The sequence below is a fragment of the Corvus moneduloides genome, chromosome 3 (assembly GCF_009650955.1).
Source record: "Corvus moneduloides isolate bCorMon1 chromosome 3, bCorMon1.pri, whole genome shotgun sequence".
In the NCBI taxonomy this organism is placed as follows: Eukaryota; Metazoa; Chordata; class Aves; order Passeriformes; family Corvidae; genus Corvus; species Corvus moneduloides.
The window spans coordinates 92,485,961-92,630,139 of NC_045478.1; the positions used below are offsets into that span (position 1 = coordinate 92,485,961).

Consider the following 144,179-nt stretch of genomic DNA (forward strand, 5'->3'; position numbering starts at 1 on the left):
TTTAGGGTTAGCTTCAGGGTTAGGGTTAGGGTTTGGGTTAGGTTTAGGAGTAGGATTCTGTTTAGGGGTTTTTTTAGGTTAGGGTTTGGGTTAGTGCTTGCGTTACGTTTATGTTTAGTGTTGATGTTAGGTTTAATGTTAGATTTAAGTTTCGCATTTGGGTTTGCTTGTGTTTAGGTTTAGGGTTTTTCTCTTCCAGTTTTCCTTTGTCTCCTTCTGAATGCTTTCTTTTCCTACAGATTTTCTTCAAATTTTTTTTTCTTTCTTTAGAGATTCACTTTTTCTCAGAAAAATGAAACTAGTTTTATATATTGCAATCTAATTTTTTCCTACCTGATATTTTCTTCTTTTTCCATGTTTTAATTATTTTTAATTATCTTTTCTTTTAATAATTATTCTTAAATCTTTACATACCATTAAGCCCAAATTAACAGTTACAATTCCTGGGTCACTTTTATCCTCTTTCCTAAATTCATGCACCACGTTTGCTATTCTTCAAGCATGTAGTGCTCTCTGAAGATGGTTAACTACTGTCTTACTTTTAAATCTTTCAGTACTTGGAAGGAAACATCATGTTTTGGGCATGCAGTGTTTCTATATTTCTATTAGAAATCCTTAAGTACCATTTGCAGGAAACCCAAGGCATTGTTTAGCCTGAATCTTAATATCCATCCAGGTCCATTTGATATTGGTCCTGAAGTGATACCTGCTGATGGCTCTATTCTTTAATTTCACAGAAATGTTAGCTGCACATAGATAACTTTAAGCCATTCATGGAGTAGCAGCTTTGGAGTCTGACAAAAAAGATGCCCTAAAGAAGCAATGGTTTTTCTTGGAACGTCATATGTACTATGGCAAAGCCACTTCTGAGGCATTTTATTTGGTTTTGATGGACTCCAACCACTACTTTGTCCCTTTGTGACTTTGTAGGAGTTGATGATTATAAAGGCTAGCTGTTCAAATATTTTGTGATGTACTTTGCAGGGGGGTTGTCAGATGTCCATACATTTCAACGTTCCCACCCATTAGAGAAGTAAATATAGAGATTGCACTTCTAGAAGATTTGATAAAAATCAAGTGAATCTGAATGCCTTTTAGAAGTGATTTGTAATTGGCTTTTTTCCCCTGACTTTTGTCATTTTATGATTTTTCCCTTCCATGCAGGTCCATCAAGGTTTTTTTGGATATTATGGATTGTATTTACCCTGCTGTCCTTGATAAGCTATGCCAGCTCTGAAGTGTGGGCACCTCTGGCCTCCACTACATCCTCCAGTAAGTCTGAATGACCTCTTTTCAGGTCACTGGAACCTAATTCCAGCTGGGTGGAAAAGACTTTTAGCCCAGATTTCCTCTAAAAGATTGAGAAATTCTTCCCTTCTTCTCCCAAGTTTTTCCTTTAACTGCTACACTATTGCTATAATGTTCCCACTGGTGTCTTCATTGCAATAAACAGGCTAAGCAAAGAAAGAAGTAAGATCCATATGGTCTGAAAAGCATCAACAGACCTTTGCTGAACTTTGTGTCTGTGTTATTTATTATTATCATCTGGGAAGCCCTTTACTGCAAGAACTCTGGCTGTCTCAATAATTCTCTTGTATTTGTTCAACTTCAGAGTTCCATAAAAGACAGGAAAAGTAGTATATAAGCATGAAAGGAAAATATTTATTTTCTTTAACTTTCTAGCTAATTATTTTTCCTAAAAACGTGGAAGTTTGAAGTTTCTGTACCTTCAAGGTTTTGTCAGCATAGGAAAGCTGTAACAACACAGCTCTATTCTGATAGCTGTATAACTGTCTTTATAATCACTTGGCCAATATCATAGCCTGTCTCCCTTCCTGTCCTAGGTTACAATGTAAGATGTAACCAAAAGTATGTATTCTATTATCATCTTCACAAGCTGTTGAAGTAGGTGGGGCAGTGTTTGTTATCTCCTACCACAACTCATCCCTGATAACTCCCTCTGGAAACTATCTCTGTTTAATGGGCAATCAAGGACCCACCATATGACTCACAGAATTACATCAGTCCATTGTGAGATGCTCCGCCCAGGGGGAGGTGCCAAGCATTCCCACCTGGATATAATCCAGGGTTTGGAACAGCACAAGCAGTTCTTGCCTACTGGACTCTCAGAGGACAAGAGCTATCACTGGACCATCAGGTGAAGACCAGATGCTTCAGCAGGACCACTTTGTCTGGACTGCTACCACCACCCTCACTAACAGTGTGTGAGGTTGTATCGTGACTCTGTCAGTGTTCTTTTACTGTTGCATTTATTTTAATTTTCTTATTAAATTGTAATTCTGATTTGTAATCTCCCACTGGTTTGTTTCCAAACTAGTACACTTCCCTGCCTGCCTGCCTCCCTCCCTCTCTGGAAGTGTTGTAAACAAAAGCAAGAAAAGGAGATGGGAAAATAAGCTTTAATTCAAAAGTAAAAGAAAAAAAAGTATTACCATTTTATAGACTAAATTTCCCTGGTATCACTCACAGTAGAATGACAATCTAAGCCAAACTGTAAATTCCTTTATTTACTTTCAAGGATTTTTATTGACTGTTGTGGGTATCCTTCTAACTTCATCCCACACCTGCTTGTTCTTTCTGAGCTTGGGATATAGCCCTGCTCAAACAGTAGGAAAAACTAGAGGCACCTGACACAGACCCCCGCCCTTCAGCAGGGCTATTTTGAGGGAAAACAGATTTTATTTATGAGATTTTCTTTATTTACAAAGTAGCTATGTGTAAAACAAAACCAGTTGAAAGAGATAGCTGGAGGAAAATGTGAGTGCCCTCTCTTAACCACTTGCTCAGCATTGCTGTGAGGCCTTTCCCTTGAACCAACAGCTCCTGTATTTCAGCCAAGGTGGTTTGAGAGCTGCCTTGGAAATCGCGTTAAACCCGTGCAGGAGCTTTCTCTTGTCCTTGAGCAATCAAGGTCTCACTTACTGCTCTGCCCAGGAGGTTCTGGCAGCATTTGCATTCTCTTCAACCAAGAAGAAAATGTGACCGTAAGGATGCTATGTTTGCCTCACAGGACTTTCCTCCACCAACAAGAAACCAGATGAGCTGCTCACTTGGCTGAATGAGTAAGTTCCATTTAGATAAAAGTATAGGCAAGGAAATCCTGCAATAATATCAACACCCATGATCAGTAATTAATAAATGCTGCAAACCATAACCAAAGATGTGCTAAGTGCCTGACTTTGGCTGTTTCTTGGAATATATTGGATCTCACATGCATCCATATGACTTTATTGATTCCAATGGTTTCAAAAGGATGCTACCAGAGAAGAGTCTGGTTTTGCGCCCATTATGTAAAAACATACTTATATGTGCCATTTATGTTTAAAGCTCTTCACAAAATGATACTGCAAATCCCTCTTTCAGTTACAGAAATAGAGGCACAAGAGTGATTTGCCCACAGTTGTGTAGGCAGTTAGTAGAAGAGCAGAGGGTTTGATACCCACAGCTCCAAACTTGGAGCACAGCACCTCACTGTATGAATCCTTCAGCCTCTTTTCATGTATGCACCTGCCTGTGGTTAATGAAATTACCTGCTTTTCATTTGCCAGTGTGCTGAGCTCTAGGAAGGGAAGCAGGAGGAATCAGCTCGTGTGTCAACTCTGAAATTTCAACGGTACAATCTATATACTGGGATTTGTGCATATTTTAAATCTGTTATACAAACAGCATTAACTTTCATAATTTTTATTCTAAAAATTATACAACATACTGTCTTTCTGGATATATTTTAATCTGTTTGATCTAAAAATATCCTAAGTCTGCATGGAAGATACAGCCTGTCATAGATATAATGGTAAATAAACCTATAGAAGTTATTTTCCTGATATATTTATCTTTGTTTTCAAAGACATTTGGAGTTTAAGATTTTGAGTTTGGCCCCAGAATGATGTTACATCAGCTTGTGATGTCAGTTTCTGATTGACTGTGACACAATGTTTTGCCACTCGTGGCCCAGAACATCACATGTAATGTTTCACTCTTTTCCCTTCTTTCTGCTCATTGGTTCCAAAATAATTAGAAAAAAATAATTGATCCTGTAAGAATGATGTTTTCATAATGGATGAGTAATCCTGCTAGATTACACTGTATTAGACTAGGTTATGCTGTATTGAAAATCAAATGCATATGATCAGAGTTTTGCCTAAAAATTCTTCTTCAATGAAAATTTTCCTTTTAACCAGATCTTTTAATGAGCTTCATCTGTTCTTGAATTTCTCTTCTGACATATACAAGTGACTCACATTTCATAAAACATTTTAGCTAAAAATTAGATCACCAGTTCTTCTAAATGAAATACAAGGGATTGTATTTTCAGAAAACTTGTTTTTCACAGGATAACTAACCAGCATATATACTAAAAATGTATACAACTTTCAGATATCTTAGAGGGAGGCAACACCAAAAGAAAAGTCTCCATTTCTTCCGTTTGCTTTGAAGGTTGAAATATATGTTTATGAGTCTTATTGTAGCAGACAGTAAAGGAGAGGTTTTTATTCTCAGCATAGAAATCTCTAACTACTGATAGTAACTAAAACATAATCAGCACCCCTCCCTTCACCACGAAAAACTACCACTACCAAAAATCCTAATACCCAAATACAAAAAGAAAACCAAACCAAAACAAAAAAATCACATGGGTTTTTTTTGTTTGAAATGTACAGGCTATAAAATGCTATTAAACATTCAATAACTTCTCTTGGATACCAGTCTTCAACCAGCTTTTATTTACCAGGTCCTCTGCCTCTTTCTACGTGGCTGCAATGACACAGTTACGTCTAATGTCTCTTGTTTTCCATTCCTTGCAAGTTTTGCAAAGCTAATGCCTCCCATTTCTCCTCTCAGGTCTTTGTAGGTACCCACCCCTGTACAGTTTCCATCACTGGAGGTTTTAAAAACAGATCTTCTATAGCTGCAATTTCTAACCAATCATCTACAAGTATGTGCAGTGAGGTACAAATTAGCTTTCTGATAGTCTAATAACTGAATGAACATAAACGCTAATATTAAGCATGGGAGAAGGGCTTCTTCAGAAATGTGAACATATCTCAAGCTCAAACAACTTATTCTGTGATTTAAAAAAGCTTTATTGTCAGGGCTTTATTGCTCGTATTTGACTTGCTTTTCCTTCATCTCTGAGTTGCGATGTGCTGTATCTGAAGCAGCTTAAAGCCACCAAATGAGACTTTCTGGAAGGCACGTTAAATTTTCCTGGGACCAGGATCAGAAATATCCTCCGTAAGATCAGCTCTGCAGTTCCAGAAAGGCTGGGTGAGTGTGTGAGCATTAAAATATGTAACAGAGTAGGGAGGAAAGAATAAGAAACTGAGGAGTTTTCTTGGAAAGAAAGTTCCATGCCCCAGTTACCCCATCGTGCCCAGTACGGGTTGCCAAAGCACGTCAGTGTGCTATATAGAGCCTGTACTGCTTGCACTTCACACATTAGGAGAGAGGCAATGAAACTCATTTCTGCTTAAGTACCTGTGGTGTTTGCAGGGCAGACTATAATCTACTTCTCACTCTGACAGTCTCTGAGACTTCTCTGACAGCTCTGAAAACAGATCTCACTCCTGGCATATTAGCAGAGCTGAAAGCAACAGTTAGATCTTGCCATTACCTACAGCTGATTTCATTGGGAAGCATCTTGTGTCATTCAGTCTTTGAACATGATTCAACTTGGACTTTCAGCCTCCCAGGAAAATGACTAGTTCTTATGTCTAGCACCAGCAAGTGTGTGGTTCATAGGCTCACAAGAAAAATATAAGCGCTAAAATCATTATATCGTGTGCTAACAAGTCCTGCACCTGTCTAGTGTTCAATTACTGATGTGTTCTGTGAGAGCAACCATGTTGTCTCTCAGCATTCATTTTGCCCAGCTAGAAAACGCCCTTCTTTCTAGTGTCCCCTCACAAGTCATGATTGTGATTATTCCAATCCTCCTTTCCCTGCAGCTGCTCTTGCTTCCACGTCTCCTGCCTTTACCCAACTGACTTTGCAGGTACACAGGCATATATATATATATATATATATATATATATATATATATATATATATTCCCCTCTCCCTGTTGAAAACATTTTCTGACATTTGGTGTTTCCATGCTCATATCTTATTGATTCTTGGCTGTAATTCAAAAAATTATTATCTACATACACATACATTACTCATTTTTACTGAGTTTATTGAAGAATTTTCTGTTTGCTCCTTACATTTTACATTATTTGCTCATTTCAATTATTTCAGACCTGTTGATAGCACTTTTTTTCTTTCTGTTAAACTCTAGCCCTTTCCTCTGCTGATGATGCTGTTTAACCTTGTATTATCTGCTCACATCATTAGTATACAAGTTTATTACAAAACTACTAATTGATCAGTGGTCATGAGATCTATTGCAAGGGAGTCTCACCACTCTGCCTCCAGCAGAATGCTTCCTCATCCAGCACAGCCTATTTTCACAGCAGAACATTGACTTAAATATGTGTTCCTAATGGCATGGTATCTTCCTTCACTCAAATCTTCTGTGTGGTCACAGTAATTAAGACCTCCTAGATACCAAGTACCTCTTTGTAGCCTACAGCACACCAGGCACCACTTTCATAACAGGGTGAAAGATGTGGGCTGTGCAGCATCTCTCAGAAATACACCATTATTCAGTCTGTACCTGTAAGCATGGTGATATTCTCATTGGTTTGTATTTGCACACAGAAGGGTTGTGTCTGATGCAGCCTCCCCTCACCAGGCCTGATCCTGACCCCCACCCACAGGCTGACACCTTGGCTGGCTCTCATCTCCAAGCAGGTGCCCAGTACCCAGGACTGTGGCTTCCCATGGCTGCCCAGAATTTCTAACTGGGGAGATGGAATAGGGTCTGGACGGTGAGGTCCTGCCCTACCTCTCCAGGGGACCACCGCACCTCTTGTCCTCAGGGAATTGCTGGTCCTCACAGTGTCCTAGCAAACGCTGGATTTAAGTTGCAGCTCTTTGGTGTCAACTGCTTTGCCCATTTTTGTATCAACATGTGTTGTGTTCATCCATACATGTTTTGCATGGGTCTGATATTGCATAATCATTTTTATTGCCCACATTTCTGCATACCACTTAACCCAGGGTTAGGAACAGAATCATCTGCATTCCCACATACTACATTTCATGCCAGCTGGGATTTGGAGGTGAAAAATTGTGTTTTGTTGGAATGAAGTGTTTTAGTCATTTTATCTGTTCTATATTCATACACATATGAATCTGAATACCCTAACAGATTTTCCACTTAGTTTTTAGAGATACTACAAGCTATTTTGTTTGAAGATTTGCAGTAAAAGAACTGTGAAATCTAAGTAGGGAAGAAATAAGTGATTTAAAAACCAACAAACTGAAGTGTGCATTTAGGTCTGGATGCAAGTCTGGTAAAATATCACCATGGTTCATGTGCTGCTGGTGAAGGAGTTTGAATACTTTCAGTATGAGGCAGACAAGACATCTTGTTTATGGGGACTGGTATGGTGTCAAAGCTCCCATGTTGCTACAGCACCCAGATCGGTCCAGCACATAGCCACTGCACACAAACCTGAACATCATATGCTGACAACTAGACATATTTCCTATTTCTGAGGAAATAAAAATGGGGAAATTGTTTGACCTGGATTAAGTGGTCAACACTGAGGCCAAATTCAAAGGTAAGGGTTTGAGACAGTCTGGATATAGGATATAAATTCATTCACATTGTATGTAGCAGGAATTGAAACCTCTTAAAATTGCATGACTGAACTGTAACATTATGTCCTGTCAGCTTTGCATTGTTCAAGTGGAAAAAAAGAAAGTTATATTATAGCTGGCCTTCACTATCTCAGAGATGGCTGAAAAATAGTCCTGTTCATCTCTGGGGAAGCAACAAAGAGAAAGTTACTTTTGAAACTATGAACCAGTGAGAGAAAGCTTTTGGATGTTTAGTATCCAGAATCTCAACCCAAGCTGAAGACAGGGATGGGATTATAGCCAGGTCATAGATTAGAGAAACACCATTTCATTAGGCTGCTCCAGCCACAAAGGGAGGGATCTGGAGTCCAGTCCCACAGTAGCAAATATCACAAGGTGGGGGGAGAAGCTGCAATGGCAGGAATTGGGGATGCCCAGTCCATCTGTATTTTCATCTACCATGTATGTTGGCAAGGCAAGCAAGGAAAAAGAACTCTGCCTGTGTGTATGTTCTTGCTCTGTTTCAGTTCTGCAGATCTGGCCAGTCAACATCCTTCGCAAGCGAGGATCTGTCTCAGGTTTGGTACTGGATTATTTCCTTTGAAGTGGGAGTTAAAAAAATACATGCATTTGGAAACATAAGCCAATAACCAATTACTAGCATGTTCAACAGCATTTTAGACTGCCACTTGAAATGCCATCCATTCATTACCCAGCAGAAGGAACACTGAAAAAAAAAACGAGAATGTTTTGTGGTTTTCTGACAGACTGAATGTATGACGCAAAGCCCTTTTTGCATGTCATACAGCAAAACTGAGGAAAGTTGGTGGATTTCAAGTCAGAACACACCTGTTGCTCCAAAATTACCTTTTTTTTATATACCATATATTACATATGGTAACCTTGGCAAAAGCTAGTTAGCTGATGTGCAAGTAAATTTTTGTGGGCATGGAGTAGGACTAAGTTAAACCTCATCTCCACCTTGTTAAATAAAATAAAATGGGCAATTTGTCCCAGCAGATTGCTTTGTAGGGAAACAGGGAATCTATCCTGTTCTGTATGGCTGTTGACTTCAGGGACACGCTCCAATCAGAACCCCAGTCTGCATCCCACCCTTTCTCTGCCTGTCAGAGAGCAATGCCCTCCCAAAGAGGGGAAAATAAGCTTTAAGTGCCACTGATGGAGTCCCAAGTGGCACAGAGACACAGATGCATCACAGCTCACATTACTAATTTCTCAGACATCTAAAGATGTGAGAGTCGAATCAAAGCCACTGCAGCGCTGAATGCAGCAGCAGACACTTTTACAAAAATGAAAGTGCTCATGCATTTGCTCACTTTTTTGCTTCTCAGTCACATTAATAACACCCTAGGCTTCTGCAATCCTATTTCTTTCCCCCTTGTTTTTATTTGCTTCTCCCTGCCCCTCCATATAGCCTATACATGTGTTTTGGGTACGGACTGTGGGCTGGTTACCCAATTAGGAACAGCAAAGCTAGCATTATGAAAATACAGTTAAAGTCTATGTCAGTGTCACCATTAAACTACTACAGTAAATAAGATATTATGGCACTTTTTTTATGGACCTCTTTATCTTAAGTGTTTTTTTCCCTCCTCATGTTATCTACATCCCCCTAGGGAGAACAGTTACCTACTATGAAAGAATTTGCAAGGCTGTAGCTTTTATTATCATTTAAATTGTCAGGAACACTAAGACGTCATTAGTGACAATGGCAACAACTAACCAAAGCAGGAGGGAAGTAGTATGTTTCCATTATCTGTTTCTTTTCATTTAAATTTTCTGTGTGCCTTGAAATGAGGAAAAAACCTGTTCTCTTCTGTCTTGAAAACGTTTCACAACATTCATTCTTCAGCCTTACTCAAAGACTTATTTAAGGATGAAATTATGAAAATACTCCTTAATCCTATATTTGCTCATGTAAGTAAACCTCCTGAAATATGTGGAATAATAGAATTGTATAAAATTAATCTACTATCTATCTCTATTCAGAATGGAATATTAAGTGAATAATGTTATTACAGTTGAGTAAGTCAGTAGTAGGAAAAAATGTTTCTGATTTATTTTGCTATTTTTTCCTGCCTGAGCACTGGGCAGCCCATTCCTCAATTTTATTGTTTCTTGATGCAGAATACGACTGGTGAAAAACTCTTGAAAGCCAATTCTGCAGCTGTTTAACTTTACACTTTTTGAGTGGGTTGCTGACAACCTGTTAAGTTCAGCATCAGAATAAAACTTTAGAGTCCTAGTCCGGAGCTGCTGTTAAGTGACTCATTAAGAACATTTAACAGTCAGAATTTAGACTGTTCTTTAACATTGATTGTTATAAAGCATGATTTTTTTTGTTTGTTTCAGCAAACACAAGTGTATTCCAAAGTCTACAACTCATAATAGCAAATACAAAATTGCTATCTGAATACATTTTATCTTGAGAAAACCCAACACTATTCACCTGTAGACCTTCCTCTGTAAATTTCCCCCAGATACAACTTTCTAGATATTGTAGTTCTTGTCCAGGAGAATGTTGTTAGAGAGGAAGAAAAGAGCAAAGAATGACCTTATGCTCAAACTGCAAAGAAACATTTCGGTGATTCAAAGAAGAGACAGGTAAACATCATCTCATCCAAAAGTTAATACCTAATTTTGGACTGAAATATTTTGCATCAGAGAAGTCTCACTCTTTATTTTTTACTTTTAAAGACTATGGTTTTTCTAAGTATGATTTTTCATTAAATTATTTGCCTAGCCAACAGAGTGGCAGAAAATATTGAGATTTTGAAGAAATGCAGAGTAATACACAAAGGAAAATTCCCATGTAAGCAGGCATAAATTATGATGGTTTCTAAATTATCTATCATCATTCAGAAAATATTTGACTGCTTCTCTGAAAACATTAGCACAATGCTCTGCCATTTTCATAAAGGCAAATCTAATGTTTGAAGTTGTAAGGAATTAAATGGGGAACAAAACAAAACGTATTTTTGCACTGCTTTTTAAATCCATGGTATGCTCACATCTTGAACACAATCCAATTCAATCAATTTGGAAAACAGTTTGGTTTAGCTTTGAAGCCATGGTAAGGGTGATTAGAAATCTGAACAGATTTCATGTGCCTATAGCCTGCAGCTCCTCATCTTGGAAAAGGCAAGACTGAAGAAAGTCACCAAATAGGTCTACACAGTCTCAACTAGCAGACAAGAAGTAATTACAAGCTATTTTTAGTGTTAAAACTAGAGGTGCCCCAATGTTTTTATTAGGAAGAGCAACAAATAAAACTGCTTTTACACAACTTACAAATAAATTGCAGAACTCATTATTGCACGATATAGAGGTGAGCAAGAGTTTAAACATATTCAAGGCTGTTTCAGAAGGCTCCTGGGAAAAGATCTGCTGGTGTGGCGGTAAATGTGATGGAAGTGATACAACATCTAGCACTTATCAATTCTAAAGAAGGTGGCTGAGGGCACCAACGAAGAATCACCCTCTTTATTTCCTTCCATTTCTTACATTCATCCTATATATTTGCAGCTGATCCCTGTAGGAAGGAACATTTGGGGCTACATAGACTTTTGATGTGACAAAGAATACCACTTCATAGATCCTTAAGAAATGCAAGTAAATTTCTTGAACTTTTTTTGAGAGCCAAACTTAATGAATTTCATCACTATTAATATACTCGTTATTCTAATTTATTCTTATTCAATTTTGTCATCTCTATTATGATGACAGCAAAATAAGAACTGATCAAAGTACTTCCATTGGCAAGCTTTCCAAATACTGCACTTGTAAAAAAAATAGTCTAAATTTCAGGAACAACCATAATCAACATTATGTTTAAAGCTGCTGATACAAAAGACTTAATAATTGCTACATATGTTTTTCAAGAGCTAGGTCTGGGAGCCATCAGCATAGATCATTACACAGAACATTTTTAATAACGTCAACTGTCTCTTCAGAGTGAGTTTGTATTTTTTTAAGTGTTTGGGCTCTGGAAATGGGTAGATTTCCCTAGTTTGTGTGAGTGTAAATTTAAGCAATGGCTTGTGATATTTGCTTTCTGTTAGTACTTTTTATAAGGCAGATTGCTGAAACCAGTAACTTCTGCATACTCTAGTGTTTTATGAGATGTGCTTTGTCTATCTTTCTTCACTCAGTGCCTGTGAATCAGCTCTTTGGATGGAGCAAACAATACTTCATTGGTATCAGGGATGCTACAACACTTTACACCAGCTGAGAATCTGATCCTTCCAGGTAGGATGGGAGAAAGTGTAGAGAGCAGTTGTCCCTTATGCTTTTTCGATGAATTTCTGAAACACTAACATTGCTATTAACAGAATTTACAATAAGCTTGGTAAAGATGAACTGCAGTCACATCAGTTTCTCCCAGTGCTGACACAGCTCCTCCGTGCAAACTTCATACACAGGGGCCAGGGAAGTGCAGGCATAAAACAATTATGCACTCTTCTGTTTTGAGCCGCTTCTGTTGCTGTCAAACTGTAAAGAAGCAAAGAAGATTGGAGGAATCTCATACAAGAAGATTTTAGCCAGCTTTTACTACAGGCTTTGTTTGTTCAAGTTTCTTTGGATAAAGGGTTTCTTTGAAACAGTTTAGATGAAACAAAAAGTTTCATGAAAGCTGGAATTCAAATCATCCATGTCATGCACTGGTATGAGTATTTCAGCCCATGTACACCCTGCAATCTCTGGTTTCATAACAGATTTAAAGTCTATTGCACTTTTGCTACAGGGGTTTTATGGGCTTTTGTTGCTCTCCTATACATGAATTATTTTAAAGTCACAAAAACCAGTAAGAAAAAGATGCAAACCACTCCCTTCTTTATTCCTTGCTCCACGTAAAAAACTCTCTAAAAAAACCCCGACCCAAATTTCATCCTTCCAGAATATCCAGACCATCAGGATCTGAAGTTTGGAAATCTGTCCATTTAAAATTTCTCCCAGTGGGAATTATTTTTGCCAAATGCAAAGAGCAGAGACAAAGCAAATCCTAACTAACTCCTGCTCTCTTCTAGTCCTGAAAGGAAGGCTAAATAGTTGGAGCCGTCTTCTGGAACAATGGAAAATGTCAGCCTCTCAGAGTTCCCTGAGAATTATTTACTTACATCTCTCATTTGAGGATTTCCAGTGCTTTCACATAGAATTAAACATTGTGGGAGCTAGGAGCAACCAAGAACTTTCTGAAGAAAACCTCAATGGTTAGGATCTATGGGCTGAATTTACAAAGGTCTCTAGTTACCTTGAAATGCTGGTAGGTGTCTGGCCAGAAGCAAGTAGCCACTCAACAAATCAGGATGTACAAGAAACTCCTCACAGTGTGCCTGTATGTAAGTTAAAGACTAAAGTTAAAAATCTCTTTTTTACCATGGTAACATCCTAATCTAATCTTCCCTATAACACAGGAATACTTTTCCCAGATGCTGAAGGAATTCCCCCTTTAAGGTACTAAGTACCCCTGCTTCCCACCACAGTCTCTTGTACAAGGGAGAGGAAAACTCCACAGGCTTCTCATGGGCAAATGCCAAATTGTGAAGGCAACTGGAACCAATGCAAGCTTTCCTGGAAGAAAAGATTAGGCAAAAACTGATTTATAAATTCAAAACACTACTTATTAATAGATCTATTCACAGCTGACAGTGAGAAATCATTAGTGGGTAGAAGAACAGAAGCATCTGGAAGCAGTTTTTATCTTACCTTTTGAGCCAAATACTGCCAAAATACAGTCCTCTTGCCAGACTGTTAATGCTTGCAAAATGACAGTCAGGGGTTTCAGTCAGTCCACAGGATTTCTGCCTTTCCCTTTTCTAATATTCTTGGGTTCTGCATTGTGAGAACTTGATCTAATAACTTCTTCTCAGATTTGTCCCTTTCTTTCTTCTAGACATCAGCATTAGATCCTGCTGTTCTCATCCTTGATTAAAAAGACAAGATTTTCTCTTCTGCAACTTTTTTTCCTACCCTTTGAGCTGGTATAAGCAATGTGAGGAAGAGTAGAGGAAAGGGAAAATTTCAAATGCCTGCTGTAGAAAACACCACTAATCTCTGAAAATCCTTACCAGGCCTTATTCAAGACTAAATGTGTGTGAAGTGTTGAATACTCTAAGACCATAAAGGCTGTCCTTTGAAGAACTGCCTGGGTGCCCTGCAACTCCATGTATCTCAGGAGCTGGAGCACATGTCCAGCATTTCACCATCCTTTCTGGGAGAGGAATCCCAGGCATGATGCAGCAAGGGCACCCCTGTTTGCAGTTGCTGACTGGATGATTACAGTCTCAACAAATCTTTTCTTTTTTCCACTTGTTCCATCTAAATTATGAAAAGAAAGGGTATTTCAGACCCATTCCTTTGAAATGTGAGGCAGTACAAATAAAGTTGTGTCAAACAAGAAAAAGAAAGTAAGAGCCTACTGCACAAACTAGGAAAAAGGTACATGGACTGTTGAAAAATTTCTTAGATGTATTTTGGTTTCATAAAAATAAACTTTTTAAATGCATGCTTTCTAGGTTTTTCACACATAATTATTGCAATTCTATATTCAAAGTCCTCTTTTCACTTTTTATAGGATTGGCACATTATGTATTATACATTACTGATGCAAACACACAAAGATTGTGAAGTCAAAGCAAACAATATTCTACAAAATACTGGTTAGGCTTTCCTACACAATTTTAATATGGAACAATTGGGTATATGAATTAGGGCATATTTCCAATTATATTTCCACTAATTATCCACAACTTTCCTTATCCAGTTTCTATCTTTTCTTCTTTGCTTTCCCTTACTACTTCTGCTTTCAATTTTTCCATTTGTTTTCCTTGCATATATCTGATATTTACATCAGCTGTACCTTGCTTTAGTAGTCCATTTGGAACCATTGTCACCTTCTTCTTATCCTGCCTTTAACTTAGTCTTGCAAAGAATATACATATTTTCTTGTAGTCTGGAGCTAATCTATCCATGTAGTGGAAAATGAAAATAAGCAGAGAAAAAAAACACCAAAGAGATAGATATGGTCTCTTGCATTTTTAGTCAAGCTGAAAATTATTTTACTCAATTAAAAAAAAATTCAAAATCAAAAAGAAAGAGTTATTGGCAGTCTAGAGCAACTTCCAGGAAACTTATGTTTGAATGAAAATAGATTTGAAGATGGAAACTACCCAGAGGTATTAGTTTCAGTATTTTTGACCAGCATTTCATTTTTAAGACGCTCAGCTCACATCTCAGATGGATTTGAATATAATAAGCTGGAGATCATCAATCAGATTAAGATGTTTTGGAAGTGAATTTAAACCAGGATATTTTGTACATATCTATACTCCATTTAGACACATTAATAATACAGTCTCTTTGTCTTGGGAAAATGACTTCTCGTTCTTTATATAAAGACTCCTAAGCTTCATAATACTGTGTTTTACTTCAAAGGTAAATCCTCCCACCCCTTTTGAATGAGGCTGATTTTGAGATCTAGACTGTGTTAATCCCTATCCATGCAATATATACAGATAGTATAAAGGCTGAACAGGTGCCAATATTAAGAAACATGCCCTCAAATGGGACGATCTCAACCTACTGTGAGTAAACGTCTTGCAACTGTTGTGAAAATTCTGTGGGTAAACCAAATAAGTAGACTTTTAAAATTATGACTCAGTCTTTTTAAAGACACTATTTTCCAAGAGTGTGGTTTTTCTCTCTCTTTTAGGATCTAAATATTGCCACCCTCTGTTCACCCCTAAACTTATATAATCACATTGGAAGACTTCCCCATACTGTACATTGCCAGGAATCTCACTTCTTATCAGAGGAGGCCAGCACCACGTGGCTTAGAAGGGAAGATTTTCCACAGACTGTTGTCTGCTTAGTTTCTGTGAGGACTTTCTGCTGAAGAACAGAACAGAATTCTAACAGACTTCATGATAAATTATTATCATCATCATCATTATTTGTTTGGCTAATATTAGTATCCAGAAGCTTGAAATCTGTACTTGAAGTTGCACAAGTTCAAAACAAACTCCTTTAAATGGTTAAGTATGTAGGAAAAAATTATGGAGAAAGAAGAATATTCCTATTTCATGGATGAGGAGTTTTATAAAAATTAATTCAGATTTCTAAGGGTTGTTTGACATCTAAAGACACAAATGAATCATTAAAATTCAAAGGTTCATCAAAGCCACTGAGATCTGCTTCATCTTTAGGTGTCTGCATAGATTATAACTACTAGCTACAAATTTGGGTTTGTCTCCCTTAGTATTACCCACCTAGAAATGAGTGTGCAGAAGAAGCTGTCTGCCTGGCTTCCTGTTATATGCTATAAGGACAAACAAGTACTTCACTGGCTGATTTAGACAGTACTGTACTGTTCAACATAAAATGACTCATGGTTTCCATTACCTACAGAGGTTTGTCAAACAAAAAGTAATAGACCACACCTGTAGCTCACAAATTCCAAACCACTGACTTACCTCATAAAAAACAATCAGTAGCTTTCCTATGGACACAGTTACATTGTGATTCCATTCTGTAAGACAGGCAAAAAAATTGGTTATAGCAACTCAGACTCCAAGCTTTATAAATCAGCAAGATATTTGTAGTGTCTAAGCTCATGTGGAGACAATAGAACAAAAAAAGCAGAGGCTGCACCGAGCTTTTAGCCACATGCAGGAAAAATTCCAGCAAAGCATTTGGCTTTAATCCCAGTACAATGTTGCAATGCATTTAGTTAGTAATTATAAATCTCAACTGTCACATGCTCTAGGCACAAGGGTTGGAGAGGCTACCAAACAATCTCTTCTGAACTTCATCTGTGATCCGTTGGAAAAAACATGTATTTTCCCATGGGTCATAATCAAAACTTAGTCTACATGCAGCGATTCATAACTCCTGCTTGGGTCTGGGTGTAGCTCCCAGCCCAGGCACTTGGGGTCTTGCTGAGGGTTGGCTGCTCAGCATCACAGCTTCCTCCAATAGCAGCCTTACCAGGAGAAACAATGACTGATTTTATTGTCATTGATGATGAATGTTTATTTTCTGTAAAGAAGGAGACATTTCTTTTAACCTAAGTCAGTTGAAAAACAGGAACCACAATTGCAGTTGGAAGTGCAATGAAGCTGGAATTCTTCACCTGCATCATAGAAAAGCACCTGTGCTTATAGAAAATTTCAAGCATATCACTAATAACCATGTTAAGACCATCTTAAAAGGAAGGTCACCACAGTTCTTATTGGACAGAGCAAATTACTCCAGTCCTTTATTCTTTCAGCTGTGATTTTGTGCACTGACCTTTGGAAAGTGTGGTCAAAATAGCCTTTAGCAGCAGTTGTAAAGCATAAGAATCATTGCACGGACACTGATTTCATTAGGCAGCTCTGTATAAATTAGCATTACTTACTGGGGGATATGCAACTAATGGTACTGTAAAGAAGTGAGGTCTGTTCATTCTGTGTGCTATGCCTATAAGTGAAGCCTTCCTGCCCCTCTGCAGAGACACAGCTGCCCTTCTGTGCACTGCTGCAGATGTGAGATGTTACACAGTCCCTGTGTGAAATGGTTTTTTTCCTACAAGAGACCATGCAGACTGTGTGAGGGAGAGATTAGCAGCCGTGGGCTCTTATGAAGCTACTCAGATTGATCCCAAGTAAAGGCCTCATTCACTATCAGATTTTGCACTATCAAGCAAAAGGAACCTCAGGTCAGATTTCACTCTGCCTAGTGTTTGAGCTCCTTCCAAGTAAAGCAGAGCAAGAAACAGTGAAGTCTCTTGAAAACTCCTAGGAGCCTCCAACATTTCTCCCTCATAGGGGAAATCTACCTGATGTTTTGTCCTTTAGCCTGTTTTTTCTTCTTTAAGAATATTAGGTTTTGGGAAGGGTTTTGATTCTGTCAAGTGCCATTCTCAGGATGGCCGCAATTATTGCAGCAGAAGGCTTGTTGGACACATCCTAAATATCTTAAGAGCTTAGATTTATCTGACTTTTTTCTAAGATTATTCCCCAGCTGGATCCCATCCACTAAGACTACCAGTGCTGTGCTGGTAAAAATGTCCTCTGCATAGCTGAGCTCCCACCATGTAAATATCTCTAAACCTTTAAACACCCTGAAACTGCCCGCAGTTTCAAATGGATTAGCATTCAGGGTCACTTTTAGTTTTTATGGACCAGTTTGCTAATCTCCTATGAGAACAGTTAGCTCTGTCTGAAAATCAGGGAAGGAGGAAGAGAATGAAGGATTAACAATAAGAATAAAATTAATCAGATAAGAGCTTAGGTAATGAATTATAAACAATCTGGCAGTTGTGGCAACTGTAGAATTGTTACTTAAATTATGGAAGAGGAAAAAAAACCACACTTCTGAAACAAGCATTAAAAATTCACATTTCAGCTGCAATCCTGATACTCAAACTTGTCTAACTCCTTTAAGTCATCCTCTAAGTCTGTTCCCTTCTATATTTCAACAAAACAGTAGGAACTAGCAGATGGGACAGTTGTATTCTGCTACATAGTTGCTTCCTTTGATTGCTTTTAAGAAGCTGATGGCTGTCAGTCCCTGCAAAGAAAGTTTGAAAGGCTCAGGGGTGTGCTTTATTTTCATCAGCATTGGCTGGAAACATGCCCTTTATACCTTCTCCAGAGTCTTGAGAATCATCACTTGGAGCTTTGCTATCTGTACATACGAAAAGGACATCTCGAAAGGTAGCTTGACATATTTTTTGCTACTAAAGAAGGGACAATTTATATTCTCCGCTTTAATTCCCCAATGTCAAACTTGATCCATAATTTAAAGTAGTGTAATGGCAACAGAATGATCTTCCTTACATAGTTATATTTGTTTTCAGGAGGAACTTAAAAATACAGTGTGCTGTACTTGCTCTTCCTCTTTCAATTCAATTTTGCTGTGATGGTGAGAGATGGAGCAGGGTAGTCTCACAAAAAAACTGGGCAAGTACAAACTTCAGACTGTGAGTTCACTTAAACACCAAAATATGCCCAAGGAGAAATCTCTCTTCTTCACCCTTCTGTGGATGGAGAAGCAGGAGCAGATGGGGTTGAAATTAGGACAAAGGACAAAGTGAACTGAATCCTCATCTGCATTTAGGTGAGAGGGTGACCAAGGAGCCTGGGCTCATCCCATTCTTCAGCTGCAGCATATGCTACTTTCTCCTTACCTCAATATTCTGTAGCTTGGCTTGATCTAGAATGGGCTTTCATCAGTGTCTCCTTTCATTTTCATGGGCTAGCTAAAGAAATGCGGCCCATATTATACTATTGTATGAAGGGAATTAAATCACTGTTCTTTAACTTACGTTTTATTTTGGAACTATTTGCAAATTTCCATTTCATTCCTGTCTGAGATCCACAAAGTTGTCCAGAACTGGTAAGGTTCGCTTCCACTTTGGGGAGAAAAGATCAGTAGCTTGAATTAGTTTAGTCCAAGGCTTATCATTGACTTTTCAACAATGTTCGTTTCAGGTTCATTTTGAGAAGTGAGTAATATTTCAGATTTTCTTTGAGAGGTAGGCTCACCACATACTGTTAAGCAGTGTTCATGCATTATTACAGATATGTCTTAGCGAAATCAATAAGTAGTCCTCTGTCATGCTAGTCTCAAGTATGGTTTCAGAGAGTCTGGTATTATCCTGCTGTCTCTAGCTCCTTTCATAGACCCAGTGATGGAATAGAGTGCACTTGCTAATGTGCAGATGACATAAAGCTGAGGGGGCTGCAGCACTCTAGAAAACACTAACAGAATACAAAGTGGTCTTTGCAAAAACAAAAATCAGTCTGGAATTAAAAAGGTATCATTCAATAAACTCAAGTGCAAGATAGTCCTGCAAGTTAGGCAGGAATACTTCACTTCAGACAGGACAGAGAACAACTGGCCAAGAGATAGTCTTGGGAGCACAGTGGGTCACAAACTGAATTTTAATCAATTGTGGCATATTATAGAAATTAAAAGTTCCCAAACTCTGATGTCACCATTAAGTGTATGAACAAGAAAATGATCTATGATGCTGAAAATAATCCTTCTATACATAAGATCTCATCTGGGATACTGGTTCTTATTTCAGGCTTCGTATTTCAGGAAGAGTAGGGAACGTTTGGTCTGAGAAGAGTAATGAGATTCAGAAGGCCAGAGATCTAAACAATACAACCCAATCAGAAGAAACAAAAACTAAGAGAGAAAAATGAAGGGGAAAAGGAATTAATTATATCATATAAAAAAATTACAAAAACATAATGTGGAATACGAAATCATCCTGCAAGAAATAAAGGAATAATCTGCCTGGGCACCTGGTGGATAGGACAGGAGGTAATTCATTAGTAACTAAGGGAAACTTTCTAACTGTAAGGTTAGTGAAGGACTGGAGAAGTTTCCCATAGGATGCAGTTCTATCTTTTCTTTTAATTTCTTGAAGAACAGATAAGACAAATGCCTGACAGGGTTGCTTTGGGTATAGCTGATTCTGCCTTGGAGTTAAAGGATAAGTTAAGATGACCTCTTGAGATGGATTCCAGCTCCCTCTTAGCTCTAGTCTCTGTTCATTCTACCCTTTCTATGTACCTACAGCAGTACATCAGAAGGCAATTAAAACATTTAAAAAACACATTTTGTATTTTTTCCTCCTAAAACAAGCAAATTAATGATACTTATAAAAATGGTTTGCTCACTGCACTCCCTTAGTGTGCTCTAATTAAAACACTGAAATATTTGTGCTTCATATGGGAGCTCTGCTGTTGAAATCCAGACTTGTGTAATCTGCTTTTTTCACAGCTAAATCTGCAGGCAGCAGTAGGAACAAGACTAGGTCCAATCTTCTTGAGACCAACAGCAAAGGAAATGAGAGCCCAGCCATTAGTTATCTTGGCATAAATAAGTATATATCTTTCCCAGACTAGCAAAAGTAAACATGGATACACAATACACCATCACAGCTATTAGTCTGCCTAGCCTTAGCTTGCCTTGCCCTTTACGAAGTGTACTAAGCACATTAGTAAAAACTCATCTTCCCTGACATTTCCCAGTGCAGCTCTAGCAGGTAATGCCCATGTTAAATCGGATTCTTTCACCGGAAATGTCTGCTGGGTGCCTGAATTACAGCAGTCACGGAGTATCCCCAAGCCTGCTTGCTGGGACTCCAGCCCCCACAGAGACTCAGGCAGCCCAAGCTGTTTGGCAGCTGAAAGCAGGTTTTGTCATCTCAGTTATGCAGCAACTGCTCCCACGTTGGCAGGATACCTCTCTGGCACACATGCATAGGCTTTTCCTGGTCATACTTGTAAAAGGCTCCTGGGAAGGTGCCTAGATAGAGTCAGGTTATCAATGCAGAGCACAGGATTAAAACAGCATGAATGTCAGAGTAGCCCTCCTGATGCTTGTACAGTGAGGGACATCCCTAGGCAGAGGCAAAGCCTTGTTTTCTCTGCCCCAACATGTGCTCTCTTCTAGGGGCAATCCCTGGCTCCTTGCCTGCTCTCACAGCAGCTTCCTGCTGCTGGGTATCCTTGTGCACAAGCCTGCACTAGGTCTCTCTTAGTGAAGAACCTTCCCAGAAGATGTGCAGTTACACTGCCCGCATTGTGTCACCTCAAAGCAGATGTTAGTGGCCTTGTTGTCAAAGCGAGAAGGAGAGGAGGGTCCCACATGTGGCTGAGCAATGAACAGTCCCAGTTCTGTGGTCAGCTCACAGGGTCCTGCTCCTGGCTCACAAAGGCTCACCCTTTCAGTGCAGAGATTGTTTTGGTCTATTTACTGGGAGTAGCAGCAATAATCTTCCAGACAAAATGAAGCCAATAACTACAGTGTACTCACAATAATGGGTACTCCCAGCACCTAGTGCGGGACCTTATCCCAGGAGTCTTCCTGAATGTCTTACAGTTAGATGCTCACATGTTTCCAGTAAACAAAACACCTTCCCAGACTTAGCCTATGGTTTTACTCTGTATCCAGTACACTGCCTGGAAAGAAAAACAAACCAAAAGATAGGATGCACAAATCTTTAAATCTGGACAGAAAAAGAGAAGAAATAAGAAGAGAATAAGGAGCTGTTAATTATTCCAGCCCTTCTGGCAGCCAAAAAACAGAATAAATGTAGGGAGGGCATGCCTCAGAATTCTTCTCTTTTATATGGAAATGTGGAATGTGCTGTTAAAACTAGATTAACTGCTCTGAATTAATAAAATACCAACCCCGAACATTTATTCAAAATTCAGGCCAAACTTCAAGCTGCTTTGAGGTTGACAAACAAAAACAAAGACTTGTATTACCTCCTGCTTACATTATTTTTTGGTTTTGATCAGCACAGAAATACTTCAATGCCTTGTCTCTGTCTAAGCAAAATCCAGTCATGCTGGAATGCCTCCAGAAAATCTTCCCAAATCCATTCAAATGTTGCACTCTTGGGAGATCCAGGTAAATGGGATAAGCTTGCAGATTTTTTCACGTTTCAGAATCTTTCTTGTCTTCAGTACTTTTTCATTTTCTGAATATTTCTCTACTTCAGCACAGAGAGCAAATGCTAGGGATGTGACATACATACTAACCACTGGTGAAAGTAGGTTGAAGGAGAACGGATTTACCAATTAAGTTGCAAAGGGCATTAAGAGAAGAGAATTCCTTTTAATCGGAGGAAGCAAGAAAGATTGTCCTTCCTTTCTGGACTTCAGTGTTCTAATATGATATAAACCACTCTAGACCACAGTGAATTATCAGCCTATAGGTATCTTATTTTCCCCTCTTTATTAGCTAGTGGTGTCTTTCTTGGTCTAAGAAGAGCAAAATACGTTCACAGTATTTCCATTTTCCAAAGAGTATAAATACAATGTCTTATAGGGTAAGCCATTCAGGTTATCTACTACCCACTTACAAAGACTTCTTTTGTAACACCTTTTCCTTTTCTAAATGCACTGTCCCATGGGAAAAGAAAGAAAACCTATCTTTAAAAGTCCCTTCCAGAACCAGCAGCAGGAAAAATGTATGTTTCTGCATATACACTGAGAATGGGGGCATGGGATGTGAGAGAGCATATCCAAAGGAAGAAAATACAGAGATTTTTCTTTTTTATTTAAGTATAATACTTCTACTACACTAACATATATATTCCCCAACATGGGTCATAGTTAAAGCACTGTTTTGGATAAGAAAATGATCATGTTTACTAATTTTAGTCCTTTAAAAATTTTCATTCATGGGAGCTCTGAGATAAACTGAAAACCAAGGAATGAGAACTTAAATTAGTGAATTTTCTTTTTGAAATGAGACTTACAGTAGCTCACAAAAGTGATATTTGTTACAGTAACTGGCTATGGAGGAAGGTTTCTCACTGCAGCACGAGGAAACTGAAGTATTACCCATTGAGCCGCAGCTGACCTTCAATATTTTCATCAAAAGATACCAGGATAGAAACTAAAATATAAAATACCAGCTTACCATATATTTGTCTTGTGTGGCACAGAAGATGAATGTTCTATCTTGTGAGCATTCAGGATTTCCAGCAATGAACAGCTTAGTCCCAGCTACTGTCGCATCCTCCACCCTTTTCTTTGACCCATCCAGACATCCTGGTACTTCTGTTAATGGCCTGGGTCCTCTTGCATGCTGCCACCATAAGCAAGTCCATGAATGTTGTATGAATCAGCATGCATCTTATGCTGGCTACAATTAAAATGCAAGAGTGACAGAAGTCTCAAAGGAATTTCCAATTGTAACTATTCTGAATATCTGTCACACAACCTCCTTAGAGATCTCAGAGTCTTTGGGGACTATATAACTTTAATATTTAATTGTAGAAATGAGGAATAGTGTTTTGCCCATGGTAATGCAGAATAACAGTTGGAGCTGGACTAGACCTCCAGTGTCTCACCATCATTTCTATCTTTAACCCTAAAATCACCTAATTTATATGGGGGGGAAAGAAAAGAAAAGAAAAAAAAAAACAAAAACAAAAACCAAAACAACAAAAAAAAACCCACAAAACCCCCAAAAACAAAAAACAAACAAACAAACAACAACAAAAAAAACCCCAAAACATTTCAGATGGACCACACCAGCAACGGGGCTGAATCACTCCAGAGAGAATGATAGTAAAGGAGGTAGACAATGCTGTAGGTAATAGATTATTAGGTCTACCATAATGCCCAGTTTTGTCATCTTAATTTACAGAAAATGTTGTAATATCCTTAATAAAATGTGATAAGGGAGGCATGCAGATAGCTAATTCTGAAGCATGTGCCCCTAACAAGACAACAAAATGAGGAACTGTGGCATTCCACAGGTAGCAAAAGGAAAGTAATAGATGTGCTGATGGCCCACCCTGACCTGGGAAAGGTCTAAGGGGTAGTGCATGTAAAACTGGAGGACATTATATGCAACAGCTGGGAGGTGCAAGCTTGGCAGAATTGACAACCAAAGAATTACCAGGGCAGCCCTACCATAATTGCTAATTAAATAAAAAATTATATAGTCAGAAAAAAACTGTGCTAGAGGGAGAAAAATAACCAGTGTTTTGCTTCTTTGGGGAGGGGATAATAGGAAGGTCATGCTGGTGAGCAAGTGGAGAAAAAGGGAATGTGAAGTGAAGCCATTCCAAAGATTGGAGCTGGTGCACTTTGTTCAGGGTGGTCACCCCAATGCTGACCAGGGAGTGTCCAGAGGGCAAAGACCCTCTTGTCAGTTCACTCCTTTCCCTATTTCACAGCTGCCTGTGCACTGGAATTTGAAGGTATCCTGAAAGCAAAGGTAGATGCTGTGTATTTGAAAGCCAAGAGCATTGTACCAAAGAGGCTGCACTAAATCGACGAAAGGTTTGCCTGCCCTAAAAACACTGTGTAAAGTCACAGGCCTTTTAGAGCATGAAAGATGCCAGTAAATTGAAAAGGACTCAGAGAAATGCAACAACAAATGATTAGGAGACAGATGGACTCACAAAAAAAAAAATTATAAGAACTGAATAGGAGGATAAAAGGAGGTCATGCCAGGCAAAGACTGTAAATAACAAGGATAAAATAAATTATTTAAGACTGTAAAAGGAAATATAATCCACTGTCACAGTATAGTACTGAGCAGAGGAAAATTCAGTCAGCAAATCCGGAAAAAAAAGTTTCTTTTCTGGTCCAATAGGTTGAAGAATAGGTTCCCAAAGGACATGATGGATATTGTATGGCCTGAAGAAATTTAAACTTAGAATCACAAAAATCAAGAATAGATGTCAGCAGGGGTGGAAAATCAGACTTAAAATAGTAAGCAAATTATATGTGCTAAGACACTTTCCTATTTCTCTTTTTTACATCTTTATTGTGGCAACACATTGGGAAGATTGTGTATGTATGTTTTATTGTTATTATTATTTGATATATGTGTTGAGAAGAACTTCCTTAACCTGCTAGCTAAATATTTATCAAGAAATTGTGTTTGCCTCAGAAACACTTGTATTGTAATGATATTATTTTGAATCTTTTGAAGTCTAAAATTGATTACAAATATTTTGAAGCTCAACCTGAATACCTTAGAAAGGTTAATGATTCATTTTCCTTGATTAGATGATCCCTTGCAATGCAAGTATTACCATGTAAGTATTTAAATTTCTGAATTTTTTAAAAATGTATGCATGTGGCTTTGAAATTTGCCTTTCAAGTTTGTGTCAGTTGCAAAATAATCAGGTGGTAACACCAAGGGAATACACAAGAGACCTCCACTTAATCTTAACAGAAATAAACTGAATAAATGTATTTATTCACAAAAACTTTCTCGAAGTGTTTGCCTTGCTCTGGTTTAATTACACAGCACTCTCATTCCTGTTGAACAATAAAGATTGCTGCAATTTTTCAATAGACATACAGTGAACCAGGATATTCAGCACTGATTTGTGGGGGGATGCTGGAATAGACCCTCAGGACACAGATCAGGAAAACATTTAAATTCTTGCCTTTTCAAGGCAGCAAAAATTAAATATTTTCCAGAAATTAGAGCCACTTTCAATTCTTTTCTGAACAAAGGGCTTAGGACTGTCAATTGTTATGTGTGGCCAAATGGGCCCTGTGAAGGCTTGAATCCACGACCACACCAAATATAATCACAGTATCAGTATCATAGAATGGTTTGGGTTGGAAGGGACGTTAAAAATCATCTAGTTTCCAACCCACCTGCCATGGGAAGGGACATTCTTCACCAGACCAGGTTGTTCAAAGCCCCATCCAAACTGGTCTTGAACACTTCCAGGGACGGGGCATCCACAGCTTCCCTGGGCAACCTGTTCCAGTGCCCCACCATGATCATAGTAAAGAATTTCTTCCTCATAACTAATCTAAACCTACCCTCTTTCAGTTTAAAGCCATTCCTCCTTGTCTTATCAATCCATGCCATCGTAAAAGTCTTTCTCCAGCCCTCTTGCAGCCCTATTTAGGCACTGGAAGGTGCTGTAAGCTCTTTCTGGAGCCTTCTCTTCTCCAGTCTGAACAACATCAACTCCCTTATCCTCTCTTCACAGGACAAATGCTCCAACTCTCTGATTAACTTGGTGGTGTCCTCTGGACTTGGTCCAACAGGTCCATGTCCTTCTTATGTTGGGGATGGAGGATGCAGGACATGAGTGGAGTCTCACAAGAGCAGTGTAGAGGAGGAGAATCCCCTCCCTCACCTGCTGGCCACACTGCTTTTGATGCAACCCAGGACAGTGTTGACTTTCTGGGCTGTGAGTGTACGTGGCTGCGTCATGTTGAGCTTCTCATCCACCAGCATCCCCAGGTCCTTCTCCATCAGGCTGCTCTCAATGTGTTCTCTACTCAGGTTGTATTTGTGCTTGGGATTTCCCCAAGTCACATGCAGGATCTTGGCCTTGTTGAATTTCATGAGGTTCACACAGGCCACCTCTCAAGATTATGAAGACCCCTCTTCACAGCATCCCTTCCCCTCAGCATGTTGACTGAATGACACAGCTTGGTGTCATCATCAAACTTGCTGAGGATGCACTCAATCCCGCTGTCCATGTCACCAACTAAGATGGTAAACAGCAACAGTCCCAATACTGATCCCTGAGGAATGCCACTTATCACTGCTCTCCCACTCATCACTGCTCTCTGCTTGGGCATTGAGCTGTTGACCACAACTGTTTGAGTGTGACCATCCAGCCAGTTCCCTATCCACCAAATGGTCCATCCATCAAACCCATGTCTATCCACTTTAGAGACAAGGATGTTGTGTGACAGTGTCAAATGTTTTGGATTATGTCAGTTGCTCTTCCCTTATCCACCAGCACTGTAAGGCTACCATATTTGTAAGTTATGATTTGCCCTTGGTGAAGTTGTGTTGTCACCAATCACCTTCTTATTTTACATATGTATTAGCTTAGTTTCCAGGAGGATCTGATCTAAGATTTTGCCAGTCTCAGAGGTGAGACTGACTTAATTCCTCAGGTCTTCCTCATTTCCCATTTTTAAAAATGCGCATCATGTTTCCACTTTTCTGGTCAGTGGGAACTTCATTGGACAGATCTCAAGTAAGATGAATAGTGGCTTAGCCACTCCTTCTGCCCATTCTCTCAGAACCCATGGATGAATCTCACCAGGTCCCTTGGACTTGTGCACCTTCAGATTCCTTAGATGGTCTCAAAACTGATCTTTACAGTAGGGAGCTCACTCTCACAGTCCCTGCCTTTAATTTCTGTGATTTGGGCGGAGTGTCTGGGGCACTTGCCAGTGAATACTGAGGTAAAAAAATCATAGAGAACCTCTCCATGTCCTGTATAATCAGGTCTCCTGTTCCTTATGGACAGGGCCCACATTTCCCCTAGTCTTTATTTTATAACAGACATGCCTATAGAAGCTTCTCTTGTTGCCTTTAACATCCTTGGTCAGATGAAATACTCTTAAGCATTTTTATTATTTTCCTGTCTAGAACAGATAGAATTAGATAGAATTTCTATTCTGATTCTTTCTAGATTTTCTACTCCATTACATAATTAGATATAATTACATAATAACCATGATAGCTGTTAAAACCTTCTTCATGGGAAAGCCACTTGAGGAAAGCTTTCCTGAGAAAGCAGAACAAGAGTTGCACTGCAGACTTTATGCAAAACGTTTTGGGGGATAGTGGCAGGGGGTCATATCACACAGAACTGCTTCTCACCCTCATAAACCCAAAGAGCCTACCTGTAATTTCTCATCTGTGTCCCATAATTCAAAATAACCCAACCACTTTCCTAAATCAGGGGTGTTCCTGCACTGGACAGCAACACACTCAACAGTAAAGGAAAAAAAGAAACAGGAACCATTTTGTGTAAGAACTTCAAATGTAAATTCATGCTGTCCCTACTACACCAGATAAAATGAGATGGACTGCCTGATCTTGGTCATTTAAACCAAAGATATTTTAAAAGGTAACTTTAAAGTCTTATTTGAAATAATCATTTTCTCAACTTTGGCCTGGATTCCATTGTTCCATTGTCACTTCTAAAGTTATTATATCCCACATGGACAAGTGGTTCCACTGTTCTGGGGTCATATGTTTCATTTTAAGTGTAAAAGTGTGAAGCATATTACTAGTTGTGATATAAAAATTACTTGTCAGCATTAGCCTACCTGTTCCCTTAAACTGCCCTGTTTAAAGTATATAATTTTCCACTTAGGCAGCAGAAAACCACATTCTGTTCCCATTTGCCTTAAGATAAAGTCAGAAAAACTCTGGCAACTTTAATGTAGTTTCTACTGACTTCCAGCAGGGAAACTGAGGACAAAGTTTGGTCGTTGAGATTCACCTACTGTTTGTGTGCAAAGGATCTACTATCTCCATGATACTAAGGAAGAAAGTAATTTGTAATATAAATAATATCAATAAATCAGTAATGAGGTCTCTATAGCTAGAGTTGAGATACAGATCTTTCAGTACCTCAAACACTCACAGACTTAGATGAAGTGCCTCTTCATCATTGCTGGGGAAGGTAAGCCTAAAAATGTAAAATTGAAACTAAGTGGCCTGGTTTAATTTTCTGGTTTTGCTGAATGTCCACAGTTAAGTCAATGAGACACGGGATTACACATCATCTCTAGAAATCAGTCCAGATATTTAAATCCCTAATTCATATTGTTTCAGAATTTGGAATACATGTCTTCCCTAGAGATGTAGAAAGGATAGAAACCCCGAGCAAGGAAGTTGTATTTTGGGCATACCCTAATTAGCTGTATGTAAACTGTTGTGTTGACAGAGCCTTGAACATCACAGCCCACATTAGTCCAGGCCTGGATGCCCTCCATGCAGACTACATCAGTCCAGCTTTTCTAATAATTTCAAGCATGGCTGACAACACAGGCAGGGCTGCACTGTGCTCAAGAACAACAGCTCATTTAAAGATAAAAAACCCATGCATAGTACCTCAACAGGATTGCAAAGCCTGCAATTATGACAGACACATATCACAAAATATCCACCTTTTGGGAGATTTAAAAATGTTCATGTGTCTGTGGACACCTTTTCAGGTGCAGTCTTTGCTTCCCTGCACATAGGTGAAACAGCAAAACATGCATGTTGGCATTTTTTGCGAGCATTTGCATCATTGGGCATTCCTCAAGAAATTAAAACAGACAATGATCCAGCTTACAGAGGACGAACCCTTGACACATTTCTGAAAAATTGGGGTGTTCATCACATATTTAACATTCCTAATTCTTCTACGGGCCAAGCCATCATTGAAAGAACACACCACACCTTAAAATCCCTTTTGGATAAACAGAAAAGGGGGGAAGCAGAGGCTACGCCTCAGATGCGGTTGAACAAAGCTTTGTATGTTTTAAATTTCTTGAATAGCTCCTTTGCAGAACCTACTCCACCAATTATCAGGCATTTTTCAAATAGTACTCAGGCAAAATTGAGGGAAAATCCTTTAGTCCTGATCAAAGATTTATAGACCGGAAAGATCGAGTGTCCATTTCAACTAATAACTTGGGGCAAAGGGTATGCCTGTGTCTCAACAGGTGCAGGACCAAAGTGGATTCCAGCAAAAAACGTGAAACATTATCAAGTTCAGAAACAAGTAGGAATTGACTCTGGGAACAAGGAGGCGAGCACGCAGACATAAATCAGTGTCAATACTGCTGTTGATGTCACAGACATCAGTTATCTTTCTGTGCAAGAACTGTGGACTAAGTCTTATGCAAAAGTGTGGGAAAGTTAATGGTGTAAATTTTATATGTAAGAGTGTGGTACAAGTTGTGTTGCAGATCAGAGATTTCTGTGTGAGATAAAGCTGTTGAGCATGAAGCTCAATCAGGTATTATACTTGTGCCTTATTATCTCACTGACTGCCTTAAGCAATGCTGCTTTGCCAGGGAAACAACCAAAAGAAAATGTCTGGGAGACTCTGGCCAATGCATCAGGCCTAGACACCATTTGTCTAGACCAAAGAAACCATTCTCAACATGTTTGATTGGCTTACCAGCAGACAAATGGCCACCTTCCAAACATGATAATCTAAAACTTTCACAATTCGGTTCGAATCCAGTGGAAAGTTGGGATGTTTGGACCAAATCCCTTCCTGAGGCTCCTTATGAACCTCAAAAATTGGAAATTCTTGGTTCAGTAAAGATGGAGTTTTGTGCCATATTCAGTTCTCCAGGGTTGAAACAAAATAGAGACAAAATAACAGATGTTACTCCAAATTACAAAATATATAGAAATGCAACATCTTGGTGCAATTCAACAGTAAAAATGAACACACCGTCCAACCAGGTTCCATTGCAATTGCCACGAGGGATGTTTCTCATTTGTGGGGACAGAATTTGGCCTGCAATCCCCTAAAATATCAAAGGTGGTCCATGCAGTTTTGGGAAGCTTTCCTTGATAATACCTAACGCAAAAATGATAAAAGAACATCAGCATAGGGAAAAAAGATTTGTTGAGCAATATACATCTGATTGGAGCTTGGAATTTTGGACAAAGGTTTACTGCAGCTCTCCTTTTACCTGGTGCTGCTGCAGGAGCAGCCTTGAGACAATTGGATCAATTAGGCTGTTGGCTAAGTAAGAACTCTCATGCTGTCTCTCTTGCACTGAGCAATACATTAACTGATGTTCAGAGTGTGAGACAAGCAACTCTGCAAAACCAAGCAGCAATTGATTATCTTCTATTAGTGCATGGACATGGATGTGAAGAATTTGAAGGTATGTGTTGTATGAATTTGTCGGATCATTCGAAATTAATTCATGAAAGTATATGGCAATTAGAGAATGGAATAGCTAAACTTGGAGAAGAAAGTGGATCTTTGTTGAACGATGTGTTCAATTGGTTTGACCTTACACCCTTATGGAGAAAACTTTTGAAGATAGGTTTGTATGTGTTGATTGTTGTTGTAATTCTTTTAGTATTTGTGCCACGTATACTTCACCTTGCTAGATGAGCCACGGACAAAGCTGTCAAGGAAGTGGTTTTGGTTCAAAGAGGAGGGGGAGATGTGGGAACCCAGAATAGAGAGAATACTTCTCTGTCTGTTTTGAAGGGTTCTATCCCCCTGAACAACACTGTTTTTTGTGGAAGGTATCTTTTCAGCTTTATACCGGCTAGGGCTTGTATTTCAATGCCTTAGAAAGCCTCGAGCAGCCTTGAGAGGTAGCAAGGGCGATCTAGCACTTTAGTAGCTCTAAAATTGGTACCTGAATCAGCTGCAGAGCAAATACCATCAGCAGAAGCAAAGAGGGAGAAATATAGCTCCCTGCTCGCTCAATTCCCTGCAGTTAGAAGCTTTCAAATGAGACAGACAACCAGAGATGTTCACAGGAAAGTAGCTGAGCTGAGAGAGAGCGTTTGCCTCCCCTCGACCATCTTTATTAGGAGAAGGGGAAAGGGGAGGACTGCGGGCGGACCCGGGGTGAGCGGCCAATCAGACACTGCTGAAGAGTCTGAGTTACATTTGGCTTTTCCTGCGCTTGGAACAAAGGAGCTCAGAGCACATGTCTTTGGGAGGGGGGAGGGGAAGATCAGAACAGGCAGCAACAGTTTTTGACCTTCATCCATGAAGAAAATTGCCTCCCCTCTGGGAAGAATTAGAATCTACAATGGTGTGAATTAGGTGATAGAATATTATGTAAGATTGACACAGGGTGAAAATTTTAGAGGTTTTGGGTTTATTAATATAGTAAATAGATAAAAGCAAGAAACATCAAAATGGAGGATTGTTGTTGTTCTCCAGACCTTCTTCTTCTTCTTCATATACTCCATATTCTGCGGTAGAAGTAGTCTAGGATGACTGGATAAAGAATTCCGCAGTTCCTGCCTGCGTGACCAGATGAATTAATAGACATTGGTAGAAAAGTGAAAATACCTTGTGTTTGAAGTTTTCATTGGATAATTTACCTTTCAGAAGGCTGTGCAATCTTGATAATTCAGCTTTTGCTGCATTCTCTGCTTCATGCTATGTCTGGGTCACGTCAGTGGCTTGTACTTTTCTGATAAGACTTAATAAACAACTTCAGAAGAGAAGGCCAAAAGTCCTGTTTGTCTCTGACTCCTGGCAAAGACCTTAAAAAGTCTCCCCCATCAGGGGAGACACAATTAAGGCACGGACCACGTCACATAGTGTCAGCTTACTCAGTATAATCCACGAAGAGAGCCTCACCTTGGAAAATGGGAAGCTGGGAGCTGAACTCAGATGCCTTCAGTCATAGACCTATACTTTACAAGTGGACAGCTTAGTTCTTTCCCTCTTTTATTTAGTCAATTATTTTGAACAGCTAGCTACTCTTTGCAAAGCTAGAAGTGGGAGTGGGTGATTTCAGCACTGCAAGGCTGAAAAGCCTGTAGCTTGGTATGCAGTGTGTTCTTTGTATGTGTGACTGTATACAAAGGCAGGGAAAAGAGAAATGTATTCTGCAGGAGCTGTTTAATGGCCAAAGCAACATAATGTTCAAACAGCACAAAACCTCAATTTTTTCTCAGTGTGCCATGATATTAGGGTAGGGAATTAGTGACAAGGAAGAGAGCATCTGACTGAGCAACGAGCAGCAGTCTCTGCATGAGTCTCACTAAAGCTAGGCTTCCAAAGACTGAGCAGTACCCATGTCATTCTCTTCAATCACAACTGTGACAGCTCTTCCCTTCATTGACTACTGTTAATGATGGCTGAGCAAGCTGGAGGGAGACAGTAGCTGAGTCAGAGCAAGCAGAAGACTGACCTTGTTTGAAATGGTAGTAGCAAAACTGGTGGTCACAGATGAAGGCATCTGAAAAAACAGTTATCTCCTTTAATAAGGCAAATATTATATCCAGGAAGAGGTCTCCACAACAGAAAACGGCACATACTTGTCTCAAGCCTCCTTCCATACCACCATAAACCTCAATTGTCCATCCCTTTCTTCTACCTGTGAACTAGCATGCATTCACTTGCATTTGCTGCTAATTTTTTATGGGTGGCAGAAAGAATTCTCCAAATATTCACCTTCTGAGACCCTGTAAGAGGATGAACCGATAGTTAGGGCACAGCCTCACTTATTCCCACACATTTGGGACACTAGCATAGTGCTGTTAAAGCCCTCCATACCGAGAAGTCAGATGGATGAACAGATGAGACCATCGTGAAAAAGTGATCCACTGTCTACAGGTTGCTGGTCCTGAGTAGGATGTGTGAAACAATCAACAGGGTTAACTTTTTTCTCAGGCAGTAATGGATTAAGTTGCCTATCTAAAAGAGTCACATCAGCATGCCAAATAAAGAAAAGTCTTTGGATTATTAACTTGTTTTAATCACTGAAAGAAAGATCCTTTTAATTTAAGAATTTCCATAGTCCATTGTCATCCTTTCTTCTCTGCATATCCAGGCATGTCTAGGGCTGTCTTGATCACTGAGGGAGAAGTTCATTTTCAGGAAGAGATCCTGTGCCCTGTGATTTTAGTTGTGAATTCATAGCCCTGTTAGTTATCTGTAAAAACTTAATTGGTTGTTGTACTGCAGTCAGGAATAGCAAGACGAAACTGTCTCTATGCAGCAACGTTTTGGTGGGATGGCAGGAAAAGCGACACAATTATGAACACCTGCATCTGGACTGCAGTTATAAGTGAAACTCTATTGCCTCCAGCTTTTCTGGGCTTTCATTTTGCTGGTAACAGGGTAATTCCACATTTTACCAGCCCTACGTGTTCAGCACCTCCTTACTGTATTTCCTCATGGTTTGGCACTGAGCCACAAAAGTTGGAATCATCTCTGCTGCACAAAGATGGAGATGGAGGTTTGAGGAAGGCATCATCAAGCTGTAAAGTTCAGCCTCATAAGGAGATCTGGATATCTTGGAAGTTCAGATGAAGTTCATTTATGTTTCTAAAATCTAAGGATAAAACCATTAAAAAATACTATGCTTTAGAGGGGGGAAGGAGAAGCAGAGGGGAAATAATCTAAAAATCCCTTCCCTGTTGATATGATTTTAAAATAAACTTCAAAAATAGCACTTGCTTACAAGGAAGGAGTAAAAGAAGACTCATTTTTCTGTACCTTTCAGAGCTAATGGACTAAGAGAAGTGACAGGCAGACTATAGTTTAGAAAGCTGTATTTTACTTGATATTTTATTTAAAATTTTTTTGAGTGTCAAATATCTATCTATAGAATGCCCTCTCATATAAGGACATGCCTGTCTGCCAGATAAAGCAGCATGAAGTACAGAGAAAAATGCTTTGAAGCCTCTTAGGAGAAAACAGTTCCACCTTAATGAAGTCCATTACGGGCCTCAGCTTTCAGTATGAGAAGGCACTTTCAAAACATGTCTAGCAATGAAAATGAGACTCTCTCATGAAGTGTAAAAGTTGTGACAAGCCAGCCACAGATGGAAATGACAAGGTTTTGCCTGCCACAGACAGTTCAGAAAACATCCCAAAGTGTACTGGAGCCACAAGGAGTTACTGGATTTCAATCAGGGCTCAGTGAAATCAATTGCAATTGGAAATGCATTAGCTGCACTGTGTATTTTCAGCAAGGTAAGAAATACATGAGAATGCTTTTCCCTTGGCATTATCCCTTCAAATGTATGAAGCTACCTGACTGAGGCTGGAAATCTATTTTTATAGTTAGGATGGAGGTATAAGACTTAGAATACAGGTTTGCTTTCCAGCTCTACACTGCCCAATTCCTGCTTGAGTTTTTGTACATTTTTTTATACATGCTTCAGATCCCCCTCTGAAAAGTGAACCAATGTTTTTCTATTTATTTATGTGCTTGTTCCTGTATAGCATGGGTTTTCCTCATAGTATTATGGAAATTTGTCTTTACCTTGAGGTTTCCAGCTTAATAAAAGTAATAACAATAAACAAAGTGCGGTAATATTCTGAGTTAATTCAAGATGGTGCCTCCTGATGATGTTAATAGATCTGCTATTGCTTGAAAAAGAAGGAAATCACTCTCATCTGAGAGTTTTACCTTTGGCATTCTGAATACACAATATTTGAGACTTGTTACGAATAAAGGAAAGCCAAGCTGACAGATTAAACATGACATCTATGAAACTGAATCTTTTGCCATCACTAGATTTCACAAGATTTTCAAACTAGCCATCACATCCATTATGCCCAAAATGTTTCCAGGCCCAGAGGGACCAATAGGCAAAGAACTGAAATCCCCCATTGAAAAACTTTCTGTCAGATGCAAAGAAGCAAAAGGCTGGCACTTTCTTACTTGGAATACCATACTGACAAAATTTTAAACACATAGTATGTTTTACAGATCTCAAGCAGGTTCAGACAACTAAACCCAAACTCTGGCCAGATTTTTCCATCATGATAGAAAAAGCAGTGTGAACCTGCCATGGAAGGGGAGGGTCCTCAGGTTTTTTACACCTGTCCAGCATGATTCTGCACAGATGCGTACTCTTTCCCACTGTAAAAACGTTATATGAGCTTTCTAGTGGGCTCCTTTGCAGCTTCAATGAGTGTTTCGAGTTCTCTTCTACTGTCACAAATTAACAATGCCTTGCTTCCAGAAAAATGAACTGTGCTATGTAAATCTGCTTTAAAGTTCATACAACACTGACCACAAATACCAATTCACAAAGCAACTGTGACTTTTCTGTAGCAAAAATCCTAATTCAGGGGTTCCCTGAGAGCCCCTTCTGTGTCTGAAAACTGAAGGAAAGTAAAAACACATCTTTCTAGCTGCTACAGTCTGGTCTCTTCTGTTTGTTCATAAACTCTAACACTGACAGTGTAAAGACTGACTGATTTGGAATATTAGAATAGCAGACCTACTCTTCTGGAAATCCTTTACATGGTAATTTATCTTTGTTTGTGCAGTCTTTGCAAGCAGAACTTAGCCTCATAATTTCTATGAATTCTCTCCTTCCCTCTCCCGTATATTATCTTCATCTTCCAGACTTCTAAACCCAAGTCATTTTATTATTGATGAGCAGGATTTTTATAATGTTTGTTGAGAGATTTGATCTTAAGGACCATAAACTTAATGTCATAATTTTTTCAGCCAATACTGCTATGCAGGCCTCTCCAGTGTGAAACACGACTGCCTGAAGATGCCTTGCAGATTAGGGGTGAGAGAGAAGTTTGCAAGAGCATGAAAATTAATGTTATGCATAAATTTAATTACTTATTAAGACCCCAAGTTCAGCAGTTTAGTTAAAATAGTCTTAGTTTCTCATAAAGTGCCAACAATATTTATCCAATTCTAAAAATCATAGAATGCTTATTCTGCAGACTACATGGCAGCACATACCTGTAGCACACAGCACAGAGACACCTGTCCAGAGGTGGGAGGAGAATTCTCCTCATCATGGCTCATGAGCAGCCTGCAAGGCTTCCCTCCACAACACCATTCCCACACCTTCAGTGGGAGATTTGAATGAAGACAAATGCCTGAACATATCTAAACTTTCTTTCAACCTCCCCATTTGACACTGAAAAGGTGATGAGGAATTTAATTGGGGCAGGAGAGGGTACATTTCCTGCAGAGTAATTTTTTCAGGCTACAGCACCTTTTTCCTCCACCCAGATCTCCTTGGCTATCCAAACAACCAGCTATTGCACTTATCAGTGAGCTCTGAGGCAGAGCATTCTATTGAGAGAAGTCCTCAGATTTTTTTGGAGTAAGCATGCATACAAGCACTGACAAAATCTCCTCCTACTGAGACTCTAAATCCCCAAAGTTAAGAGGGCTAGCGAAAATATGTAGCCATCCAAATGTCATGAAATCATCCTCTGCAAGTGGTGCCCTGAGATGGGTTTCACTCACTTGAACGCTTCAGAGTGACAGAGGCATGGGACTAGGGGACAAAAACCAAGGAGGGAGCACACAACTCAGGAGACAGAAGGTACCAGGGACTTTCTCCTGTATTTACTCTAAACAGTTTTTGTTCCCATCTCTGTAAAAAATCTTCCAACACTATTCCAGCTAGTTTTGATCCCTCCAGAGCTAAAATGTGACTTCATCCAGAACAAGGTGTTATGAAGCATGGATGCAGGCAGTTTGTGCCATTGCACTTCAGGCCAAAAAATGGCCTCTGGAGATTACATTTAACAATAAAAATGTAGACTCTGAGTTCCAGTAAAATCAGAGTTTTTCTGGGATGGTAATGAGGGGACAAAAAACATTTTTACATCAGATTGTTTGAATTAAGCAAGTAGAGACAGAATTCATTTTTTCTCCATTGCTGTCATGTTTGATGGATGATCTCAGCTGATGGTGGATTTTCAGTTATATTTAGGAGACTTACTTTTGTTGTGATAAAGGGATAATCTCACTTAGAGGCCTTCTCTGCATTCACTGCTCACTGTCTTTACACAGCAGCAGAAGAAAAATAGAGACTAAATATGCAAGAAAATTACAATAGTAGTAATAATGATAATAAAAACAACAATCACTGAACAACCTGGGGCAGGAGAGAGGTAAAGTGCTTTGTATTTAGGTTTGGTCTTCACACTGGTAACAAACAAAACAAACAGGAAATGGAGCAGTTATAGAGTCACACGCCTCCATGTGCAACAGAGAGGAAGCCACTTTGAAATTTGAGTTAACCAGGAATTTATTATGTCAGGAAATATTAGATTTGAGACCTAGTGCTCATGTCAATCAATTTAATTTTTTCACATACATTGGAAAACATGTCTTTCCCAGTGTGTAATATTTAATTAGACCTTCATGAGACTTTAAAGCAGGCTCCAAGGATTTTCATAACTCCATGTTCACATGCCAAATTTACATAAATGGAGACAAAGAGATTAAAAAAGCAGGGAATGTAATGAAAAATTCTGCCATCTAAGACCTTAGGAGGAACAAAAGGGATAAGAGGAAAAGATACTTAAGAAAAAAATATGAAAAAAGAGAACTAATAAAAGAAATGTGCATGAAAATATATTTGAAGAACCCTATCTTATGAATGCCTAACAAAAATAATAGCTCTTTTAATCTGATCTTGTTCTTCAAAGTGTAAAGGAAAGCTCACTATTGTAGTTTTAATAAAAGGAGGAAACTGAGGTATCAAATTTTGATTGACCCAATGAGGACAGAAAACATATTGTACCTCAGTCTCATCCTCCTTCTTCCTGTTGGCAAGTGGTTATCTCATCTATTCAGTTTTTCACAAAAATAAGTCCTAATCACCAACTTCTTTTGACACTGTCTCCAGAGGGGAGATCACTGTTAAAAATTGATCTCCAGCCATTGGTATTCCTCTTTGTCTCCAACAAGGAACTTCCCTCAGGTCTATAGATCAGCTCACTTCTGGTGTACAGTTCATGCTACAATACATTAAACAGTTAGAGTCAAACTACCTCCACATTCCTCTCTCAGTCTCCATAAACAATTTTAGAACATGTTCTCACTCCCCTCTAAACACTAAAATCGCCATGCCTGCATGGTTACTGTAGAGCATGGCATGATATTCCCATGTTTTCCCTGCCATATAGGAATTTTCCCTCCAGTTGAACAAAGAGATTTTCTATAGCTTTCCTAGCTCAGGAACAGCAAAGAAACTTGTTTCATTTGTCTCTCTCCTCCCACTGACTCCTGCTGGGATCAAGTACATCTAAAGCCAAATCCAGATATTAACAGAATGCTTTCACTAGGTTGAGTTCTTGAAAGCCATTTTATGCATCCCTTCAGGGTGCTCTCACCAACTGAGTCATCACTGAGAAAAAAGATGGGGGAAGTAAAGGGGAGAAACAAGCAAAGAGATGACAGAATGTATCATAAAAGTAATTTTTTTTTTTTAATAGATTTGAGAGGTAATCATTTTCATTATGTACACCAGAGAACAGAGGCTGACTTCAGGAAATAAGGTGTAAAGTAATGAGTAAATAGTAGAGCTCAAGCAAGAAAAGAGTGAGAGATGGCATTTGAGCAGGACCATACTCTGGAGAGTCAGAAGGCAGAGTCTGAGTGTTTTGCTACTCTAAATATTCCACCAGATTCCTGTTCCCCTTATCCCTCTGTCTTGGTATCTCAGATATACCACAAAATTATGCCACCGAACAACAGGAAGAAATTCATAAAGAAGTGTTAAGGAACAATTAAGACGATTCTCACAGCAGCATGTTGCATTCCTGATATGGACCAAGACAAAAGCACCAGCAAAAATGACACCAGTCAAGGTGAGAGGCAATAAGAGCTGTGATGTTAATAGGTTTAAAAGATTTGCAGTGATGCATCAAGAAAAAGCAATGTGATTTTAGGAATAATGACTGAAAAATAAAATGAAATTCTGTTGATGAGAAGGAAAAGGTGCCTAGAGACCTGCTCACTTAATTAAGATATATACAGTATGGAAGCACAGATTTTCTTTATATTGGTCAGGCCTTGATTAACAGCAGACAGTAGAGTGGGAAGTAGATGAAGATTTTATAACTTATGATTATAAAATCTCCTGTTGCATGTCTTCACTTGCCTTACTGGTGGAGAACTATCAGGTCACCTTCCTCCCATGGGGGAAATGGACAACTAGCCCCTGCATTTACCCTATTTTTGTGAAGATACCAAAGAGCCACAGTGTTTATCAGTCTATCTGGCACTTGTCCCGCCAACAGGTGAATGGAAAAAAATAATAGGTAGGACAGAAGGAAGATCCATCTGAACATAAGGAAAACCTTTTGTACTGTAGGGGTAACTGAGCATTGCCATGGGTTTCTCAGAGAGATTGTAGTGTCCATCCCTGGAGATACTGAAAAGCCATCTGGACAAGGTCCTAAGGAGCCTGCTGTGGGTGGCCCTGCTTGAGCAGGAGGGGCTCACACAGATGACCTCCAAAGGTCTCTTCCAAGTTCAACCACCCTGCGATTCTGTGACTGTAGAAAAAAAGCATAGGGGGATTTTTGGTGTATCTACCAGCTTTTCTTACGTATCAGTTTGAGTTTGGACAAGCCATTTCATCCCTTAATTCTTCTCTTCCCTCATCTGCAAGTGGCATTTAATTACATCTGTTTCCCATGGAGCACACTTCATTAGGAATCCACTCATATGCTGAAAACCTATGCACTGTTTATACCCTTAAGTGGAACACCAGTGATGCCCAGACTTTGTGGTTAGTTCAAAGAGCTGCGGTAAAGGGATACCTGGAAATCATAAGCATTAACACTGTAAAACACTCACCTTGTTCTTTTTGTAGGCTGGGGAACGCCACTATTACCAACACTTTATGATTTCAGGACATTAAAATTTGTCTCATGTCATAATCCATACGCTTGGTTTGTTATTTTGTGTAGTTAAAATTTGAACATGCTTCCCTGCTGCAGATAATTAGTGATATGCACATGGGAGATGTTACAGCTCGTAGGACATTCTTTGCTGTGACAGTTGACAGTGACGGCAATGCAGTCTGTTCCAAACAGTGTCACCGGGAATTGATTTTTGCCTTCATTAAAGCCTCCTCTTATCCACTGTTTTCCCCTAAACCTACCTATTGCTCAGATTTGTTAGAAAGTATAAAATTAACTTTTTACTGGTTCAGTTTTATTGGGCAGGGGTTTAGGTATTTTAATATGCTCATCACTCAAGTTGAAGCCTTTGTGAAACCTAACTCTACATCCATCTTTTGATGTTGTCAGGGTAAACAGTATACAAGGAGTTTACTTCTGGATGCTGAAGGGTTACATATTCTAAAAGATGTGGGATACCAGTATTCATAATATTTGGTTTACACCAGACTATGAGGACAGTTAAATTAGAAGTTGAAGAACTAGTAGTCAATACATAGTGAGCGGTTTCAGTAATTCAGTGGAAAGGTAGAGTGAAGAGGTGATAAAGGTTTTTTGTGAAGATGATGATGGTGATGATGATGATTGATGATGCCATTGAGCTACTGATAATCTGCTACAGCCTTCCCATCTCCTTCCCAGACAAGGCCAATCTCCTTTTTTTTTTTCTTTCATTCTAAACTATCAAAACAACCTTCCCATTTAGATCTTTCTTGAAGAATCAGGTAGTCAAATTTCAACCTTCAAAATCTATTCATGAGACTCTGGTAGAACTGAAGGAGAGACAGAAGGTTTCATAGAGAACACTTTTTTTTATTTCAGCTACTGGGCATGCCTTCATTTTCCAGCTTCTGGGAAGACAAACCACAAATCAAAATCCTTATGGACATTTATGAAAAGTTCCACGTGCCAAGCAGTGAGTTGGATGTTGTTTTACTTTTGTAGGGCATGGAAGCTGACATTTGCATTTTATGTAGAGTGTTTATCTGGTATAAAAATGTTGCACACATTTAGCCAGAGGAAAATATTTTAATGGTCTATTTGCATGTATTTTATGCCCAGCCAATCAAGTCCACTTTATCACTATGTTCTACTTTGTCCATTGGTGATCACATTTGGGAACAAGTTAATAAACCTGATATGCCTGTCATGTGATTGATTACATCATGCTCAGTGTTTCCACCTGGAGAGCAAAACTATGAATCCCCAACTTACCCCTTGGAAATCTGCATCCCTGATTTCAAAGGAAGGCTAACAAACACTGCCATGTCCAGTACCATTATCAGCATGATGGTAGGGACACAAAGAAGTCCTCCTCTTCTCTTCCAAGCCTTCTAGATCTGTCACAGTTCTCAGACCTTGTAATATCCCATCTACTGTACTCTGAAAACTACTGGATCCTTCTGTCCTCACTGCTTGTCCCTAGAAGTCACAACAAGTTTGCCCTACTGTCAGTGTAATCCACTTTCCTGTTCATAAAAGGATTAACCCCAGTATTTGCAGGCAACATTATCCCTGAGTTTTAGGTTTGGAATATTTGACCACTGATGTCCAGAGTCTTAACATAACATTATACTGCAGTAATGATGTCTTAGCTGTAGGTGCCACCTATGCTCGATGACTTCACAGGAAGCATTTTCCTCCTCATTCTTTCCTTGGTTTTGTTGTCCAGTTTTATATGCGCACAAGGTTTTCTGGCTAATTTTTATTCCATCTCTAATTAAAGCTACTGAAAAATATTTTCTTGTCACCTGCATACTAAAAACTGACTCAAAATACAGTACCTACTTGCAAAATTTTGTTTCCATGTGCCATGAGGTCTTGGATAAATGATCAAAATCACATCACTCATTCTTATTATTCCAGTATAACTATGCATGGAACATGACTGAGAAAATGAGAAACTGCTGCCCTCTTAAGCTTCTCAAAGTACTAAACTAAAGAAATACCCTATCATACCTGAATATTACCCATGACATCCAGTGACACGATATAACTAAAAAAAAATAAAAGGAAAAAAAAGAAATTCAACTACTAGCAGAAGAGACGATACATTTTATGTGTGTGTATTAATCACAAACATTACCCTCCAAAACTTCAGACTTAATTGCTAGAAGCAGTGAGAAAAACTTGATAAGTTATACTAGCTGTGTAGAATTCTTTTCCTTCTCAACAGGATTAGCTGAGCTGAGCATTGTACATGACACCATGGTACAGGATCAGTGCTAGCACTAGAAAATCAGCTCTCGGGCAGAGGCTTGACAAAGTGTGTGGCATGCACACAGTTTATGCTACAAGTACAGATTCAGGGGGTTCAGAGATTGACAGCAAGCTTTAGATAGGCATGCAGGCATAGACAGCATCACTGATTCAAACTGACATAGAAGTAATGCATTCATTTCCTTTCAAATCCAAGGTTCTCCTCACAGCTTCTACCTCTGGATGTAGAGAGATTACACGTTTCTGCAACCATTTTTTACATGAGATTTGAGAAGAGATTATTTTTTTCAGAGGAGAAAAGCCATATTGCGGAGCCTATTTTGGGGCAGGGCTACCATAAGGAGAGAGCAAGAGAAAAGGAAGAGAGGAAGAAAGGAGGTGTCAGAGACCATGAGGAGAAAAACAGAAAACAAATATCAAGATGTACAAAAATTCATAGGGAGAGACTCATGATCATCCTTTTATTTAAAAAAAAAGTATCCTCAACATGTGGGCTTTTACTTTTGGGTGGACTCTGTCTTTCAAGGGAGTGAAGCCAAGAGGGAATTCAAGTGTTTTCACTGCAGTGGGATTTCTTCTCTCCTGGTCTGGGTAGAAGTATCATGTTCTGCAAAAGAGCATCTCATGAGCAAAAGCACAGATGATCATCTTGTGAACAGACTGTCATCCAGCCCATGTGCACGTGAAACTCCCAAAGTCACCAAGGTTGTGAAATGGAGAAATAACATTTGTTGTTATTGCAGAAGAGGGAGTGAGAAAAGGAGGGGAGAAGTCAAAAGTGAGAACAAACTTTGCCCTATTTCAAAGTCACACAGAAAGTCAACATCCCAATAATTTCAAAGGAAGCAAAACTCCCTGTCCTGAAATATGGGGAAAGAAGATATTTCCGGTTTCCTTTTGCCTTAAAATTTCCCTTTGAAACTGTTTCATACCAGCACCATCAAAACCTTGGCAAACACAGAGGCAGAGGACAGACATGAACCAGATTTATAATGAAGTGAGGTAGAAAACAGGTGAGGACAGCTTTTTCCCTAGCTCTTCCCAGCTTTGCAATGAAAGGTTTTCAGAGCTCTAATTATAAATCAAAGCTTAAGTTCTTCTGTGAATCACTGCTAGACGGAGCTGTAATTTTGCCCTTTAAAGCATTTTCTCAGCCAGGCAGCTGGATGGGGGAAGGGTGATTTTTCCATGTTTTATAAGGTGGGCAGAGAAGGACAGTCAGCTGCAGAGAATAAGGCAGCACAGCTGCCCCACATTAAAGAGCGGCACAAAAAAAGCTGGTGAATAGCTCAGTCAGGTGGATTTATTTTTCTCATCACCCAGCAGCTGTGGTAAAACACCAAAGGCAAAAATGTGTCACTGTGGAAACAAAACCAAAAACAAAACCAAAAACTGTGAGTCCAGTCCATGACACAAATGTTGTGTGGGGAAAGGTCACATACATGCATACCTGTAAGGAATCATTCACCTAACTCAGTCACTGAGTCGTTGGGGAGCATTAAGCACATTGCCTGGGGTTTTCTTAACTGTGCTTTTCAAGGCAGAAAGTATTGGAGATAGTAACAGGTCCTAGTACTGGGCTTCAGTGAAAATAAGATCCATGGAGGGTTATGAAAAATTCAGATATTTAAAGACTGAGAACAAAAATATTTTGCTACGGAGAAAAAGAAGAGGATAATCCACTCTCATTTAAAACAGGATGCAAAGAATTGCTTGAAAAAATCTCTCCGTGATACTATCCAGATGAATCCATCTCCTCTTTGAAGCTCAGTAACACCTGGGCATAACCTGTACAGTTACAGGGGCATTTTGTAAGCTTTTCCACTTATGTAGTTCCTCTGTGTTTATGGAGACCATTCATTGTGTTCCCATAATGCTCTTTTCCTCTGCACTCAGTTTTGCAAGGACCAAAGATCATCAATTATAGAACAATTACATCTTTAATGATATTGTGAACAAAGCTCTCATGACATTCATCTGTTTTTCTCTACCCTGCTTTACCAGAAAATTCTCATCAGCATCTCTCTGTAAAGTGAGCAGACCTCACCCTGAGACCGGATTTCCCCATGCCCTAGACAGGGTGTCAGTCACGAACTTGCAAAAATTAAGAAAGAAGAAAAACAGTCCATATAAGACAATGAGCTAATTAAATTCCGTACTATTACATTTTACAAAGAATAAAATATTATTGATAGTAATTCATGTGTATAGCTCTGTATCAGCAATGATGGTTTGGATTCATTTAAACATCAAGGGATGCTTCTGAGTTACCGCATCTGAGAAGCCTTACGAGAAATAGAACAGTGATTGATGTCTCTGCTTTACCTGGTAATTTCACGCACATTAATGTTTTCTGTGCTTGCTTTCCTGGGCCTCACAAGCTCTCCTCATCACAGGAGCCTTGGAAAGAATTATCCCATAGGGACAGGTTTCTATTCTCAGTATGGTATAAATGCCTGTTCTCACAGCTGTGTCCAGCTGTAGGTAGCCTTTACTTACAGCAAAAAGAGACTAAAAAAAAAAAAAATCTTTGTCTGCATCATTCATAAGGGCCTTTCAGGAAAATACTTAGAGAAAAAAAAATACTTCAGAGGAAAAAAAAAACACTTTGCATTAGTACAACTCAAGGAGCCAAATGCATATATGAAAATCCCACTCAGTCCTGCTATGAGACAAGATTTAGCAGGCTTAACAATCTAGACTTTAATATGTCTCTCATTTGAAAATGATAATTTCATTCAAGGGGATAAGCTAATAAAAAAAAAGTTATAGAATTGATTAGACAGAGGGCAATGCATGTCCCTGATTTTGCAGGGCTTCTTTTTCTCAAAAAAAAAAAAAATTAATTTAATACCACAGCCCTTATTTAGACTAAATTACAAAGAGAGGAAAATTAAAAATGTGATGCAACAGTTCGAGAAGCTAAACAGGAAAATTACTTGATGTGCAATGCATATTGAGTGTTCGTGTTTCCACTGTGAGGAGAGGAATCAGTCCTACAAGCAACAGAAAATCATGCAGCTCAGATGGCTTCAGGTGTTAGTTTCCAGCTGCTGCAGAAGTCTCTGATTTACTTAGTGGCATAAACCACATTTTTTTCCAACATATTAGGCTCTAATCAGTACCACTGGATCACAACAAATGACATCCCTCTGTGCTGGAGAATATAAACAAGTAGATTTCGCAACAATTAGAGATTATAAAATAAATCTTAATGAAAATTTCTTCTGATCCATAGAAATTTAATTTTTTATGGATCATTTTTTAAATACGTTGTTCACCCTAGCTACCTGCAGTTATTTAATACGTGGTTTATGCGCACTCTACCCTATGGAGAGCATGGCTTGTTGATATAGGATCTATTGACTTTGTAGATGTGTGTCTGTGTGTACTCCTATCACATGACACCTTAGAGTTTTAAGAGTGTAACACCTTTTAAAGCAGGGTGGAGTTGGGAGGAGAAATTTCTCCCCTGCTCCCTTCAGTTCTGCAGATTTCAAGGCATATCTCTGAAATGGAAACATCTATTTCACATTGTTTACTTTAAAGAGGAGTAATAAAATCCTAGATTCACATGACAATTTTTTTCTAAAAAAGTATAAAATCTCTTTATAATGATACAGTGTGTGTTATGAGACTGTTGAGAGAGAGGCACGTAGATCTGTATGGATGCATATACACAAGCACACACTTTTACAAATGCATCCACAAACATACATCATGTAATGCAATGCTAATAGACAGTTATGTTTGTAATAGACATCAGGCAGTGTGATACTAATAGACCTCTATATTTAAAGTAAAGTGGGCAAATGCTTTTAAAATAAATTCATTTGAAGAAATAAAATGAACAACTTCTCTTCCTTTTGCAACACACCTAGTCAGTGCACAAGTGTGAATGTCCCCCATATGGTATTACTGAGTCCCCTACAGTTCTGTGGCTCACATGCATGAACACACAGAAGCAGGGATGGCTTCAGTAATATTAAGCTGACGGCAAGGAATTGAGAAGGGTCCTTGCATAGAGTTCCACAGAAAGCAGTTTACTGCTACAACTTGTGAAGGGTTCTAGAGGCAAATGACCCCGAGCATGTGACAGCTCAGGCTTAAGTACAGGGGGTGGCTAACACCAGGAGCCAACCAGGGAAACAGCACTGGGGTACATTGCCATAACTGAACATGGCATTCTGGGGAGAGGCTTCTTTCCCTCACCATAACCGGTAAGTCTTTGGCACCAGAGACTGTCTTACCAAGAGCTCTCTCTGTCTCTTGTACCACAGGTCACTCGGCCACAACAATATGGGTATTAAATTTCAGTGGAATTTAAAAGAATTAATAAAAACCTGCAGGAAAAATGGTGAGAATGAATCTGCAGTATATACCTACACTGTGAGTGCCTTTCTTTTCCTTGCCTTGCATGCTCTCCTCTCAACGTATTCCCTTGCTCTGCTCCCAGAGGTTCCCACAGCACTTTTTCTGTCTTGCAGCACGCAGCCCTCCAGGCAGCACACCCTTGCTGTACAAGATAGTGTAGGGCTACGATCTTCGAGAGAGCACCCAACAAGCTCTCCCCTGGAGCCAGACTCTGTAACTGTGTTAGGACACTCAGACTGCCATCGGAGATGACATTTCTGTACAGCTTTGGCTTTGTTCAGAACGGGCATGCCCACGCTTACAGAGATGGCTCAGGGATTGCTGTAAGGGCACGGAAAGGAGAGGTGCTTTTAAACAGTCCCAGCAGAGGAGAAGAGTTGGTCTCACCCACTCCCTGTCTCCACATGCCCTGAAGGGATCCAGCTCTACCATCTCTTTCAGATTTTGCATGTTCTTCCCCAGCTTTCCAGCATACCAGAAAACTTCTTTTTCGTCTTCCCACATTTCTTACTTCTCAAGGAAACCTTCAATCCCACAAGATTGAAGACCATGCCTGGTAGAATTTCAAAGACTTGCTGAAAATTTGAGATAATGAGCAGAAGCAGGAAGAATGACTGTGGAGATAGAGAGTGGGCCTGGAGGCAAGCTCATTTATGCAAATCCATTGCTAAATGTTCTCGCGCAGCTGAGCTGAACTTGCCTGCATAAAATGTCCCAGCCGTAGATAAAACTGTATTTATGCCCCAGCCTCAGAAAATAAAATAATATTTTTTTAAAGGACAATTAGAAGAGAATAATGATTTGAAGTCCATGCAGATGAATTTATCCTTTTCAATTGCCAGTTTGTTTTTCTGAGAAAAATGGAAGACTCTTACAATACCAGCAATACGTAATACATTTTCAATACATGAAAGCTTTATTTCTGAGACACAGTGAAGTCTCATACGTGTGTTGGGCCCTTGTGTCACATGTCAAAGCAGCTAGGAGCATCAATAGATGTAAAATGTTCTAATAGTAAGCAGCAAATCTACCTAATATGTTTCAAAGTTATGATAGGTCTCCTGTCCTCAAATTCAAATTTTGGGGGTGTTGGCTTGTTTGCTTGTTTTGATTTTTCGCTAAGTGTACACCTGCTTTTTTTTTTTTTTTAATGTATTATTCTCTAGGATTTGTAGAATCCATCGGATAAAACCAAACCAGACCCACAAAGACAAGCTGAACCTAAACTTAACCAAGGGAAAAAAATCACTGGTTTTAGCAACAGATCCACACCTGCTACAAAAACACAAGCAAGTCCTGATGACCTTGCACCGTTAAACGCAAACAAGTATATCACAAAAGCAAATCTCCAAAGTCCAAAGAAGCCACCAACTCTCAATTGAGTCTGTGGTCACAACCCTCCTGTCAGACCAAACTCTTAGGCCATTTTCTGTTCCTCAATGTTAGAAAACAACCATATAAGCAAACCAGGGAAATGTATTCTCAAATAGATGCAAAACTACAGTTAGAATAGTTGACTCCTGGTCAAACTAGAGAGAATTCTTAAGCATTAAACCACAGGTATTTGGCCTGGCTTTGGTTTTATTTGTGATTTTAATTGACCAGAAAAAAGTTGATTTGGTTTGGTTTTTTTTCAAAAGTGTAAAAAGCAAGCTGGACAAGATTGCAAGCTCTTTGGAAGACAGGATTGAAAATAAAGCATATTGAAAAAGTGGAAAGTCACTCTGAAATCCATAAGATGAAGTTCAGTAGGCACAAGCCCAAAGAAAACCAAGTGTACAAATGACTAACCTGGCTGCACGGAGGAGAACCAGTGAGTACAGCACACCACAAACTGCATGTGCTAAAATTAGAAGGATGCTGTCGCAGAAAGGGAAGGTCTCACACCAGACCATATTACACAGGAGCACTGGGCAGAAGAAACCACAGTCATGATTCCAGTTCAGCTCATGCTGATACCAAGGCAGTAAGTGATTACCTCTGGTTTTGGATGGCTTATATTGAGAAAAACAAAAAGAAACTACTATAAAGAATAAAGCATCAAGAAATATAAGAGGATGAACAGATGTAACCTACAGGGAAAGGCCGATGGATATGAAACTATTCAGGCTAAGAAAGAAAAGGCTAATAGGAGACATGGTAACAGCCTTCCATTTCACAACTGGTTTGTATAAAGAGGAAAATCAACAGCTCTTCTAGAGCCAGTAAGGAGAGAAAACGAAAGAGGAATTTGTAGGAATCTTATTTGGTTCAAAAATTCTGATTGTCCCAGTTAAATATTAAGAAAAATCCAAACCAGGCTGAGGCATGGGAATAGACTCTTTAAGGATTGCTGCAAGAGATATTTCCCTGGAGTTTTGTAAGAATAGATTGTACAAATATCCAGTAGGTGTGTTCAAAGTGTATTTACCATGAAATAAAGAGGCATTTTGCTCTCTTGAGGTCTTTTCCCATTCTGTGTTTCAATGTTCACATGTATTTTGAAGATGAGTTCTAATGAAAAAAATCAGCTTATGTATTTGTTACAAATTATTCATTGTTTTAAACAATGTATATTGGTCATCTCCTATACTACACAAATCCTTTGGAATTTTTCTGTTCCCTGATAATTCAGTGTTTTCAGGTATTGTACATTAAACTTCTGCTAGAAATATATTTCTGTTATGTATTTGAAATTGTTTTTTTCTGAGAGCTGATCAAAGTGGAGAACAGTATTTTATGTTAATATTTCTATTAAGATTTTGAATTCTTACAGATTATAAGCATTCACATCAATTATTTGAAAGCTATCACAGATGTTTATCAAATTCTTATGTTTCTCATAAATATCTGATGCATTTTTAATGAAAAAATATCATTGTTACACTTTTCTTTGCAAATGGAAAGAAACATCAATTGTAGTCCATGTAAATATTATATTTCTCATGCAAATGTTCAACAAGAGCAGATACTACTTACTACAGGTATGGAAAAAGCTGAATGCTACTTTCTCCAGATGCTTCTAATCCATTTTTTCCATATTAAACCAGTTCTCTTCATATCAGAAACAAAAGCCAAAAAGAGTAGAAAGAGAAAAAAGCCATAAAAAATAGCACTGCCTGGAGGAATCAAGGTTTCCCTTACTTACAGTTTTGTGATGTCCTTTTAGTAAGCTGTATTGTTATTTTAAAGCCAGCTCCAAGAGTGCACTACTTTTAGCACAAGGAAAAAAGTTCCTTCAAAAGGGCAACACACCTTTTTAACAGCACAGCTGCCTATTGTGCTAGGAGAAAAACCAGGGTTTGCTGAGATAACTAGATCAACAGTAGGATGAATGTTAGTGTAGCTCAATCTGCCTGGGATTTCTCTTCTCTCAAGCCCAGATCTACACAGCTGTGCTAGCATAAGCCTGAGGTGCCGATTTGGCTTCAGACATTCTGCAGCAGGCACGTGACTCATGATCTGGAAGTATCTATTTGTCTCAATATCCTCTAAAGGAAGCTGGGTATGACTGGATTGGAGTTACAGAGCAATCTTTTAGATGTACAAATGAAATTGCAATCTTTTCCCTGGTCTAAAATGGAACAGAAATTGCTGTCACTTTCTAAATATCAAACCTCACAAAATGACTGTAAAATCAGAACAAAGCCTGAAGGACTCTTAGAAATCTTACCAGTGGAGTTGTGTTTCTTGGTGAGAAGTGCAATCGTTCACTTGATATAGTTAGAGTGAAATAAGAAATGACACAGGTCCATAAAGGTATATGAATATTTATTTGCATAATTATAACTGATCCCCTAAAATAATAAAAGAAATAGTTTTCAAGAAAAATTCTGATTTCTCTTCTTAAAAAAAAAAGCAGAAAAAGTTCCAAAGCCAACAAAAGTACCTATAACAGTATGTCTGATGATGATGACGTCTGTGCTAATCAGTCCTCTCTAGCACTGCAAGATAGAGAACAAGATCATCCCATAGACTCTAAGCTCACCAGGGCACATCCATAGAGAGGCATCTCCCCACCACATACCAAACACAGAATACTGCACATGGAAATGGCCCATTCCATTCAATTTTACTGCACAACATCTTAATCCAAACTCAGATGAAACCACCCTAGAACTCCCCAAGAAAACTACATTTCCTGATGAGTGATGTGAGCATTGCACGTGGCAGCAAGGTGCAATGAGTTATTTAACACAGGATGCTTGGGCATGCTGAGAATTGATTTTTGCTAAAAGCAGCACAAAAGACCAGGTCAAATACAGCCCTGAAGAGCAGGAGAAAGCCACCACTCCACACCTTTGTACCCTTCATTCCTCGGGACTGTAAATGTTTTCTCCCTCAAAAGCCTGACCTGTCTGGTGTGCCTAGTGGCTCATGTGCTTTGAGATCTCTGTCAGAAATGTTTGACCCTGGGGATTTAGACCAGAAAGCCTGTCTATTTTGTGTAGCAGGTGAAACTGACTTATTTTGAAGCCTGGTCAATTTATCAAGTTGTTGTAATGGCAAGATTGTCACTTGCTGTTATCGATGACACAGTTCAGAGCAAAGCTGGCCGTCAAGTTAACTGCAGGCAAATTCACTGGAGCACCAGATGCAATATAAACAAATCCCACCACCCTACTAATTGAGGTATTGAAACGTACGTGACTTCTGGATGAAAGATAAAAAAAATCATGAATTTCAGGCAGCTGAGCAAGAGAAAGTGAAGGAAATTGTGGCAAGCTAGTTTTAGGCAAGTTTTGCTAGTTTTTACTGTCTCTATTGCATCTTGCTCAGAAAACATGACTTGTGACAAGAGACAGCAGCTCTACATCAGGTTGTGCCTTCCCCTTGCCTCACAGCACCTGTATGTCTCTGCAATACCACAGATGTCAATGAAGCTGCACCAGTGCAAGGGAGTGAAGGATCAGGCAAAGTAATTTCATCTCAGCTTTGTTTTGATGCATTTAAGACTCAGACTTTTGAAGCTTTCATAATAAAAGTTGCATCATTTTCATCAACTTTCTGCATGTACAAAATAAAAGGTGAACTGTACAACTGTACAACTGTGCACAGTTAAGAGGGATACATTAATTTTGGAACCTGTTTTATATCTGAAGGAAATAGAGTGCTGTGAATACTTTATCTGTAAAGGATGTGATTGAATGGAAAATTAGCTCAAAATATCCCTGGTATTTTAAAATGTAAGTTAACCTGGTATTTCAGTTGTCAAAGAACACAGTTGCCTTACTGTTAGCTAATTCCAGTACTAGGCATTAGTTACTTGTTGGGAAGCATAGGATGCCTATTGCCTCCTGAGGAAGAAGATGTGCTTCCCAAAATGTCATGACTCTACTTCACTTTTCTCTGACCGAGATAATAAACATTATATAAATAATAAAATTATTTATATTATTTTATAAATAAATAAAAAAATATTTTATTAATAAATAAAAAAGGCTAATGACGTTTATCCATGTATGTTTTAAGGTGCTTTCAATTCCTTGAGTAGAAAGGCAAACCTTTGTTATTGCTGCAATGAACGCAGATATTTGAGACCAGACAACTAGTGAGTTAAGCAGAGAATATTTCCCAGGTGAAGATGCAGAAAGAGCAACCCTCCCTCATGAAGGTCTCAAAATACTCCAGTCTACTGAAGCTTTGTTATAGAAAACTTAATAATACAGTATTGTTAGGACTGGATAACATGTGCTTCCTTTTATGCTAGAGATAGCATTGAAAATGGTGAGGATATTCCTGAATTATATATATAATTTTCCAGGAAGATAGGGGAGCAGAGCTACACCTGATGGAAGTGCTAGACATGTTGCTTACTGCAGCTTTACAATGCCAGATCCTAATGAGTAGAGAAATAGATAATGACATGAAAAGGAGATATTTAAATTCTTGTGCATTGGATGCATGCCTCAGAAAATGTAATCATGCCAAAAAAAGATATATAGATGGTCACAGTTTTTCAAATTAAAAAAAAAACCCAAAAAACAGCCCAACATTTCTGTGCTGGATTCAATATTAAGTCAGAATTGTTTCATTATCTTCGCTTTTTCCCATGCTTTCCTTTTTTACAAGTGCAAGCTCTTAGGAAACAAAATAGTAATTTGCTGCTATGTATTTCTGTATTTCTCTGGGAATACATTGTGTGAAATTTTTTGGAGAAAATCAGTAGGATATGCCATCTCTACTTCTTTTTAAGCCATCATTTTAAAGACAAATTTATGCCCAGAGGCCAGTTCATTGAGCATTTTTTACCCATCACTCCTCTTGCTACCTGTCATCCACCCTTCCTCTTGACATTCTCAACTTTTATTTTTGTTTAACATCTGCGTCAGATTGTAAAGGCCATTACCAAGTTGCTAGGCTCTAATCAGAAGAGGCGTTGTCAAAATGAGGAAAACAGTATCAGTTTCATCAAATCTGAGAAATCACAACCTGTTTTGCTGCAAAAACACCAGGGTTTTCTTGTACTAATACTTCTTCTCTTTCCTTGTCCATCTAGCATAAGAGCAAGACTATGGTTTGGCAAAGACAAATCAGTCTGAACGCAAATTCAAAAATAAATAAAAAAAATAAAATTCCTCATCAACTTACCTTTGCTACAGTTGAAATATTTTATTGACATTTTCATTAGTTTTTTATCTTCTTTCACATGTTGCTGCTTTCCATTAATTACAAATGCCACCCAGATTCATTGCAATGTGTGTTGTTCCCAGCCCCAGCTGATTCTGTAGGTGCTCATCTTTAGAAGAAACCATTGTGAAGCATGAAAGGGAAACAAAAGGTTTGGATTCATCCTCGTGTGCCATCACTCGCTATAAAGCCCTGAGACTGGTTCACTCCCCTTAGCTATTTAAGGTGCAAGTGTGTGTGGTCATCCTGTCATGGAAATGTTTTTGATAATCCTTAGTTTACTTGCTAAGAAATCCATCTCCCACTCTCCCTAACAATTTCTGTACTGACTTTTTGTGCTTTTCTTTTTGTGGGCTGAAGTTATACTGTATTTGAAGAGCTAAGACAGCATTGTGGTCCTAGACTGTCAGGGCTCCCACCATTGGGACTAGAGAGCAAAATCCATCCCTTTGCCTGAAAGTGACTTACCCTTAACAGAAGTCAAAGTTAACAACCCTTTCTGGAGGCTTTCTTCCTGTTGCCAGCTTTCAGGTCATATTGAGAATTCATTTGTTTCAGGCTGCTGAAGATGCAACATTGTAGAGTGTGTCCACATACAGGCAAGGCAAGGAATTGTTTTTCCTCCCTACCTGATGGTGCAGAATTATTGTAGACTGCATGTTTTGCTCATATTTTTCAGTGCAGCCATCTCATGCTTTTTAGTAAAAGGAGAAATTTTATGGCTGTTTACAGCACTTGGGCTCTTAATCTCAAAAGAAGGCAAAAATTACTTATTCTATCATACACAAGAGTCCAGAAAGAATCCCTCAGTGAAGTAAATTGTAACATTTCAAAGGAAAATACTTCTGTATTGGATAAGTATGGTAACTAAAACACAGACAGAAAGATATCAACAAAAATGAAAAATGTTACATTCACTGTGACAAAACAGTTATCTCCACAGCTGTTTGAGTGTGGATCATGGGTTGAGAGAAGCTCATTCTCGGAGTTACTTTGTTAGAACCCCTCAAACCCAACAGCAACTGTACTTGTTAACACACTTGCTCTTTCTACAAGCAGAGGAGAACTGCAAAGTTTGGAGGAGTATTTGACACATGGGCAACACTAAGGCAGTTGAGTTTGTAGCATAAGGGAGTACCAATTGCTAAGATTTCTCCCAGAAAATGTAGCTGCCAACTCCTTCTGGCAATAGAGGCCAAAGGAAAGGACAGGGACATATCCTTTCAAGCAGGCTGTTCACCCTCCAGTTGCTATTATCCTGAAGCATGTAAGGTAGTGCTGAGAGCTAATCTAGATTTGGGTCAAGACTGACAACCAGTGAATGGACTGTGTGGTAGGGCCTCAAGATTTCTGTGGGTGTCTACCATTCATTTTTCTAATTTAATGTACTTCCAGATAATGATTTCCAGATAAGGTATTAAACAACGTCCTAGTTGTAAAACGGAAGCTTTTTCCCCCCATCTTCAAATTTTGAATCCTGTTACGTATTTCAGAGGATTTTCTCTTTTTTCCCTCATTCTTAGTTGATTTTTATACATACAATATGGACAGCTTTCCATAAAACCTGAAAACTGTGTAGAGCTGGATTAATTTATCAATCACATGAAGAAACTGACCCATTCCAAGAAGATTTCCTAACCATAATAGTCTCATAATACATTTTCATGTTGCTTTGGCAGAATGCTCAAAGGGTCTTCCTTTGTCATGACACCATTAATAAAAAAATGGCTCCAAGAAAACTAGCCATGCATTGAAACTCATCCGATTCAAATCTATTTTTCTCACCCAAAAAGGTTTAATTTGGACCTTATACAGCAGTGAGGTACCATGCTCATACCTGTAACATGCTCCACTCTCCAAAGAAAAGAGCTGGCAAAGAGTCATTTAGGCAGGGCCAAAGGGCCAGGATCAGACCCAAATGCACAGGGACAGGGAAGAGAATGCAGGAAGAGATGTGAGGAAGACAGGAGTCCAAAAGAATTGAAGAGTCATTTCCTGAGTCAAACTGTTGGTAATATAAAAGGGGCAGCAGGGACTTCTGGAGGCAGCTTGGTACAGCAAATCATGCTAAATTTCCTGATGTCCTTCTAGCAGAGCCTGGACTCCCAAATGCTCAGGCCTCTACACCTTACATGACCAAGCTCATCACTCCTCCTTCAGGCAGGCTTTCCTTTTAACTATCCTCATTGTACAAAGAGAGAATGCAAACCAGAATCTTGAGCTTTTCTTCTTTAAAATACCACAGCATGTTAAAAAGATCTCCTCAGAGAGCAGCATGCACTTACCTCTAGCCCTCAGGGTTTGGTATTATGTCCTTTTCCCTGACACTGTGCTGCTAATCTGAGCAAACATGCCACCTTCCTTTCTATAACAGGACATGTGAACTACTTAGCACCAAGAAAGGCCTAAAACCATCAAAGTGTATGTGGCAGTGCAGGTGGCTGAAACCACCCTGACCCCGGAAGGTACAACTGTAACAACCTATGGTGATCAGGCACCAATGTCTAACAATACACTCGTGGTCAGGGTGAGAACCCATCATCCTCCAGTTTAGTGATTTGTGTATTTCAAAATGATTGGTTAATGTTTTCCCCTCCCTGTTTTACATATTAAGCTGTAAATATTCATTTCCCTTAGTTAATTATGTATTAGTTCTAGAAAGTTCTGTGCTCCTCAACATCCTATTGGTTACTTCCCTTGTTCCCGCCTATGTGCTGTTCCCATTGGTTCCCTCAGCTTCAACCCCGCCTTCTTCCCTTTCTCCCATTGGCTGTATCCCTCATCCCTGCCTTTCCATCCCTCAATATAAAATCCCCAGAGCCTTGGATGTTTTTGGCTGTTCATCCCTAGTCCCTTTGTGTCAGTGAACCTCCTCGTAGAACCTATATGGAGAGTCCCCTCTCTCCTTCTTTGCCTGCGTGCCTGACAACTAGCCCAGGAGTAGCTCCGTTGAGTGAGGCGCTCACTCTCTACCCTTTTTGTGTGTGAAGCTGCCTGAATCAGAGCAGCCAGACCTCCGGGCTTCTTTAGTGTTTTCCTGGCTACTGGGCTCTCTAGTTTATGCTTTTCTGTGTACATGGAGAAAGATTTTCAACTGGCAGTGGAACTGGTTTCTTCCAGTCTCTGCCCTGCTTCTCTCTTAGGATGGTACAGCAGCCAGCAGGGGGAAGCTTGACACAGGTGAAGCTCACTTCCCCTTTGTTTGTCCTTACTGCTCAGATAGTCCCTTTTCTGAGCAAATAATGCTTTGTCATACTAATGCTATGTCTCTTTGGGTACATCTCCTGCATTATTAATATCATCAACTTGCAAAGAAAATTAACTGTAGAATTTGCCTCTGCATTTTGTGTTAATCCCCAATAAGCTCACACCTCCTGACCTTGTTAGCTTCAGCCTTGAGCATCTAAAATAAAATCCTGCCTAGCAGGCTACTTTGGCTGTGTGGTTAATCCAGGAGATCTCTCAGGTCAAAGGCTTAGATTTAGCTAGGGCACTACTGCAGCATGTCTGAAACGCTTTGCCCAGGTAAAGAGCTTTGGAAATCTGCAAAAAAGGGTCAGAGGCTGACTTTATAGCATCATACTTCATCAGATTCTTCTCCAAGTGCCTCTAAGCAAAGATCTATTGCACACAGCAGCACTCCAGCCAGCCAGGCCCAGCAGGACAGTTACTCAAACAAGTGCTGGCGTCAGTAAAACTTGAGCTCACCTCAGGCTGAGTGTACTGATCTTCTATCACCTTCTCATCTCAGCCTCCACACCCTTTCTACTCCTAAAAGGTACTCTTCTAGTGTCTAGGTTTGACATTTGATTTTCTTGTTAGAGTTTTTTTGTTTGTTTGGGAGTTTTGTTTGTTTGGGATTTTTGGTGTTTCATTTTGATTTGGGAGGGTTTTTTGTAGTTTTGAGATTCTTTTTTCTTTCAAAATCCACTGACATTTATATTTAATTACCTTCCCCAGCAGATTGCTGTATCTGCTATATTTTCTACACAGCTACAGCTATACTAAAGACTTTCTCTCTTAAAAGATGAAAGACTCAGAAACACCGCCTTACACACACTGTTCCTCACTGGAAGAGTAGAAACAAGAAGCTTAGCAAACTTGAAATTTTCTTACTTCAAAATTACTATCATTTTTAGGAGCTTACTATGAAAGCAACTAAATTCATTCATTATCCCTTACCTCAAATTTCTCATTTTATTGTTTTAGGTTTTTTTCCACTGCTGTTAGTTGGAATAAGGCAATCATTCTGCTCCACTTCTAAATAACTAACTTTCGGCACTGTTATTCACCTTTTGTAGAAGGAGTAGGGATGCTATTTAATTCTCCACACCTGATAGAAATTAAATTTCTGTCAACAACAGTGGGGTTATGACTGGGCTGTTGTATTCTATTGTCTTTTTTTTTTTTTCAATTGATAAAATTCACTCATTGATGGAATCTCAAATTTAAACATTTGGGTGTTTGTCATCATTAAAGGCATACTCTCTCTTTTTCCCCGTGTGTCTTAAGGAATTGTAAAGCAGAGAGTGCTGCTTCAGAGCAGAAAGAGCAGGTGAAAGAGGGAAGCAGCTATACAGTGTTAGGTAAAGTTTTTCCTGTAGAAGATTTGTCAAGCCACAACAGAGAACTGAGACAGACAGGCAGCAAAACCACTGCAGAAGTTCCCTTTTGCAGCATATTCTGTCTTACAACAATTTAATGATGGTTGTTGGTAGTGAGTGGTCAAAGGTGTCCCAATCGTGAAAAGAAGGTAAGAAGATAACATCCCTGTGTATAAACATGCCCTACATTAGAAAACTTAGCATATTCACAAAATATGTGAGGGGAGTCCTCAATGACATTTAAAGGCAACAGATTTACAGTGGAAAAAATGGCATTATTTTCCAACATAGCAATCAGTAAAATTAATCTGCTTATTATGCAACTTGCAGTTTCACTGTGTTATTTCACTCAATGAGACAAAAAGCTTTGTAAATTTGAAGAAAGGATTTTGCAGGCATAAGCACAAGATTAGCATCTGCTGACTGTTATCCAGGAAAATATCTCAAAAGAAAATATCACCATTCTCAGGTTTCAGGATACAAGACTGTCTGTCTTGGGAGGTCAAGGAGAATTCCCTTTATATTATTACAGAGTTACACCATATTACCACAGTGGTTTATTTATGAACACAGGTTATATATTTCCTAAATGTGCAATGTTGATAAAATATACAAACGAAAAATAACCTCAAAAACCAAGCATTGTTTTAAAGACTGTTTTCTGGGTTTTGTTGAACATTTGCCAATTTGTTGAGAAATGTCTATATTTCACATTTTATAGAGGCTTTTGTAACATTTCAGAGCACTGACACAGAAACTGAAGATGTACTTTCTATATTTTGCTTTGACAAGTGAATGCTCACACACAGCTTTGGAGACAGGGTGACCACACAGTGACTCTCTCAGATAGGCTTCCTTAGTCTGTGTTTTCAGGAGTGTGCCCTTCTGCCTTTAAAACCCCTTTGTTTACCTCAAAATGTACCTGTGTATCTGTAGTAAAGATAACAGTGCAAGAACTAATCAAGGGCTTGGTATTTGTTTGTGATTAAAGGCATTAGGCTTTAGCCATAGTGTTCGGTTATCATTATTATTTAAAGATCATTATTTTATACTAATAAAGTATATCTTATTCAGAACTTCAAAGTAAACTGAGAAAAAGAAAAAAGCCAGTGGAAAAAACTCAAGAGAAACATGACCACTTTCTCCTTTTTCTTCCTGTAGCCTTCAGTCATCGCTCCCCTGTGTTTATTTCTGGTTTTGGCTATATCAGTATTTGTAACAATTTCCGTTCCATATCTTGTTTTCACAGGTGTTTGATACAGCTGGAAGCAGAACATATCAAGCAGTAAAGGTTAGCCAATCCACTAAAGGAAATCCTTTGCTCACTCTTAATTTTTCTTAGTAGGCATTTACCTGAGTAGAGAGGAGCAGAGGTCCTACCCTAATAACTGATGACCAGATGTACAGACAGCAGCATGTATCCAGACATGGCACTGCTGGTTTCTGAACTTAGTATCTTCTGCATCACATATTCCATACTTAATTACCCCAATGGCAGGTGGAAGCGTATCTCTAAGGAAGAATTCTCTTGCACTTGATACGTCTGATTTCTAGTGGCAGGAGGCAGCTTTTAAAAAATTTATTTTCTCTTGGCTTCAAATAAAACTGTATTATAGCCACACTTCTGAAAGCTACACCGGTTTATAAGGCTTTTGGAACTACCAAAATGTTCTGATGCTGTAAAGTTATTTTGATTTGATGATGCTGAAATATTTCATTGAATTATATCAAAATATTTTATTCTGTTAATGTGAAAACACTGTAGCGTAATCTTTAATCTTCAGTGCAGTAGGCTATTTAAAATCTCATATTAATCCAATACAAAAAATTAATATGTGTATAACGAAAACCAGTTAATCAAAATGGTGTAGTCAAAATGATATGTTTTTACTTCAGCAAAACAAAATGTTTTGACATAACAGAAATAAAACAAGACAGCTGAAGTGATTTGTTTCAGCCCCTTTTCAATGAAAATTTCATCAAAATTGACATATTCTCCCAGAACACTTTGACGCTGATGAAACAACATGTCACAATGAAACACGGTCCTATTTACACTGGTTTTGTTTGCCTTAATTTTAGGAAAAGGGAAAAAAACCCATGAAAACGGCTGGTTGCAATGACACTGCAGATTTTTCAGGCATACTTTTACAGGTTCCTGGAGGTGCTAGCAATTAACGTATTTCTGTCCACTTACATCTTTAATTCTGTTTCCAAAAATAACCCAATAAAATTCCTGGTTTGTTCCTTAGGTGAAGATGACTTAAAAGATTTGTCATTCCCCATTCTTTTCTACAGTGAAAGCTCAGGAATAGCTGTAAGCATTTAATGACATCTCTCTCTTCTTGTCTTCTTTATTTTGTGATTGGGGGTGATTTTGCCTCCTGCACACTTAGCCCTCACCCACCTTCTCCTCATTTCCACAGTACAAAAGCTTGGGCAAGCTTCGTTTTACTTTCTCCTTGAGTATTCATAGGTCTAATTAAGTTAAATTCAGCTTGTCTGATTTGAGAAGTCTTATCAGGAATACTTAACCTGTGCAAATAATATGCATAGACTGAAGTATTCCTCCTGAATGCTAATTAACTATCATACAAGACTTCATACATAATCAAATTTCCAAAAGCACCAGAAGCCTTATGGGGAAAGAAAATAAAAATAAAAATAAAACAAAGAATAAAAGAAATGCTTTAGAAAAAACAACAAACGAAAATCCTTTGCTGGCAATTCAGAGCAGCCCAATAACCCCAAGCACATTTCCTGATTCATGCTGTGACACCACCTTCTAATTTTAACTGGGAGAAGATGGATCTTAGCCATTCCTCCACTTGGGCTGCAGACACTGCAAGATGGTAAAGAAGGAATAAAAAAAGCTAGGAGAGTCATTTGGCCTTCTTCATATTCTGCAACAGTATTTTCAAACTGAATTTTGAAGAAAGTAATTAATTTTGTTTAGCTCTTCTTAGTGACGACATTCACATCTATGTCTTCCCTTCAGTGTTTTCTGGTTTTTTCTTCTAGAACTTCTTACCTTAGATTGCAAATGTCTCAGGCCACAGCTCTGCCTTTGTGCAGACTAGTTCTCCTGATGATCAGAGAGTAGTCCAAGCAACCTGACACAGACGCAAGGAGGCTATTATGAACCTGAAGATCACAAAGAAGATCTGCTGGACTTGTCCACCTGGATGGCCTGCAAGGGCTCTCTTATGCTAGCAGTGTGATTGATCTTGCTGAACCTAAATATATATGACGCACATGTCAAATCTGAGCCCCTTGCCTAGGTCCTGCCCTCAGTCAAAAAACCAGAAAGGGTAGGAATCCATCCAGCCTGTTTCTGGCATCTGCATTTGGGGGAGATGACCTGAGCCTTTTTCTCTCCAGTGATTGCACAGGAGCTCAGTGCAATCAATAGACATTCATGGTGTTAATGCGTGAAATCAAGTGAGATGATTTCCTTACCAGGTTTACTAGCTGGTCCTTGCTGTGTCATAGGATAACAACTGCACCCACAGTGGGACCAGGCCTGAGTCTGCCAGGGTGCTCTGTATCCCTATGCCTGAGGTGTCCTTTGAAACCAGGGTAAGAGATGTGCACGTAAAACAGTTTCTGCCCACTGGACTAAAGCCAGACATGCAATCAGGAAGTTGGTGGTACAGTGTAACTGTCCTTTTAGGTCCCAACAGACTTCCATGTCCCAATGCATGAAAACCTGGAGCACTAAGAGCTACAAATAACTTCATTCAATGTGCCTAGAATACTCAGAGTCCTATTCCTACACGTGTTTCTCATTATTGTCCAATTTCTTTCACTAAGTAGGTCAGTTCTTCCTCTCCCTTAACACTCCATCTAATTCTAGTGACTCTACCATAAGAATTTAATTTGAGAATCTTTTGCTGGTATCAAACTTAATTTTTCCCTCCCACAGTTTTCAACTATTTCTTCTTATCCCTTCATCTTCTGTTACAGTGAATTAGTTCTTCCTTTCCATCTTTTATTGCTTTATTTCCATCTCCATTGCTACTCTGAATGGATCAGGCTATGATCAAATGCTTTTCACCTTCCAATCTTGTCATAATTTCTTTTCTCTAAATTGGTATTTTCTTCAGTTTTTTACAAACTATTTCTTTTGTCTCAAGCTCAGCATGGAAAAAAATGGACAGTTTTGCAAGGCTACACAGAAGGTCACTGGTATCTCCACAGCTTTGTGTGAGATCCTGTAAAATCTATAATACAAACTACATAGCCCAGCTTGACACTCCTGTGTTTGCTTGTGTCCTCCCCTATTCTCAGGCACACAGCAACCAGTTCTCTTTTTTTATCTTCTCAAATCAACAAAAATTTCATTTACTGTAGACTGTGGGAGCTCAGGACTTCTGAACAATGAATCAATATGATTTTGCAGATGACATTTATTGTTTACACTACACTCATGCATTTTGCAACTACTGAACACATGATCACGCATTACTTGATTGGTCCCTCTATTTTGTCCATGCGTTCTGCATGCACTTTTCAAAAAACATGATTGGTTCTAATCCAGGGCGGCACAGTTCTTCTTTATCTATTTCTCGCTGTTTGGTATTCTGCTTCTCAGCTTTTTTTCCCCCAATTTAGCGCAGTTTACATTTCCATAACCTTGATGAATTCCTGAGGGCTCTGATTAAGAACAGCTAAAGATGGTTTGGCTGGGGCACACTGTCAGGGTTCACATACTTTACAGTAGTAGACCTACATTGTTATAGTCACAGGTGTCCATTGCAGGATAGGAGAAAAGGACATGCTAAGTTCTATATTTGTGTAACTTCTGCTTTTATTTTGTTCTGCTGAAAAATGGTATGTTCAGTATGTTTAGTCAAAGTCCTAAAAATTATGGTAGGAAAATGGGGAGAGAAGACTCACATTGCATCATGAGGAGGGAGCAGATGCATTTTTGTTTAGTTCTCATTGCCATAAGCATTTCTATTTTCAGACATTAAAAAAAAATCCTTCCTTTTGTCTTCTTTTCTGACTTTAACTCAGTGAATATTTTAATATCTACTGCTGTTAATCATGGAAAAAAAGTACAGTTATGTGTAATGTGTAAAGATAAAATAGTTTACTATGCATGAACACCAGTATATTAACTGGATAAAACATACAGAAAAAGCTGACTGATAGAAACACTGATAGGGAGGATTTGACTGATGACCCTATGTGTGTGACTAATACATGAATGTATTACATGGATACCAGGGAAGGACAGATGGATGAGATAAATCAACAGGCAGATGGATTGATGAATGTAGTATAGCTGTATTGAGGGGAAAGTCAGGTTAAAGGAATATCAGAGAGAAAGAATGAGTATACTTGTGGAATTTCTTCTTTCAGAATGTACCCTGATGGATCTCTTTGGGAATCAGCTGGTTAAATGCAACTCCTTCTTTGCAGTGAAATTGTGTTCACTACACAGAGGTGCAAGGAAGATGAGAATAACCTTTGAACAGAGTGAATCCTAATTTAGAGCTGAAAGCACAGAGAGGTATTAATGAGAGGAACAGTAGGACAAGATTAAATCTTAGCAGAAGATGTAGTCTGGCTTTAAACAAAGAAAAATATAGAATAAATTTGCAGGTAAAAATAGAATCCTTTGGGTTTTTTGAGTTGGGTTTTTTTTTTCTTCTAATGAAACCTAAGATTTTGATGTAGCTTTCATTTAGCCTGTGTTTTCCTTAAGCCCACTCACACTTTTTAAATGTCTGAATTTTACATTTTGGACCTCAGTGACATGGAAGCTTAGCAAGAATTGGGCCTTCCATGTACAAAAGTGATGCAGTGATCTGCAGTACACTGACAGCAAGGGGGCAATATGATGGTGTGTGGTTACTTCCCGTGACATTACCATTTGCAGCTGACAATTTCCATTTACAGTACTAGATAGCTCAGGAAGCTCAAATTTAAACAACTTCTCCTTCAAGCTTCTGCTTTAAATCTCCCCAGGGAGGTAGTACTTGTAACAGTACTTATTAATTCATCCCATTTTGGTTTTCAATAGGCATTTGTACAATGTTTTGTGCATGCACACTGTACAAATATTTGTGGGACTTTAGCCTCCTAGGTAACACATCCTAAGCATGTCATACTCGAGTAAGCCATGTGAAATAACCACTCCTCAGGACTAGCAGCCTTCCCTACATAGGGCCCTTCTAGCAGCTGTAATGCAATCCACCATCTCATTTATGCAACAGATAAGGCACAGCCTCAGTGTTTAGTAGGCAGCTACTCAGTATGAGCACAGCTTCTTAGAAAAGATCAAAGTAACTGATACAAGCACTCAACAGATTTTCACATACTTTAATTCAAAAATTATTCTACTGAAGCGCATGTCTTCTGACCAGTATTCACCAGAAAAATTATGTGTTTTGAGTTGCCAAGGCAATTCACAACAACAAAAGTTAGAGTATAATATTGTTTCTACTTTTATAAGGAAGACCTTTGAGAGAAAAAATAAGCGATGGTAGAAATAGCATTTTGCGGCTGACTTTGCTGAGTTTATACTCACAGTCACATTGTTACTGAGGCTATTAATTTCTGCATCATTTTAAAATCTGATTGGTTGTGAGAAGCAACACTGCAGAAATGAATACTTTCCATTATGTGTTCTCAGTATGTCTCCTGAGTCATTTCTGATTAGCTTGCTGGAAACATTACATTGTCAACAGTTCAGAGAAAGCCAGCTGCATTATCTTTTTGTCTTCTGAGCAATGCAACATCAGCAGTGACCAGCTGATTTCAGATTCTTCTCTACTTTTTACTGCAATAGTGAGGTGGTACACTTTCCAAAAATTTGGCAAGGTGGCAAGGTTACATTTCTGCCAGGCTGAAGAAATCAATTTTGAGGTGTAAACCAAAATATAGAGTTCACTGAGAAAGGATCCAGAAAAAAGGCCAATTTTCTTTTTTCTTTTTGCATTCCATAGTCTCAGGTTTTGGCTTTAACCACATAGAACTTGGGGGGGGGGGGGGGGGGGGGGGAGGGGGTTGCAGGGAAGAGAGAGAGAAAAGAAAGATAATTGTTTTCTAAATTTTCTAAAGTTATATATTAAATGTAATTTTTCTGATGACAAGGGATGTTTCAGAGATATTTCTGACAACAGATATAATTTTATTCTTCTTCTTCTTTGTTGAACAGCTACAACAAAGCTCTCAGCCTTGGCATCAACTCCTTTATTGAAAATGTCCTGTTCTTCTCAAAAAGAAGCCTTCCTCTTACAAATCCCCAGCACCATTTCTCTTGCTTGCTTCTGTCCTGCCATGAAAGGACTTTCCATCCTGGAGGAATATCTGGGTTCTCCTATTTCCATATATTTCTCTCAGATAGCCATTTACTTCCAGTCATACTTGGCAATTCATATGAGTATATCTGTTAACCAGAACGTAGCCCACATATACCAAGCTCATTTCTCAGTTACCAATGAAGAGTTACTGGATATTAGCAATTCCCCCTACATGGCTTATCTTGAACAATGTGACTAAAATATTAATGAAAATGCTCAAAATGCTTCTTTTATCTTGAGTCTCTCATGCCACACAGTTGAACTCATTTTCCCTGCTGTTATGGTCTTCCTTTTCGGTAGAGGAAGCTTTCCACCATTTATTACATAATTTATTATGTGTTGATCTTAAACCTAAAGAAATATTTATGGTATGTTTTGTCTTCCCTCTCAATCTTTACTTTTTTGAGTTCAATAAAGAATCAGTATTCTCTTCAGGGATCAAAAAACGCATACACAGACACTCAAACATATATAAACAGTAGTAGAAAAATTACCAAATCAAAGATCCAATTCCTCTTATTTCAAAGACTACTACTTATGAATAAATATGCAGATAATTTCTAATTTTTCAGTCTCCTTGAAAATGCTGCTGCCTGCCTAGCCTGGATTAATTGGCATATGGCTGTGATTCTGGTGCCATCCAATTGATTGTTGAGGTTGGCAGAAGCAACAGTGGCACCTGGTCAGCCTATGGTTTTAAAAATGAATGAGTGCCAGAATAATTATGCTTTGTTGTACCTGCTAATTTCTCCTAGAAAATATCTTAATAAATTGATTGCATATTTCAAGCAAACCTCTAATGAGAGGATTATTTACAAAGGCCACACAGAAGTTGTTATTAAAAAGCAGTCAGAAAGAGAAAGGAACAATGGCAGGAGGGCTCCGTGGGGAAACTTTAATGGTGGGGAGTTTAGGATTTGGTTTGTGTTATCTTGCTGACATTCTAATTAGAAACTCTTTCTCCCATTTCATTACTGTCACACACTTTATCTGAATTAGCTTTCACACTTGATTAAGGAGAAAGTAATTTTTTTTAACGTGCCAGGATGAGTCAGTGCCAATCTCTTTGCTTTTGTCTCTCAAGCCTGAACCTGCAAAATCCTGGTGTTCAGATCAGGGTTCTGCTGATGTTGGATTTAAAAGTGCCATGTGAGAGATTTTCCTGGGACACCTGCAAGCAGCAGGGTCCAACAGAGTAGCTGGTCCTATGGCTTGTCAAAAGGACCCTGCAATCCTGCAGGGAATGGAGGTGTTAACCAGACCTCTGCAGACATGGAGCTGACCCTGTTAGCTGATATAAGATGTTGACAGTAGGGAGAAGCCAAGTAATTTATTCAGCCCAATCCTGTTTTAAATGTTGAAAATTTTAAAATGTAACTGAAATAAACTTTCTGTTACACAAAAATGGTGTATTGTACCATAGTACCCCCTCTCCCCAGTCCTTCCCCTCCCTAATTAGTAAATAGGTTTTAAAAACAAACAAGACATTAGGAATCTGGAGAATCTGAGGTGTGAAAAAAAGGATTAAAAACCCTGAGTATGTGCAATTAGTTATAATTAATTAGCATATGTTTGCACAGAAGCTAGTAAACCCAAGTACTATGCAATTGCTGCAGTTCTGGGGAAGGATGTCTAAATGATTGGGAAGGCTGGGTTTAGGATAGATGTACCGGCATCTAAAGAACGTAAAATCCAAGGTGAAGAAGAAGCATGCAGGATATGAGTAATGTTCCTGGTAGAAAACAGCAGAAGGTCTGGAGCCTGAAACCCTCATGGATGCCAAGCAGGCTCAAAGCTGCTCCCCTGGGCAGTGCTCTCACTTCTTTCCCCTTCAATATTGCAGCCAGATGGACAATGGCTGGTAGTTTACCTTGGGTCTGAATGCAAAATAGATAGAAAGGATTTTCAGAATTGTTCTCTGTTAGTTTTTGTAGGACTCAATACAGAAAATCTTCCAGAATGGTTTTGCTTTTGCTTCAGAACTCATTAAAAATAAACACATGACCAAACCCAGAAGGTTTTAACTGAAAATGGTGTGTCAAAATCACATGGGAACTGCAGATTAGTTGTGGGTTGTTTGTACCTGTGCACAAGGTTTATAGGTTGGTACATCTGCTCTGGCAAGATACCAGGGTGAGCAACCAACACCTCTTTTCTCTAAGGAAGGAGACTGCTGAGCACCACAGGAAAGATGCACTACCACCAGTCCCCATTCAAAAGGCTGGAAGTGACGCTGAGGTACACAGATAAACTCTGGGCCATGACAACTGTCCGGTACAGATTTAGTCAGTTTGTGTTAGGATATCTCCCTAGGGAAATGGTAAGAAGACATTATCTGAATCACTTCAAAATAATCTGGGGTTAAGCGCTCTCTCTGTCACCACAAAAATCACTCTCAATCCAGTTCCTTTATTGTTATCCACTTCAAAGGTGGTGTCATGTTGTTTGAGATGTGGAAAAAAAAAATAAAAGTATTAAACCCATAAAGCAAAGGGGAAGAAGTCGCTCTTGCTGTGTGCAGTAAGACTACACAGCAAAACTCATCCTGTGTAACACCTTTCAAAATGACTTTTATAAAAATATTTGGAATTAAAGATTGAGAGACAGCAGTGAATGTAACATATAGGTTACTTTAAACCAGGCTGTAAAGTGAAAGATTAACACAGTTTTCACTTAATGAGTCTCACAAGAGACTTGAGAAATGAAAAAGAAGAAACAAGCATGATGAGACACATTCCTAGCAGAGATGCAAAACATGATGAAGAGACAGGTATGTGAAGCAAGACAGAACCTTCTATGAGGTAGTAAGAATTACAGAGGAGCTCACATTGAGAGCAGCCAGCCGGAAATAGACAGTGACAGAAGCCACAGTGAAAACAGAGAGAAGACCAGGAGGGTGGCTGCAGCAGATCTCTGGAGGACGCTTTTGTATTGGGATTATCAACAGATAATGGTGCTTCTTCCTGAGCCCAGGTTCCTTCTGGGCTATGTAGACAAACTTTTCAGTTACTCAGATCAAAAGTGGGATCAAAATCATCCATAGTCTTGTAGCAGCTGCTTGAAAAAAATTCTGGTGGACAATATCTGGAGGTATCAGAGTCTTGGCAAAAAATCAAACCAGAAGTTGAACTAAATGGAGGAACCTGGCTCCTTTGATTCAGCCTTTCCCTCCAGTATACCTGTGAGCATATATCTCTGTTATTTTTCTACTGTTCTGTTCTTGTTTTTCTTTAAGGGGAAAACAAGTTTTACTCCAGGGCAAATACCACTCCCACTTGTACTAGTTCTCTTCTCACTAAGAGCACTCTTTACCACCAGCCTATAAATCCTCAGAAGATCTCACTGTAACAATCTTTATATCTGGCAGTTTTCTTGTAAAATGCACAGGGTTCTGGTAACTAATATAGTAGAAAATTATCATCATCGTTACATTTCTTAGTGTTATGGTATGTTAAACTACTGATGTACTGATTCAAGAATAATGCCCTCAGCACATGGGCCAATGCTGAGGCACTCTTTGATTTAAGGAAAAGCTGACTCTACCAAGGATCTGCAGTACCATACCATAAGCTATAATCTTAACTCATTTTAGAATCTACTTTTTTCTTGTGATATCTAGGGACGTTTTATGATACCAGATCTGTAGCAGTTTTTCAAATAAGCATGAACTCTAACACGCTGCACATAAAGCTCTATGAATCCTACCAACCACCATACAACAACCCTTCCTCCCAAAGCTGGAATATATTACAGGATATTAAGGCAAATCATTGCAAGTCCAAACCCTTGCCTGACACTCCAACTGAAAATCTGTTTAGTGGTCAGTGCAGTTTGCTGAACACTGATATAATCTGCTGGTCATGAAAAATGTTATTTTGATTTCTGCAGAGTTTCATTCCAAGCCAGAAGTTTCTCAGTAGTTTCAGGAACACAGGAAAAGTAATGAATTAATCCGCACTTTAAATGAAAAAGGTTTGGCTATCTGGGACTAGATTTCTTGCTGGAAAAAGCATGGCCCAGCTGTTTTCTGAGTACTGAACAGAAACATAGTTCTGACAGAACACTGATTCCTGCCTAACAGATAGCAAATGAACTGGCAGAGTCATGAAATGGAATGGGAAATGCAAGTATGCCTCTCTAGGCACATTATCTCCGTTAGAAGTGGTAGAAATAAAAGTTTTCACATTTCCAAGTTCTCAGGTAGTACTGATATTCTCAAACTTCACCTGGAATTTTTCCATTCGAAATGATCACGTGAAACAACTTTCCACCATCCTCCTAAAATGGAAGTTGGCTGCAGTAAGACATTTATTTGTGACAGACGTTAATCTCTTCTTTTTTCTTTTTTTCTTTCTTTTTTTTTTAAAGAGCCCTTCATATTCTAGGAAATTCTTCTGGCTATCTCTGCCAAGCCCTGTAGAAGTAGAGTGTGAGCACCAATGCTAGTGGCTTGGTTTGGAGACCTCTGAGAGAATCAGCAGTCACCACATCCAGTTCACTGAGCTCTATTCAGGCATAGTGAGTGGTTTCCTGCATGAGCACAAAGCCCCTGGTAATGTTGCACCACCACACAGCTTCTTGCCTTCTTCCAGCATGCAAGTGTCATGCCCCTGTTCACTTGGTGGGTTTAGGGGAAGGTTGTTTGATTTACTCTGGGCAGTGCACAGGAGAAACAACAGAATTCTCAGGAAGTTCAGTAAGGAAGTTTTACTTGCAAACTTTATAACAGAAAGCTAGAATGAGGTACCTGGCAAATTTTTAAATGTAGCAATTTTGGTTAGACTGTAACAATATAAAAGCACAAAAATAACAAAGCAAAGAAAATGTAGAAAAGAAAGGAAAGGAAGAAAGAAAATGAAGCAGGAATAAGAGTAGAAAGGCATATAGTCACCACCCTTGGATCCAGTGATGAAACTTGATTATTGGAATTTCCATTGGTAAAAGTGATGATTGCAGTCTTCATCCATCAGGTGTGGGGGAAGCCCACAAAACACAAAATCCAGTGGCTTAATAGACATTCAGGATAGGTGGGAGCACCCAGGTATCTTCCCTGGGATGGTGTCGCGGGTTCGGTTTGTAACCGGGCGGAAACACCAATTTAGTGTAGTGGTTTGGTCCAAAATACTCATTACTGTTTATCTGCTGTGAGATAAGAATTAGGAGAAATGCAAAACAGGCACCAAACTTGAAAGAATATAAAGAAGTTTATTAACAGACCTAAAAGAAGAAAAAAAAAAAAATACTATACCACCTTCAGAACTCTCCTCCTCCCCCCACCTTCCTCCCTTCTCCCACTGACAATGTGAAAAGACAACCCTTAAGATGTTCAGTCTGTTTACCACTTCCATAATAACCTTGTTCAGTCCATTTAGAAAGAGAAGTCTCTTCTTGCTCATGCTATGAAAACATTATCACAACGAGACAGCTGCCCACTTCCAAATATTGTTCAGTCCATTTAGGAAGAGGAGTCTCTCTGCCTGCATGTGAGTCCCTTCCCCCGACTTGCAGCTTTTCCCGCAACTGCTTTCGAGGGTCCACTCTTGAAGTTTTTTGGGGTACAATTTTAAGGTTGAGCCATTCAGAAACAAAAACAGAGGCCCTTCTCCTTCCCTGGGAGCAAAGGGTCTTCATCATCTTCATCGTTAGGACTATCTCTGGGAGCATCTCTAGGGACTGAGGTTTTCTCCTTTCCCGTTTGGAGCAAAAGTCCTCATCTGGTCCATCTCTCCCTGTCCAAACTTCTCATGAAATTACAGCTGCGTCAGCATCTGCCTATCTCAGCGCAGGTGCTTTTGCTCACGAGTTGAACGCTCCACCCCCCATATCTTCATGAAATTACAACAGGATACTCTGATATATCATAGCTTCACAACAGAATTTCAGCTTTAAGCATCTCCTCTCTCTCTTCCCTCAGGTTTTCAGCTCTTCACAGCAATAAAAAGGGTTAATCTCACCTCGGCCTTGCAGCTTTGCAGCTGGAATGTTGAATTTTTCTTATCGAAGTGGAGAGGGGGGAGAGCCGAGCCGCTCCGGCTGCCCACGGCAAGGCAGTGGGGGGGGGGGGGGTTCCACGGCTGGAACAGGTCCATGGCTTCAGGATGGCCGTGGCCCGGCCCGGCCTGGCCCAAGCAGGGCCTGGCCGGGCCCGCTGGCCCCCACACGGGGCCCGCAGCCACCTGTCCCAGCGCCGGAAACGAGAGAGAGCTTGGAGGGGGAGTTTGCCTATTCTTAAATGTGGATAACAGAGGTGGTCACAACTTTAAGTGGCTTAGAGAATTGTCCATATTCAAACTGGCCAGCTGATAGGTTCTATCAGTTCCCAGAGGAAACTGTAAGCACCCCTTAGCAAGAACGTCCCTTCCGGGACTATGCTTGCTAACCTATGACAGATGGGAAGTTTTACACTGAGAGATACAATAATGTGGATCATGAGACACCTTGAGAGTCTTCCACACGGTCTAAGATCTGGCAGTTGCCTATCACTTCAGTGTAGTTGAGTTAATTATGGCCCATTAGAAGGGATAAATACCTTCAGGCTTTCACAAGAATGTCCCAATACTTCCCTGGAGGGGTGTATTCACAGCTGAGCCACTTGTGTAAGGACATTGGCACAATAAAAACCACCATCCCACCTCTTCTGTTATTGGGCTCAGCACCCAGCCTGTAGCCACCGGTGATGGTGTGCACCCCCTCTGCACCACCTACCACCTGGGCAGTTACTGCAAGTAGAAATTGTTTGAATCATTAATCATTAACATTCCAGTCTCTCACAGCGTGTCACTGGTAACATTGCACATCCCTAGGATTTAGACAGAGTGCTCCTTTTAAAGAAGTTAGCTGATTAAAGGAGGCTGCTGAGTAGTGTGGAAACACAGTTTAGGGCACTTCATCAAGGACAGTGCAAAGCTGTGTACTGAACCCAGATCTGTTGAATTAGATCAGTCTCCCAACAGGTGCTGTTACCTCCTTGCAGCTGTAAAAAACACCAAAATAAGACACAGGTTCCATTTCCCCTCTCCCCAGGCCCCACCTAGCATGAGATTAGCCATTCAGTTATGTTTAGAAATACTAAAAAAATACTAGGAGAGGAACAGGGGATGTAGCAGAGGAATAGGGTCATGATCAATGGCACAAAGTCTAGCTGGAGGACAGTAATATTCAGTACAACCCAGGGTTCGTTACTGAGTCTGATCCTGTTTAACATTGACATTAATGGTTTGGAGGATGGGGCAGAGTGTACCCTCAGCAAGTTTGCTAATGATGTGAAATTACATCCCAAGCCTCTCCAAGCAGATGAGAAATTGCCCAATATTCCCTCCAGTAAGGTCTCCATCAGCCAGAGGCTTTATCAGAATTTTAAGTCCCTCTTTCCAACTGCTGATCAAGGTAAAACTTCCTATTACACTGAGTATAGAGAAGTTATGTATCAGGGTTGTGATTCATCAAGTCTTTATTGATCCAGCCCACACAGTTTAGTTCTTAGAAAGAGAGAAAAGTAGAATAAAGCCTAAATTCCATAATCTTCATTGGGGCAGATATAGTCCTTGTGGAGAAGTCACAGTTGGTACAAAGAATTATATTTTTTATATGCTTCTATGAATAGAAATGACTGATTAGAATTATAAGTATTCCATGCTCCAAACCCCAAAATTAGATTTGTTAGATTATTTTTTTTTTAAAGACAATTCAAGCATTCCCCAAGCAAACACCTTTATTAGGTGATACAGTCCATTATGCCTCATTCTCTCATCTTTTGGTATAAATCATTGCAGGTCTGCAGTTTATTTCAATTTTCTTCTTGCATCTAGCCACTACTGTTTTATTTGCCCCCTTGCTATAGGCTGGGAAGCTTTAGATATTTCCCTTTAAATTCAAAACTAGCAAATGGACTCAACTAACGACCGTCTCTTTCTTCAGTAAAGACTTTACCAGCCAATCTTAATTCCTGCTGGGTACATATATATTATAGGTTGTGATATGTTTTCAATCCCAACTATAATAATGTGTTTGTAAGTGGTCTGCATATTTCTTTGTTAAATAAAGATGGATGCACACTTGCAAATATAAGCACAGACACCTGGATGTGGATGTGTTAACATTCCTTAGAGCTTACATATACACACACCTGTCCAAGAAGGGGTGTATTTGCCTACAAAGTCTGGGTTACCAAGGTGACAAAGAGTTTGAGGTTGCCTTTGGTTGTACTCCTGTTTAAAGTACCTCAGAATTCTGCTCCATGGTCCTTTAAGTATCTGATCCTTTTGTGATCTTTCAAGGTAGGCATTCAAAGGTTCAACAGGGAGCAATAGGTGTTTTGCCCAAGGATTATTTATTCAAATGCACACATACAGAGCACAATGATGTGTGTGTGTGTCCACACACCTGCACAAACACGTGAATGCTACTCTGTGTGTATAACAGCAACCATGTAACAACTCAGTCTTTTAGCTGGAATCTTGGAAGCTCTGTAGGATAATGAATACATTTTATTTCAACATAATTTATTTTCCCCATTTTAATGGTAAAAGTTGTGACTTAAGGAGCACATAGTAAAATAGAGACAGGCCTTTAAATACTGATCAAAACTCCAACACTAAAGCTGTATGTGACTCTACAGCACAGCTAGATAGACTAATATGTAAAATGATCAATAATTACAGTTGCAGATTTACATTAGCATAGAGGGAACACACAGAAGTCCTGGAATTTAAACACTCTGACAGCCAATTTTTTAAAGTTGTTTACTTGCTGTAGTGTCACCACATCCCAATTGCCATGGCTGCCTGTATGGAGATACCATTGGACCATTTAGGAACAGTTTTCTTCTGGCTGTTTATTCTCTTTCTATTCATCCATATTAAAAGTTATTCCTTTAGGGACACCTGCAACTTCTCTCTTCTGTGATAATGCATGGGCTTGTGTGGTTTTGAGAGCTATTTATGTAATATTTCCATTAACAAGCTGTAATTAAACCATCTAATTAAAAAAGCAGTAATCTATTTAACAGGGGGTTTATTTTTTTAAAGAAAGCCTAACCGAACTGTGATTAACTTTCTCTGCTAGATGAGCATTATGGTTTTTCATAAAGCTCTTAATTACTCAACCCAAAATGTCAAATAAATTAAATTAAAGACATAATTTTATTTTTCTGAAAAGGAAAATAAAATAATAACACAGACTAGAGTAAAAAGCTGTTCCAAAATATCAATTAATATAGTGGAGATTGTTTTTAATGTGTTGTGCATTTCAGCCTAGACAAAAGCTGATTAGTGATGTAAAATATAGTGAATAAAATCTGGTACTTATTAGACAAATATATAGCTAATTGTACTTTTTATTCCCAAGATATGCCTACTGTTTGAGAATAGGAACAATCCATTGGGACCACAGCAGTGGTACCCCTCAACCCAGCAACTTGCTCCCAGTTGGGTTGAGGCAAGAGACTATCCTGGGAAAGCACAGAGGCCTGGACATTTCCCTCCGTCCCCTTGTGTTTCTGCAGCAATCACCTTTGTTGGATCAGGATGTTAGATTGTACATTTTGCCTGTTAGATTTAGTGTCCGTTTACAGCTCTGTTGTCTGCAAATTTTTCTAATCCCATTTTGAGCCTGCTGATGCTGTCTGCCTCTGCAGCCTTCTGGGCCAGCAACATCCAAAGTTCCCCTATCCACTGTGTGAAAAGCTGCTTTCTTTACATGTTTTGAGCAGCTATCTTATTAGTTTTTATCAAGTGCTCTTTAGTTCCATTCTTGCAGGATTTATTGGATAACAATTCTGCATTCACTTTTTCTGTGATCTGTATCTTTTCATAACCTTACTGGAAATCTTCATTTTATCTTGCTGTATTTTAGCTGCCAGTTACTTTTCCTAAACATGATCATGCTCATCAACATTTCCCAGGACCATAATCAGTCCCCACTCACTCACTTTCTAAGACAAATGTTTCTGACAGCAAAAGTAAGTCAGCAAAAATGGGCTGCAATTTCCGAGAATGAAATTATGTCTTCTTCTCTGGCTGAAAAACAAATAAACTTGGACTCTACTGAGGTACTTTGGAACCTCTTTGAAGAGGTCAACAGGAATCCTCTGCCTTGTGGAAAATGTATGTGACACCTGCCTAAATCAGAGTAGCCATGCTCAGTCCTGATGTGATGGAGTCCAGTGTTTAAATTTGCACAGAACCTCCCACTCCCTGAATGCTCAAGGGGCTCCTTGGGTGGCACTCTCTCAAAAGGACCAGGCACACACTGGGACTGTGAGTGCTTCAGTTAAGATGGAGCATTTTAGCTGCTGCAAGCCACAGGCACAAGAGCTGAAATCCACTGGACCCTCCTGAGTTTCTTAAGTTTGCTCCTGCTCTTATACAAAGGTAGCATGATGGAGAAGGAGGGATCAGCCTACTCTGGATGCAAATGACAAGAAAAGGAGAAAAAATGAAGAAAGAGAAGATATCAAGAAGGGATTTGTGGAAGCAAAACACAACCCTGCTGTTCATGCATGTTTGTGGACCTGCTTGGTTTGCACCTGTATCTTTTGCCATGCTAGGGTTTGTCTCACTGCCAAGCCCAACAAGAACAAACAGATTAGGCCAAAAGAGGGTGTTGTTGTTTAGTTTGAACACAGAGCAGCGATATGTGAAATGAATTTCTGTATACTTAATCTTAGCCAAATGAGGCTGTCAGATGTTTGTTTCTCCAATCTGAATCAGCACTTTATACCAAGAGGAAAATGTTCCCTGGGTGTAAAGCACAAGTGAGTGAAACAAAAAACCATGGACTCCAATATTTATCATTTGCTTTCTCATGAGGATTCCTTGTTCAAAAGCCAGAACAGGCTGCCTGTGGCTCCTCCATCTCTATAAGCTGCCTTTCTCCCTTGTTGCTCTTCCCACAGGCAGTAATTAAAAGCAGCCATTTGAGGTTGTCATGTTGGAGTGCTCCAATGAGTAAAAGAGTAGGAGGGGGTGAGAGGGTTGCCCTGTGACATGCACCCAAACTTCCAGGAGCTGTTGCTCATGCCTCACCCTGGGAACAGGAAGGTGGGCTGAAGGTGAAACCACCAGCTCCCCAGTGGTTTCAGTTGTCTTAGGCTGACCTGCAAGGGTCTGAAAGCATCTCTGTCTTGTGAGCAGGACCCACATATTAGCCAAAGCAAACAGGACAGCTTATGTTTAGCTACGGTTCAAACTGAGGAAGTCAGGGATCAAGTAGGGATGCTGAACTTTTAATTACAGGAATTTGGTATTGAGAATGCAAAAGCAAATCTTGACAGATCCTTGTTCTCAGTTACAGCACAGCAGCACCTGTTTAACAGGACTGATCCATTCACCTGTATGTAAAACCTTGGGCATAAAGCCACATTTGCCCAGTATGAGCTTACTGGCACTAAGGGAACAACAGAATAATTTGTAGTTCAGCCTGGAGTTTGATCCATGTTGTTCCCTTCAGAGACAGCCCTTCTGCAAATCTCCCACTCACAGGGATCCCAGATCTTTCGTATGAATTGAACAGGGAAAGACTGATCCAAAATTTCATAACTATACACTTGGAGCATTTACTTGCCCCTCTAGATAGTCATATCTGGTGTTGTCATTGTTTAATCCCAGCCGGCAACTAAGCACCATACAGCCACTCACTTCCTCCTGGTGGGGTAGGGCAAGAATCAGAAAAAATTAATGGAAATTATCTTTATCCAGTTTTCTAGGATATCTCAGGCTTTAAAAAAGCCCAGTCTAGGCTAGAAAATCATAATACAAGATCATCAGCTAGTTTGAATGTTTCTAGATATCCCAAAGCCAAAAGTCCTGGTGCCTGCTCATGTTGGAGATGGGCTCATGCAGCTCATGTACTGAAGAAGCCACTCTCCAAAACTGCTTTCAGAAGCAGCTCCCTGCTTTGTTACTAACCTTGTCCAAGCCCCAGCACAAGATGCTCATGTTTAGTGAGGCAGCACTCCCTTTGGCAACACTGGTAGCTTCTTAATAGACAGTGGCCTACTTCTCACCTTGTGATGGTCTCCCACTGTTGACTTCAATTAATTTATTGTGGTTTGAACTGATGAGATATGATGTGAGGTCAGAACTATTTTCCTACAAGGACATTTAGGCACAGCACAATGAAAGAAGGAGGCTAAACCAGGAAACAACTTTACAACAATAAAAACACTGCACAAGAACATATTACCTGATGAAGATGTGGAATATCCAACAGTGGAGCCTTTTAAGCATGGATTAGGTAAGAATTTGACATGTGTAGGATAGACACATGAGATCCTGCATCAGGGAAGGAGGAACTGTATGCCTTCCTGAGGTCTTTTCCAGCCCTGTTTTCTGTGATTACTCAGTTCACGTCAACTATATTTAACTAAGATAACAATTTTGGCAGTAAGTCAAATGTCATTTTTTACTTAGCTCTCCCTAATTCTTTCTGCACTGTTTCCTGGGCCTAAATCACACAGACATGTTTACCAACCTGATTAATTAAATTCTTTCTGGGATCCCAAGGAGATATCACTTTAAGAACAAGCAGTGCAATGTTTGATTTTCACTCTATTAAACTTTTTTGGGGTTAGGCAACTGGGGGGGGGGGGGTGTCAGTTTTTTTGTTTGGTTTGCTGTTGTTATATCAGTCAATGAAAATATGTCAACAGACTCTCACATCAAAGGGAATATCAAGGGGGAAAATGCCCCTGCTGCCAGCTGGTTGTTTCCAAAGCTTATTTACATACTCTGTATGTGTGTGCTTGGGGGAAAGAGAAATGGCAAGGAAGAAAGTTTTATATGGGAAGCATATAACAAATGTAGAGAAAAGATGAGAAATAAAGAAGCTTTTTATCCTACCACAAAAAGTCAAAAATCCTCATCGAAAGCAGAAGTGAATTTGTAGATGGCAATTATATCACTGTATTGCTTAATGTAAATTCTTCTTTTTAAGATATACTGTTATTACTCTTATTAAGTGCATAGGAAACAGGAAATGAAACAGGTCATATATGGAAATGGAAGTGGATTTGTTAATTTGATTTCATAGTGAAAAAAAAATACAAAATTGCAAAAGGTGAGAGGGAAGGGGAGGGGAGGGCAGGCCAGAGAAGGAACTCGCAACAGGGAAAAAATCCGCAGCTGTGGAGAAAAACAGCCTTGTGATTTGTAGGGGATATTTTTCTTCTTTTTCTTCCTTGAGTCTCTATTTTTTTATGTTGTTAGGATATGATAGCTTCTTACATTAGTAGAGCATAATGTATAGTAACCCTATTATACACAGCTTCATTACTTTACAACACAATATTCTTTTTAAAGACAGATTTTAAGCTAACTTATTAAATGCATGTGTTGTAGTTGGCATTATCTCTTCAAAGGAAATTAAACCCTATATCTGAATTTCAACCACTTCTTTGCAAAAAGATAAAAATCAATCCAATTCTACTTCTAGAAACACTGGACAAATCCAAATGCATGTTGTCATTGCAGATTTAAGCTTAAAGCTAACTGAAAGTTCTTGATGTGAAATGGTAAGAACCAGCATTTTGTTTCCATCAGGTTTTGAGGAACAAGACATTTGTGCGCAATGATATGTTTTTAATACCGCCTAAAACCTTGACAGAAAAATGCACTGAATGCAGAGGGTTCTGTTTGCCTGGCAAAAGGGATGAGGGGAAGAAAAGCAAGAGTAAAAGACAAGGACTCTTTCTGGGAAGAAAGGAGGAGAGACTGTCAAGCCCGCATAGTGGCTCAGTTTTCTGAAAAGTGCTTCTTTTGCAAAGCACTAGGTGTATAATACCAGGGAGAGTATACAAAGATGCAGGAATCAGAGCAGCATCTTTCTCCTTTTTATTTTCTCTGAGCTGCCACAATAAAGTTTTATCTCTGGACTCCACTAAATGAAAAATCCATTTCCTCTCAGATTAATGACACAGAAAACACTTTGGTTGGAACCTAAAACCTGAATAGGACTTTGTTCCAGCTGAACTCAGGAAGAATAATCACAACAACAGCATCAAAGGTAATAACATCCTGAACATATTGATGCTGTTGTCTATGTGGGATTTGCGTTAGTGATTCTGCTCCCATTGCTATTCTGGGATGTGGGGCACTGCAAAGAATGACAAAAGTGCCTTTATTTGGTTATTTTGGAGGTACTACATCTTTCATAAGCAGATGATGTCTAGAGCAAGGAAGCTTTTAGGGTAAGAATGACTCTTCTGCGGTGTCTGCGCAGGGTCTGTCACAGTGGGTCCAAAGCCCAATGAGATTGCTTGGAGCTATAGGAATACTGCACAGAGCGATACGTAGGATGTGTGAGTGACACCCACGGTGTTCTTCAAATGCAGATTGATCACTAAGTTTCATTAGTGTTAGTGGTTGCGACCTACAGAGAATAATTTATACCCCCAATCCAAATGTCTCTTGTTTCAGTCACCAAAAAATAATAAAGTAAAGATCTGAGGTAAAATGCAGTAGCAAGTATGTGACCTACGTGTGTTTTCTATCACAAACTGCTTGAGATTTTCCACACAAAATGACAGTTGTCTTGGCAGATGACAAATTCTTAATGCTGACAAAGTCTGGTACACCAAAAGTGGAAAATAAAAATACTTGCCTGGCTTCAAAGCTAACCACATCATATCACATTTCAATATTTCTCCTGGGTCCATAGCTGAACAATATGTTCTGTATTCAGCTAGCCTAGAAAGAGTCCTGTGTTTGAACCTGGGTATTGTCATAGATGAGAAACACGAGGCCAATAATCACTTTACTTAATAAAAGACATGGTTGGTGGCAGAAGGATCAGTATATTCTTTTCCATTACCTGTTTAAGGGGAGTCCCACACATATTGTCATGAAACATATTTTACTCAGCTGAATAGAGAGAAGTGGTAAAAAATGTCCATTGAAAGCATTCCTTGTACTCTTAAGGAAGTAAGGCAAGATAACAAAGCCTACACCCTTACCAAAACAACACCACAATTAAGCATATTTGGCTTGCAGCAGTATGCTATTTTGCATTTTGAATTATTTTTAAAGATCTCCTGCTTAGGGTGAGCATGAGTTGATAAGTTAATGGTCATTTCCCGTTTATAGCATGGGAATAACAACACTGTGACACATTTTTGTCAGAAAATTGCTGTGTACCTTTGACAGCTTAAAGGTCTAGGAGGGATGTATTTTCCACAGGTGGCCAAAACATCTGAAAAGTGTCAGTTCTTTAGAAGGTCCTGTTACCTTTAGTAAACATGAGATATGCTCTGAAAAGACTAGGACTTTATCTGATTTTTCTATTGCAATGAAGATGAAGTGTCTCCCTAAGTGTAAACTGATCCGTCAGGCTCACATTTTAATGATAGACATAAATGTGTCTCTAAAGATTTTCTTTCACAAGAATTACGTAGGGAGTCTCCCTGAAAGTTAGTTAAATGAGACTGTTATAAATCTGGAACACAAGCATCTCCCTGCATAAATTTACAAGCACTGATTCCAAAAGGTTAACAATATGGCAGATGGATATGATGATGTGTGAACTCAGAAAATTCAAGGTTTGGTTCCAAAAGCAGTTAAAAGTCTGAGCATTTCCTCAGTCCTCAAGCAGGCTGCCTTGACTGACGCAAACCACCTGCTGCTTCAGTTCAAGACAAAAATAGTCCAAGAACAGCACTTATGTGTCTTTTGCTCTGCTTCTGCTCTTCATTTCATTGAGAATCCAAAAGTATAGAAGTAGAGGTAAAAAAATGCACCAGCATGACCTATCCCATTTAAACAAATAAATGTCATCCCCTGGAAGAAGTTGGAGTAGTGTCCAGTTCTCAGTTATGGTCAAATGTTTTCAGTGCTCATTTTATGCTGAGATTCCTCCACTTGGACGAATATTTTTGCAATACCAGGAAAAATATATTTTCTATCTTCTCTGTGCAAAAGCTGTTCCTGCATCCTTAAGCATCTGATTTCATGCTGTGCAACTTTTATTCCTGTGGATGCCTTCCTTTCATGTGGACAGCCTGAAGCAAGTGCAGAGAAATGGAAAAACCTCAAACTAAAAAAAAAAAAAAAAATTTTTTTTCTCATCTTTCTATCCTTTTTGTGTATTATACTGCTGAGACTTTATTTACTCATCAGGAAGAGCAAGGATGATCTCCCATGACCTTGGATAAGTAACTACTGAAAATATGTGTACACAGCATAAAGTAGAGCTATTCAGGTGCCAAGCTAGGTCTGACTAAATGAAAATGAATGGTGTAACTATACCCTGAACATCTATTGATCATGGTCTCTGGTGGTGCATGAAACTGAATGAGATTAGTACCTCAGGCCCCATGCAGAAGGGAAGTTACCCATGAATAGAGCTAACCTTCCTCAGGCTGATTCACCTCTTGCACAGAACAGGTTTGCCAATACAGGTAAGGTTTTCTACTTTAAAAATGCCAAACATCTTACTACTCCTCCTCAGCATGGTGCTGTGTCTCCCTCTGATGGCATCTGGACCACAATTCCAGGCTGATGAACATGATAAAATCTTGTGTAACAGAGGGTGTCTTTTTAGCTCAGCTAATGAATTTATTTAGGTCAGAGGTCCCAGGTTTAAAAACTTCTGTTTCATCAAAATGTGATTTTCTCTTTAGCCTTCTAATGAATCAAGTCGTAGGGACAATTTTTCAGACCTGAGCAGTTCTCAGCCACAACTGAGCTCAATTCGTATTTGCAAAACCACAAGAACAGAGTCACAGAGGAGAGATTTAACAACCAGTACTTGCTAGAAAAGCTGTAAGGACTTTAGCTATTTCCAAGTGAATTAACGTCAGGCTACTCTGAACATTCAGTTTGTGTGAAGGCTGTAAAACAGCTTGTCTTGGGTGACTGTATGATACTGTATTTCCTATTGTCTGCCCTATGCCAGACATGAATCCTGTGCCTTTCTGTGTGTTTAAGCTGGGTCTGAGAGAAAGGGAGAAAAAAAAAAAAGAGCAGTTTTGTGTTCAAGGACACAGATACACACTCCCTTGCATTCGTGCTGCTGGGGAGCAGAGAAAACACCTTCCTGTTTTTTCCCAGCTCTTGGCTCTCTGCAGCAGGGAAGAGAGTGGCATCCTCCTGTTTTTTAGCTAGTTTTTTTTTTGTTGTTGTTAGTTAAAACACGGAGCCCTGGGACTTTCGTTTCTTCTTTTTCTCTTCTAGACTGTTCAGCAGCACCAGAACATCATCCAGGAGACCCTACACACTGGCCCGGAGGGGCCCATGCTGAACCCTAGCTCCGGAGAGGAGACAGAGCCACCCACAAAGGACTCTCAAATCTACACAGGTTCTCTCCACAGCAAGAGGTTTTATTATTTAGCATTATTCTTCTTCTGTGCCTGTGTGCACTCTGCTTGTTAAATAAGTAGGTTTTTTTCACTTCTCTCCAAGGAAAATTCTTTCCAAACCTGGTGAGGGAGGGGTGGTTGTAACCTATGTTCATTTCAGATGTTCCTCCGAATTTCTCTCATACTGGAACACAACTACAGGGATCTGTAATTTCTCTGTTTCTCAGGACTTGCCAGTAGACTTGAAGTTCGAAACACTTCCTAGCTGTCTACAGCTTGTGACTGGCACCCTGAAGACTCTGAGGAGGCTTTGTAGCCACCACGTGCTGCTTTACTGTCCTTCACAAGCTGCATCCTACTGAGTGACTTAGCTTTGAACCCCCAGTCACAAATAATTGCAAAATATTTGTCCCACACTAGCAATTACAGGAACTCTCTAACAATATTTTTCAGCCTATTACTTTATTTAAAATGCTAGTAATTGCACTCTCTCTTTTAGCTGAGTCCAGCCTGGTTAAGGACTGTTGAACCAGGTAAGTTTATTAGGAAAAATAACCTGTGTGTATTTGATGGTGACTGGAAGATTTCAAAATAAAGTGAGAAGCTTTGCAAGAAGGGTCAGCTTAAGGTCCATTTAAATATTCTTCCATTGTTAATACTTCATATCAGAACAAGATAGAAAATTCCCACTAGTAATTCAGTACTCAACTCAGTACTCACTAGTCACTGAGTGGGTTTGTGCTGAAAAGAAAAAGGGTGCTGAGGACCAGATTCCTTTCTTCCCCTTACATAAGCAACAATGATCTGTTTATGTAGGGTTAAAAATGCTGTCTTCTCATTGTATTCCAGCACAGCATTTTAGCAAAATGCTCAAGGCATTAAGAACAGTAAAATGGTAAAAATCCTCCTGTGATGAAAGCACACAGTGATCTAGGGTCTGGGGATAAGGATGAAGCAAACATTTCTTGTTACGAGACTCGTCATCTGTACGGCCTGGAAAAATAAAAATAAAAAACCTGTAGCAAAAATGTGATTAAAACCAGCAGTACTGCCATTGATTTCAGTAAAGTCACACTGATTTTTAGTGTTTTAGGGTGTTACGCTGAGCTTCAGAAAGAACAGCAACATCTTAGACTGACTGCCTCTAGGTTTGAAACCTTTCCATCATCTTTGAATCCATTTTATTTCTCAAAAACAAAACAACTAAAAAGTAATGCTATAACATAAAAGACTGATATTAGTAAGAGGAGATTGGAATGCTAGAAATGCCTCTTCAGGAGCCAAGACTAGTGCCTGTTGATTCTGCTGTGGGCATCGATACAGAAATTCACATGAAACTGTCTAATCAGAAGTAAATGCTCTTTTTGCAGGGCATTCTTTTTGTTTCTTTAAGCCATGTGTTCATGGAAGGGTGACTGCATGGTAGTAATGATTAAACCCAGAGGGAGTTCTTCATTTTTGTGTCCGTCCAAATTTCATAGAGAAGTTGGAGACTCCTTTTCAAAGTTCACATGCAGGGATTACTGCAAGCATGTGAAAATCTATTTTTCTTTGATGCTTTACACAGACCCCATAGAATTAGTTCATTAATAAACTTATTGAAAAGAACTCAAGTGGGTTATATTTTCATATTTTGCAGGTGGCATAAGCTTATTTTGCCTCTAATGTGAGGTAAAACCTCAACCTATTTATGAACCTCTCTGCAGTGAGAGCAGAGCCAGGCTGCAGCTAACAAGCCTTGTTGTGGATCTGTGGATCTGGGGCATGCCTAGCACATTTTTCAGAGTGGGGTTCTGGCCAATCAAAGCATGGGCAGATCAAGCCAGTGTCTGCCTGCAGAATACCATAGTCATCCATTTCATTCATCATACCCATTACTATGTGGATTCCAGATTGGATTCAGCTACTGCTATTTTTACCTGCTATCAGCTGAGCCCTGTGATTAGAAGCTCACATCAGCCTAACCCACTCTGTTCCTGGCAAAGGGCACTGGTCTCTACACAACACTGGAGGCATCTTGAGATGGAATTTGTTCCAATTGAAGTAAGATTTATCACTTGGTTTGAGATCTCTCTAAACAAGTCTGTGAGTTTCTAATGGGAGAAACTGTTTAACTGGCAAAGGTTAGCTCAGTGGGTCCTCACCTAAGGCAGTGGGGTTCAATGCTCCAGGGATAGTAACCAAGACCTGGATTCCCCTGTTGGCTGGGCTACCAGTTTGGATGCTTCTCTAGAGATATCTGAGACTGAGTTAATGATGGCAGTATTTGCCTGAGACTGCCATTGGCAGGTTTAACTTCTGAATGACTTTTTGATGATCAGACACTGATATTTGGGAATATAGGACATGGAAAGTATAACAGACAGAGGTAATGAACTCATCCTGGCAGGGCAACTGTAAAATTCATTTATGTCTTCCAGTCATTTGCTCTGAAAAAGAAAAAAATACAGGGAGTCTTATGTAGGATATGACTGAAGTTTTTTTCCTTGCATGTTATCTTTAGCCAGACTAGCAATACCTATCTGGTTAACATTCTGCATAGAAAGCCAAAGTATACATATCAACAAAAAGAAATACTACGAGAGTCAGAGAACCTTGTCAGTTGGGATCAGCCAGTTTAGTTTGCTCAGTGTAAAGGAAAAGTTCTGAAAGTCTTACAGTAGGTGGCTTGTGAGGCATAATACAGCCAAAGAAAGGGGACTGGTCTGCACCAGATTCTAAGACTGAATTAAAAATGGGATCCTTGGGCAAAATTCTAGCTAGGGCTTTCAGACAGGAAAACATGGGTAATTCGACTGCCCAACTAGAGCTCAAGCTGTTGTGCTTATAACACACCAGACCCTCTGATTTTTAGTGGGAACAGTTTACACCCGCATCTGAGGAGAATATGTGTCCCCAGTGGAGATCATGGGAGTTCACCATTCCCTCAGAGCACCATCATATTAAAATTCATCCTGTTGCTTTTCCTGCTCTCTTTCATGCACATGCACAAAAATACGTTTTAAGCAATGCACACAACTACCTCAGCTTTTGGAAAAAAGCTGTATGATAACACAGGGTAGAAATGGCCTCTGACAAAGGCTGCCTTTAACAGCACAGCTGCTAAGAAGAATTGCTCTGTGCACAGGGGCCATTAAGCCACGAGAAGGTGTCCATAGGAGTAGGACTGTGCAGACTTACACATTTGGAAAGAGAAATATGCACAAGCTGTCTTAGAGGGAAAAGAAAAGTGTGCGAGGGAAATATATTGGGAAAACTTACTATTGGTCCTCCAGGCTGCATAGCCCAGGGACTAGGGTTGCTGTAGCGTAAAATGGCATTGCCGCTTTCACAGGTAATGATTTAGATAATCTCCAATCTGGATATAAACCCTTGAGTTACTGTGTATTGTCACAGTGTCAGTGCCTTAACCAGTCCTCCCACTCGTGCTTTATAGATTGTACAAGAACAGGATTGCATCGGTCTGTTTCAAACCTCTAAGCAGTTAATCTAACTGAGGGGTTTAGGGTTTTAGCAGGTCCTTCTAATAGCTGCTGTGCTAGTGTGCAGTTAACCTTTATTGCCGTGAGGGCCCTATTAAAAATGAGCTATATTCAGTCCCTTTAAGGAAAGAAAGATTATGCTTCCAGATGTGTTGATACACTTGACATATGCCCTGTGATTGCAGGGGCTCTCAGGCACCAAAAGAGTGCTGTTTTTACAAAGCTGCAATTTTTGTTTACACAATATATATACATGCTTGTCATGGTAATTTGTGCATGGCACTCATAACCTGAGTGATGAAAATACAAAGAGAGAGAGATTTAGTAAAGCAGAAAGACTGCATCATGCATAACACTGTATGTGGAAAACCCAACCTCACAAGCAGAGCCTATGTAAAAACAGTTTTCTTTGGCTTGCTCCAATTAGAACATTCATAAACATTTTCAGTTGTTGCTATCATCACAACAGTTTGAACACAGAGAACAGTGTGATTTGTAAGGATATGCAATTATATTTGTGAATGAAAGCATCAAATTTGGTTCATTTAGACTAGTAGATGTATATTTTGTTTTGCCGTTCACCATTCAGAAAGCAAAAAGGCAATTGCGTGACTGTAGATTTTGTCGTTGTTACCACTGACACATATACATCCAGAAATCCATACCCAAGACAAGGGATTTTTCACTCTGCTCTTTTTAAAAAAACTTTTACATCCTCTGCTCTGTGAGCAGAAGGTATGCAATGTTCCATCTACATTGTAGGCTGAGTCTGGGAGTGACCTTAACCCCAGCTCCTTTCCTGACACCTCCTGACAACCCATTTCCATATTTCTTATAAAACCAGGAAACATCAACAAACTAGTCTAAGGGGATCTACCTGGAAGATTAGTTATTCTTTTCCACTTTACATCCCATCTCCCAGCCTTACTATTCTTGTATCACTGCATCACTTGGGAAGATATTCACATGTCAATGCAAAATCTGTGGCTGTGGCATAGGGCAAAACCATCTTATTGTGCTTAACCTGACAACCTTTGACAGGCAACCCAAAAAAGGCTGAATAACATCATTCACAGATAGCAAGTCCTGACTATGGTAGGAACAGGCATGGTTCAAAATTAATATGTCTCATAAACATAAAATCTTTGATTCACAAGAAGAATAGTTACTTATGCAATATGAGAATGAGTTTGAGAGAAAAACACCATCTAGGTTAAGAGTCAACTAGAGGAATCCAAAACAATTTATTAATTCAAATCCCCTTCTAAAATTGATGCAAAATGCCCTTATTTCAAAGTAGCTCAACCTGGGCATTACAGCAGTTCTGTCATCTTCCATTCACACAGGGGTCTCAGGGGTTTATATTTCTGGCTGCCAGCAGCTACTCTTCTCAAAGGCACATAAGACTGGATCTCATTTCAAGAGGGGGCTGGGGTACTTTGGAGAGTCCACATTCAGAAAACATTCAGACAAAAGTCTAGTAGGGTTTAATGATTCTGCAGCAAATCCATGGGAAGGTCACAGGCCTTTGACCGTTTGATGACTGCTTGGTGTATACTGATCACACCTGGTCTAAGGAATCTCTCTGCTGATTACAAGACAGAAGCAAATTATGTAGAAAAGTATTAGAGAACATGAGCTCACAAATGCTATTTTTGCTTCTTCTCTACCCCAGATCCACTTGGGATAACAACACTGAGTCATATCCCTTGCTTTATTTAAACCCTGTGACATTTGTTTTTCCTAGTAGCCCAATGTATGGAGGACAAGATCTGCATAAATATAAACCTAAGCAATCTGATTCCTAACTGGTAGTGAAACACAAAAACACCCTTTTTTGCTCAAGAAGTCCCTGAAGCAATGAGGCTGTGACCCTACTCTACATTCACTTTTTTCTACATCTGCCCCAGGTACCTGAGAGACCCTACTGGTGCAGATACTTACCTAAAGAGTCTTTTGGCCTGACCAAACTCTAGATGCTGCTAGAAGCTTTTGTTTGCTCAGTTTCTGTGAAAACCTAGAAGCATATTTAACTCTTACTGAACAGATTTTGGATCCTGATTTTTAAACTCTGACTTTTAAGAATCTGCCCATTCTGAGCTGTAACACCTGTCCTGCTTCTCCCATGGTGTCTTCCAGTGAGAATGGGTTGAAGTGCATGCTGCCAGTTTTTCTAAAACAATACACACATCAGCTACACATTGGTGACCTAATTTGAAAGTGAATGTAAATAATTTGCTGGATAGAAATATCCTAATGTACTGCTGAGTAATGTACTGACCATCCAGGTGTTCCAGATTAGAGAAAAGTATTACACACACAGACATGCACATATGCACACACCCCCTGCAAAATTTGGTTAGTGAACAAAAGAAATAGAAGAAAAAGCAATAAAATTGGGAACTTCCTCAGAGGTTTGAGCTAATTTAAAGTATAATCCTCAGAGATTTACCTTGAATATGGCAAATGCCTTTTTAATTTCAGTGCAAAATATTTTTGTTTGTTGATTGGTAATTTTTTTTCCAATAATTTTAATTATTTTAGACTTTTCTAAAATTAAAAATCATGTTCAAAGTAAAAAGGAAAACAATTAATTAGAAAAATGACAAAATGAAGAATCTTATTTTTTCTGTACTTGTTTTTTTAATCACTAATTTGACCCAAATCATCAGAGCGATTTGGTACCCCTGAAATCTGTCTATGATTATTTTGGCAATTTGCTATATAGCAAAGCTTTTCAAATGTTCTTTTAATGATTCATTGTATTTGTTCTTCTTGAATGTTAACAGAAGAACACTTGTGCTCATAAGAAAGCTGGAGTATCATATGAATGTGCTATTTCTGTGGGAGCTGCCATCGCAACCATTGCTTGGCATGAAACAAGTAGCATGCAGTAAAAATGCAATGTGACTGCAATGATAATTCACCAAACAGGAACTAGCTGGTGAAACTATGCTGCTGAAACATCTGCACACCAACCATTGATTTGATCATTTCAAACAATGAGAAAAGCCTGTCTGTAAACACACACTAAAAAGAGTGGCTAATCCATCAAATAAACTGTTTGCTACAGATGGTCCTTCCAGCTCCGTCTATAGGTGTGTAAATAAAAAACAGATGACCATATAATCATTACATGCAGACGTACTGGGTTATTTGGTGTACCAGTTTATCTCCAAAGAACGAGCCCCAGAATCCACAAGTTAGCCAGAAGTGCTTACAGACATCTTATTGCTCCTGGAGAGGTTTAACTTCTATGTTTTCTGCAGGGTTTTTTCTTATCCTGGGGGTCTAATATTTACTTGCAGGTTCAGGATATGCAGCACAAAAGGATAAAGAGCCAGAAAAAGGAAAAAGGAAGAAGGAAGTCTTAAGACTGTGGATTCTAAGAAACAAAAAAACCCCAGGCTTTGGAGATGACTGTACATCACTAGCTGACACTGAACCATCAAACAATACCATCCAGTACTAATCTTAAGAGACAGGGAGCTAAAGAATCTGAGCCAAAGAACCACTTCAGGAAGCCATTACATGTGGTGCTTCAAGTAACCTGTGAGGACAAACCCCTTGCAAGTGAGAACAAAATATAAACCTAGCAATAAACCTTACAAAATCTACTGTGCTAATCCACTTGCAATTTTGTGCACCATCTCATGCTGAAGTCAGACAAAAGGTGGGCGGAGAAGGAGAAAGGGATAAAGAATATGGAGGAAAGATTTGAAAGCTGACTGGTTTTGTGCTATTACCACCTATGCATAGTCATGATTCGCACTGAATTCAGCTTCTCAAGGTCCCACTCTGCTGCCCAGGAGCTACGATAAAATGACTGCCGAAATGTAAAAAAACTGCAAGAAATGGACATTTTTCAGAATGGAAACATTTGAATGGCCACCAAAAATTTTAGATTCAGGCTTACTATAAATAAGAAGCAAAGCCCAAAGCCCTCACTGAAGTAAATGAAGAGCGATAGACATGGTCCCAGGCTGCTCCAGCCTGCCTGAGGTCTGAAGTACATATTGGAGGTTCCCTTGCTTCCCTGTATCTACTTTGACAGATTAACTATGATCTCAGCTGGGGCATGCCATGAGGAAAAAAGCTGCACACAGTTTGGAACAGACTAATTAATCTAGGGGATCAGCCTCCCTAGCTCCAGAGCACAAGGTACTCACTTTCACACTGACATGTGAAAGATGGGGGGGGGTAAGCAGGCAGTGCAACACATCTGCCAGTGAAACAAGCGTGCAGGCTGGGGGCACTGCTCAAAACAGGGCTTGGTCCTCAGTGCCAAGGAGCCACCCTATGGGGGCTTCCATTTCCATCTACAACCAGCATAATGCAGGCAGCTCTTGCCTGCAGTGACCATGTCACAAGTATGCAGAAAAGAGGCTTAGATTACTTTAATGTGCTCTCCATGCATGTACACCTCCAAAATATTCAGCCTGAAGCCAGCACAGCATGTTGCAGCCTGACAGACTGCACACTGGGAGCAATTTAGACCTCACTCTCTGCATTTCTCTGACTTCTGCTAAACTCCCATGTGGAATTCAAGGTGATGGTTTTAACCTACAAAGCCATCATTGCTTTGAGACATTTTAAGCTTATTAAAGCCTCCGTCTCTCCCTATCAGATGCTGATGCTGTCTAAAAGGGAATCTGTACCCATGTTGTGTGTCAGACTCCTGTTTTTGTTATCATTCCATGCAAGCTATCAATTTTCTTCTTTCTCTACAGCTACACTGAGCAGCAGTGGATCTATTCACAGGTACACCCCTTATTTAGCCTGTGACTTGTAAGTGATTGTTAAGGTGCTTGAGGCACCGAATGAGTATCTACAAGTACATTATAAAAAGAGCAAAAAATGAATAAAAGAACAGTTGTCTGCTGCATTTGCAGTTAATTATCCACAAGCCTACTTTCCTCTCCCCAGCACCCACTGGAGGACTGAGTTCACATGCCAGACGCCAGGCATCTGTGCACCAAGTGTGGCACCGAGGAGGTTCAGCAACACGTGTTCACCACTTGATTGTACTCCCTTCATCTACCATTCATCATGCTTGAAAATTTAACAGTAAGCATCTAATGAGGCAAAGAGACATCGACTCCCTCAACCATCCTCTTATATATCCCCCAGCATGCTCTTTCTGCTCATCTGCCCTCTGTATGATTTTCTGTCACTTAGAAAATTAGATTCCTCCTCAGCACTTCCTCAGAAGTTTCCTATGGGCTGTACCACTCCCTTTTTGTTGCCAGTTTTCCAGTGGCTCTTCCCCAGGTTCCCTGCCTTCTCTCAGTGGGAGCCAAATGACAGCCATGGAGCTGAAGCTTAGAGAGAGAAACCCACAGAGTCAACTTGTTTCCAGGCACCTTTTTTTGTAGTGCTCTGTAAGGACCAGACTTTTTCAGCATTGAGTGAACTGATGCCTTTTAACAGAACAAGGAGAGTATTTAGACCAGTAATTTAAATACTAAACTGTTAGGTGTTTTAGAAATGAGATATAGAGAGAATGTTTTCTTTTATAGCTGTTGTAAAGCCCTGTTCTCTGGATATTTTGGTTTCATAAGAATGACAGGTCAATAGCTCCCTTTCCATGCATTCAGAATTGTGGGCAGACCTGGCAGGTGCCTTGTCTGCACATTAGGATACAGTGCACTGACTTTCACATAGATCTCACCAGAGCAATCAGTAGCCTGGAGACCTCCAACCAGCTGGTCATGCAGCTGTCTAATAACTGTCATATTACTTTCTGCTAAAGGAGAAAGGGAGCTGAGGAAGATGGGGTGAGACTAATTAAAAAGAAAAACTCAGAATATGTTGCTTTTAACTTCCCTCATCCTAGTAATTCCACTTCCTAAATTACTGCAAGATAATGGAAAAAAGCCAGAAAGCAACTGAGGGCAAACAGTGAAATGGCATCAGAAATCTACCCACTGTCCATCTCCTCCGTATCTTTTATTACAGTCAACAACATTATTATAGTATTTTCAATCCTACATGAAGTCATTTTCCAAAAATAGGTGAGTAGCAGTAAAAGACAAAGAGCTGCTCTCCTCTCAAAGGTCCCCAAAATGCTACACGCAGAAGAGAGGAAGATTACATTAGAGTGGAGAGTGCACTGGAGTGAAGAGAAAAGCACTTATTTCCACTTCATGTTTGGAAGGGGAGGGATTGCATTTAAGGACAGGAGGGGTTGCCAAGTTCTGGGTTGTGGCTGAAATACAAAATTTAATGGCAACCAGTCTTTTTTTTTTTTTTAAGGATGGATTATGGGAGGTTCATTTGGTGTTCAATAGCACCTCTTTGTTTTCCAAAGAGAAAATAAAACATTTAGAAATGCTTTAATTAAGCAGAGGAATAGATTCAGAAAGTGAATGAAAAGGAGGGAGTGCAGTACAGCATGATTGCTCAGCCACTGCATATAAAAGGGGTCGAGGACTCCTCTAATGAAGTTCAAAACAAGAATTTTAACCAAAGACTCTTAGTCATGGGAGCTTGTTTTAACCACTGAACTGAACAATAGTTGAAGACACACCTATGTTGCTCTTGTCCTGTGAAGATGATGTAGCAGTTCTTTAAATATTCACTGGCACAGACACCAGAAACCATATAGGTAAGTCTAATGTCCTGGCTAAAGTCAGTTTTTCACTTTGTGTCTGTGATTACTTAAGTCAGATACAAAGTGTTTCTCCTCTGAACTTCAAAAGAACAGCTCAAATCAGAATACACAGTAGCCAGCAGTACAGGGAGAGACATGAACAATGCTTGCTACCCCAACAGCCTACCCAGATATCTTATTAAAGGACAAAAGAACAGCTCCTCCTACCTTACTTTTGTGACTGACACTTATATCCAGAAACAGTTTATTTGTCCAAAATTATATGGTGAAGTCTGAATGGATTTGTTAATAATTTTAAATAGACTGAAATGCCTTTTTACAAAAAACCAAAACAGTCTCTTTGTGTCTGTTTGCCTGTGTGTGTCTTGTGTGTTTGTGTGTACACATTTGTACATGGCTGAGCGCCTACAAATATGTTGAAATCCTCAGATAAAAATTAGGTCAGATTCCAATTGCATTCAAAAGTGAAAAGACAATTCAGGCATAATTAAATGTCAGGATACTATCTGCTCCAAGGAGATTTCAGATGATGAGGTAAGAACCAGATACTTAAAAACTTTAGTAGTAAGTATGGGGTCCAAAAAAAAAAAGAAAAATAAATAGGAAAGGTAAATAGTCAATCTTAGGAAACATCTCAAAAACCAACTGCTTGTGAAAAATCAGCAGACTAAAATCTAGCTCAAACCTTGGTCTATTGCAGTCTCAGATTCCATCTCAAAAAACATGTCAGTCACAGGTGAATTTTCTGTGTAAATCCGCTTCCACACAAGAGACCAGGGCATGCAGGCAGCTTGCTGGGTCTTTGTATAAAGACAGCTCATTTGCTACTTATTTGACTAGTGAAATCAAGGGTCAGAGAGAAAGCATGGAGTGCTGACAAATAGCCATGTTTCCTTCTGAAAAGTTAAAATGACTTTGCGAAGTCTATTAATTCATTTTGTTACAAAGTGACAGGCACTGAATTAACTTGTCTATGGCGAAGTTCACACATAAAAGACCATGAGTCTGGCACTTTCATCATCCTCACAGATTCTTGAAGCAACATTGTTTACGAGCCATCAGTCCCTCTACTTGAATGTTAGTAGCACTGAGTAAACCCATTGAAAAGCTGCCCAGAACCAAATAGGCTCCACAGACGTCTGTGCTTAAAACCAGACCAGAACAAGCAGAGGGAAATGAAAAGGAAAGTGATCATCTGTGCTGGGAAAACCACTCTGGTGATTCTGGGGTCTTCAGAGATGCCAGGAGAAAGAAGGGTGTCTGGAGAGAGGTTGCAGGAACAAGACAAGGGAACTGGCTGGACTGAAGTCATCTTTGCTTTTACTCTTCTGTTCAGGACTCTGCAGAAGAAAATATCTCCAGGAGTTGGATGTATAGGAGATACTGCTGCTTGGAGCCTTGGTAAGCAGAATTTAAAATACTTGGTAATATTTCAATCCCAGTCAGACACACAAAAGAAATAAGTTTTAAAATGTCTTTTAAAACAGGCTATTTTTCTGACTTTCTTCCCCTACCTTTTGAACATACAAACTTGGATTTCATTTTCCAGATTTTCTCTACAAATGTGAACTCTAAGGAGTCATTCATTGAATTATTCATTCCTTACTGAGGATTGTTATTCAAGCAGCAGCCCCACTTCCAATACGTACTCCTCTCCCCATTACTACATCACCAAATATCATGACTTTCAGATTCCCTTTTAATTTTCCAGGAGACCATTCATCCTTACCCAACATCAAACCAGTAGCATTTCTCCTTCTCTGTGGGTTTGCCCCAAACTGCCTTAGCTACCTTTTCTATATACAATCGACTTCCCATAGCCTCCATTACTTCAAAGACTAAGTAATGACACCAGGGTTAGAAGTACAACTATTAATAGGACATAAAAAGAATGCCAGAACAACCAGCACCTCTTGGACTATTATTTTTCTTGCTGAGCAAGAGGTTTGTAGATTTTTTTTTTTTTTTTCTGCTGGTATAAATGCAAACCACGGCCACTGGGAAGGAATAATAATGAAAGGCTGCTCTCTGGGTGCCTGCAAAACTTTCTCAAATTAGATCATCAAGGTCCAAATTCTCCTTCAGAATAGATCGTCCTGGCTCCTTTGAATCTGCTAGTGCTGCATACATTTACACTTGCTTTGAATCCAGCTGCCTAGTAATGTAGACAGGATGGCCAGGCAAAGAACGTGAGTAACCAGTTGATAATGGGGGAGTATAAACTGTCTAAACCCTCTGTTCTTCACATTTTCTTCCGTAATACCAGTAGCTCTAACATCTGATTTCAGGCTGGAGATGAAAGGAAGTCTCCTTTGTGGCTTCTGTTCTTCTTCCACGTTAATTTATCTATTCCTCACCTACCTCTGTTGCAAGAATTTGCTGCTCCATTCAGGATACATGGCATGGAAAGAAACCCATGAAATCTGATGCAAGAGGACCTCAGGAGAAACGGAAATGAAGAAAACAACCAGTGCAGAATGATCAGTATACACCTGGGTATTGAATATTTGACGAGGCTGCCTGTTCAAAAGAAGAATCAGCTTTGTTTAGTTCAGCCTATGAAAGTACTTTAATAGGCAGAGAATAATTTGTGCTGAGATTCTCTCTCTATAATAATGTAGTACTGGGAAGAGATCTGTTCTCACTTCTTGCCCACCCCCTCGCACACGTATCACTGCATAATGGCTACCATTCTTAATGCAGTACTTGTAGATGAATTCATTATATGCACTTTTAGAGCAGAGATAATAATTGAAAAACATAAAAAAAACCTGCAAGGGGTGATTGCAGTGTATCTCTCTCTCTCAAAAAAGGAAATACTCACTAAATAATTTCTTCTTGAAAGCAGGACAGCGACCCTCATTAACATTATCACTGTAGACTTCTCCACAATCTCTGGTTTTTCTACAGTTGCCAGGATGTAAAAATATCCCTTGAATTATCATTAGCAATATCTAGTGGGGAATACACTGTATGTTTCCACCTAATAGTTGTATCATTATAGGGGCTACAGCAGCTAAGGGTATAACAAACCAGTTTTTCAAATCAATGTTAAATATAAGTTTCAGGTTTTGTTGTAAGTATTATGGAAAAGATTTCAAGGGTGCTGGGGAATTTTCAAGAGTGATGCTCTTGTGGCTTTTCTACAAGTGTAATGCCTAATGAATCTTTTTTTTTTAAATTGGGAAAATTTGTTCATGCTCATTATTCCAGTGATACACAGTATTGCAAAAGAAAACTCCAGTTGCTTTAACTTCTTGTCTGGTGGTGTTGGAAATTTCAGACTGAAGAAAATCCTAATAGATTTCTCAGAAATTTTGTGACAAAGAAGAAGAAAGAACACGTTCTGAAAGAGATGGAAAGCTGAAATCCCAGTGGTTCACAGTCATACCCTAATCTTGTCAGTGACAAACTTTGCTTACTTTTTCCTCTCTGTAGCTCAGAGCCAATCCATATATAAGAAAAAGAACTGCAAACTACCTGACTCGTGTATCATCAGCAGGATTATTAGCTGGGATTTAACTGCAATGCCAAATTTCATCATCAGACCTGAGAAAATGATCATTGATAGAGGACAGAGGATAAACTTCATATTCCTAGTGAAGAAAGTGAAAAGAAAAGTTGCTTTATCAATTCTGATGCAGGGAGCTCTGGGATCACTATCTATCCAGGAGGCTGACCTTGGAACATCTTAGTATTTCAGATAGGGTGAAACGTAAACCAAGTGTCTGCTTTTCTTTTCTCTGTGGCAAATAAATGCAAAAACACTGCCATCTAGTCGGGCTCTGGTGCCAGGAATGCTAGCGAGGGCACTGGGTGATCCTTTCATTAGTTCATATGTCTCAGCTTTTCAGGATAAAAACAGTAAAAAAAAAAAAAAAAACAACAGAATATATGTCCTACTTCATATTTCTCCTATTTAGAATGACTCTCTCTGTCTTAATAGTACAACTTAATAATTGTACAGTAGTTATTGCTGTTGAAATAGTAGTAAAGCAGATTCTTGGTAAGGCTTCATCGTACTTCCTTTAAACAAGAAATTGCTGAGAAAAGAACAAATATAACAACACAAATTTGAAGACAGGCACAGTCAACAAGATTGTTACAGGAATTAGGAGAGAATTAACAGGATTTTAGTGCATTTCTATACATATTGCCTCCATGCAGTATTTGTCCCAGTCAGTAAAATGGTAAGATCTTCAAAAAATATATTCCTTTATATAAAAAACATAAATGGGAAAACAATTGAGATTTATCTAAAGACCTGACTGCTTTGCCCAATGCAGATGGTTTAAGAATGCCAAAAGGGAACGAGGTCATACAATCTTTGGGAGTGCTGCCAAACATAAAGATTCAAAACACATGAGTTTACCATAACAAATTCTGTTGCTCAGAAAAAGACCCAGTTTGGGTCATTAAGTCTCTTAGAGACAAGACACTAGTGTCCTGACTGACACAAAGATCAGGTTAGGTATGACCTGAGCACTGATCCTCCTTTGAAAGAGCTGTGTGAGGCTCAGGACCAAAGTCAATGGTGAGTCCCTGCATCTGGACCTCAAGTAGATGCAGGCACACAAGGACTGAGGTTTATTGGCCAAGACTGTGGAAGAACACACTGTGCAGCATTTATTAACCCAGCAACTATTTAATAAACAGAGGAAATTATTAAAAATTTTATCTTCCCATGAGAATTGTTCTGACTCTTGTATCCACTGTATGGCACATTCTGCTTTGCATCTTGTATCCCAGTCTTAATGAGGAAAACACCCTTGCGTGAGATACTACTTAACCAGTCAACATAGGCAGTATAGTAATGAGATTAATTAAAACACCTTATGGAACACAGGTTTCTCAAACAAAAGCCATGGCTGAAACACAGAGGCTGCTGGTAAAACGGAACATGACTCTTTGAGAAATGGATCTGAAAGAGAATGATGTACAGAGGTAAAAAAAGCTCTGGTAAACTGATCTTCACACTGCGAAAGCATGAGACTGCCAAAACTCTTTAGGCGTTTTCATGCTGCTATCACCACTCATACTGATAATCAGTGATACACACTTCTTGGACTTGGTGGTCTGTTATTCTAACCTAGGACATTCTTATTTTGTGCATCTTGATTTCACATTTAAGCACATTGTTACTTGTTTTTTAACATATTTGGCTGAGATTATTATTTATGTGCCTCATCTTTGCTGACAGGAACCTTCTTCTCTTTTTGTTTCCAGATGGAATTACTGGTACCACTAGGGCAGACTGCCCAGCCTGGTCAGGAAGTTTAACAGGCAAAGCAGCACTCACAAAAAACAACAACCGTCCCCAGTCCAATGGGAAAAAAAGAAAAAAGACTGCTGACAAGCCTTCTAGATCCAGATTCACTCCAATTACATGAAAATATGCTGGGGACTTGGCGGCATATGGACTGGGTAATGGCTTACAGAACCCCCTTCTACAGGATGTTGGGTAAAAGAGTAAGAGCATGATTTATCGTGGTTTCTACTTAAAGTCACATGCAGAAGACACAAATAGAACTCAGGATGGAAAATAGCTATTGCACATACAGCTGTTTTTCTCAGTAGCAACAGAGTAAGAAATAAAAAGACACCATCCAACCCTAAAGTTTGAAAACCCATGAGTATTCCCTAGATTTTAACCCCAACATTGTGAGCCAGGTAGGGACGTGAAAGGAAATACACTAAAGAAAAAAAATGCTAGAATGTGGTGTGTTGTGCTACAAGGTTACAAGGTGCTATAGCTGGAAATCTTCCCTCTGGGACATTGAAAATGCTGTTGATAAACCTTGCTGCCTGTGTCCATCAGTGGGACATTGAGTATTTCAGACCTCCTGTCATGCCTGGGAGATGAAAGTGCAGGTTGCCCAAACAGGATCCCATGGAATGGGTGACAAATCAGATCCTCCTCACTGGAAGATGCCCGTAGGGATTGCATAACTCAGGACAGCCTATTTGTTTCTTGGAGAGCAGCTTCCTTTGCCTTTTGTATTTGCTAAGTGTGGAGGTGTTCCTTGGACAATGACAGCAAGGCAGTCTTTCCAGCTTTGAGGGACCGCTCAGTTTTAGGCATGGTGCCGATTCAGCACTTGTTAAAAAGCCACACCTGCTCCAAGGAATCTGGTGGGAGAGTGGAAGGAAATGTACTCCTTATAGCTATGACCCAAAAAGCAAGTTACTAAGGAGTCTGCTTGGACAAAGTGACAAACCTTTCTTGAAGACCACTCTCCCTCCAGGACATCAGGTATAATCAGAGGGAAGCAAGAGGCTAGAGCTCCTGAGAGGCAGTGCACGGCTTTCTTGGCATTGTTAAACTCACAGAATATTATGGAAACACAATAATCTTAAATGTCCGCATTCTCTACAGATAAACCAGTAGAAGCAGTTGCTGTGCTACAAGTGTGCATTTCATGTGTACACTTGTGCCGAGGGCAAGATGCATTGATTGCTTTTTAAAATTTATGAAAACAAATATTTTTTATATAATTGACTAAAAAGTCATTATGCGTGAAGTTGTAACATATATACTTCCATGATTTAAGGTAAATGAGTTTTAATGATGGGCTAGAGATCAGAGTGCTGAGCATCATGTAAAACCAGTCCAGTAATTATCCTTCACCTATTGAATAAATTTTGCTTTTCACTTTAGTAAATAAAAAGAAAGGACAGTGTTTGGGGAACAATGTAACAGGTAAGTAAATGTATGAGCCAATGAAAAAATGCACTCCCTATGGCAATGATCATTCATGTGAGTGTGCTGAACAAGGAATAATTATCTATACACAGTACAAACTTTGTTGGTCTACACATTGCCAAAAAAAAGTGATAAAAGCAGAGAAAAAGTCTAACCATGCCGCAGTTTTAGAAGCATATTGCAATGTAGCACTATCAGATGAATCTTCACCTTACCTGTCAGATTGCTTTACCCCACTTGGGTAGTAGGAATGAATGAGCTCTTTGATGTCAAAGCTGAAAAAAAAAAGAGGTTTTGGCAAGCTTAAGCCTTTGTTGTTGTTGTTGTAAACTATCATGGGGCTCTGATACAAGCATTATTCAGGATGAGTCTACCAACATTTTCTGCAGAAATAATTCATCATATGGGCTGTGTGAATGTTATCTGCTGTAACCACTGCTTACAGGAAAACTCTATCAGTAAACCATTACTCAGACTGGGTGAGCAACTGTCTGCAGTGTGTGCCACTGGTCTGCCAACCTGTGTCACCAAAGAGGTGGAAAGCTTTAATAAATCATATCTGAGATGCATGTTAACTAAGTACAAAAATACCTACTGTATCTAACTCAAATATTCATAGATTCAGAGAGATTAAGGCCATAAAGGGCAATATCTCAGCTTGCCTGACCTCCTGCATATCATAGGCCATTCAATTTCACCCAGTCTCCCCATGTTAAGCCCAATTACTCATGTTTGATTGAAGCATCTATTTCAGGAAGGCATCAGTCTTGATCTGAATATATTGGTAGAAAGGAAAAACATCTCTCTTTTTGTAATTTTTTCCACTAGTTAATGCCCGATACTTTCAGTTTTCCCTAATTTCTCATTTAAATTTTTCTGGTTTCTGTTTCCAGCCATTGGTTCTTGTAACACTTCTCTTGGCTAAGATACATGCACTTTGAGATCCAGATTTCCCTTTGGAAAGACATGGTATTTAATAAATTCACATTCCTTTCTGCTTCTTAACAAGCTAAACTGATTCAGCTCTTCCCCCACAGCATTTTATCCAGCCCTCAGATAGCATTTGCAGCTCATTTATATGCTCTCCAAAATAGTTGTGACCATGATTCAATCATCCATCTCATCAAGGCCACATTTGGGAGTTAATCTTCCCCCTGCTTTCCCATTCATACAACAAAGATCTCATTACTTCTACCCTCCACAGCAGCATTTTGGATATTTCCATTTGACAGCGTTCCAAGTTCCTTCCAGGAGTGGCCACTGTCCATGATACTGCTCTTCCTTACACCCAGAATGTGCAATGCTGCCTCTTGGAACCACAGAACCATTTAGGTTGGAAAAAACATTTAAGATCATCAAGTCCAACCACAAACCTAACACTGCTATGTCCATCACTAAATGCTAATTTAAGCTGGACTTTCACTCAGATTGATCCAATACAGTAGTACTATTATCTGAGGAAGAGAGAGAAGATGGCAAACAGTCCATGGAATAATTTATGCAACAGCAAAGGGTTTTAGTAAAGACTGTGAGTCAAACTCATTCTTCCGCAGAGGTGTTTTAATACCCCTGGATATAAAAGTCTAACCAAAAGTTGTTTACAACAAGACTCCACTTATCTCCTTAGAAGGAAATAAGGTGAAATCTATGTGTTAGGAAATGGTAGTTTCAGGGAATGCCTCTGAGGACTTAAATTCTTATATAATGAAGACTTTGTCTCAGGCTGGGAATATTTCCACCTGATCCAATGGAATCTGATCTCTCTGTGTGCCTACCATGTTATCATTTTTACCACTCTACTCAATGTTACATCTCTTATGAGTTGTTTGTCTGGGTTTTTTTTAAATTATTTACTGTCACATGATTGATGAAAATGCTAAAAAGGACTGGGTTTGATATTGATGCTTCTTGTATCCCACTTGGAAACAATCTCATTCAATGATGTTTCCTTGATGACAGCTAGTATTTGAAATTGTCAGATGGCCAGCTTTGGTCTATTCAATGTTAACTTTATCATACTGTATAGCACTTTTCATTAAAATAATTCCATGTGATAATGAATCAAATGCCATACGAAAGTCTATCATGTCTGAGCAGTTTCTCTCATCGACTAAACTTACAATTCCATCAAAGGATGAAATTGGGTTTTCTTGATAAGATCTATTTTTCATGAAAAAAAATTATTGGCTAGTATTAATTCTATTACCACACTTAATCTTGCATCAACTGATTTCTGTATCAATTTCTTTTGCTGTTGGTTTTTTTTTTATTTTATTTTGTTTGGTTTGGTTTTTTTTTTACCAAGGAGTCTTATCAGGCCAATTGTGCTTTGCTTATCTTAGCTATCACACTTGCCCTTTCTGATCAGTAGGATGGTGTTAACTAATGTCCACGCTTTGTGAATTGTAGTGGCGTTCTTATATTCAGCAAAAAAGTAATGTCATTGAGTCAGAAAGCTCCTTGGGCAGCTCCTCTGGGATTCTTTGGTAGAAGTTATCACCACTACTGCTTACAAAGTTAATCTTCTACACAGTTTTCACCCCTCCTTAGATGTCCACACACGTAGATGTGAATAGGGGGACATCATGGTGACATCCTGGCTAACTCTCAGCAGTGCCCTTTATTGCAAGCTGGCCCCACAAAATCATCTCGGCTACATCATAAAGAGCAGTGAGAAGGGTGTGTATTTTTCTATGACTCGCTTAGTGGTATGCTGAGAAAAACTAGGGGAAGAAAGCTGTGAGACTCCTCACACAAGCTGAGACACATTATAGCCAGGGTGGTAGAATAAGACGTGCTCAGAAACAACCCAAGGAGACCACGGACTCTTGCCCCTTTCCATGTAAAGACTTTGTCTAATTTTGACAGCAAGGAAACAGGGCTGCAAACACCATCTGGGATAATATGGGGCGATTTCTTGATCCAAATTCCTCCCTTTTTCATTAATTTTCTGAGAAATTACACAAGCACTCTGGTGTGGTTAACCCAGCTGGAAACTAAGCCTGAAGCAGCTGTTTCTCTCTCCCCATTCCCTCAGCTGAGAGAGACAAAAGGCAGAGATCCTGGCTTGAGATGAGAACAGTTTACTAGAAATAAGATAAGAAAACAAACAGTAACAGCAACAATATTAATGACAAAAGTATACAAAATGAGGATGATTTACATATGAAAAATGCTCACTGATCTGACCTGGTGCTGTGTGGACCCCAAGACAAAGAACAAAATGGCTGTTGGACACTCCATGCCCATGTTTTCTTCCCCAAGTCCAAGACAATGGAAAACAGTGGCCAATGGACTGTTTGCACCCATGTTCTCCCCAAACCCAAGACAATGAAAAAGGCACTGCTTCACAAACCCTCCAGTTGGCAGCAGTGGGATCACACCAGTGCTCCATTTGCTGCTTGCTCCCCAAGAAAAAGAATGGTGGCAGAACCTCTCACAAGCCACCTTTTTCTTCCACCCAAAGCCATGCACTCTTCTTCTTGGAAGTGAGAATCTCTTACTTCCACCCCTCAGCAATGATGAGGATAATATAGAATAACCTAGACATGTCCACACGGTCCAAGCTTTGCCCCCTCATGGTTACTGTGAAAAAATTAACTGTGTCCTTGGCTGAAAGTAGGATACCCTCCTAGCACTGGAAAATGAGAATAGATTGACGGAAGACATTTCCTAACCTGTAGCTTTTTTATTGAACAATTAATAAATGGAAACAAAGTAATTCCAAACAGTCTTTCCTCGGAGGAGAAATTGTACTTGCCTTTGTGAAGATCCCAGTCCCAGCCATGATACCTCCTGTGGAACCCAGTGCAGAGGCATACAATACCAACTTTCTTCCCCCGGATGTTTTTCAAAGTAGCTCCAGTTGGTGTACTGTAACAACTTCTGGCACAGCAGGTGTGAAAATTCCAATCTATCACCCGAAGGAGCAGGGTTCTGCTCCCCCAGATTCTCCCCTTGCAATTCAGCAACCACAAGCAACCTGTGAGATGCCCAGGGAAAGCCTTGTGGCCACACTACAGGTTCTGGGCTACTGCTCTCTCTGCAGTCTCTGGTCTTCTTTGGATTCATAGTTCCTGTGACACCTGAATTCATCAAGATATCAAGTTCTTGAATGTCTGAAGAAATTATATTGTGGCATCAGTTACCTCTGTGCCTGAACTTGTCTAGGAAGACTGATGTCCAACTGAAATCAAAGTCACAGAACATGAGCACAGAAACCCATAGAAATAACATATTTAACATTTTCTAAATCAAATAACAGACATCCTGTCTACATGAGTAATTTACACCCAACACTGCACAAAGTTACTGAAGTCCTCATCTTATTAAGATGAGGAATAACCAGAGATTTGCTTTACAGATATGGAAGTAAAGAGTAGAAAGTATTTGTAATGTGTATGATATCACATAAGGAATATTCTTCAGACTTCAGATTTTTATCTCCTCAGCCATAGATCACAGGACTGACAAGCTCTATTCTTTGTGGTTCTGCAGATCCTCTTCAAACTATGGAAGCTGTGAACAAGCATCCATGTTCACATCAGCATAGTGCTTAGATCTAATGATTGAATTTAAGCCTTTCTGAACAGAGGAACTGCCTGAATTCTATGCAGAATTTAAATTATCAGATATGTATCTGTCTGAGAGTTTAGAGCAAAAATACCTTGTATTATACAATGACACAACTGTGTCTCTACCTTAACAAAACAAACTAGCTCTGAAAAAAGAGGTTGCAACTGAAAGAAGGCTGAAATATTTCTGTTCACAGAAGTTGTAGTGGACCCAGTTTCTTCTCCTGAAGCATGACAGCAGAATTGAATTTCTAACTGATAAGGAGAAGTTTTATTTTTTCTTTCCTCTATTTTCTCAGGCTACCAGAAAACACCAGGCTCAGTATGGAAGTAAGTCGGGTTTTGTCTACAATCCTACAAGCGGGTAATATTGAGCACTAAACAAACCTGAGAATATTTATTTGTCAGACACTTGGTTTCAGCCTTTTCTTATGACCAGCACTATCATGTTCTTCAGTTTAGCTTTTAGCTTCTCTGCTGTCATGACCCAAACAAGACATCACTGCATTATGAAAGACTGCTGATTTGTTTTCTTTTAAAATGAGTTAAAGTCATAATGTCACTTTCTGCTATAAAATGGTCTGCAGGCAGCTAGGGAGAAAAGGTTTATTGGAGTTTTATTGAAATATATTAAATAATATCCAGCCAGCTGATTGAGGCAGAGACTCCCTGTAGATATTTTGGTTGTGCATTAAGAAAGTTGTCACAAGTAATTTGGACTGGAGCGAGGAGTTATAGACTGCCAAATGTTGATTAATTAAGCCCGTGTTTGGATTAGTTCTGCTAGATTGTTTCATTAGGGAAAATGACTGAAAATATGGAATAAAGTAACCAGGGGGAATCCAGGAAGAATTTACATGTATTTGAGACCTTCAGCAAAGAGTAGGAGCCAGGACTGAACTTTATGTGCCCTATGATATTGCATGGTATTCCTTGCTCCTTCCTGACTGGGGAAGAAATAGGCACCAGAAGAATTGACTGGTGTTTGCTGTGTTAGTGAATGATTTCATCAGAATTATTCTCAACAACCAAGGAATGGAGTATCTTCCTTCTCACAGGATTTTTCATCTTTAAGACAAACTGCCAACTTATTTCACATGCCTAATGTTAGCCTAAGGGTGACAATATATGATCATAAAGATAATGACTGCACAATTATTGCTTATTTTAATTCCAGATTTGCTGCCATATGGGTTTTTACCTCCACAGTGTTGTGGAAGAGAACACCTTGATGAGGTCCACCTCCTGCATTGGGAAATCCTTTACTTATTTTCTTAGGCTTGTAAATGTGCTGCCATGAGACTTCACTGAACTTAGCTGCATTCCAAAAATATCGAGATAATAGATTGAAAAAAAAAAATGCAGTATGCCAAATTAAATGAAAAGAGAAAAATTCTTTGATTTTCAGCTGAACCAAACTGTTACCTACTTAACATAAATAAGGTCTCATTTCTGAGAAGCCTATAAAGAGAAAAGCATCTTCCTCATCAAAGCCCTTTTAGCTTTAAGTCTAAGGAGAGAGAGGTGGAGATCCGGCTTGTCCCAGGCAGAAACCTGGCCTGACTTGGCAGCCCTGAGGTGCGCAGAGAGAGCACCCATCAGAAGACGGACAGCAAATTCAAATTTCAAGGAAGAAATAAAATAAGAGAGGCAGTAGTTGAATGTAATTTTGTCTCAGCTGGGTAAGGTCACACTGCGGGTGCCCAGTGCACTGTTCACAGAGCTTGAAGATTGCATTACTGTGCCACTGAAACTGTAGTGGGAAGCTGGTGCTTGTGCCACAAGTGATGTTACAGTACAGAAGGTGAAGAGTCCTGGTTTCAGCTGGGATAGAGTTGATTTTTTTGCTTAATAAGTGGTTCAGCACTGCATTTTGGATTTAGTATGAGAACGATATTGATAACACAGTAACACAACTGATGTTTTAGTTTTTGTTAAAGTGCTTACTCTAAAATCAAGGATTTTCCAGTTTCCAATGGTCTGCCAGCAACCACATGCGCAAGAAATTGGCAGGAAGCATGTCCAGGACAGCTAACTTGAACTGGCTGAAAGGATATTCCATACCACATAACATCGTGCCCAGGATATAAACTGGGGGCAGATGGCCAAGAGGAGCTGATCACTGCTTGGGGACAGGCTCAGCATCACTCAGTGGGTGGTGAGCGACTGTATCACACATCACTTGTTTTCCTTGTGTTTATTCCCCTCCCTCTTTCCTCTTCATTCCTACAATTTTTTGCTGTGGCTGTTATTATTATATTTTACCTTATTTAAATTAGTGAACTGCTCTTATCTAAATCCAGAATTTTTCTGATTCTTCTCCCCATCCCACCAGAGGATGGGGAAGGTGAGCGAGGGAAGGACATTGTGTGGGACTTCCTTGACAGCTGGGATTAAACCATGATATGAACTCATCATGCTTGTCATGATTCATAACATAAATCATCCTGCCTTCTTCTAAATACATTTCACAGCCATTGTGGTCCTGCCTTGAGAGACACAGCCACAGCTGAAAGGAAGATGCTGGGTTAATTCCAATAGCACCACTAAGCAATCTAAAGAAGGCAGGCCACCCAAATTCTGGCTGGCTCCAAAGCATTGTCCACAGGCCTTGATGGGTGAGATACTTCAGAGGTTCTCAGAATTTTTAACCTTGTGAAAAATTAAGACAAAATAAATAACTGGATTATTTGGCTATTTTTGCATCAAAATGAAGGAGAAGAAGTAAGACTTACAAGATATTCACTCTCTGAAAAACACAACTCCTTTCATATTGTCAGTTCAGACAGCCAAAGTCCTTAGACACTCTGGAGAATATAGGTCCCATTGCTCTTTCTTCAAAGCTTTTTATTTGCTGTAGTTTAGGAAATCTGGTCACTGAAACATGAAAAGATGTTTTTGACCATAGTTTTAGCTAGTGCCAGCTCTATTTACATTTGTTTTATTAAGTGCATTGTCATCCATCCATCCATCCATCTTCCATGGAGAAGAATCACATGGAGCTCAGGAGTGTTCACAGGGGTTGGAAAAAGAAAATAAAACCACCTGCATCCTCACCTCTGAAAAGAGAACAGTGAGACTAAAACCAGCAAAACAAACCAACAGATCATTACTCTTTTTCTTGGCTAGTGCAAATTTCTTCCATTTAGCAGATACGTAAGATCTAAGTGAATGGACAGAGAAGTATTTTTATATGCTCATTTGCTCTGCTCACCTGTGTCACATTGCTCCTACAGTGGGCATAACCCTCCAATGTTATTCTTGTACAAATGTGTCACAAAGATAGCGATTTATCTATGAGGTTACTTCAGGAGAAATACCGCCACTGATAAAATTATACTTGCAATTATGTCAGTTAATTCAGCTCAGCCCCTAGGTAGAAAATATGTACATGTTTCAGAAGTAACAAGGAGTGTTGCAGATCTCTATATTAATTGCTTATCCCCCTGACCACTTCTGTCTCCATCGTTTCCCACTTCTCTGAGTTTCCCTGACCCCACCTCCTGTTCTTCCAGCTTTCAGCCCTAGGACACCCAATCTCCTCCACCTCCCTCCAGCCTGGGCTCTTCTTGGTTACTTTGCATTGTGGCAAGTCAGCAAAAGTGGTTCAGGACTGTAACAGGAGATTGTCTTACATGTCAGGTGACATAACTGCTCAACATTTCTGATTTCATTTTACACCACATAGCAACATGGAGGCCTTTCCACAATTTCATTAATGTTTTAAAATACATATAAAGTCCATCTTACTTTACTTTATGCCTCATCTGTTCCCATAAACTATATTTTTTTACCTTTGTGGATTAAAACTTGCAGTGCCTGGTATTATAAATCCTTTGTCTCTATTTTTCTTCTCTTCATAAAGTCCTTAGGCTTTACATGCTACACTGTGTTTATCCATCTTCTAAAAAATTATAATAAAAAAGCTAGCCAAAATTGCCAAATTTTTGTATTTGTAAAATGATAATACCATGGGTTTTTTTGCTTAATAAATGCTGTCAGATTAAATCATCTGCACAGTTACATACTTATAAACTGATAGTTTTCTATAAATACTGAAATTCTGTAATTATCGCTCATGCGACTCATCAGAATTTGAAAATAGTTGAAAGAATGGAAAAGAGCAAGAACGTAATCCTTAATCCTACCCACCTCAAAATATGCACCAGCTACTCTTTTTGAATGCTCCCAACCACTCTGTAAGGTGACTTGATGCAACAAACCTGCTATATTTGTGCACAACAAAAAAAAAAAGTAGTGGGAAGCAGGTTATTTTTAGGCAAAAAAATAATCTGACAGCAGGCAAGTGATTCTGGATGCAAACCATCAGCTATATATCAGAAAAAATTCATTATACTGAACAATTCTTAAAGGTCTGTCCAAAAATTAATTCATCTTCTGTTAACTTGTGTCTAACATATCATAAATTTGGCCTTTTTTACCTCCTTACAGATCAAACTGGCACTACAGCAGGGTAGATAAACTTCAAAAGTAAAAGCAAAAAGTATGAAGGGCACAGCAAGGACAAACTGCCACTGACTGCAAAAGAGAGAGCTGCACTTTCCAAGAGACTTGCCTTCCCCTGTCACAAAGGTTGGCATACCCATACCCTGAGCACATACTTTTGGGTGTGTAAAACTGCAATGTGCTTTTGAAATTATGGGTCACTTGTCCTCAGGGATGGATTCACTGAAGTGTTTAAATATGGTCAGTACAACTACTTTACCATCTGAAATTAGCCAAAGACCTTCTGTTGACCAACCTTCTGTTACATTTATATTATGTATACCTGAGGAATTCTAAAATCCTAAATAATCCTACTAACAAGCACAGTCTGTTTTGGGGAGGACAGTTATCAACCAAACTTGTTTCTAGACTGTTCCTAGTCAAGACAACAGTACAGATCTCCAGTCTCAGTGGTAAAACCAAAAATAGTCACATGAAAAAAGAAAAAATCTCAGTAGATGACCTCTTTTTCTAGTGTATGGGTGATAAAGCAGTGGAATAGTTGCCTGAAATACTGAGAAATACTGGAACAACGTGTTAGATCTTGTCCATTCTTTTCAGGCAATATAAAAACTTAGTGTGAAATCACAACTTTACACTGGACCTCAGACCCAATTAGCATTATTGTCTCAGTCTTAGATGGAAGTTTGACATAATAATGTCAAGGACAAGGCTTGTCTTACCTAGGTGGGGCTGAAAAAAGATGGTCATTAATCTCCTCCTAGATGCACATCCAGGAATCTCCAGCATGGCTTCTTTGATCATACAAAAATTTTTCAGTTTGCCTTTTCCAGACATTTGCAAGAACTAAAAAGAAATGTAGATCCTAAAAGAGAGTGAGCTGCAGCATCCTTATCTCTTCTTTTGGCCATGCTAGTGTTTTATTAACTGCAGTGATAAAAGCTGTTTAGAAGGATAGAGAATGGTCATAAACATATCTCTCTCTGTCTTGCTCCCAGTGTTACCTTGGGGATCCACTCCAGTGGTGCTTCAGCACATGGTGTTGCTGTGTAACAGTGTGGAGTGGTGAGAGAAGGCTGAAAGAAAGCACTGAAGGAGACAGGAACTGTTTCAAGTGCTTGTAATGTATAGGGATGAACACAGGGAAACTGAAGCTGGACATCTGTGCATGTTTCCAGTTCATGTGCCCAGTGCTATTTAGGAGAACTCGTCTACATGGCTTGCAGTACAAACCACCAATTTAAAAGTCTGGGTTGGAACTGGCTATTAGGGAGAGTGATGGAAGACCCACTACTGGGATTTTTAAAGCCAGAATAAACCAAACACTGAAAACAATACTGTGAGGTCCCTCTCCTGCTCCAGCTCAGGGCAAAGCAGAATCAGTGGAATGTCAGGGGCTCTTTTTAATTCTCTCTCTAGATTTCAAACAAGAAGAATGAGACATAAACATACATTCACATCCTTTACATATTCAGGAGCTGTATATCCATGAACTGCATGTTGCAGCTGTACTTCTATGGCTTTGGAAGTAAGCTGCCCCTGAAACAAGTGTTGGCAAAAGTCAAAGGTGATGATGGAGAATGCAAGCATTACCAAGTCCAAATAGGGCATGTAACCACCACAAAACAAATTATTGAGGGTGATGCCAGAAGTGATGAAATTATTTGTGCTTCTAGTCAGAATAAATGTTTTGTTCTTCTTATTTCACCATGTTGCATTTCTGGGGGAAGCAAGAAGGGAATCAGCAATTTTTTGCCAATGACATTATCATCCTTCACAAACAGGTATAGTTATGAGGTGCTCTATATGAAAAGTAAGTCAGGAGCAGGGAGGGACATGGGAGATTTTGTTCCACTCAGGCTAATATTTATTACAAATGCTTAAGGTATCAGAGTTGGGATATTCACTCACTCAATAGCATGAACTCACAGTACTCCAGAATGGAGTGATGGAAATAGCCTGCTGAAAACTGCAAATGCCATTTAGTAATGAATTTGATTTCTGATACTGTTGTGCAGATTCTTGGGTTTTCCTGTTTTCTGTAAATCCCAAAATATAAGGCAATTTGCATTGCTGAGTCTGAAACATTTGCTCTATTTTCATTGAACTGAAAAGCTGATCTAAGAAACTAATTAAAGGCAGAACAAAGTCAATGTTTTTATTTCCTTTGGAGATTTTTTTTTAATATATAAGGTAAAATATAGAAGAAAATATTAACAGTCATTCTAAATGCAAATGTCAAAAAGTTTACTTTTTAAAATATGAAAAAAAAAGTGTTTAAGTTTTGCAGAAAGAAGAAGAAAGTGTTTCTATTGACACAGCAAAAAATAAATAAAGTAAATTGGCAAAACCTTGTTTTAAAATAAATATATTTGGCAAAAAAACTTCACAGCAAAAAAAGTTACCTAGTATCCATTTAATTCTCTAGTATCTATCAAGTCTTAAAATAACATAACTCCTATTCATTCAGACTGCCTCTTTTTTTTCTCAAAAGTTGCAAATTCTACTGCCAAGGATATAGACAAAATGTTGGACTGGCACCGTCTGTCTCTGAAACCTGGACGACAAGGTACTTCAAACTTACAAGCACAAACCCTTGCTCCAGCACTCTGTGCTCTCAATATTTAGGATACTATTAACGTACTGGATCTGGTGAAGATTGAGCAGTAGGGACAAGAAAGTTACATGTTACAGGCGTTTTGCCCCCAAAAATTTAATTGTTATTATCACTGTTACGAAACATATCTTGTGTCAAGGATACAAGTACATGTAATTTGGGCTGCCTTTGGTGTCATTTCCAGGGCTCAGGTTTTCCTGCCCAAGCCTTTCCCTCACAATTTTAAGGTGATCACTTGCATTATCAATCCCATTTTAAGGGGCTGAATTCAGCATGGGAGAAGGCAAAGCACTCTCCTGGGCAGTGTGCTGCAGTCCTCTGGCTTTTGGCTTGTGCGGGAAGGGTGACAGCAGTCAAGGATATCTCTGGACTTGGGCTGCTGCCTCACTGCCCAAACCCATCCAGCTGCACCTGGGAAAAGCTGGCTCTCCCCTTGTTTACTCACGACAGATGTTTTGGCTAATTGCTGCAGGTTCACATCTGCAAAACCCAAAGAGGTCATAGGCTCTAGCATGAAAGATTACCAAGGTGAAAACTCCGACCAGAAGGGGTTGCAATGGAACATTTGCTACTGCCGTTCTCCTGCCTCAACAAAACCCACAGTGAGCTGTGGCCAGGGCTCGGGCTACTTATTTGCAAAGTGTTAACTATTCTTTGCAGCTCTGTCTGCAACCATCGTCATTTTGGTATAATTACCTCATAGCGTCCTGAATTCCCATGTGCTTTCAATAGATGTTATTGTTTTCTTCCTAGAATAGTTTTGTTGTTTTGTTATGCCTCAGAGATGACAATATGTCACTGGTGGCTGAGTGATTCCATTATAGACAATCTGCAAAGAGCTTAGGGTCCCTTCAAGATGAAAGATGCCATCTAAATATAGGTTATATATTTTAGTAATATGCGCTAAAGTGTAAATTTGCTTTGCAAGGAACACTTAAGGTTTCCAGCAAACTACATGGAGTTAATAAATAGGCAGTCAGCAGTGGTAATCTCATACCATGCTTATATTCAGAGCCTCCAACTTCTCCCAGGAAACTGCACTTTATCAGACAAAAAGCCTTGCTTGCTGCAGTGCCTCACTGTTATTGTAATGCTATTGACATCCTGCCTCTCCTGTTGCACTCAAACCTTATTATCAGCAGTGTAGTTTTAACATTCCCCAACCGCAGCTGAGAAAATTAGTCCTTGTTTGCAAATCTATCATTCCTTCAGAGCTGGACACCACCACTGTCATCACTCTGCCCTGGGGGAAGAGGTCAGCATCAATGTATATATTTAACCAATAAATATATGTAGCCCTATAATAATAATATTAAATATAATAATATATTTAACTATAATTATATTTAACTGCTTTCAGTAATCCAAACAAGCTTTTCCTTCTTTGCTTCATAGGCTCTTTCGCAGTATTTGAAAGCAAAAGACCTTCTGACCTGACAATGTGCCTGTGGGGTTTGTGCTAATAATCCCATGGTGAGACAGTGGCTCTGAAGGATCCCTTAACTGGTTCATGCTCCTGCTTTTCTCACCTCTCTTTTGTCAGTGTCTTACCCTTGTCCTTCTGTTCAGAGACCTGGGTTCCTTCCAAAGTCTGTTTAGAAGTATGGTCCACATCAGTAGGATAAAAGCTGGTGGCTGCCAGTCCCTAGATAGCAAAATTCAAAGCTGGAAAATAACAAAATTAACAGCACTTCATCCTCCCAAGCCAGACGTCTGCTTGGTCAGCACACATGGAAGTGGATTCTTGGCTGAATAGCAAACTTAATGTCTCAGATTCCAAGCCTTGGAGAGCAGAAGAAATGACAGTGATGGGGGCAGTGAGGGAAATCTGTTCTAATCTCATGGTGTGATCTAGACATGGCCATTAATGCCTGATTTAGCGGCCAGACAAAGGTACTGGACAGATGGTAAGTTCATTTAAGGGAGAGCAAAGTTTGCTGGAGATTTAAATGTGCAACTCTGGGAATAGCAGAGGATAAGGACAATGTTTGGTTTTTTAAATTTTATTTATTATTGGTATGGAATTTAAGTGTAAGGTGTTTAGTCCTCACCTGCGAATCTCACCTTCCTCAATGTAGCTAGTGTCAGGTTTCACTTTTGATGATTTTCTAAATCTTTCAACAGGAATTTTGGGAATTAGGGAATAAGACAGCTTTTTTTGTTTTCCTTGCATGTATTTTAACACATATTTCTCAACACACCAGTAAACTCGTTGCTCCCTGTGGTAAGTGTGTGCAGACCTCGTAACTGCACATGATTTTCTGTGTAAGTTTGGGCTGAAATGTATCTGTCTGAAGTACAGTAGACTTTTTTTTTGGGCCAACTAGCAGTAGGGGACTGTAACACGTAGCAGAGCAGGTCCTCTTCCTCAAGCAGGAGAGATGGATCTGCATTGCCCTGGGTGTCTTTGGTTGCAAAGAACAGAGACCACAAGTCAGATGAAACTGTTCAGGCAAGCAGAGCAAATGGTCAGCTTTCTGCTAAGGCTGCCCTTAGCCAAAATGTCTGCCTTACACAAAATCTGCCCAGCAGCACAGCAACTGCTTAACACGCTATGCTGGGCTGCTGAGGAGCCAATCAAAAGCCCTTTGAATTTAGTGTCCGTGACTAGAGTGGTGCCAGTCCCTTCAAACTAAGTCCATGCTTGATACTGTCTCATGTACTGGGCTGCTCAGGGAGCATCTCACTGCATCAATACTGCCAACCCCCCTGGTGTCTGACTATCCTAACTGCGTTACCGGAATTGCCCCAGAAATATCCATCACTAACTGAGAACAGAAGCAAGGTACCCACTAGGGCAGTCTTCTTCAGCTGAGATAGTCTTGAAACTGTGACTGTTTGCCATCTTGTGGTGAATGATTTCTCAGCCCTTATTTAGTTTTCCACTGCAATGTTTCACTGGTATTGAAGTAAAAAGCAAGTTTTTCTCATATCATCCTCCTCCTCCTTTTACAAAATCCCCATCTGTTCTCAGGCCTTTTTTCTAGAGTCCTTTTTTTCCTCAGTGATTTAATAATGTCCTTTAACTCTTCTCCAAGTCCAAGCTTAATGAGATGAGCCTTCTGTTCATTCACCAGTGTTAACTCACAGGGCTTTCACCCAAGGGCATGGACAGCAGTATGAAGCAAGGTGCTGCACCTGCTACTGCCTCAGTGTAGTCTTGTTTATACTGCTCCCCAAATAATTTTCTTCTCCAAATATTATTTTCCTCCCCAAATCTTATTTTCCTCTTACATAACTAGGGGTCTTGTGCTAGGGTACTGAGGATATCTGCCCTGACTTAGATGACTGAATATGTAAAGGCAAAAACCATAGTTTCTTTCCTGAGTGAAGGAATTACTGTCATGCATTGCTAGACTGCTTTCCTTTATTTGCTCCTCTGAATATTTGCTTTCTGAATTTCTAGGCCATCCTTTCTCTTCTAGCAGTAGCATAACAGAGATGTTTGTGGTCACAAGCTGACACTTTTATTATTACAGGCTTTTCTGCAAGCTCCTGCTGAAGTGTCCAGCCCAAACCCAGAGGTACATTGAAATGGTACTGCATGGATCTGGAGAGAGTATGGACACAGGTATATAAGGATGTGTGTACAGGAGTTGTCCTTCATCTCTGAGCTGATGGAGTCATACAACTGCTGTGATTTTTCTGAAATAACCTAGACACTAACAATTTTACTGCATGGGCAGGAATAAAAATAATTAAAAGCAGATAAAAACAGCAGCACCACCCAGCCCTCATATATTACAATCAGAAGAATAAGCAATTAGTTTTCCTTTTGTATTTTCAAAGTCTGGGCCACAAGTTAAGGCAGTGATTATGTCCATACTGCTAATAATAAAGCAGTCCCGAGGCCAAATAAATGAGACTGGCTGTGTGCAGTCATGTGTCCACACTTCATGGCATTGGACATTTGGTCTCCTAAGGCCACGGAGCATCACATGGGATCCATAGGACACAATCATTTTGTGATTTCTCTTTTTTCCCATTTAAAAGGATCTGAAATGCAGGAAAGTCTGTGTTGCAACATATCAGAAGAATTGAACATAAAGGCATTTCTTACAGTAGAAAACAAGGGTTATGTTTTACATGGCCATGTGAAGCTATGAGGGCTGAAGGCACAGAGCAGCCTGGGATCAGACTGGAGATCTGTGGAGGATCCCAAACTGGCAGAATTGAGGTCACACTGTTGAAATGACACTTGGCACAATCTGGATCAGCAAACTCTGCCTGGGTATCATCATGGACACTGCAAAACTGCTCAAGCCAAAACTTCCAGGGCATGTATTAGCAGTGAAACAAACTGAAAATCCACATGTCCAGCATGCAAGTAATCCTTGTGTAAAAAAAAAAAAAAAAAAAAAAAAAAAAAACAAAAAAAAAAAAAATCAAAGAATACTATTAAATAAACATATTAAGAATCCCCAGCATGTTTCCCACTCATATACACAGGTGCCCTAAGCACAGTCATGGTCACTGTTTCACTCTACTTTGGCTAGTGACAGACAGAAAAAAAGATTTTTCTGCAGCTTGGTTTACCCTCATCTGAAAATATCCATCCAGTACTTCAGGAAAATGGACATTGAGGGACCACAAGGGGTTGGAGTCACTCAGAGGAATTACCACTGCTTTAAAGTTCCAGAGCCTTTTCCACTTAGAAAAAATTATTTAGAGAATTAATTCCCACCCTACCCCATTTCACCTTTGTGTGTGGTTTTGTGCTGCCCTTCTCTGCCCTATTTCTACCTTTGCCTCATAGAATCTGTATAATGTCTCCCCTTGCCCTTCTCCCTGTCCTAGTTTTTCGCTCCTTGACAAATACAGTCCAAGATCACTTATTTCAGCTGATCCTTCAGCTGCAGGCTCTTCAACAGGATTTGTGTTGAAGCACTGAAAAAGGTTACCCAATACTAATTATTCATCAAATGCAGAAATAAACAACTAGAATAAAATTCACTGAACACATGTGAAGCAAATATCCACAAGTGGGAGTAGAATAAAGCTGTGTAAAAAAGCGATAAAGCTGGAGGACTGGTAGGAGGAAAGATAAAAATCTATAATAAGAGAAGAATCACAAAACACTATTTTAGAGACTGAGACACCAAAAAAATAATTCATTTCAAAAGGTAGAATATGAAGCAAGATATCACCAGTGGAGGCTGCAAATTTATGCAACTCAGGAAGATCAGTGTTCTATTCAAAGTCTATGAAATGTATAAAGAAAAATATACACCTACTAAACTAGGAAATTTGGCTATACACTAGGAGAATCTGTTACTTTATATTAAAGGACTAAATCCATTCAAAACATCTAATCATTCATGGGCACCCAGCCAGCCTTCCCTCTGAATTTACCCTAATTTTTAGTAAAGTACTTTGAGAACTGTTTAATCCTATCTTTTCAAAAGGTGTTACCTCCTCAAAGAGAAGAGATGTGAAATCTCTAGATAACTGAAATTTGGGTCACTTCATTGCAATCTGTGGGGCCATGCTGATCTATAACATCTGAAAAACTGGAATAAATTACTCTGCTTAGACCATTAGTTGGCTTTGCTTGAATAAACTCAATATACATATTAAAAACAAACCAACTACAACAAATCAGCTGTCAGCACCCTGATATTGCAACTGACACCAGTGATTTATTTTGTTCACTAAGATCAATTACTGTCCCTGATAAATAGGCATCCAAGGGCAGAGACCATCATTTTTGCATAGTGGAAAGCCATCCACTGCAACAAAGTCCCAGTCCGCTCTCACTGTACTAATATTCTTTGCAGGTCTGAACACATAAGGAAAAAGAAAAAAAAGGGAAAAAGTAAAAAGTGACCAGAAAGAACACGGACAGAAACCTGTTCTGGTTTTTAGGTTACAAGTCTCAGTAACAGGGACCTCAAAAGACCAACAGGCAGGAAATGCTGTAAAAAATAATTTTGCAGTCATTTCTTTAGCTCTCAGGTTAATTAAACAGCATAGTAGTGGCTCATTTGGTTGTTTGATTTTATGTTTGGAGTTTTTTGTGGGTTTTTTTTGGTTTTTTTTTTCTTTCTAAGGGACATAACTTCTCCGACATTTGAAGTCTAGCTTGCTGCTCTGAGAGAAGCAATCATTCCAACATGGGCTATAATCTTTTTCTTCATTTAAACTGGATAACCTAGGCTAAACATGCTAGACCAATTGCTTCCTGGCCCTCAAATGCATGAATTTATAAGTTCAGTAAGACAACCTGAAAAGCATTGTCAGTACCAATCTGCCTACCTGATGTGCACTGAAGAGCAGCCCTAAATCTGCCTAATGAAAAGGAAAAATCTTTGCCTTAGGAACATTGGGATGAAAGGCTGCTGGTTCTGAAAGTGTTAACGTGCTATTCACACCTTCCTTTGCTCGTCTAACATTAAACAGTTAATAATGGCTCAAGGTTTATGTGATGGGACATAGGTCTGCTTTTACCATAGCAACCACATTATAGAAATCCTTTCTGATATTATTAAGCATAGATGAAAAGCAAGCAAAACAGAAAGATTAAAATACCTGGAATTCAAAAGTTATTTTTTTCTCCAGTTTGGAAAAGCTCCCTTTTCTTTCATTTGCATCCAGTAAAGTCCTTCAGAGAGAATAGTGCTTAAAAAGTCACTGCATGGTACCAGGAGCTTTTCTTGTTAAAAGTAAAATAACATATTCACATTTATGAGGAAACCTTTTTAGGCTGCTTTGTAAGTAGAAGAGTCTTTTGTAAGGCACAAAATACCTGAAAGTCATTTTAAGGCCCAATTAAACAATTCAGGTTTCTTAAGAGTGTTTTAATGTACCTACGTCTCAGGTGCAAACAGTTTATTAGTTCCTGGATTTTTGGCTCAAGATTAATGTTTAATAAGGTAACGCCCATTTTTGAAACAAACAGGGAAATACATGTAAAGGAAAGCATGATGAGTCTGTCTCACTGGGAGAGGCAACATCTGCCCTTGGCATGTAAACACACAAAGTAGTAATCCTCCTATTAACCTAATTTCTCTTCTGTTCTATGCTGAGACTCCATTTATGACAATCTGTGATGTAAGAATATTCATGGGAAAAATATTTTGGACTAAATGAAGTCAGTTAATTCAGCCCTTATATCTTAAGTTTAGGCCATAAAACTGTAAGGCTGACATACCCCCTCATGATTCTGTAGTCTGATTTATGCAAGCCATAAAATTCCATCAAGTGATTCTACTTAAGAGCTTATAACTTTTATTTAATTACATATATTTTACAAATCTTTTCATGTAAAGATATCAAGACATGCCGATCACATCATAGAACTGAACAAATTCTTCCAGTAGTTAATTAACCTTTCTGCAAAATGAAAACCCTTTGTAGTTTGAATTTGATTTATTTTATCTTTTAGGTGGTAAATATCCATACAACTCCCTATGTTAGATAAAAATAATCCTCTACTGCTAGTTGCATGTCACTATCTAAATTTATCTTAACCTCCTTAATGCTACAAAAGGTAGTAAAGCCAAGGCCTCACTTCTGTTTATGATTCCATTGCCTATAGATATGTTATATTTGATTTGTTATTCCCCAGCTAATCACACAGCCAGCTGTCTGCTATGACCCACTTTTTAAAGTGAGTCTTAAAAAGTGTGTTTGATTTAATTTTTTTAAAAAAGTAATTTATTTATGGACAAAGCTAGATCTAACCATTGTTTATAAGATTCTTATTTTTCACTCAAAACACATGCCAACAATTCAAGGTATACAAGGTAAAATGCAACTTTTTTTCCATTGCGTTCTTCTGGAAGAAAATCCTAACAGCTGTACCACAGAGCCCTTTCTAAACTACTGGGATATGCTAAGATTTTAAGCATAATATTTTCAATTCTTCCCTACCCAAAAGAAAACAGACTGGTGAGAGAGTAATACAGATTGTTAGCAGAACTCTTCACCAAATACAGTCTGTTCTTAGCTCTTGATGAATTGCAAAACTTCTCAGTCATTAGCATAAACTAAGCCCAGGAGCTTATGGGCCAGCAGATAAGAATACCAGTCAGTTTAAAAATAAATATATAAGTGGCCCTGTAAAGTTAAGAAATACCTGTCAAAAGACCTTTGTCTTGTTTAACTGAGCAATTGCAGCTTGATAGATGCAAAGCTTAAAGCAGGAGACCTGCTCGTGATAAAATCAGATAAGGAAAACATAGGCAATAGAATTTGTTGTTACTAGATGAATCTTAGTATACCCACACCACTTAAAAACTGGAAGGAGCAATGATGCTCCCGAAAATCTTAAGCTGTATTTACTTAAATGGCTTAAGCTCTGCCACTGACATGGAAAAACATGAGGCTGTGGTTCCTGTCCCTGCCCAGCCATGCAGCCAACCACATCATGGGGCTAATGCAGCTGAAAACACACTCTGGTGAAAACATTTTCCTGTGGGATCTGAGAGCTGACTCGGCTTCTCCCTCTGCTGCTGCATAATTCCAGGCTGTTGGCACAAGGGTTACCACAGCAGCGTAAGGAGGCTATAAAGTCAAAATCCTGTTGGGAAAAGAGGAAAGAGGGCACTGGAGTTTTATACAGGTAATCCAAGAGAAACTGTCTTCCATACCAGGAATACGAGGAAGGAGGAACACTTCTTGTAAGGAAGAGGTGTCTTGCATGGACCCATAAATTCCCTCTATTCTTTCAGATTGCTTACATGGAATAAAAAATGAGTATGTAAGGGCAAGTAAAATGAAGGTTCACAGAGCAAGAAAATGCCGTCCTAACCAGTAGACCAAGAGGTACAGAGAAAGCAAGCAAATTAGCTTTTAAGGCTAATGCTATTTTCCTTGCTCTGAGTCAAGTCGTTACTGGATGTAAGAGGAGTGACTTTCTGTGATGTACAAGGCCTTTTTCAATTTCAGAAAGATTAAGTAGGAAGCTGCATTTTTGTACAGAGTAGAGAGAAGATATATCTTGAAAGATACTGAATATATATGAGCAACTGCTGTAGAAACTCCTGACAAATTGACTAGAGAGTCTTTCACCACTGGCCATCACCCTAAATAGATGCATTGTTTATTTCTGAATCAATTGCCTTTCAGCTCCATTTCATTCTCATCAGATAGTCAATAACCCCTGGATAGTATTTAGCATTTGATAGCTGGGAAACCACTAGCTCTCAATTTTTTTCTTCTAAATTGCTGTTTGGAAACTTGTGTGTTTGGATTTCCTTAGTACAGCTTTCTAGATTTTTTTCTTCTAAAACAGCATACAATTGCCACATCAATTGCAGCAGAGAGGGTTCATACAACGCTTTCATTTTTTAATCTTCTCAGAATTTTGAAAATTGCAAAATCTGCTAGTCTGACCTCCTTTCATGTTTATTATAAAAAGAACAGATCAGGACAAAGTATCTAGGTCTTGCAAGTTGTCTTCCAAGACAGCCAGCCATTTAAGAAGGGTGGCTATAAATTTGGGTGCTGCTGCTAGGCATGTGCCTTGACAAAACACAAAGCTGAAACTAGTGTTGTTGAAGGATTGATCTAGTAGAACACACTGTCTCTGGGAAAAGCCAGAAATACTGATCTCCAAATTTCAGCTCTTATGATCCTCTTTTGATTGTCATTCATGGAGAAGTCCTTAAAGAATTAGGGATAACTCCTTGTCCTGGTTCCAGCCAGGATAAGATCAATTTTTGCAATAGTTAGGAAGAGGCATGGCTAGAAGCAGAGGTTATTCTGTATCACCCCACGACATTGCCAGGGAAGAGGGGAGTCTCCTCCAGTCAGGGATAGTGTGGCAGCAATTTGTGTATTGTGTTTCCCATGTGCTGAGCTTTCATCATGTGTGAGCTGTTTGCCTTCCTTGTACACCCTTTTCTTAATATTGTCGCTGTACTGTTTGTTTCTTATTTCATTGCTGTTTCCAGTAAATTGTTCTCATCTCAGCCTGTAATCTTTACCTTTTGTGCCACCAATTCTCCTCTCTAGCCTGCTGCAGGGAGGGTTTTAGTGGGAACAGTAAATTGGGGAGCATCGTTCCTAAGCCATGACACTTCTATTACCTTTGCCCACATCAGCAGTGCTTACTCAAGCGAGTGACCACAATAATGCTCGAGAGCCGGCTCCTCTTATGCTGCCCCAGAAGTAGAGAAGTCTTAGAGAGCTGGAATCACTGAACAGATAGAAGCTGCACTCATGCAGGGAGATCTCTGCAGAGCATAACAGCAAATTCCCTGCTTTGGAGAGAAAGGGTAAGGCAAAAATGCCAGACAGCTGCCTACACCTCAGATTTGCAAAGCCAATGGCTATGCATCCTCATAAATAAACAACAATTTCGGATCCTTATTACCCTTCCAATACAAGGAAAATGTTCTGATTTGCATTAGAGGACCAGGCTGGTTGCCTCAGTACAACTAATTGGATTTCAGCAGTTATACCTCACTGACAAAGGGAGAGGAGAATAAGCCCCACAGGGCTGTTGTTTTCCATGAAAAAGTTGAATCACATTCAGTGACCTACCCACTAGAGTGGGGCTGGAACTGGGGACCAAAGGCAAGTTGGAGCAAAAAAGAGATCAATGCTAAGAATAAGTTTCTGTTGTAGACCAGAGGTGGGGGTCTTAGGCTGAGCCATAAGTTAGTGTTAGAGCTGAGCAGAAGACAGAACCTAAGAAAGCCATAACAGCCCCAGGGGGATGGGCAGCTGTGCACCTCATCTGCCCAAAGCCTGCTCTCTCCACCCCAGGCAACCACCACTTTTCCTCTTACAGCCAAGCCTCAGACAGCTGCTTTCATCTCAGTTCAGCATAAAGTTAGTCACATGTGCTGCACAGCCTCTGAGAGGTGCCAGTCTTTCTCCTCAGACCACACAAGAAAGCTAAATGCCCAAATTATCTTGACATAGGGGAGAGGAGACTTGAAAGTGCTGAAAATCTCAGAGCAGAACTTAGTCCAAGATCTGGGCTTTTACCATCATTTGAGAAACAGCAAGGTTTTCTTTTGCCTAGTTAGAGCCTGGAATTCTGAACAGATGAAAAACTGTCACAGATCCTAGTCCGGCAGGGCAAACATTCAGATTCACAATGTTAAATGCACCCAGACTCAGAACTTGGGCTGTTTGCCTGCAGGGTCATCACCATTACTTGAGGACAAGGGTATCAAGTGTCACTTAACAGTCAAGGCCGAGCACAGTTTCACACATTAACAGAGGTTCAGCATCTGTGGTCTGCACCCTGCCCCAAAGTACAGTACTTACACTTGGAATTTAAAATCAATAGAGTCCAGCTGTCAAATTAATATCTTGCCTCAGCTTGTGTTGGGACATGCAACTGCTAATTTTCTGTGACTGTTCACTTGATAAGTTTCAAAAGGCTCTTGTAAAAAAATAATACCAAAGCCATCTGACCAGAGTGTAACCGAAAAAGAGCTATACTGGAAGAGATCAGCCAGAAGAACAAGACCAAGGGGTCTGCAAACAGCCATGGGCTCATCTCCCTGCCCTCTACAGCATAGGTATTCCCACAGGGTGTCATTTCCCACACCTTGGCCTTCCCCACCAGCTGTGGTTTTCCTGTGGTGGGGTGGGTCACCTGTGCTGGATGCCAGGTACCCACCAAAGCTTCTCTGTCACTCTTCTCCTCAGCTGAACAGGAGAGAGACTATATTATAAAAGGCTTGTGGGTCGAGATAAGCACAGGAAATTTCACTCACCAATTACTGTCATGGGCAAAACCTGCTTGACTTGAGGAAATTAGTTTAATTTATTACCAATCAAATCAGAGTCGGATAACAAGAAATAAAACTAAATCTTAAAAAGTCTTCCACTGCATCTCTCTTCTTCCTAGGCTTAACTGTACTCACAATTTTCTCTACCTCCTCCCCCTCAATGGCTCAGGGGGACAGGGAATGTGTGCCTTTTTCACTGCCTTGGTATCAGCAGAACTGTTTCTCTCACATATTCTCACTCCTCTCTCTGGCTTCAGTTGCACAGTATTTAAGAAGGTTTTTCCCCCTTTTTAAACACATTATCCCAGAGGCACTACCACCATCACTGGAGGCCTCATTCTTGGCCAGCAGTGGGTCTATCTTGGATACAGCTGGCATTGGCTCTCTCGGGCATGGGGGAAACTTCTAGCAGCTTCTCACAGAAGTTGCTCCTGTACCCCCCTGGCTACCAAAATGTTGCCAGTACGCCCCCTCAGCAGCCAAGCAAAGCTGGCTGGGGTATACAGATTCCCTGTGCAGCAGCCACACAGAAGTTGCACACAAACCATTTAATGTATCAGAATCATTTCTTACTGAGCAGTGTGTGAGAGGCATTTTCCCCACTGCTGCCATCTCCATTTGGCATAACAGCCTCAGACCAATGGGAAGAAGAGCGCTCCAGCTATCTCATTATACCTTCCTTAACATGCTACTGGGCCTGCAGCAAAGTGATCATGATGACATGCCCCTTTTGTAGCATTGCAAACATCAGCTAATAAGGTCTCTCAACTTCCTTCTGATCAGAAAATGTCTGTCTTCATACACAATAGCCAGTAAAACTTGGCTTCTGATGGTGCAAGAAGAGTACCTGGGAAAAAGAAACAACAGAAAGACCGAGACGTTTTGCTGTTCTAATGCTTTCCCAGTGGTACCAGTATCTTACTCACATTCTGAAAGCTTGATTTTTATTTCAGGAATTTCCACAAATTCAAGCACTTTTTTATTTTCTTTTTATTATTATTTTTTTCTGTGTACTACATAACCACAGTGTAGACACTGATGAAGAAATTTGCATGCTCTTTTATTTAGTCAGCCTAAACAGCATGAAATAATCTATATTAGAAGAGTAGATGCACACTGGTACCTATTTCCCAGATGCACTTATCTTCATTTATTTAAATTTTAAATTAAGCTATATTTTCTTTGAAAGTAAAAGTCTGGAGTTCGTTCAAAAAATTACTTTGGATATGATAAAAATGCACCATCACATTAGGTGTTGGTTTAATCTTCATGCTGTCTAAAGCCCACCTGTCCACAGAAACTATATAGGAGTCTCCAAGTTGTTGGTTTACTTTCTGGCAGATTTCACTAAATGGAGAACCTCCTCCAGGGCACACATTTAGGAATGACTAAACACTTCAAATTTTAATTCTCAGTTTTCAGCTGGATAAATAATACTCTAAGTGTGAACTTGCAGCTTGCAAAGAAGAATGCAGCTGTCTGGAAAAAAGTCAAATGGAAAGAAAAATTTTTTCTCTTTTCTCGATGGGAGACAATGGGGTCTAGAGTCAGCTGTGGTGCATCAGTTGATCAATGGAGTGAGGGAGAGAGACAGAATTTTTTCATAGTCCAGGTGAATTGAAAGGATGTTGAAGGCTCTTAATATCTGAAATCCATTTGCACAAAACAGCCAGGTGGTTTGTTCAGTCTTTCCTAGGAGAAAAGCTGTTTATTCCACTACAAAGAGTCTTGGAGTAGGGCCAGGATTTGTCTGAGGAAACAGATGGGCAGAAGCTGCTCATTCCGTTATCCCTTGAGCCGTGCTTGTTCTGTCAGCATCCCTGGCATCTTATCTTCAGGGCTGTGTTGCTGTGGGCCTCTAGAATCACATGTTCCCATCCACTACCAGTCTCTATAAAGAACAAAATGGAAGTGACAATTTCTGTTATGCCCATGGCTGAAGTCTACCCAGCAATGTGTTACACAGTGTTTTTAAACAGGAAAGTAGAATCATCTATACCTATTATACCCAGGTTTAAACCAGAGATAGACAAGCATCTCAGTGGTATAATTGGACTCTAATAAAAGTCAAAGTCGTGGTGCTGATTCACGCCTTTTGAGATGGGAAACTGGCTAAGTATGTTAACTTGTTCTTTCAATGAATTCTGGTACTTATTTAACTTCCATGTCTCAAAAATACCTAAGCTTGCATTTTCTTCTTCACATTTCCAACTGAATGAAATAGAGAAGAAATTTGCTTCAAAACCAAGGAAACTTCCACTGAGTTTTAAGACTTTAGAAGTATTTCTGATTTGTCTAGAGAGAGGGCCAAATTCCTGTTTATTGTGTCTCAAGATGTCTTCATCTTCCTGTGGCAATTTATCTTAAAAGACATTAATATTTCAAGTTAGCGGGAGGCTTTGATGAATATGCAAATAGGCCAGACTGGCCTTGTCATTTGTCTGGCTATAAAAAGAGCTACAGACACAGGGAACTTTCAGTACCATTCCTCCCTACAGTGCACAGGAGCATCTTTCTGAGGCCTCATCCAGCACCAGAGCTCTGCCCTTCTTACTGACAAAGAGAGATGAACACTCAGGAGATGGTAAGTTATCTTTAAACTGAAAGAGAGTAGGTTTAGATTTGGTATCAGGGAGAAATTCTTTACTATGAGGATAGAGAGACACTGAACAGGTTGCCCAGAGAAGTTGTATATGCCTCATCCCTGAAATGTTTAAGACCAGGCTGAATGGAGCTCTGAGCAGCCTGGTACAGTTGGAGGCATCCCTGCCCAAGGCAAGGAATTGGAACAAGATGATGTTTAAGAGGTCCCTTCCAAACCAAACCATTCTATGAGTCTATGATTCTAATAAGGCCACCAGGAGACAAGACAATTAGAAATCCTTTCACATCTCTCCATGCTGGCCTCCTACTCTGCCAGATCACTTTCTCTTGTGAAGAGTAGACTTAAGACATTGCCAATTGCCTTTGCTATGTGCCCTGCACAATACGTGGCTTCCACCTCCAACAGCCTGATGTGACCATATGGCTTCAGTGCAATCCACGTGTAAGGCACTGTACAAATCAGACTGCCACAACTTTCACATGGACTGAGTCCAGCATTCAGCCCAAGCCCTAGATCTGCTTCACATGAACATCTCTCCCTTACACCACATGTAAGCCCTCTATCATTCCCCTTAGGAATAAGAGATGGCTTATGTGACAAGTTAAGTTTCCAGCAAACTGTGCTGTTCCAGCCCAAGCGAGTCTGACTGCTTTGTGGTGCACAGGAGGCACAAACCTGCAAGAGGCTTGTTTTGAGATACGTGGCAGCTGAGAAAGGGAATATGACACTATTTCATATGCACCATCTTTTTCTGACTCAAGTCACCCCCCGAAGTTTCTCTTTCTAACCACATGATTATGAAAAAAAACATTTGATTCCCACGGTTTCTGCCACGTAACACAAGGCAAGCCAAGCAACAGCCATGGGCTGTAAGTTTCATCATCTTGCAAGATGGTAAAAATAACTGAGAAGTTGTTACAGCATGAGTTGATCTGGCATACTACATTACAGACAGCAGGTGTCTGAAATATGTGGCACAGTATCTAAAATGCATGATAATGTTATAAAATATAAAAGGATATTACAAAATTGTACAGTTTGGATGACAGATAAAATACATGATTTGACACGCCATATATTTTCATTTTTTCTTTCCAGGAAAATTGTAATCTGAATACATTATTTCTAAGAAGTATTTTAAGTACTCTGCTGTAGAGTCATACAGTCTAGGGAAATGAAAGGGAGGGGAAGAGACAAGAGAAAAAAAAAGAAAGAAATGAAGGCAGGATTTTGAGCTCACAAGTGAGAAATTTTCCTTGTAGCAAACTGAGTTATTTCAATTTTTTCCACTGATCAGTGAGAGATATATCTGACTCAGGTATCTTTCTAACTTCTTATCAGATCCTTTACACATTCATGGTACAATATCTGAGTGCAGCTACTGAGCACACGGGTAAGTGCAGACCACTGTTTTTGCAGGCACATGAGCCACAAACCTCAGGGAAGCCCAGGCTCTGGGGTTTGAAGGACAGGAAGCTGGCTGGAATATGAAATTTAGGCTTCGAAGATGAGTTAGCGTACAGTTAAAGGAGTAGAATTACAGACAGTAAGAGTCTGTCGTGTATCCTTCTCCATAAACGCTTTTAGTTTCTGCTTTCACTTCCATCCCACAATGAAGCGACAAGCCTCTGAAGAGAGTGTCAGGGTTCTGTGACATATTTAAGTCACCTGAAGTCTCAGAGGGGCATTGAATATGACAGCATAGTACCTCTGGGAAGCCAGAGCCATCACTTCAAGCAGTTTTGTGTTCTCTCAAAGTTTGATTGCAAAAATAAAATGAATGCAATGACATTTTGAAAAGTCTCTCCAAGAGAAATATGTGAAGTACGTCTGTGAACTCATATAGGGTCATAGCAAGTCCCTAAGACCCAGTTCATCTTGAAGAACAGTGTACAGTTCTCTCATCCCAGAAACACTGGCAGGATAAAAAAGTGTCTCAAGGGAACTACTTACTTTTTCTGTTAACTGGTGTTTATGTTAGTACGTCCTCATTGTGTGGGCTTAGCTCTTCTGATGGGTATCTTTAGGAGCCATGCACTTTTCATCAAACACCTACTCTGGGCAGAGCACAAGTGTTTGGGTTCCCTAACACTGACCATGCCCATGGGGACAAAAAACCTCAGGAATTATGACCTTTCTTTTTAGGCAAGAGCATGATATCATGTGGGTCTACCATCGCTCAAAAAAGCATGGGTGAAGAACACCAGGTGGAGACAGAACCCATTCACCTGGATCCATCCCAGCTAATGTGCAGTACTTGGGTAAGGAGGATAGTCCTATGGGATCACTCCCTCTGTCTGCAGACATTGGAGAGACAGAGAGAGAGAGTTTTCATGGCATGACTTATACCTTGGTTGAGTTGAATCTTCTCTGGAGATCCTTCGATTTTGCTTCGATGCTTGAGGGAGTTTAGGGCAAGAAAATTCCCAAACGACCTATCTTGGATAAGTCCTTATAGTTAGCTGAAATGCACCTTTTCTACACTCTTCTGTTTCAGGAGGGGCATTTGTCTTTGTTAAAATGTCTTTGCCTATTGTCTTAAATGTTACCATGGAAATAAAGTGTTATTTATTAACACTTATTAAACACCTGCCTTCCTTTTTGCTATCATGGGTGAACGGGCAGAACAGTTTCTTCACACATTTTCAAATGCAGAGAAGATTGACTTGATTTGATTCAAAACTAAAGCTCTCTTCAGAAATCTGCAGCGCAGCAGGAACCAGTGGTTGCAGGGGAACCTCAGCCCATTCATTTCCCTGGCGCAGCCAGCCCCCATCAAAGTGACCATAGCCCAACACCACAGCTTTCACCATTTTGGCCATCAGAACTGACTCCTGGCATTGTTTCAGTTGCTGTAAGACTTCCTTTCACTATCTTCTTTTCCTACTGTGTGCTGCAACAGTACAGGTGTGAGTTTCCTGAGGCGCCAACACACAGCTTTGCTTTTCCGTCATTTTATTTTCCATTTATACCAAGGAAATATTTGTATCTTAATAATCTGGGTGCTGTAATAAAACTCAGCATTTAGAAGATTTTTTTCAGCTCCTTGTGAGGGGAGTGTGTCTGCATACCAAATGAGGAATTGTCAGGAAGACTGTGAGAAAAAATGACCTACAGAGCCTAAAAATGCAGTAAGGCAGGGCAATAATGCAGCAGAAGTGAACCACAGCAGGCAAGGCTAGAAGCAGTAAAGACAGAGAAGGCAAAGGGTGCTTAGAAAAGGAAGAAAGAAGCTTCTAAGCACTTTCCAGTCCTGCCAGAGAAGATTAGCTCCAAATGAGGGGGTCAGGGAAGACCTTTGAATGTGACTATTCAAGGAAATTTTTCTATTTATATGTTTGATTGCTCTCATAGTTCAGTCCTTATGAGTGCTTTTTTCCCAAGCATCTACAAATCACCCCTATACTCATGCTACATAAACCAAACTGTGTCAAAGAGATCCCAAATCCCTGGCTAGTTTCCCAGTTAAACATTATGTATGAAAATGTAGGTGCCAAATGCAGGCAGCCATACAAAAATACAAGGTTTCTGTGTGACAGTGATATTGCCTTTCCTTTCCTTAAAAATTGCCTCTTAAAATATTTTTTTTAGTCTATCCCCAAGTAAGCAGAAGGCTGAGGGAGGTCAAAAAAACCAGCTTGTCTTCTAGTGGATGAGCAGGAGAGGGAGTCTCAAACACAAACACTTTGAGCTCTCAGCAGAGAGGAGTCATTTCCCCGCCTTCTCCCAGCTGAGCAATAGCACACACCCATAAAACTGCAGAAATGAAGCACAGAGTCTGTTCCAACATTCCCCTGTGCCCTCCCACTGCCAGTACAGCACTGAGACCTGGCCAGCCCCTAGGCTGGGCTCTGTTTTGGAAGCAGGACTGGCAGAATCTGATGGTGCTAATCTCTGCTTGGACCAGCAGCTCGCAACTGAGCATCAGCCCTTTCAGCTTAACATGCAAAACCACCTGCAGCAGGTTTCAGCATGGGCTGATCAATAAAGTTATTGAGCCCTTGTTTTCTTTCAAGCTCTGGCAAACTCATGAGTGTGACCTACTCCCAGAGCCAGGTTCTTTTTAAGTGAGATGGAGGGTGGTGTATTATTTTTACTTCTCCAGACCTTTCTTTTCTCATAGGCACTAGAGACAATTTCTCAACACTTCGAGGCATATTCTGTTACTGCAGGTATGACATACATGACCTCACCTATTAATTCTCTGTTTGCCATGGCTTTTGTCATCCCAGTTTCCACCCATCCCAGCTCCACAGGAAACTCCAATACTCCAATACCACCTTCTGCCTCCTCCCTTTCTGTCATCACTCCTCCTTACATGCACCTTGCACCCTCCCACTTCATCAGTGGGTGTCCTTCATGTACGCATAACTCCCTTCCTACCTACAGAACACTTCAGTCTCAGGTATTCCTCATGCGTTCTTCTTTCCTTACAAAAACCCTGTTGTAATACACCCCTACTTTCTTTGCTGATGTGCCTTTATTGTCTCATCCCTGCTGGATTCTCCAGTGCCCCTTTTGCATTGACTCCCTTCAACCTAGATAGCTGAGCATGCTTCCCTTTCACTTTTCCTCTTAACATGAGAGGCTGGTGGCGTGAGGGACAAGAAGCTGAGATGCTCAAGAGAACAACTGTGGGGAAAACAAGTTTTCCCAAAACCACATGCTCTGCTATTCCTTGCAGATATGCAGCTCTCTATGGGAGCATTGTGAGGTGGAGATGTCCTGTATAGCAGGATGTGTCCAGCTAGTCCCTTCTGTGGGCAGATCTCCATAGGGTATAACACATGCAGCCCTTTGCATTTTCTCCCTGAACCTTTATAGTTACTAATAATGACCTAGAAATACCAGCAATGATCAGTTAAGCCACAGGTCCCAAAGAAGAACTGAATACCTTTCTCTCCACATCTTTCATTATAGCTATTCAGCACAGCAATTGTTACTATGGGCCGGGACAAACATGTTTGCTAAGCAGAGCAGGAGGAAGACATAGAAATCTCCATAAAGCATACACAGCAGGCAGTTGGCTGGCAGGAGTGATATGGAGGAGGTGGATATTTGCAGACAATGCAAAAGTTATTGTGACAGCTGCAGATTGCAAACCTTCTGTGGTAAACTCAGAGCCCAGCCACAAACTGAAGAAAAGGAGAGGAAAGGAAAACCATGGGGAAACTCTGCTAGGCACAGAATAGTCCACTCCCAAAAGGTGCTTCAGACTATTTGTGCTGCAGCTGTAACAGGCTCAACAGCTCAAGGACTTCATGGACACTGGCATTCAGATACAGATAAAATCAGTAATTTGCACTTTGTGTCAGTCAAAGAATAATGATGGCAAAACAGCAACTTTTCCTTTCCCTGCCTCAGCTACCTTGCCTAATGTCACATCTAATCCCCAGAGCAGGGACTTCCCCATACCACATGTAAGCAGGGAATCAAGCAGAAAACAGCTAATGGGGGGCATCCCCAGCTGGGTCCAAGCTGGTCCCAGCAAACACAAGGGTCTATGACTTAATTGTGCAGTGTTCTTTCAGCTCAGAAAGAAATAAGTCAGGTTTTGAGCTGTAAGTTCAGGCATCCATTTCTTTTGATGATTTACAGAACCCATGTTAGTTTAGCTTGTCATGGGGAAAGCTGTCACAGGTTACCAACAAAGAGGATGTTGCACAACTCGGGGTACATGGGGCACAAAGACTTGGGTAGTGATACTTTTTGTCTATATTTTGTCTGTTAGTTTACAAATATTGTAAGACTTCTGTCTGCAGACCCTTCAACAGCTTTTCCAGCAAGGATTCCCAAGGCTGTACCCATACCATAGTTCAAATAGCACAGAAGAGTCCCTTGTCTCTCTAATAACTCTGCTAGATCTACCAAATTAGCTGTTGCAATGGTTTGAGTTAATAGCAAAATCATATTTGCAGCAGATGCACTGAGTTTTAACACATCTCTGAAACCAATCCCATTTTACCATAGCAGTTTTAAGTCACTGTGAGTTCATGGCAAACTCACCAGCGGCAATTTTCTTTCCCCCTCATGGCTTTATTTAGACACCATCACAATTGCACCGATGTCAGAATATTCAGCTTTGAGTAGAGAACTCATGGATCACTGCAAATGCTCAGCTTGAAAGCAGCCAGACTGCTCAGTCACACACAGCCCCCTGTGATCTGAAAATGAAGCAGAAACCTGTTGCCCCCAGATGAATCTATCACTAAATCATTAGCCATGCACTAAATCAGCTGCAGTGCCAAAGTGCCTACAGGAGAGCATTTAGTTATCAGCATATTCCTTATAGCAATTAATACCTGCAATATCAATTTAGTCCTGGGAACTAACAGACTGTGAGAACTCATCCAGATGACAAGGATGTAGAAACACCAGGGAGATACAATTGTCCCTGTCCATTTCTTTCTTTAATGTGTACCATTTATGGTCCTCATGCTCAAACAAGAAGCCTCTGAAGTGCTCTCAGGCTCCAAAATGAAAAGCTAACAAGCCCATCGAAGGGGGACAGCAGGAAGCTGGCACTCACTGCAGACTGTCAGGCTGTCTCTAATGAGCAGGGAAGCACATACAGACCAGCATCTTCTCATGCTCAGTGCCCCAGGCAGCCTGTAGCTCCAGAAGGGAGGAAAAAAACACTACAGCACCCTGGAAGCTGTCAGAGCAGCAGCAGCTGTTTGCTGGGAGCATCCTGTCTCATCATGCTCATTAAGGGGTAGGGGCAATACAGCACAGATGACAAATTTAAATCTACCCCCAGTGCCTAAAACTTTGATTTCAGAGACCCCTGCACTTTACTCTTGACTCCCTGTGTCCTGAGCACTGTGTTTGCATGTCTCTGAGAAGTCAGTGAGACAATAATTTTGCTATTTCTCTTAACTTCCTTGATGCCCTCCTCTTTTTACAAATCCCAGCTGATGACTTTCCTTTTTTTCTTTGCTCTTTTTTGTTCTCTCCATTCCAATACCATTTATTCCTCTAGCTCCACCAGAACTTGGAGGGAGGAGAGTCTGGGCAGGGTGGAGGGATGTTCTATAAACATGAAGCTGTCTTAGGTCATATTGTTTTAACAAACAGTTCTCTGGTGTTATGACCCTGTTGGGGTTTTAGTTTAGTCCTAGGTTTTTTTCCTGTTAAAGGAATTTTTTCCCATATGCATGTTGCTAGGGGACAAATGGCTGTACTTAAGGAAGACAAAAGAGCTGCCCACTGGGGGTGGGCCTGGCTACTCCTTTGTTTCGCCTGGGTGTGGGGTCAGTTCGCTCTCTGCGTCAGAGAGAGAGAGGAGTCTGCTTGCTTCGGCTACTTTGCTTTCTGCTGGAAACAACACCGGGATCCCAAAGCCGCCCTCCCTCCCCCGCTGGAGGCTGGGCTGTGGCCGCCCTGCCCCGCTGTTGCTTCGAGCCTTCGCTACGCTGTAGCCATGCTCGACCTGCCTACCTAGACCTCCGGGGGATTCTCTGTTAGGATACATCTCGTCTGTCCTCCAGGATTTGTGCTCATCCCTGCCGTCCCAGCCTGCTGTCCCAGCCTGCCGTTCCAGCCTGCTGTTCCCAAAGCTCCAGCCGGACACTGGGGCCAGCTGTCCGGGGTTTGTGAAGCCCTTGTTCCAACCTTCCCCGGGATCCCAGGCCACCAGTGCCACGTGCTCCCCGAGCTCGCTCCGGAGCGCCCCCTGCAGCCGCGGGGAAACCATCGCATCTGCCCTGCTCACCGGAAGCCGCCAGCGCCCCTGCCGAGGGGAAAGGGCCTGACAGCCGAGAAGGCTGGGACTGGGTTTGTGATTGTTAGCTGTTACTGCCATAGTTATTGTTGCTTGTTTGACTGGTTATATGTGTATATATATATATATATATATATATATAGTAGTAAAGAACTGTTATTCCTATTTCCCACATCTTTGCCTAAAGGCCCTTGATTTCAAAATTATAATAACTTGGAGGGAAAGGGGTTACATCTGCCACTTCAAGGGAGGCTTCTGCCTTCCTTAGCAGACACCTGTCTTTCAAAACCAAGACAGATCCATATGTTAGTTGGAGAAGGACAGTGGGAGAAGATCTGGGAGATCATTTCTTAGTAAATGTGGTTGAATAATTGCTGGTAAATAATTTGCTTGATGGTCTTCTCTGTTTTTTGTAGAGATAGCCACTGGCAGATTGTGATTGCTTCAGAACAGTTTGTTAAGCAAAATTATTTGATGGTATTTTGGCAAGACAGTTTTTATCAGCAGCTCACTACTCACAAGAGAGTCATGCAGTTACCGTATGATTTGTGATAGCATTTCTATTCCCAGAAGTGTAAGCTTTAGTTATCCAGTACAAGTGCTTCACTTTCCCTGAGTGCAAGAGCACAAAGCCTTCAAGCACATTTTCTGTCAATGAATATACAGTTAAAACTCTACCTTATTGTTGTTAGCCCAGAAAGGGCTGTGCATGCAATCTGTATCAATTCATTTAAGAAGTAAAAAAAAAAACAACAGAGAATTTCTCCAGTGCTGGCTAATCATATCCCTTCTCTGTACAGAGGGGTATCAGCCCTCTGTATAGAGAGTCCCCAGTTGCAATAGTAGGAAAAAACTTAGTAGAAAAACAGTTCAATCTATCCCTATTATAAATTATCATCATTTTTATTAAGGAAAACCCTACTTTGTAGGAGGAAACAGAGGGACCAAGAGGTTATGTGATCCAAATATGTCTGTCTATGACAGAACCAATAATCCAGCAGAGTTCTCTGAACAGGAAATGAATTTAGCTCCCTGTTATTCTCTGCTCTCCATTTTGGGAATGTTCAGCTCTATAGAGCTTTTTCTGCCTCTTACTGTGTCTCTGCTGACATCTTCAGTAATAATGCTGTGTTCAGAAGGAATGAACATAAACTGAGAGACATTCAGTCTCTCTGATGTGACGAATGAGTCATGGTGGGGATGAGGGAAAAGGGGATCAGCTCTGTGTGCTACCTGGTTGAGCATAATCCCAGCAGGGATATGTTGTGTTCTTCAACCTCAAAAGAGCTGTTATAGATTGTCAGAGGTAAGAAAAAGAAATTAAAATCTAGAAAGCACTTGACAGCAGCTCCTTTAACATCACTGTTGATGCCTTCCAACCCTGATAGAGTTCACTAATCTTGGAGAGTTATGATCACCGAGCCTGCAATAAAAAAAAATGTTCTTTCTTAAACAGACTTTGGATATATAATTTGGCTTTAGCTTTCCTCTTCAAGGCAGTTCTATTTTCACATATTAAAATGATGCAGTTCTGAAGTCATTAATATTTTCATTTCTAAGAGCTCTTTCCTGTGAACACAGTAATATTACATTATTTTATCAGTCACTAAGTTTTTTCATTCAGACTGTTCTTTTTCCTCTCTTTCTTCTTCTTGATTTCATTCTCAGTTCCCAACTTTTATGCCACAACATGTTCATCTGACAGAACAAAATAAAAGGAGAGGCTGTCAGACATAACATAGGTTATCTTTTATGTGAAGATTTGCATGGTCCTCCAGGTGATTTTCCCTTGAGCTTTTAGTATTTTTATTGCCATCCTGAAGGGTAAAAAATGTGTGTACCATGAGTAAATATGTAAGAAAGGAAACTGGGGATGAAGGGTAAAAGGGTGAAAGTTACTGAAAACAGAATGCAGAGAGGTATGCATATGACTGTATATTTAATTCTTCTGTTTATATGGGACAATTATACAGTCTGAGTTAACATTGAACTGAAGTATCTGCAGCATCAGTGTGCAGTGCTTTTCACCTTTCTCTTTCCCCCTCATCAATGCAGTTAATGACATTTAGCCATTCAATAAAAAGTGGTTGGGGACCTATACAATGCTTAATATGTGTAATAGAAAGTTTCAGAATCCAGTAAATCTGATTCATTCCTCCTATCTGAATAAAGGCTAAATATTACACAAGTATAGGTAGAATGTGATGAAACTGTGAGATGAAGCATGTCCTAGTCCTTTAAATGAAAAAAGTATCACTGAAGTAGGCTCCAACAGGCCCTTAGGAGAGATTTCTCTCTCCAAATTTGAGCTATCCAAATGTTCTACATGTACATCTAATCTCAAAGTTTTCCTTATAGTCAAAAAGATAAAGGTACCTCAAAATGGGTGTCCATCTTTGTAAAATATCTAACAGAGAGAGGATGACTTGTGGTTGGTTAACTTCTCCCTCTGTAGGAGCCTAAAGATTACCTTAATCAAGTTACCCCATATTCAGAGGGGAAAAGACAAGCAAGATTCATCCCACCTGAACGAGGAAACTGCTCCCAGTGCTGGTTGTCCTGAAATACTCTGTTCTCCTCCCCTGCTCAGAGTCCCACTCACCAAGTAATGATGGTCAGGAACTTCTGATCTCTTTGGTCTTGCCAAGCCCAAACAGCCATAAGAGGGAAAACCAAGTTTCAGTGTGCTAAATAAATTGTCAACAGAAGCTTAATGAAACTCCACTCTCAGAGCCTATTAGTGACAGTAATGTTGGAGCCAGAGAGAAACCAGCTTGTTCATCTGAATGAGATTTTAGTGTATGTATTGAATACTTCAGTTGTTACTTATAAACAGAGAGCATTTGATAGAGAAATCATCAAAGGACAACAAACATGGACTGCAATAAACACAGACACCAGCAACGTTATGTTTATGGAACAATTTTTATAATAATTCTGGGTTACTTCCTTTTCCTTAACTGAAATTATTCCTCTTATCCATTTATGAAATTAGGCTACAGAATTTTTGGTTCTGCTACTACCTATCTCCACTGTCTCTCTTCTAAATATTGTAGGAATCTGGAGGTGCTGTTACTGTACAAGTTGTATTTTGTAATCCTTTTCAGCACCAAAAGGGTCAAACACAGTGCTTTACAACTGGGGCATGGCCACTGACTGTTAGTGTTAAATTTTGTCACTGCACACAAATTTAGTGTCTCACTTTACCAGGATACACACTAACCATTTTTAAAACACTGAAATATGAGAGTGGTGAGAACCTTTGAAGAGAGAGAAATGTTCCAGTTTGATTTCAGGTTTGACCAGCATATGGTAACTGGAAGGCTAATCTTACCCATTGAGTCACAAGGGGAAAGGAGGGTATTGATGAGTAACCCAGCAAGGAAACACTGACTGCCCTGCAGGGGCTTGGAATAAAAGAAGGTGTGGCTGTATAACTAAAACCTCTATAATATGTGTTCACTAGCAAGGCAAACTAAGATTGCATAAACATTTCTGATGCTGGCATTTTCTAATTTCTCAGTGCTTGACTTTGCAACTTTCCTGTTGTTCCTTAGTTGTAGATCTCTACTTCTGTCTATCTACATATGAGAATGTTCCATGATCATAAAACTCTCCTTCTCTCCTTTCCCTGCTAAAGAATATAGAGAGAGAGAGAGAAGGAAAGAAGGTGCAAGTTTTGTTCTGCAGGTGGATGGTAGTACATGCAGGCTGGGTGTCCAGTTCATACCTGTGAAGACAAGTGGGACAGAACTGAATTGCTGCATCATGAATATCAGGCCAGAACTGCTGCACCATGGATATCAGGGTAGTGCACTGAGATGGATATTAAAGGGTAAAATAACAATCCTGAAGATGTAAGAAGTGCAATGAAATACTGCAAAGTCCAAACAGGTTGTCAGCTGTCAAGTTTCCTTAATCTCACTCCAGTGACAGTTACTTCCAGCATGGAGTGCAGAGACTGTCAAGGAAAACACCAGGCGGATGTGCTTTTTCATTTATTTTCCTTTCATCACTGATACTCCTCACAGAGGGGTTCTGCATGACATGTTTCCAGCAGAGACTGGTGACTGGTTTTACTGAGAAAAGTCTGCTCTGGACCAGAAAACAGACACGGTTTCCTCATGGAACCTAGTCCTGTCAGGATAAAGAACACACTCCAAATACTCTTAACGGAAATACAGGCAGCTGTCTCAAACCATGGACTCTACTTCTGTCTCTGCACTGAATGAAAAGGACTTTTTCTCCATGGATATATAGGGACTTTTCTGATATTCACAGAGTTGCATGAAGCTTTCATCATCAGGAGCATAGTGCTCACCCCAACTCTTTAATTTAAAAGGCATGCCCCTGAAGGTAGGCACAGAATGAAGGAGGGAAATAGCCTAGCGTAAACTGACAGCATGGCTATGGGACTACAGAAGTCAGCCCTTCACTGTGCTCCCCAGTTTGAATGCCAGTTTGGACAGATATAAACTGTCTTTCAGCCACACTTGCCTTGTTTCCCTGAGCTGCTCTAAGCTCAATGGATTGCACCACTAAGGATCTGGATAGACAAGCACATTGTAAAATATAAAATGTTGACTATTGTTGATTGTAGAAAATTCTGGGTCACATCCTCAAGTCTAGGCACATTAAAACAAGCATGATGCAGTGACAGAAATATTTATAGCTTTGTTTCCCAGATATCTGGTCTTTCGCGGAGTTATGCTCTGCTTCTTGTGTTCCCTCTAATATAGAAAAATAAAACTCCATGAGAAACTCTGGTGGGCACAAGGGATATCTTCCTATCTTCGTACTTCACTGAGCATGAGCAACGCAGGCAGCATTGCAGCTCTTAGCACTACACTGTATGTTTTTTTTAATAAAATCACAAGTATGTAAAAATCCAGCCTTTTGTTGAGCTTGAAATTATTTCAAAGCCAGCTACTGCTTAACTACTAATCTAGCCATCCACTCATCTGCAGGCAGAACTCTTTGCCAGCTAGACTTTGAAGTTCCTCTGATCCATATAAAAACACACCAAGCCAGTAAAGGAGAAAAGAAAATGCCTCTAAAGAATGGTTGCCTTTTGAATTTGGACCATTTGCTAGTGTGGTGTCAAGTTCAATCTTGGCTCCACACAGCAAGATTGTGCCACAGAACAAGAAATTTCTATGGGTCAGTTTTAAAATTATCAGACCTTCAAACTGTGTGACACAGCAGGCATCATATCACCATCACTCCTCTTTTCCTCACCTGCAGACACGTGCTATGATGCAACTTTTTTGACCCACATATGAGGTTTGAATCCCTTAGCATTAGTGTAGGTTTTTAATCCAACTGTTCTAACCCTAAGAAGGATCACTCTTTAACCTCAAAAAATTATAATTACATTTAAATTGCATTTAAACTTAATCAGGCCCTGAGTTTTTATTCCTTCTTCAGTTTTGTACCAAAATATCAACCACTGGAGTAGCACGACAATGACAGTAGATGTATGAATAAGAAATTGATAGCAACGCAACAAATTGAGGTCAAAGAGGCTATGATTTGTCAAGATGGACGTAAAGGCTTAGTTATTCCCTGCAAATGCAGGAAATAAAGTGCAACCAATGTATTCCTGGCCAGAATACGGAGACAGACTGACACTACAGGGGAACAAAAAAAGAAAAAGGAAAAGGAAATGATAGAAAGCAAATAGAATTAGAAAGAAATACTAATCAATACAAATACTCTTATGCTCTTCCCACAGTAAAAATGCTCATCAAAGAACATTTCCAAAAGCTTCTAAACCACTGTAAATCCATATTTCATAAGAGAACTAGCTCTGAGAAGCTTATGTTTTGCTGGTTTTCTACATTAACTATTTTTCTAACTGATTTAGACATCACTTATGATGAATACAGTCACTCTGATAGTTACAGGTCCTATAGACTGACCAAATCTAGACAGGCTGAGAAATCGGCTCAGCATCACTGAAGCTGCCCTGAGTTTATGATGAGCTGCAATATTCAGAGTGAATAAAGACCTAGCAATCAGCTAAGGCAAAGCTCTGTGCTTCTTTGCTTATGCTGGGGAAAATAACCAACTGCTAGCTCAGGTATGGGTTTCCAACATCATTTTTGAGCAGGATTCCAAGTCAAAAACCTGTCAGATCAGGGAGGAAGGGATTCCTGAAACACAGCCCTCAGAGTAGCTGTCTGCACAATACAGCACATGATAGGTCAGGTCCTGAAAGCAGCCTGGTCACTCTGGGGAATTCCTGCCAATTGGCTCAAAAACCTGGTTTCCCATCCCCTCTAAGAATTCAATAGAGTTATATGCCATCAAATCAGGAATCCCTATGCCCTTCTGTAGTAGAAATGTGATCTTCTGCCACTTTAGGAGGCTCTGTCCATTTGCAGTACACCAACACTGTACTCACTGAATGGTCACTGTGGTCACTGAAACTTCTTAGCACAGGGGCAGGAGTGTATTTTTCCTATAAAAGGTTGCATCTCCAGTGACTTCAGCCATAACTTTTCAGTAGGTTCAAAGCAGGAAGCCTTTCTGTGCTACTGCACACTCTGGAGCGAAGCAGACCTGCACCACTGTCCCATAGAGACACAGTTTCTTTTGCATTTGTTGAGCTTTTAAATAATGGGTATGTATCCTTCTTGCTTTTGTTTTCTTAGGTAGGCAAAAATTTTCCAGCTTTAGTCCTAGTGGATGGTCTCCAGCTTCTAAGAAGATAACCATCTTTCCAATCCATTAGGTTATTGTATTGACAGATTTCATATTGGTGGTCTTAGCACATTCAAGAAATTCCTTTCCTTTTTTAAAATCAAGGTTTTTACTACTTTACCATGATAAAGTGCCTTCACTAAATAAATTCACTTCTCTCCCTTACATCTGCAGCCATTCAATACCTGTGAAATGTGGCCATATTCTGTCCTTTATTCCAGGTTTTTTGGCAATGAGTGGAAAGATCCATATTTACTTGTCTTTTAGCTCATTTCAGAAAATGCTAAGACTATACTAAGACTGTACATCAGCTTAAGGATCAGGCCATGATCTTCTCTCAGCAACCAAACCCTCTAAAACTCACCTTTCTATTTCCCACTTTCCCTCTCTTCTTTCTTCCAGACCTCAGTTTTGCCTCCTGAAGAGCCATGTCTGCCTCTCAAGCTAAGTTTTCTATAACCTTTTGAGTTCAACTGGTTCAGCTCCCTCTAGGCAAAGAAGGAAAAGGAGGAAGGTGTCTCAACACAAAACTCCACATATCTGAGTTATGTAGATTAGGAAAATACTGATGTTTCACGTTTAACATCTGCAAAGGGTGAAATGAGGTGAATATGAGATATGTAATTCTTGTAATTCCTTTTGAAGGTCTTACTGTGTGGATCAGCTGTTCAATTACCTATAGGCCAGCAAGAAGATTATAAAGGGAAAGAAATTCCTGTGATATACAAAGAGACTTAAACCTGAAGTGCTACTGAGAAGATTTTGCAGGCTGAGAACTGTGTCTTTTCTTAAAAGAGGAAAGATGGACTTTTCCCCTGTAGATCCACAGGTATTATTTTAATTCAGTCTCCTATGTTTTCAAAGTCTTATATTGAGCGGGAAGGGACCATCTCACTCCTATCGTGTCTCCCCTTTCATGTGAATCATGCAGCATAAACTTCTTCTACATCTACTGCAAAGGCAGGGCTCAATCTCAGAAGCTGGGCTGGAATAGGAGAGCAAATTCTTTTTCACACTGTTAAGGAATGCCACCACCTCAAAAGAATTTTGTGATCTGCCATCAGAGCAGGAGAAGCTTCAGATTTTGCTAGATCAAATCAAAACCTCAGTCCCTTTATGGCACATAAACATGGAGCTTTGATGGTTTACATAGGAAACAAATTATTTTTGATACTCACAAATAGGTAGCCAGGATCATCAATCTGGCCCTTCCACAAACAACAGTTTGTTCCACAGTTTCACAGTCGTTATGGTGGAGCAAGACCTCACTAAATCTGTGAATGTCCTCACTTGCCTCTCTGTAGCCACAGGGGTAGCAAGGAGCATGTGAGCACTGCACTGGACTACAACACTTGTCTGCTAGCTTTCCAGAATTTAGTACTTCCAGAGTAAAATGAATCCTTGTGGAGTAAACCAGAGGAGAACATCAACTTATCTATAGTAATAACTTGCGTGTAAGAAAATTTTCATCCAGAGTAGCAATAGGTAATCTTGCCTCTGTGTTACAAGTCCTCGTAGTGCCATCCCTCTTACTTTCTGTAATAAGGATTATATGTTGGCCTTGTCTTCAAAGAGGTCTTTGCCCTTCCCAGGGTCTGCAGGCATTAGCCTGTTGTCCCAGAGAAACATCCACGGCCATGCTGCACACTGGCACTGGGAGGAGGAGGGCAGGGATCCAGCCCTGTCTCTTCAACTGACTCCAGCTCCTTTACACTTGGCTGCCTCTGGGTTTGTTTTAATATCTCAGCTGTTTGAGTAACATTAAAATGGTTCTGACTGGAACCTGCGATAAGATAGCAATCAGAATATGAACCAAAGTGACTCACTACACAAATAATGTTTGCCTGTGTTGTTATGAGAATAATGAAGCTACTACCCAGGAGCCAGGTGACCAGGAGAGGGTAGAGGGAGCAGAATTTGTTATCAGTCATCCTAGAAAGGTAGATGGAAAGGGCGTTTGCAAGACTCACAGTCTAACATGCTTTCCCCTCATTCAGTTTTGGATACCAACATGCATTGCATGCTTCAAGCAAATGTTGCACGGGTTACAGTTACCATGAAGGGAAGTCAAAGGCAGCGTATGTCGGCAGTGCATATGTCAGCAGTGTGTATGTCTAAGCTTTGTTGAAGTTTCTGATTGATATGACTCTGCATGGTGAACATTTCCTATTATGTACTCAAAAGGCTCCGAATCTTGGTCTAGCAGAGGGTATAGGTTTTGGAAGACAAGATGCAGATAGCACACGGCTCCAGTTTCAGATGTTTCTTTAACGAGACAAAAAACTTTGCTATTCACTAATTCTCCAGCATGTCTGACTTTCTGTTTTTCCAAGTAACATGGCACAGAGTGCTCACATTTACTGTGGGAGAAATTGTAGCTTACTTTGAACTGAAAATACCATTACTGACCTATGGTACAATTCAACTGTACAGACATTGAGGGCAGGTCACATCAGTATTTACCTGTATAGAGCAGGGCTGAAATGCCAGGGCGTGGCTGCATGGGTTGAGCTGGCCTGGCTTTTGCCTGTACTGAGTCTTGCTCTACTAGCTGTTCCTTTTCATTAATATCAAATATAAATCTAAATGAATAGATCAAACAACAGAGCCTTGCACTCATGCTCTGTCTGTGAAGAGATGCCTCAGAACATCTTCATTTGAACTATGCATACATAATTAATCAGTCATAACAAGCAAAATCTTCCATGTTTATAATCTGCTATGTGCTAGTGGAAGCTCTCTCAGGCTCCCAAAAAGTCAGTTCTAATCTTTCCACAAACTTCAGTGAAAATAGTGGCGTTTCCTTCCTTCTGATAGTCACCTACCTCCTCCCAGCACACCGTTAATTGATCCTTAGCAACTGCTCAAGTTTCATGGCAGAGTTCAGAAAAAAATTATCCTGACAGAATTTTCCAACAGAAAGTCCAATTTATGCTTATATAGATTTTTTTCACATGCTCCTCACTCAACCCTCTCACCTCCTACCCCACTGTGACCATGATGCTTATTGTTTAAAAATTTCTCTGCAGAAAAGTAGTTGCATGTGTGGACATTTCCTGACAAATTCCAGTGCTGATGCTGCTGAGTCTGTGCCTGTTGATCTTTTTGATCATTTTGGGGCGGGGGAGTCCTCAGCCATCTCTGACTCCTTTGTCTTTACTCAGAGTCACGGTGCCAGGAGCTCTGATAGTGCATGGTTCTTGCTTTAAACTGAGGGGGACATTTATCTTTTCTACATTTCTGCCTGCAAGAGAGAACTGATGTCAGCTACATGCCTTATCTTCTCTTTGCCTACCAAAAATTGTAGTCCCTTTCTCTGAAGCCAGTCTCTTGCTACTGGTTTCAGTTTGTTCTGTCTTGCTTTTTCCTATTTAGGAAAGGAGCTACAGCAATAGCATCAAAAATATTCCACAGATATTCTATAACTAGCCTCACGTAAGCATCTGGGAGGGCTGCAGCTCAGGATATATAGGGTCAATTACCTTTTCCTTGTTTGACTTTAGATTAATTAATTCTGCTCAAAACTGAAAAGAAAGTTAAGGACTTAAAGTGGAATATAGGAAGATTCTGTAATGCTCAAAACTGCTACTTGTCCAATGACTCATGTTAGAGGTTCTTCAGCTTTCAGTACTCAAATCCCCTTCTCAATCCAAGTCCTGCTTCTGACCATGGCCAGAGGTGTCATAGTCTTGCCAGGGCTTTTGCTGATGCCTCACTGGGATCCAAAAGCTCGCCTGTCTTCTGTGTGCCTAGCCAAAACAATTGATGTGTTGCAAAAACATTTACCAGGCAGTCTTTGCAAAAGCAAAAGCAATTCCCTTCCTTCCAGCTGAGAGGGGGCAAGCTCTGCGGCAAACACTCAACCAGCAAGAGGAGTCTCTCTGAACTGTGCCAGAGCCATCTCTCCCCAGCTCTAGGGCAATAACCAAAACACATATCTGAGCTCTCTACAACCTCTTTATTGAAGATGCTCCTTCTGGCATTAATTAATAAAAGGTTCATTGGGCCAGAAGTGGCAGTAGCAAGGAAACTGCCTTTCAAGCTCACAGTTCTTGTGGGAAAGGAGGATCCTGTGTTTAAGTCCCTCTTCCAAGGAAAGTTTCTGTAGGGTATGCCCAGCCACTGCCCTGGAGGGACATCTGCTGACATAAGGAGATTGAGCAATCTCCCAGCAGGATCCCCCTGGGAAAGCAG

General features: G+C 39.8%; 1 long non-coding RNA gene across 6 annotated transcripts; it reads right to left on the bottom strand.

Moving 5' to 3' along the window:
* Nucleotides 1-9,371: 9,371 nt before the first annotated feature.
* LOC116441152 lies at nucleotides 9,372-70,566 on the bottom strand. 6 transcript variants are annotated; one of them, XR_004238922.1, is made up of 7 exons: nucleotides 54,065-70,566; nucleotides 53,558-53,705; nucleotides 23,164-23,331; nucleotides 19,040-19,126; nucleotides 16,203-16,258; nucleotides 12,983-15,621; nucleotides 9,372-12,222 (listed from the first exon to the last, which is right to left on the bottom strand). It is a non-coding gene; the product is annotated as an uncharacterized LOC116441152 (long non-coding RNA). The 6 variants fall into 6 exon arrangements; XR_004238921.1 differs by having other exon boundaries at nucleotides 12,983-13,064; nucleotides 13,800-15,621; nucleotides 53,558-70,566; XR_004238919.1 differs by adding an exon at nucleotides 21,547-21,692 and having other exon boundaries at nucleotides 53,558-70,566.
* Nucleotides 70,567-144,179: the final 73,613 nt, after the last annotated feature.